Source organism: Megascapheus bottae, chromosome 8, assembly GCF_031878675.1.
Source record: "Megascapheus bottae isolate mThoBot1 chromosome 8, mThoBot2.hap1, whole genome shotgun sequence".
Lineage (NCBI taxonomy): Eukaryota > Metazoa > Chordata > Mammalia > Rodentia > Geomyidae > Megascapheus > Megascapheus bottae.
This window is the reverse complement of record NC_143516.1, coordinates 5,338,109-5,475,978: the sequence shown is the minus strand read 5'-3', so window position 1 is coordinate 5,475,978 and position 137,870 is coordinate 5,338,109. Positions and strand designations below refer to the sequence as shown.

The 137,870-nt window shown below is 46.6% G+C and overlaps 8 protein-coding genes, 1 long non-coding RNA gene, 3 other non-coding genes and 1 pseudogene across 15 annotated transcripts; 5 read left to right on the top strand and 8 right to left on the bottom strand.

Annotated features, from left to right (window-relative positions):
* Positions 1–4,932: 4,932 nt before the first annotated feature.
* Positions 4,933–12,861, bottom strand: Sod2 (superoxide dismutase 2). Its single transcript, XM_090337885.1, has 5 exons — positions 12,751–12,861; positions 12,402–12,604; positions 7,032–7,148; positions 5,906–6,085; positions 4,933–5,171 (listed from the first exon to the last, which is right to left on the bottom strand). The coding sequence occupies exons 1-5, from the start codon at positions 12,771–12,773 to the stop codon at positions 5,026–5,028; spliced, it is 669 nt and encodes a 222-aa protein (XP_090194011.1). The 5' UTR covers positions 12,774–12,861; the 3' UTR covers positions 4,933–5,025.
* A 6,160-nt stretch (positions 12,862–19,021) lies between these two features.
* Positions 19,022–19,823, bottom strand: LOC150059474 (M-phase phosphoprotein 6 pseudogene; annotated as a pseudogene).
* A 7,093-nt stretch (positions 19,824–26,916) lies between these two features.
* On the top strand, positions 26,917–53,498 carry Wtap (WT1 associated protein). Of its 3 annotated transcripts, none has more exons than XM_090337884.1 (8): positions 26,917–27,102; positions 33,569–33,606; positions 35,592–35,647; positions 36,685–36,743; positions 39,283–39,410; positions 42,856–43,034; positions 49,824–49,978; positions 52,269–53,498. In XM_090337884.1, exons 2-8 carry the CDS (start codon positions 33,577–33,579, stop codon positions 52,850–52,852), a joined length of 1,191 nt encoding a protein of 396 aa, XP_090194010.1. In that variant the 5' UTR covers positions 26,917–27,102; positions 33,569–33,576; the 3' UTR covers positions 52,853–53,498. The 3 variants fall into 3 exon arrangements, with proteins under 3 accessions (XP_090194010.1, XP_090194008.1, XP_090194009.1); XM_090337882.1 differs by lacking the exon at positions 26,917–27,102 and adding an exon at positions 27,219–27,339; XM_090337883.1 differs by lacking the exon at positions 26,917–27,102 and adding an exon at positions 27,774–27,796.
* A 5,867-nt stretch (positions 53,499–59,365) lies between these two features.
* Positions 59,366–68,946, top strand: LOC150059472 (acetyl-CoA acetyltransferase, cytosolic). The gene is made up of 9 exons (XM_090337880.1): positions 59,366–59,477; positions 60,005–60,139; positions 63,150–63,331; positions 64,348–64,465; positions 64,761–64,904; positions 65,630–65,752; positions 66,877–67,031; positions 67,969–68,079; positions 68,566–68,946. Exons 1-9 carry the CDS (start codon positions 59,423–59,425, stop codon positions 68,734–68,736), a joined length of 1,194 nt encoding a protein of 397 aa, XP_090194006.1. The 5' UTR covers positions 59,366–59,422; the 3' UTR covers positions 68,737–68,946.
* A 105-nt stretch (positions 68,947–69,051) lies between these two features.
* Positions 69,052–71,172, bottom strand: LOC150059471 (uncharacterized). The gene is made up of 3 exons (XR_016536451.1): positions 71,002–71,172; positions 70,728–70,891; positions 69,052–69,156 (listed from the first exon to the last, which is right to left on the bottom strand). It is a non-coding gene; the product is annotated as an uncharacterized LOC150059471 (long non-coding RNA).
* Positions 71,173–71,287: 115 nt separating this feature from the next.
* On the bottom strand, positions 71,288–71,414 carry LOC150059470 (small nucleolar RNA SNORA20). Its single transcript, XR_016536503.1, has one exon. It is a non-coding gene; the product is annotated as a small nucleolar RNA SNORA20 (small nucleolar RNA).
* Positions 71,415–72,201: 787 nt separating this feature from the next.
* On the top strand, positions 72,202–79,553 carry LOC150059469 (acetyl-CoA acetyltransferase, cytosolic-like). Its single transcript, XM_090337878.1, has 9 exons — positions 72,202–72,308; positions 72,683–72,817; positions 73,608–73,789; positions 74,806–74,923; positions 75,219–75,362; positions 76,088–76,210; positions 77,332–77,486; positions 78,793–78,903; positions 79,173–79,553. The coding sequence occupies exons 1-9, from the start codon at positions 72,254–72,256 to the stop codon at positions 79,341–79,343; spliced, it is 1,194 nt and encodes a 397-aa protein (XP_090194004.1). The 5' UTR covers positions 72,202–72,253; the 3' UTR covers positions 79,344–79,553.
* Tcp1 (t-complex 1) lies at positions 79,067–86,744 on the bottom strand. Of its 2 annotated transcripts, none has more exons than XM_090337876.1 (12): positions 86,561–86,744; positions 85,751–85,836; positions 85,372–85,500; positions 84,550–84,647; positions 84,086–84,196; positions 83,516–83,697; positions 83,142–83,268; positions 82,268–82,443; positions 81,653–81,776; positions 81,194–81,386; positions 80,920–81,083; positions 79,067–79,763 (listed from the first exon to the last, which is right to left on the bottom strand). In XM_090337876.1, the coding sequence occupies exons 1-12, from the start codon at positions 86,622–86,624 to the stop codon at positions 79,547–79,549; spliced, it is 1,671 nt and encodes a 556-aa protein (XP_090194002.1). In that variant the 5' UTR covers positions 86,625–86,744; the 3' UTR covers positions 79,067–79,546. The 2 variants fall into 2 exon arrangements, with proteins under 2 accessions (XP_090194002.1, XP_090194003.1); XM_090337877.1 differs by lacking the exon at positions 86,561–86,744 and adding an exon at positions 85,933–86,040.
* LOC150059468 (small nucleolar RNA SNORA20) lies at positions 81,479–81,605 on the bottom strand. Its single transcript, XR_016536502.1, has one exon. It is a non-coding gene; the product is annotated as a small nucleolar RNA SNORA20 (small nucleolar RNA).
* On the bottom strand, positions 84,285–84,424 carry LOC150059467 (small nucleolar RNA SNORA29). Its single transcript, XR_016536500.1, has one exon. It is a non-coding gene; the product is annotated as a small nucleolar RNA SNORA29 (small nucleolar RNA).
* Positions 86,745–87,442: 698 nt separating the features above from the next.
* On the top strand, positions 87,443–92,905 carry Mrpl18 (mitochondrial ribosomal protein L18). Its single transcript, XM_090337879.1, has 4 exons — positions 87,443–87,636; positions 87,869–88,052; positions 91,188–91,419; positions 92,591–92,905. The coding sequence occupies exons 1-4, from the start codon at positions 87,585–87,587 to the stop codon at positions 92,660–92,662; spliced, it is 540 nt and encodes a 179-aa protein (XP_090194005.1). The 5' UTR covers positions 87,443–87,584; the 3' UTR covers positions 92,663–92,905.
* Positions 92,906–95,049: 2,144 nt separating this feature from the next.
* Pnldc1 (PARN like ribonuclease domain containing exonuclease 1) lies at positions 95,050–112,907 on the top strand. The gene is made up of 19 exons (XM_090337875.1): positions 95,050–95,126; positions 95,463–95,520; positions 96,594–96,667; positions 100,338–100,377; positions 101,600–101,723; positions 101,883–101,971; positions 102,462–102,562; positions 104,349–104,425; positions 104,615–104,758; positions 106,264–106,333; positions 107,528–107,613; positions 108,471–108,526; positions 109,664–109,728; positions 110,166–110,219; positions 110,366–110,408; positions 110,701–110,800; positions 111,392–111,567; positions 111,693–111,791; positions 112,732–112,907. Exons 1-19 carry the CDS (start codon positions 95,051–95,053, stop codon positions 112,793–112,795), a joined length of 1,596 nt encoding a protein of 531 aa, XP_090194001.1. The 5' UTR covers position 95,050; the 3' UTR covers positions 112,796–112,907.
* A 7,231-nt stretch (positions 112,908–120,138) lies between these two features.
* On the bottom strand, positions 120,139–124,107 carry LOC150059463 (mas-related G protein-coupled receptor member H-like). Its single transcript, XM_090338600.1, has 2 exons — positions 124,033–124,107; positions 120,139–121,151 (listed from the first exon to the last, which is right to left on the bottom strand). The coding sequence occupies exon 2, from the start codon at positions 121,117–121,119 to the stop codon at positions 120,139–120,141; it is 981 nt and encodes a 326-aa protein (XP_090194726.1). The 5' UTR covers positions 121,120–121,151; positions 124,033–124,107.
* Between the last annotated feature and the right edge of the window lie 13,763 nt (positions 124,108–137,870).

The following is a 137,870-nucleotide window of genomic DNA, read 5'->3' as shown; positions in this document are numbered from 1 at the left end:
GGAAATACATCTGTGACAAAGATTTTACTTTTCTAGAGTTAAGTCAATATTCCGTTTGAGTAAATCCTAAAACTGTTATGAGAACATTATGATTCATATGTAAAATACTCTATTATAATATTATAAATTATACCAAGTAAATACCTATCTGGTCCTCACCCTTTCAGCCCTTTGACTCCTCACACCCTTGGTGTCTGGTGATGATCATCCTGAACTATGGAGCAGAAGACGTGGGTAAGGATGTTTCTGTTGATAAATGAACCAGTATTTTAGGACAAGTGTCTTCTGACTGCTGAGATGACAAGGGCCCCAAACATCTTCAGGACAAGGGCTGGTCACCAGAAAACCAAAGTGCAGGGGCTGAGAGCATGGCCTAGTGGTAGCATGCTCACCTAGCATACACGAAGCCCTGGGTTCAATTCCCCGGAACCACATACATGGAAAAAGCCAGAAGTGGTGCTGTGGCTCAAGTGGCAGAGAGCTAGCCTTGAGCAAAAAGTGTCCAAGGATGGGCCAGGAGTGTGGCCTGGTGGTAGAGTGCTTGCCTAGCATGCATGAAGACCCGGGTTCAATTCCTCGGTACGCCACACACATAGCAAAGAGCCGGAAGTGGTGCTGAGGCTCAAGTGGTAGAGCTCTAGCCTTGAGAAAGTCCAAGGACAGTGCTCAAGCCCTGAGCTCAAGCCCAGGACTGGTAAAAAAAAAAAAAAAGTATCCAAGGACAGTGCCCAGGCCTGAGTTCAAGCCCCAGGACTGGCAAAAAACAAAAGCAAAAATGTGCATTAGAGGGCTGGGACATTCAGCCTCTCCTCTCCTCCCAGAAGGGAGCCCAAGGACCACGGGTGCAACCACACCTACTAATAAACTCTCCAACAAGAAGCATCTATGTGGCTTCCAGGCCTTCTCATACCCACCACCCTCATCATAAATGTGCTTGTCTGGGTTAATCAAATCTGAGTGGATCATGGGACACCCCCAATCTAAGATTTCATCTAAAGTGAATTGTTTCGAAACCTTTAGGCTCAATAGGAATAAATGTTAGAAAAGTCAGTAGTCTCTACAACTCTGATCCAGCAACAACCTGAATTCTCAAGTCTACCTTGACAAGTTCCCACTTTGATAGGTCTGCTTTACAATAGGCCTGCACCTTGTAAGCAAAAGCAAGGATTATGTGACTCCCTCCTGTTCCCACAAGAATGGGCTCTTGTCTGTTTTGCTTTGCCAATCCTGGGGAACTCAGGGCCTGGGCACTGTCCTTGAGCTTTCTCAAGGCTAGAGCTCTACCACTTGAACCTCAGCACCACTTCCAACTTTTTCTGTGTGTGGTACCAAGGTATCCAACCCAGGGCTCTGTGCATGCTAGGCAAGCATTCCACCACTAGGCGATGCTCTCGGCCCAAGTTCTGGGCTTCCAAGTTCCTCCACTCTCTCACAGGCCCTCCCAGCAACACTGCTGATATCCCTATAATGCCTAAGACTTCACTGAATTCCAAAAGTGCCTGACATTTACTTCAATGAAAAATAAACTTCACTCTTTCAATATTTAAGCTAACCTACTTCATTTTCCCATAAAAAAACAAAAATAACAACAAAAAACCAGAAACACAAGCCAGGCACTGGTCACTCACCCCTGTAATCCTAGCTACTCAGGAGGCTGAGATCTGAGGATCAAATCCAGCCAGGCACTAAAGTCCATGAGACCTTTTTTTTTTGGATGCCAGTTGTAGGGCTTGAACTCAGAGCCTGAGCACTGTCCTTGGGCTTTTTCAAGGCTAGTGCTCTACCATTTGAGCCACAGCACTACTTCTAGCTTTTCTATGTATGTATGTGGTACCAAGGAATCGAACCTGGGTCTCAGTGCACACTAGGCAAATACTCTACCACTAGGCCAAACTCCCGGCCCCATGAGACTCATCTCCAATTAGCCACCATAAAACTGGAAGTGGTGCTGTGGCTCAGGTGGTAGAGCACTAGTCTTGAGCTGAAGAGCTCAGGGACAGAGACCAGGTAGAGAAGACCCACAAGGGCAGGGCAGGGCAGGGCAGGGCAGGGGCAGGGGCAGGGGCAGGGGCAGGGGCAGGGGCAGGGCAGGGCAGGAAAGGAAAAAATAATAAAAACTAAAAATAATTAAATAAACTTGGGAACTATTTTTAGTTTTTTTTTAATTCCAAGAAAACATGCCCTTGGTATCTTACCTTGTTATTTGGTATATTGTATACATGCTTATTTATTTGAAATAGGAAAGGGAAGGGGGAAAAACAAGATGAGGGGAGGGGGCGGGAGACGGAAAGGGGGACAAAACATGAGAAGGGGTATCAATGTGTATGAAGTAATGCACCTTCTACCTGGCAAATATAACTGTAACACTTCTATTGAATTTTTTTTTTGCCAGTCCTGGGCTTGAGCTCAGGGCCTGAGCACTGTCCTTGGACTTTCTCAAGGCTAGAGCTCTACCACTTGAGCCTCAGCACCACTTCTGGCTTTTTTCTATGTATGTGGTACCGAGGAATCGAACCCGGGTCTTCGTGCATGCTAGGCAAGCACTTTAACCACTAGGCCAAACTCCCGGCCCCTCTATTGAAATTTTTTAAAATTGCAGAATAAAAAAAAACATCTCCTTCGTGGCTGGGAGTGTGGCCTAGTGGTGGAGTGCTCACCTAGCATACATGAAACCCTGGGTTCAATTCCTCCATACCACATGAACAGAACAAGCCAGAAGTGGCCCTGTGGATCAAGTGGAAGTGACTAGCCTTGAAAAAGCTCAAAGACGTGCTAAATGAAAGGACCTCCAGGACATAGAAACAAAAGCCATATGAGTGATTGTAGTCCTTAATGTACTATGTTATCTCTCACCTCTTTTGCTGTCCCTTGGTTATCTCATATTGTTACAGTATTTAACCTTATCTGATTTATTGTATATATGCATATTTGGTTATTTGAAATCAGATAGGGAAGGGGGGAAAAGAAGATGAGGGGTGGGGTGGGGGGAGGGAAATGGGTGGGGACCAAGACATGAGAAAGGGTATTAATGTATGTGAAGTAATGCACCTTTTATCTGGTGAATAAAAAATATATGGAAAAAAAGAAAAAGCTCTAAGACAGTACTCAGGCCCTGAGGTTAAGGCCCAGCACTGGCAAAAGAGAAAGAAAAAAAAGAGAGCCAGGAGTGTGGCCTAGTGGTAGAGTGCTTGCCTAGCCTGCATGAAGCCCGGGGTTTGATTCCTTGGTACTATATACACAGAAAAAGCCAGAAGTGGTGCTGTGGCTCAAGGGTAGAGCACTAGCTCTGAGAAAGCTCAAGGATGGCGCCCCAGCCCTGAGTTCAAGACCCAGGACTGGCAAAGAAACAAAGAAAGGAAGAGAAGGGGAGGGGAGAGGAAGGGAGGGAGGGGAGGGAGAAAGAAAAGATCCTCTAGCTGAGTGCTGGTGGCTTACACCTATATTCCTACTCAGGATGCAGAGATTTGAAGATCGTAGTTCAAAACTAACATGGAGAAAAGTTTGAGACTCTAATCTCCAGCTAACCATGAGAAAACTGGAAGTGGGAACATAGCTCAAAGTGACAGAGCACTAGCCTTAAGCAAAAGAGCTCAAGGACAGCACCCAGGCCCTGAGTTCAAGCCCCATGACCGACAAAAACAAAAAAGAAAGCATCCCAACAGGAGGTATAAAGGTATAGTAACGTAAGTGCACAAAGCTGCCACTACAATCCTACTGGAATTAAGTAACAATTAGAAACAAATGAGATTTTTAGAAAAACTGTAAAATAAGGAGGGAAATATCCAACTGATAAAATATTATTCAGCCATTAAAGGTAATTAAGATGAGGAGATAGGAGAAAATACTGAGATGGGCAGGAGTTCCTGCTACACAGTGGCAGTATAGAAAATGACACAGGCAGAAGGGTGGGGGTGGGGGCGAGGGAAATGGGGACCAAGACATGAGAAAGGGTACCAATGTATGTGAAGTAATGCACCTTCTATCTGGTGAATATAATGTAACCCTTCTGTTAATTACAATAAAAAATATATGAAAAAAATGACACAGACACATAATCGGAAATGCTACATCACTCACTGGGGAGGAATGTTCCCTTTATTGAAAAACATAAAGCTTGTGTAGAAGCTATTACACAAAAAAAAGAAATCACCAAGTACAGAATAAGCGAAAACATCTTTGTAAGCAAACACTCCTCAAGACACTACTGGATTCTCATCCCCAAATCAATTTGCCGCTACCTGGGAAGGTGGATCTGGCCCAGGGCCCAGCTCTCAGGGGAGGCACGTGAGAGAAATGAACTAAGGGGAAAGCATTCTGAGCACTTCTATTTAATATACCCTTCTATGTTTGAGGACAAACTTCATATGATTACTTTTTGTATCTTTGCTTTCAGAAAAATCCAGACACAATTATCTCCCCTCAGTTGGCACTCGGGGGGTTCAATGGGGTTGGTTGGTTTGTTCTGTGGTATGGGGGATAGAACCCATGGCCTTGCAAATAGCAGGCAAGAACTCTACATCCAAGTGACCTCCCCAGCCACAAGCTACGTTTTTTAAGTGTGAAATGGTGTGAAGCGCAGGTACATGTGACCATGAATGAAGGCCCGGGTGTCCAACACAAGCGGCAGGACCATGGATTTTTAATGTCAATTTTCAACAGAGAAAAGAAATGTTCCACTTTCTATGGGTGAATGACTGGACTTTGTTAAAACCGCAATACAATGGGAATATGAAGGCTTCTTTACAGGCTCCAGAACACAAGGGGGGAAAATGTTTGGTGGCTTAATGGACAGCTGTAGCCTCCTCGCAATGATGGCTCTCAAGAAACTGTTCAGTTAAAACTAAATCAGAGCTTTTACCGTTCTCAACCAGTGGACTAATACTGCTACTTAAAGAAGAAATTTATAACAATCAGAAATGTGGATGAGCAACATTAACAAATGCTATAATATTTATTAGTATATATCATACTCTACTACAAAAATAGTCATAAAGAGCCTGGCGCACTCAGTACAATGACCGTGTTTTACTTTTTGCAAGCCATGTATCTCTGAGTTACATTCTCCCAGTTGATCACATTCCAGATGGCCTTCAGGTAGTCAGGCCTCACGTTTTTATACTGAAGGTAGTAAGCATGCTCCCACACGTCAATCCCCAGCAGCGGAACCAAGCCTGTCACACAGAAAGGAAACAAAGCAAAACGTGAATCTCAAGCTACAACCCCGGAGCTCTCAATTTCAATTTTTTTTTATTTGATATGCAGTTACAAAATCATTCGTGTTTCTTATGTAACTGGAAATCCTTTTTTGTTCTTTTGTGCCACTACTGGGTCTAGAACTAAGGCCTATACTCATCGGCTTCTCCCCTCAAGGCTGGTGGCTCTACCACGTAAGCCACATTTCCACTTCTGACTTGTTGCTGGCTAATTACGGATAAGAGTCTCTCAGATTCATCTGCCAGAGCTGGCTTAGAACCTTGATCCTCAGATCTCAACCTCCTGAGTACTTAAAGCTACTAAGGGTGAGCCACAAGTATCTGGCTTCAGTGACATTCTGGAGTTTGAACTCGGGGACCCATGCTTCACTTGGCTTACTTGTTAGGCTGGTGCTAGGCTGGTGCTATACCACTTGAGTCATGCTTCTAAGCCCAGCATTTTGGACATTGTTGTAGAAACAAAGTATTGTGGAATTTTCTGCCAAGGCTGGCCTTGAACAGAAATCCTCCAGATCGGAGCCTCCTGAGTATCAGACTATAGGCACGAGTCACACTCCCAGCAAGGTTTAGTTTTTTACTTTACGCACATGTAGTTATTTAAATGGATACCAATTCTCTGTAGAACAAACTAGGGTGATTGACCTACAGAATTGTGCATGCTTATTTTATTAAGAAAAAAAAATTGAGGAAACCTGTCGTTCCTTGCAGTGGATCCTGATTTGAACACGCAGCAATCTGCAGCTGTCCCTTTTCCTTATTGAAGCCAAGCCAGCCCCACCCTGAACCTTGTACACCAACAGACACCGCTGTCAGCTTCTCCTTCAACTTCTCGAAAGAGCCAAAGTCACGTTTGATGGCTTCTAACAACTCCCCTATTGGAAGAGAGAGAGGGCGGGGGAGAGAGAGGTTTAAACAAATACAAAATGTTATACACATACACTAAGAAATTCTATACAAGATTAAGAAACACCATCATCGATGGTATTCACTGGACATTGTGTTGAAAATGATACAATTTATGGGTGAGCATAGGAGGGAAAAACTGGAAGAATGAGGAAAGGGCTATCATTGTCCAAAAAGAAATGTGCACCACACTTCCAGCTTTGTCTGTGCATGTAGTACTGAGGAATTGAATCCGGGTCTTTGTGCATGCTAGACAAGTGTTCTACCACTAGGGCAAACGCCGGGCCCAAGAAACATACTTTTTTTTTTGGTCAGTCACAGGACTTAAACTGGGCCTGGGCACTCTTCCTGAGTTCTTCCGTTCAAGGCAACCACCCTACCTCTTGAGCCATAGCACCACTTCTGGACTTCTAGTGGTTAACTGGAGGTAAGAGTCTCTCATAGACTTTAGTGCCTGGGCTGGCTTTGAACTGCAATCCTCAGATTTCAGACCCCTGAATAGCTAGGATTTCAGGTGTGAGCCACCAGTCCCCAGCTACATTTTGTTTTAATAAAGGCACATTTATATAGCTTTTACATGGATAAAACATATCCAATTCAGCTGGGCATTTCAAGGAAGAAAGACTGAGCCTGAGGTCAGATCAAACTTCATCTTCAGCTGAAAATTCCCTTAAGTATTCATTCTTTGGTCTGCAAATATGCACATTGAGCATATTTTGTAACTCAAACTATAAATAACCATAGTAAATTACATATATAAATTGAAAAGGAAAAAAAAAATCAACTGCTTCCTAAGGGTGGAGCTCAGGGTAGAGTACCCGCTTGGCATGCAGGAGACCCTGGGTTCAGGACCAACAAGAAAAAAAAATCCTACTGTACACAAAGACCAACATGGCTGCACCACTATATACCAACCTTTGGGCTCTCCGCCACCATTAGGGCTCAGGTTTGTCCAGAAAATGCTGTGATTGATGTGGCCCCCACCGTTGAACTTCAGGGCAGGCTGGAGAGCCACCTGGGCAGTCACATCTCCTGAAACGGAAAAAGCACAGGCATTTTTTTTTCTTCTTTTTTTTCCCCCAGTCTTGGGCCTTGAGCTCAGGGCCTGAGCACTGTCCTTGGACTTTCTCAAGGCTAGAGCTCTACCACTTGAGCCACAGCACCATTTCTGGCTTTTTTTCTATGTATGTGGTACCAAAGATTTGAACCTGGGTCTTCGTGCATGCTAGGCAAGCACTCTACCACTAGGCCAAACTCCTGGCCCCAAGCACAGGTATTTTTAAAGATTCTTATTCTTAGGGCAGGTACCAGTGGCTCGTGCCAGTAATCCTAACTTCTTAGGAGACCAAGATGTGATGATTGTGGTTTAAAGACAGCCAAAGCAGGAACTAACCACCAAAAAGCTGGAAGTGGAGCTATGGCTCAAGTAGTAGAGTGCTAGCTTTGAGCAGGAAAGTTCAGGTTCAGCCCACAGGCCATGTGTTCAAACCCTTGGACTAGTACTCTGCGTGTGCGTGCGTGTGTGTGTGTATTTCTTTAACCAATGTATAAGACGTTAGATAATTGTGCCAGCTTATCTCTAAGATACTTGTTTGTCCTGAAACTCAGTAATAACAGATTCTACCAAAAGACATCCTCCCCAAATTATCTGTCTCCATAGGTTTTCAGTTCACTCCCTCACGCACAGAGGGCTCAACAAAGGTGAGAAGGCAGCAAGAAGAAAATTTATCCCTCCCCACCAAAAGCTTTTGTTCTCTTAGAGAAGATTTCAGCATGTGAAGTGCCAGGGAAAACAAAGGAAATGCATGCCTGTAATCCCAGCACTGGGGAGGCTGAAATAAGAAAATCTTGAGGGGCCGGGAGTTTGGCCTAGTGGTAGAGTGCTTGCCTAGCATGCATGAAGACCCGGGTTCAATTACTCGGCACCACATACATAGAAAAAAGCCGGAAGTGGTGCTGAGGCTCAAGTGGTAGAGCTCTAGCCTTGAGAGAGTCCAAGGACAGTGCTCAGGCCCTGAGCTCAAGCCCAGGACTGGTAAAAAAAAAAAAAAAAAAAAAGAAAAGAAAAGAAAATCTTGAGTTTAAGCCAGCCTTGGCTACGCTACGAGACTATCTCCAAAAAGAGAAAACAGTTTTGGAATTCAAACTACAACTAAAAGTTTTCACTGTGAACTATTTCAAATTCCACTAACAAGAAAGTATTCAAATCGAACCTTGATTTCAACCCAAATGCACTCAGTGGGTGCTGGCTCTGGCCAGGGTGACCTTCTGATCTCATTTCTGACTCCTGTCCTGCACACTCGCCTGCATCTAGATGCAATCCTTTCGTCCTCTGCTGCTCCAGCTGGTGTGCAGGACCAGCCTCTCTCCCTGAAGCAGGACCACTGGCCCTTTCCAAAAAAATGTTCCCTTTGCCCAAGATCTTATACTCAGCTACAGAATCATGTCAGATGGCCTGCTCCCGCAGGGCCACAGCCAACTGCCTGTACGCAGGTGACAAGCTCCGTGTGCTGCTCTCAGGACAAACAGTCCTCTGTCCTGAGACACTACTCTTCTCCATCAGTCTCACATCTCATTCCCAACACAGCCTCAGTAATGCCTTCCTTACCAGACTATGCAAGTCAGCAGCCCCTCCACTCCTCCCTGAATCCTTACTCCAATCCTCCCTGGATCCTTACTCTACTACCTATCCAGTAGGCCATGGAATTCCAGACACACTGCGTGCATGGGTGTGGTCTCCTCACCAGCTCAGGAGGACAAGGTTTTCATCCTCAAATATTTGTCACTAGATGATAGAGTATAAATGAACATAGATTCTTTTTTAAAAAAAACAATTCTCTTGCTGGGCACCAGCAGCTCATCCCTGTAATCCTAGCTACTCAGGATGCTAAGATATGAGGACTGTGGTTCAAAGACAGCCCAGGCAGGAAAGGTGGTGAGACTCTCTCCAGTGAGCCACCCAAAAACTGGAAGTGGTGGTATGGTTCAATGTGGTAGATTGTAGACCTGAGCGAAATGAACTCAGGAACAGTGATCAAGCCCTGAGTTCAAGACCCATGACCAACGAATAATAATAATAATAATAATAATAATAATAATAATAAATTCTCTTTAATCTATAGTTTTAAAATCATATATGAACAATCTGAAGATGTTCTCAAATCATAAGGCAAGTTGAAAAAAAAATTTCCTAACAGGTTAACCAGGTAAAACAAAGTCTGCTAGTCTTTTTTTTTCTAGATGTGGTGGCACAGACCTGTGTAGTCTCAGCAAGCAACACTCAGGAGGCTAAGACAAGATGATAAATTCTGATCGGCCATATGGTAAGAATCCCATCCAAGAAGAAAAAGCTGAGCAAAGATAACTCGCATCTATAATCCTAGCTACTCAGGAGGCTCAAATCTGAGGATGAAAGTTTAAAGCAAGCCTGAGTAGTTAAATACACCAGACTCTTACCTTTAACCAGAGAAAATCCAAAATTAGAGGCATGGCTCAAGTAATAGAATGTTCTCTTAGCTCACGCCTGTAATCCTAGCTACTCAGGAGGCTGAGATCTAAGGATCCCCATTTAAAGCCAACCTGGAAAGTCCATGCGACACTTATCTCCAGTCAACCAGAAGTGAAGCTGTGGCTCAAAGTCATAGAGCGCTAGTTGAGCAAGAGTTCAGTGCCCAAGCCCTGAATTCAAACCCAAAACAAAACAAAAACCCCTTTGAAGTTCATCAGTTCATTTTCTTTGGTTTCAGTTCAAGTGTAATTTCCTCAAATATATAAAATTTAAGGCTGAATGTGATGAGGCACATCTACAATTTCATGAGACTTTTAGGTAAGAGGTGGCAGGAAAGTCCATGAGGCTAAACAACACAACCTATCTTTATTGAGACCCTATCTCAATAAAAACTTTTTTTTAATTTAAAAAAAAAAAAAAAAAAAAGCTAATGGAGCTGTGAGTTTGGCCTAGTGGTAGAGTGCTTGCATAGCATGCATGAAGACCTGGGCTCAATTCCTTGGTACCACAAACAAAACACTGGAAGTGGTGTTGTGACTCATGTGGTAGAGTGGTAGCCTTGAGAAAGCCCAAGGATAGTGCTTGGGCCCTGAATTCAAGCGCCAGGACGGACAAAAAATAAATAAAAATTTTTTTTTAAAAATTAAAAAGAGGCCGGGAGTTTGGCCTAGTGGTTAAAGTGCTTGCCTAGCATGCATGAAGACCTGGGTTCGATTCCTTGGTACCACATACATAGAAAAAAGCCGGAAGTGGTGCTGAGGCTCAAGTGGTAGAGCTCTAGCCTTGAGAAAGTCCAAGGACAGTGCTCAGGCCCTGAGCTCAAGCCCAGGACTGGCAAAATAAAAAAGAAATAAATAAAAATAAAAACTAAAAAGAGCTAGGGATGTAGCTCTGTAGTAGAACACTTCCCCAGCTTAGTGAAGCTCTGGCTGGGATCCCTAGTACTGCCAAAACAGGAAAGAAGTTAACAACATATAGCTAAAAGTTGACTAACTTAGGTTGGTCAAATATGTGTGATGAAATTATGATGTTATTTACGTATACAAGACTTGTTCTCCTAAGTTCTAAACAAGAAGTGTTAACCTTTGAGTAATTTCAAAATAAAAGGCTCTACCGGTACTTGTACAACCAGGCAAGGGAGTACTGCTATAGTAAAATGTAACGTTTTCCACTGGCTCTCAGCTTTTCACAAGAACTGAAATTAAGATGTTTTCACTTTTTTTTTTCAGCACAGAGCCACGCCCCCTACTGAGTACTGAGGTGAATTCCCAGATGTCAGACGCCGTCTTGCAGGAAATACTTTCACAACTGCACGTCCCCTGGCATCACCAGGGCCACGTCCCTCACGCATCTGTTTACTGATCAAGAGCCTTTTGCTGTACCAGGATTCAGCTGATTCTTGTAGTACATCTTCCAGAATGGGGTAACTTCCCCTCCTAGTTGCGTGGCCATCGACCTAGACCCAACGACGCTGCAATACCACATGCTTCCACTAGATGCCCCCGGTCACCATCTAAGAAAACCACTCTACATTTCACAGGCCAGAAATTCACCAAACAAACGTTTAAGTAAAAAAAGAAAAAGGAAAAGGAAAAAATCCTACTGTGTGACTTATGAAGCAATACAGACTGAAACATGGCTATTACGTTCTTGTGCACCCTGGATTAAAAGGCCAGTACACTATGGTGCACAGACATTAACAGGTAGAAGTCCCTCCTGAGGCACATATACTACTGGTTAAGTAAACTGAGCTCTTTCAAAACAAAGTCAGCTCTGCCTTCTACTGTAATTGAATTACCGATATCCCATTTCCCACAAAATGGCGCTTTTCCTAGTGAGCTCTGACCCCACAGGCTGGCTCCACAGCGGGGTTAGTTCTTCTTGGCCTCTTGCTGGGCCACGCGGGGTGGGGCAGCTTCCCGCAAACCCCGGGGGCCTCCAAGTCCGAGGCTCACCTGCCAGGCCTCTCCGCGGCCCCGTGCACTGGGGGCCGAGCCGGCCGCTCCCACCCGCCGCTGGCTCGCGGGGGAACCCAGACCGCTCCGGACACTCAAGGGCACCGTGTGACCCAGGCCACCAGCGGACGGGCCTCCCAGCCCTCCCTCCGGCTGGCGGCTGGCAAACCTGCCCCGAGGCCGGGCAGTCCCGAGGGCACCTTACATAACGGGGCCAGATCGCAAGTGCTCGGGAGCAACACTGAGTGAGGGGTCTACAGCGTGGGTGACGGCGGGGCCTCACAAGAGGTCCTGTCTTCCGAGGGACCCACGAGGCCACCCTTCCTCTGAAGGCTCGCCGCTGTCCTCACGCGGGGCGGCGGGGCGGGAGTGCGGGAGTCCGGGGTGGTGCGGAGGTCTGGGGCTCGAGGCCCGGGGCGGTGCGGGGGTCCGGGGGTCCAGGCCCGGGGCGGTGCGGGGGTCCGGGGCTCGAGGCCCGGGGCGGTGCGGGGGTCCGGGGGTCCAGGCCCGGGGCGGTGCGGCGGTCCGGGGCTCGAGGCCCGGGGCGGTGCGGGGGTCCGGGGGTCCGGGCCCGGGGCGGTGCGGCGGTCCGGGGCTCGAGGCCCGGGGCGGTGCGGGGATCCGGGGGTTCAGGCCCAGGGCGGTGCGGGGGTTCGGGGGTCCGGGATCCCGGGGCGGTGCGGGGGTCCGGGATCCCGGGGCGGTGCTGGGGGTCCGGGGGTCCGGGGTCCCGGGGCGGTGCGGGGGTCCGGGACTGGAGGCCCGGGGCGGTGCGGGGCTGCGGGGAACCGGGGGACCGGGGGACTCCGGGCCCACACTTACCCTTGGCCAGCGCCTCCTGGTACTTCTCCTCCGTGGCGTTCAGGTTATTCACGTAGGCCGCGTGGTGCTTGCTGTGGTGCAGCTGCATGATCTGGGCGTTGATGTGCGGCTCCAGGGCGCCATAGTCGTAAGGCAGATCGGGAAGACTGTGCTTCTGCCGGGAGCCCAGGACGCCCAGGGCAGGGCCCAGCCTCCGACCGGCGCTGGAGAACACGGAGGCGGCGGAGGGTCAGCCGCGGCCCGCTCACCGGAGCCGGGCGGGACGCCTGCGGGTCTCGGCGCCCGTGACCCTTCCCCGCTGGGTCCCTCGCCCCAGGGCCGAGGCCGCCCGCCGCCGCCCGCCGCTCACCTGCTCGCCACCCGGCACAACATAGCGCAACCTCCGCCGGCGGCTTCCCAGGGACCCCGACCGCCGTCCGCCGTCCACCGCGAGCTGCCTTATCAACCGCGGCGTCCGCGCCGCGCGCAAGGACAGCACCGCCCCGCCCCGCCCCCTCCCGCCGCGCCCAGCGCGTGGGGGGGGCGCCGCGGGGAGGGCGCCGCGGCACCCGCCCTCCAGCGCCCCGCGCCGCCGGCCGGAGGGACACGCGAAAGGGGACCGCAAGCTTGCTCTCCGCCGTGGCCTCGCGGGGCCAGCTTAACGCGGCGCTCCACGGGGTTTCCAAGAGGAAGGTCGGACGCCCCCGCGCGCGGAGTTGGTACGGCCCGCAGGCCCCGCCCTCCAGGTGGCCCCGCCCCTGTCCGGCCCCGCCCCTTCCCCGGCTGACCCCCCCCTTCCGGCCTGGCCCCGCCCCTGCCCGGCCCCGCACCTTCCGGCCTGGCCCCGCCTCCGGCCCCCACCGGACCCGGGGGTCGCCCAGCCGCGCTTCCCGCCTGTCCCGCAGCCTTTACTGGAAGACCCCGCGCGGCCTTGGCTCGCGCTCCGGCCCCCGGGGCCGTGAGTGGGGGCTGAGGGACCTAGCTGTTGGTCAGGACCTCCTGACCCCGGTGACCTTGCTCTGCCCGGGAGCTAGCTGGCTGCCCGGCCCTCACCGGGCCAGGCCGGGCAGGAGCCGGTCCCGTGGCCCCACACCGACGGCCGGGAGTGGAGGCTGCGCTGCTGCAGCGCTCCCCTCCCGTCGTCGTTATGTGGTCCCTGCGATTCCAGGTGGTGACTCCAGGTGACAGTGAAGGCTCCCTAAGGTTATTAGACAGCTTGCCACACGGGTGATACCGTAACACGGGGGGGGGGGGGGGGCGAGCACAAAGCTCACACTGCTCACGGCTAAGCCCTGGCCAGGTGAGGTGTGTATATTCACAAGGACTTCCTGGAATGAGCTCGAGAAAACGTGTAATAATTACTTCCTCTGCTGTTAAGAGTCCTGGGAACTGAGTAGCCATTGTTTTCCCGAGCACTTAAAATTGTGAATTGTCCTGCCAGTGACATGATTTGGATCTTTTTTTTTTTTAATTGTCGGGATAATGTATAGAGGGGTTACAGCTACGTTCTTCAGGTGCATTACTTTACACACATTGATACCCTTTCTCATGTTTTTGTCCCCATTCCCCTCCCCCCCACTCCCCTCCCAATCATCTTTTCCCTCCCTTCCCTTTCCTATTTCAAATAAAAAAACGTATATACAATATACCAGGTAACAAAGTCAGACACAGTAACAATATGAGATTAACCATAAATGTTTTGGATCTTTATTGAATAGAGCAATATCAAAGGAAGCAGAGAATAGACACTTGATAGTTTCTAGTGCCCCACCCCTATCCCAACCAGCCTTGGCATTCCACCCAAGGGTGACTTAGACACTGGAAGGACAGATTCAGGGAAAAAGAAACTCATTTACAGACATCAGGAGACTGGATGTCAGGGTATGTGTTGGGAGTGCCCTAGCAGGCACAGGCTTATGTTCAATTACCAGCACTGTTTAAAAACAAATGAAGAGGGGGCTGGGAGTTTGGCCTAGTGGCAGAGTGTTTGCCAACCATACACAAAGCACTGGGGTCAGTTCCTCAGTACCACATACACAGAAAAAGCCTGATGTGGTGCTGTGGCTCAAGTGGTAGAGCATTAGCCTTGAGAAAGCTCAAGAACAGTGCTCATGCCCTGAGTTCACGCTCCAGGACTGACAAAGTAATATAAATAAATAAATGAATGAATGAATGAATGGAATTTCAGGTTGAAAAGGGTTAACACATCAGTTCCAGGCCACTGAAATACATATAGCTGAGCTCAAGCACTCAGTTTTTCAAGTGTGGTAGCCTGGCACTGATTCCATAAGAGGCAGGCAAGTTAGGAAGTGCTGTATCACTCCTAGCAAGAAGTACTATGAGCTGTTTTTTAAGGTGCTAACTGTGGCAACTGGAAAAAAGTAAACAGCATTTTGAAGGATGAAACAATAGATGTCAATGTTAGACCTGTGAATTAACTAAAAGGTGGGAACACATACACGTAATTTACATTTGCATCTGTGCTCTTTGATCTGAACCACTGTCTCCTGTTCCAGGAAAATCAGGATTCACCAATAAGCATCTGTGACAAAAGCAAATTACCTCCTCAGACAGGCAGTGCCAACCTCTTGAAGAGACCAGCCAAAATCTTGGGACAGACCACCCACTTGTTCTGTTTCTCTCAGTTGGTAAAATAATGTCTCTAGAAACAAAGACAGAAGTAATGGTCAACCAGGCCATATCTGCTACTTGGGACTCCTGTCACCATCCACACCCTTCCTAAATCCCTGCCTCCAGTTCTCCCTACTTAACACAAGGCCAATGTCTGTACACCCGAAGATGGCTGAAGACATATTGCAGTGCTGTCTTCTCATGGCTGCCGCATCATATACCTCCTTTCTCTGTCCTTCACCATAGCTTTTTTATTTGGCATGAGGGGGAAATGGCTGCACATGATGTCCAAGAGGCTGGAACTGCTCCTGGAGTTCAGGCCTGCTAAAACCCTCATTTCAAAAAGCAACAGATTAGTCGTGATGCTTTAATATACTTCTTGTGTATGTAGATGACACTTTGGGACTTAATGTGACCCTTAGAAAATTCCTTCTAGAACAAGAAACCCATGTTAGAGAATATCCCTCATATAACTACCAACAGCAGAAGCCTGCCAGAATGCCACCTCGATTTCAGGAGTATTCAGGTAGCTGGAGTAGGTAGTTAAAGATGATGATGACAATAATAATTGGTCATATTGATATCTTTTCCTATCATTTAATAAACAGGTTTGTTTTCTTGTTGTTTGGTGCGATAGAAAGGAGTACAAAATCCAAAGACTTAACTTGACTAGTTCTGTTCCAAATTCCTTAAGCCACCTTCAGGCGTCTTGTGCAAACTCAAGGCACCATGAGTATTCATCTCCCTTAGATAAATGTCCTATCCTGAGCTCCACCGTGGTCTAGACCTGGTGCACTGATTGGAAGAGGCGACCAATGGTGAGTTAAGATGAAAGCATTTTGAGCTAGCTATTCATTATACTCATCCCAGTAACGGAAGCCCGGCCGCTCTCAAACACAGGAAAGTCTATTGCATATGGAACATGTGAAATAAGCAGTTCTCAGCTGGGAGAGCAATCCTGGGAATCCACAAGCTTTCCTAACTTGGAGTTGCTTCTACAGCTCCCACTACCTTATCCCATCTGGGAAGTAAGGAAGACAAAAGATTCCTTTAAGGGTCTTCTGTAGTGGATTCACCCGGTCAATTCTACTCACAGCTCACTGGCCCAAACTTAAGTACAAGATTCTAGTTAATCATAAGGGAAGCTGATTTGGGGCCAGGAGTGTGGGCTAATGGTACAGTGCTTGCCTAGCATGCACAAAGCCCTGGGTTCGATTCCCTGGTACTACAAAACAAAAAGCTGGAAGCGGTGCTGTGGCTCAAGTGGTAGAGTGCTAGCCTTGAGAAAGCTCATGGACAGTGCCCATGCCCTGAGTTCAAGCCCCAGGACTGGAAAGAGAGAGGGTGGAGGAGGGAGGGAGAGAGGGAGAGTGGTTGAGCTTGTACATTTTTCGTCTGAAAACAATTCTGTTAACTAAAGTAAAAACTATATTTTCTTTTCCTTTTTTTTTTTTTTTTTTTTTGGCCAGTCCTGGGCTTGAGCTCAGGTCCTGAGCACTGTCCTTGGACTTTCTCAAGGCTAGAGCTCTACCACTTGAGTCTCAGCACCACTTCCAGCTTTTTTCTATGTATGTGGTATTGAGGAATCAAACGTGGGTCTTCATGCATGCTAGGCAAGCACTTTAACCGCTAGGCCAAACTCCTGGCCCCTTTCATTTCCTTTTTGTGTCATAAAACTTGGCAGAAAAAAAACTTAAGACAGGAACCTAAAAGGTAATGTCTGATATTTAACACTGATCAAAATCTCTAAAATCCATCCCAGCTGTCATAATTCCTAATATTAGAATCCCACAATATCAAGAAATACCTATAGTCTAAAATCCTAAAGGATAAGATCCTGAAAATCAAAATCCTGGAAGATTATGGTCCAGAATGTTGAATGCTGAAAGATGAAATATGAAGAACCTCCATTTCTATCGAGGTCGTGGAGGGGAAAGTGTATAGGAAAAGTCAAATTCAAGGAGAAATAATTGGCTACAACATGTAACAACAACCATTCCACTTTTTTCCATCTGTCTATATGGACATTCCTTAAAGCTGGTGAAATTTAGAGGCTTCTAATGAATTAAAGGTGACTTGAAATAGATAAGAGCCACCCAGGGGCCAGAAGGCTAATAAATTCTGAACTTAACCCATTATTCACTAAAAGCATGCTGTCAATAACTCTGCCATAAAATATAAGATTTGGTAAACAAGGCCAAAAATTACAGATTAGAAATCCCTATGAGTAGGTTTAAAAAAAAAAAAAAACCTAGCAAGTGTCGAGATGAGATGAGGAGTAACTATTTCGAATGAAAGGATCTAAAGCTACCTTTACTTGCTCTCAGTTACAAGTCACTAAATTTGGAGTTCACACAAGGGGGCAGCACACTTAGTTTCCCACTAGCTGACATGTCTGACATGTGGAGTGTGGTAATGGTTACTCAGGTTACTTGGCAGAAACTTGTCTACTTTTGCTACAGATACTCTACTAGGACTTACAGCTATTTGGTGGGTAAATAAAATGTGATAAAGGGCTCCATATTCTGTCACTGAATCAGACTCTACTCAGCACTATATGTAGACAAGTTGAGCATTTGAGAAATACTTTAACTTGGCTTATTGTCCACTGAAACAGAAATTTGCTTTTCCTACCCACCCTGCTTTCCCAGCAACTCAAGCACCTAAAATCCCTCAGCCAGAACATTTATGCAAGACGCTTATGTTAGCAAGAGGAAACCTCAAAAGTTCCTAAGTGAAATCATCACTGCCAGTTAGCTTTAAAAACAAAACAAAACAGACTGCTTGACACGTTTTGCAACCATGCTCATGACTAATGGACAGTTACCAAACCTTGCCACCCAATCCTTACAGCCTAATCCTCCTCTCAATCACTGCTGTTTCTCTTCAGCCCAAGCAGAAGTCATCCAGCTCCAACCCAAATCCCAATATAGGAACATTGCTTGTCTTGTTTCTAATACAGGGCTTATTCTAATGCAGCTTATTTGCCATATTCCATTGTCAGTGTTTCATTTGCTTGAAGAAGCTAGCAAAAAAAACCCTCACTGGTTGGAAAATAATGTTATATATGACTGGATAAGAAGATACAACATTGCAGCTCACTCATCAGTATTGTTTCAGGGTCTACATACAAGTGTATAGGAACTGGAATTAACACTCCAAATGATTGAATTTAACCCTATATCGTTTGCAGGTATCCCTCACCCCTCCTCCTCCTTCTGCCCCTTAACTAACTTTTTGGCAAGAAAAAAAAAAATCAGTGTCACACTTTGGAGTTTCTTCTCCTATTCTTCCCTTCCCCCCCCCACCCCCTACTCTCGCCTACCTTCTTTTCTTCCTTTTTTTTTTTCCCTAGTCCTGAGGCTTGAACTCAGGGCCTGAGCAATGCCCTTGGATTTTTTTCTCAAGGCCAGTGCTCTACCACTTGAGCCATAGCACCACTCACAGCTTTTTCTGTGTATGTAGTACCAAAGAATCAAACCCAGAACTTCATGTATGCTAGGCAAGCACTCTACCACTAGGCCAAACTCCTGGCCCTTCCTTTCTTTTTTGGAAGTACTGAGATTTGAACTGAACTCATGCTTTTAGGACAGGTACTCTACCACTTGAGCCACTACATGACCCTGCTTTGGCATTGATAAAGGGTATCACTTTATACCCAGGCTGTCATGACTGCAGTCTTCTTATCTGTGCTATTCTGAGTCACATGGATGACAGGCACAAACCACTGTGCCTAATCATTGAGCTTCCCCACTGTGATGATATTGGCTGAATGGAATCCTGTGAATTTTCTGTTGAGATGGGCATTGAAGTCCCATTCCCAGTTCTTCACCTCTAAGTAGTTAGGCTTGTAGGACTGTGAACTTCCTAACAAGTATTTGCAGAAGGTGTCAGCATGGACAATGTAAAGCAATAGTCCACCCAAGGTCCAGTAGTCTTTTGTCAGAAGTTTAGATTTGCAGTCTTCAATGAAATTAACAACTTGTCAATAAGCATATAACTTTTTTAATATTACACATTTCTTTACAAATAAACATTACAATGTGAACTGCAGAACACCATCAGGTTGAGTTCCAAAATATGCTGTTTCTACAGCATTCCTGGTCTCTAATTTAAAGCATTCAGTTTAATCTTGGGGCTTTAAGAACATCTTCTTTGCTTTTCTTGGTTTTATGTTTCCATTTTCATCTTTTCCATAAGTGGCACAATCCTGCTTCTTGGTAACTTTTTTCCCCAATTGTCTCCACTAAGGTTTCTTATCTTCTGGCCATTTTTTCATCTGACACATCAAGCTCAACTGTTTCCTCTTCCTCTTCGTCTGCTTTGTTCTTAGCATTCATTTGAGGCATTCATTTCTCAACTTCAGTATTAAATCCTTCATCTGTAGAGATCTTCACATGACAAGAAATTCTGCTATTTTATCATGAAACTCTCTTTTTTTTTAAGCTCTGGCAAATCCAAATACCAGTGTTCTTCGCTAATGATCTTTTTCTTCCTCTTCCAGCTGTTTCTTAGTTTCAGTCCAATCCCTCTTGCACGAACTTCACATGCAGCAAGTTCTTGGACAACTTACTCTTGTATTTGGATGCCATGCTGGCTCTAAATTTAACCAGGAAATCCCAGCAAGCATATAATATTTTAATGTACTGTCTTTCAACATCAGGGGTTTTCATTTCTTGATTTGCATCTTTAAAAATTACAACACTGGGTCCAGGAGTTTGGTGTAGTGGTAGAGTGCTTGCCTAGCATGCACGAAGACCGGGTTCAGTTCCTCGGTACCACATACATAGAAAAAAGCTTAAGTGATGGAGTTCTAGCCTTGAGAAAAATCCAAGGACAGTGCTCAGGCCCTGAGCTTAAGCCCAGGACTATCAAAAATAAATAAATAAATTAAATAAAACTAAATTTTAAAAATTTACAACATAATAGCCAAGCAAGGTAGCTCACACCTGTAATTATAGCTACTCAGGAGGCTGAGATCTGAGGATTGTGGTCCAAAGCCAGCCTGGGCAATAAAATTCCTGAAACTCTTATCTCCAATAAACCACTAGAAAACAGGAAGTGGTGGGGCCGGGAGTTTGGCCTAGTGGTTAAAGTGCTTGCCTAGCATGCATGAAGACCCGGGTTCGATTCCTTGGTACCATATACATAGAAAAAAGCCGGAAGTGGTGCTGAGGCTCAAGTGGTAGAGCTCTAGCCTTGAGAAAGTCCAAGGACAGTGTTCAGGCCCTGAGCTCAAGCCCAGGACTGGCAAAAAAAAAAAAAAAAGAAAACAGGAAGTGGTGCTGTGACTCAAGAGGTAAGGGGTAGCTTTGAGCTGACTAGCTCAGGTACAACACCCAGGCCCAGGGTTCAAGCCCTATGACTGACAAAAAAGAAAAACACAATGTATTTCACTAAGGTGTTCCACCAGACAAAGTTTTACCTATGGTATCTATACAGTTAAACAGACTGAACAAGCATCAGCATGATGAAATGTGATTCTTGATTACCCTTGACTTTTGCTGCTGTTGTTGATGATTGTGGGGCTTGAATTCAGAGCCAGAGTGATATACTTGAGCTTTTTCAATCAAGGCTTGCATTCTACCACTTTGAGACACAGTGCCACTTCCATTTTTCTGGTGGTTAATTGGTGATAAAGAGTCTCACAGACTTGCCAGGCACAGTGGCTCATGTCTGTAATCCTATCTGCTCAGGAGGCTGAGATCTGAAGATTCAAAGTCAGCCTGAGCACGAAAGAACAGGAACAAGAGACTCTTATCTCTAATTAACACTGAAAAACAGGAAGTGGGGCTGTGGCTCAAGGGGTAGGGTAGTAACCTTGGCACTGAAGACCTCAGGGAGAAGGCCAGGCCCAAGGGTAGGGCGGTAGCATTGTGCTGAAGAGCTCAGGGATAGCGCCCAGGCCCAGAGTTCAAGCCCCATGACTGACATCTACTCAGGAGGTTGAGATCTGAGGATCAAGGTTCAAAGCCAGCCTGGGCACAAAAGGACCTGAGACTCATCTCCAATTCACTGCTAGCAAACAGGAAGTGGGGCTTGGCTCTAGGGTAGGGTGGTAGCCTTGAGCTGAAGAACTCAGGGACAGCGCCCAGGCTGAGTTCAAGCACCATGACCCCCCCACACACAAAAAAGATATGGCCCAATATTGTTGGCCTATTCCTATGTTCTTCAACTTATATATTATGTAACTGCTGTTATTTTCTGACTGTGTAAGTTAGAACATGGTTGGCTATGTGTACCAGGAAATATGATGGACAGTGGTTTCAAATATGAGGAATTTTTCATTTTACTCAATAAAAAGTCCAACAACTGGCAATCACTGGTATGCCTGGAAACTCAGGCAGTGCAGTCAGCTGTGGTCCAGGGACTTTCCAACCTTGAGTCAGCATTCTCGGCAGCCTCATTTAGTTTTCCAACATCACATAAATGGCTGCTTTGGTCCAACAATCACAGCCTTATTAAGAGGCAATAAGGAAGTCGTAGCGCAGAGGCACATACATATAATCCTAGCACTGAGAAGGTGGGCAGTAGGATTGAGTTTGAGATCAGACTGTGTACCTCTCATCTATCAGAAAGAGAAATCTTCCTCAGAATCTTAGAGACTTCCCCTGGCCCCAGAACTGTTCAACTCTGAGCAACAGAATGAGCAACACTATTTAGTAAAGCCCATGATACTCATCTGACTTCAGGCTAGGGTTCCTTTAATCCCCCCCTTCCCTCCTCTGCCTCCCTCTCACCTCCCCACCTCTTGCACTCTCTCTCTCACTGTTAAACTCTGTACCTTGAGCTCTTGCTTGGCTTTCTTGCTCAAGGTTGGTGCTTTACTTATTACTTGAACCTTACTCTCAAGAGTTCTTCCTTTTTTTTTTTTTTTGCCAGTCCTGGGCTTGAGCTCAGGGCCTGAGCACTGTCCTTGGACTTTCTCAAGGCTAGAGCTCTACCACTTGAGCCTCAGCACCACTTCCGGCTTTTTTTTTTTTTTCTATGTATGTGGTACCGAGGAATCAAACCCGCGTCTTCATGCATGCTAGGCAAGCACTTAAACCACTAGGCCAAACTCTCGGCCCCTCTCAAGAGTTCTTATCAGGGCCATGGCCATAGTTAGCAATAGGGAGAGCAGCAGCAGTGGTCATATGACAAGGAATGTAGGAGGTATGAAAATTCCTTCCAAAAGATGCCTGTATTTTTCCTCCTGAGGATGTTCCCAAGTCCCTAGACATTCCTTGGGTCTGGAAAGTCCTCTAAAAGACCCTATGCAGAAGGCCTGGTCCTCAGGGTGGTGGTGGGACCTTTAGAAGGAGGACTTGACTGGAGGAAGTTAGGTCACTGGAAGGCATGCCCTTGAAGGGCCATGGCCCTCATCTCTTTTGCTTCCCTGCTGCTGTAAGCGAACATGCGTCCTGTACCATAAGCTCCTGCCTGTATATAAAATGCTACCATAGGCTCAAATCAATAGAGCTCAAAAATCATGAGCCAAGGGGCCAGGAGTTTGGCCTAGTGGTAGAGTGCTTGCCTAGTATGCACGAGGACCCGGGTTTGATTCCTCGGTACCATGTATGTAGAAAAAAAGCCAGAAGTGGTGCTGAGGCTCAAGTGGTAGAGTGCTAGCCTTGAGAAAGTCCAAGGACAGTGCTCAGGCCCTGAGCCCAAGCCTAGGACTGGAAAGAAAGGAAAAAAAAAAAAAAAAAAGAGCCAAAATAATCTTCCTAAGCAGACTTATCTCAGGTCTGTGTCATGGTGACAAAGCTAACGAATGTGAGTGTGGGTGTGTGTGTGTGTATGTGTGTTTAGTGGCATCAAGGTTTGAACTCAGGGCCTCATACTTGTTCAGTTTGCTTGCTGTAATCTTGCCTTCAATACATTTTCTGGTGCAACAGTCTCATTGATTTTTCTGTCTGGTCTGGCCTCTAAACTTCCTGAGTAGCTAGGATTACAGGTATGAGCTACTGGAACCCAGCCTTTTTTTATTTATTTATTGTGGGTCATGGGGCTTAGAACTCCCCCTGGGCGCTGTCCCTCAGCTCTTCAACTCAAGGCTACCGCCCTAGCCCTGGGCCTGGGCTTTGTCCCTGAGTTCCTCACCTCGACTACCACCCTACCCTTGAGCCAGGCCCCACTTCCTGGTTCTCCAGAGGTTAATTTGAGGTAAGAGTCTCAGGTCCTTTGTGCCTGGGCTGGCTTTGAACCTTGCTCCTCAGATCTCAGCCTCCTGAGTAGCTAGAATTACAGGCATGAGCCACTATGCTCAGCATATTTTTATTTTGATAAATAATTGTATCTGCTTATGGGGCACAATATTTTGTTGTTGTTGGCTTGAAGACCTGGGTTCCATTCCTCGGTACTACCACATACATAGAAACAAGCCAGAAGTGGTGCTGTGGCTCAAGTGGTGGAGCTCTAGCCTTGAGAAAACCCAAGGACAGTGCTCAGGCCTGAGACCAGCAAAAATAAAAATAAATAAAAAATAATCTAGGGAGTGGGTAGCTCATCTGTTCCAGCTACTTGGGAAGCAGAGATCAGGGGATTATGATGTGAGGTGCCATCAGAGTGGTGCATGCTGGTCATTCTTAGCATGTCAGAGAAGCACAGATTGTAGCCCATCATGTCCTAGGCATAAGGCAACGCCTTACCTTGAAAATAAGAAATGCAAAAACGGGCTTGAAGTGTGGCTCAAGTGGCAGAGTGCCTACTTGGCAAGTGTGAGGTCTTGAGTTCAATCCCCAGCAGTTCTACAAATACACACTACACATACACATACACAGACACAAAAGTTCAATAGTAGCCAGGCGTGGTGGCTCACACCTGTAATCCTACCTACTCAGGAGGCTGAGATCTGAGGATCATGGTTCAAAGCCAGCCCAGGCTCTAAGACATCCCGCGACTCCTATCTCCAATTAACCACTTGAAAACTGGAAGTGGCGCTGAGGCTCAAGAGGTAGGGCCAGTAGCCTTGGGATGAAGAGCTCAGGGACAATGCCCAGGCTCAAAGTCTAAGCCCTAAGACTGACAAAAGGAAAAAAAAAAAAAAAAAAGTCCGTAGTAGTGTGAGGTCCACAAGAGTTCTCAGCACAACCTGACCATGCTCTCACCCCAGTCCATGGTACTGTGTTGAGGCAGCTAGCTGCTCAATCAATATTTATTGCTTATGGACTGGAATACTTTTGGTAGTATTGGTAGGTTTGCACTATGGCTTTCTCAATTTTCTGGAAGTTGGCGGTTATTCTATTAAGAGCGAATGTTTGGCTCAGAGGACCACCAGGTGGCTCTACTACAAGATGTGCTCTCTCCACAACTACATAAAAGCCACAAACATAAAAGAAATAAATCCATTTTGGTACTGGTTTCATGAATTCTGATGTGTATACCTGGGAAGCCAGGATACAGAGCTTATCTATTTCTTCCTAAGGTTCTTGTTTTCCTTTCAAACTATTCATTTCTTCCTTTTCAAGCCAACTTCTGAAATCTACCAAGGATTTTTTTTCTCCTAAATCCTGTTGATATGCCTTACTAACCAAAACAATGATTTGTCAAGCATAAAAATTATTCATCTCCCCCAAAACTGGAAACAGCTAATTCTCCAAAAAAAAGCTCTATATATTTTTAGTGGGAAATGGGATTCAGGAAGCCAAGTTGTGGGACTGCTGTGTGCTCATTTTTACTAGGGGATCAACCATCCTGCATTATCTGGAAAAGTCCTAACCTGAAAATCCAGTATACCTGCAAAACCCGTTTCTGGCAAGCAGGGTCAGTTGGCCACTCTAGTTTCTAAGCCCTCCTGTACACAGAACTAGGACATTTTAAAAAGTTTTATTTTTCAAATAGTACATTTTAATTGTACAAAATGAGATTCATGACGACAGTTGTGCGTGTTCATTATGACTGCCTGTATGCATGGGTCTTGAACTCAAGGCCTTGAACTCTAGCTTTTCACTCAAGGTTGATACTCTAGCACTTGAGCCATACCTCCGCCTGTCTTTTTGCTGGTCTATACATCTTATGGAGTTTCCTTCCCAGGCTAGTTTTGAACCCCAAATACTTGCCTGAGTAGCTAGGATTACAGATGTAAGCCTGGCATATTCTTTTTTGCTACCACCCTACCCCTTGAGCCACAGCCCCACCGCCAGCTTTCTAGTGGTTAATTGGACATAAGAGATTCACAGACTTTAGCGCCCAGGCTAGCTTAGAACTGTTATCCTCAGACTTCAGCCTACTGAGTAGCTAGGATTACAGGCTGAGCCACCATGGCCGGCTCTTTTCTTTGTTGATGGTCCTGGGGCTTGAAATCAGGACCTGGATACTGTCCTTGAGCTTTCTCAGTTAGCACTCTACCACTTGAGCCACAGCACCACTTCTGGCTCTTTCAGAGTAGTTCCCTGGAGTCTCAATGACTTTCCTGCCCCTGGCTTCAAACAGCAATCCTCAGATTTTAGCCTCCTGAATAGCTACGTTTTAAAGGTGTAAGCCACTAGTGTCCAGCAACATTTTCAGAGATGCCTAAATATGCTTTGATCATAATTTTTGTCAGTCCTGGGGCTTGAATTAAGGGCCTGGGCACTGTCCTTGGACACTTTTTGCTCAAGGCTACCACCCTGCCACTTCGGCCACAGTGCCACTTCCGGTTTTTTCTATGTGGTTCCAGGGAAGTGAACCCAGGGCCTCATGCTAAGCGAGGACGCTACCAGGCCCAGATCATACTTTCATTACCCTGTCTTGACCCTTCTCCAGACCTTTTTTTTAAAAAAATCATGTGTCCAATGCAAAGCGCTTGCCTAGCATATGAATGAACCCAGATTCAATCTTCAGCATTTTAAATACATAAGCATGGGGGTGCCGGGAGGTTGGCCTAGTGGTAGAGTGCTTGCCTAGCATGCACAAAGACCTGGGTTCCATTCCTCGGTGCCACATACATACAAGAAGCTGGAAGTGGTGCTGAGGCTCAAGTGGTAGAGGTCTATTCCTGGAGAAAATTCCAAGGACAGTGCTCGGGCCCTGAGCTCAAGCCCCACGACTGGCAAAAAAAAAAAAAAAAAAAAAAAAAAAGCATGTAAAAATTATAATTATCAACCAAAGCCATCGGTGGCTCAGGCCCCCCCCACACGCAACTAACGACTCAGCTCTTCAAGATCACAGGTTTGAGGCTCAAGCGGTAGGCTGCCGCCAGCACAGGGCCAGCGGTCCTAACGAAGGACGGCTGCCGTTGTCCTCTTCCCCTTCTCCACGTCGGACCTTCACCTCTCCAGGTGGTGACGGTTCCTGCGAATTCCTTTTCTACGGAGCGTCAGCGAGACTCCTACTCCAGGCCCAGCGCCTGCAGGGGAAGGCGGGGAGCCGCGGTTCCGGCCAGGCCGCCCAAGGCCCACCCCGCGCCCGGGAGCCGGGGCCGCCGTCCGGCCGCGGGCCGACACTTCCACTCACAGGACGGATTCGCACCTCGCCAGGGCGGGCCGGGGCGCCGCACCGCCGCCCTGCACCTCCGCCTCGCCCCCGGGGACGTCCCGTTCGGCGGACCGCGGACTCGCGCGCGGCTCCCGCCCGGCGGTGAAGCGAAGCAGCCGCTCCACGTGCGGAAGCTCCGCCGGGGGAGGCCCCGCCCGGCCCTGCCGGCTCCGAGGCCGCGGGCGGGCGGGCGCGCGCACGCCGCCGCCGCGTCGACGCGGACCAATCCTGGCCTCGCTGGGTGCAGATGCCTCCGCCCAGGCCGCGCCGCCGCCGCCGCCGCCGCCGCCACCGCCGCCGCCGCCGCAGGTGGCTCGGCCCAGCCCGCGGACGGGCGGCCGCCGCCCCGTGATGCCTCGCGCCGACCTCCGACCTCGGCGGCCCGCCCCTCGCTCCGGCCGTCTCCCTCCCCGCCCGCTCGGAGCTTGCTGAGCCTCGGCGGCGGCGGCGGCGGCGGCGGCGGCGGCGGGGCGCGTGCGCCCGACTCCGGGAGAGGCCCCGGTGTGCGTCCCGGGCGCGGCGGCTCCATTTCGCGGCGAGACCCAGGCCGGGCCGGGTCGGCGGCCGCCGGCCTCCTCTTCCCCTTCCTCCCCCGGCGGGGCCCGGCTCCGCGGGCGGGTGGCCGAGGCCGCGCCGGCCGAGCGGCGGCTCGGTGAGTGCGCCGGGCGGTCGCGGCGTGAGGCGGCGGGTGGGGCGGGGCCGGCGGCAGGGCGGGGCCGGGCCGGGCCGGGCGGCGGGGCCTGGTTTCCTCCCTCAGCGCCATTTTGTGGCATCGAGACCCACAAATAAAGGGGAGCGGCGGCCGGAGCGCGGCGAGGCCCGGCCTGGGCGGCGGCGCGGCCTCGGCCTGAGTGAGTGGCGGCGCCCGCGCGGCCCGGGGTCCGGAGAGGTAGGTGCGGTCGGCGCGCCCGGGGGTCGGCGGGGCCTGGGGAAGCCGGCGAGCGGCACGCGAGGCCCGGCGGAGTGGAGCCTCGGGCGCGGAGGGCGCCGGTCTCCCGCGGGCCGCGGCCGCTCCGCAGCGTGCCGGGGACCTGGCGCCTCCCCGAAGCCGTTTCGCCCGCGGCCTGAGGTCCCCGCGATCTGGCCGGGAAACGGGAGGCGGCCCTCTCCGGGCTGAGTGGCCGCGCGCTCCGCCTTTCCCCGCCCCGCCGCCCCCTCCCTCCTCCTCCCCCGCCGCCGCCGCCGCGGGCGGCCCGGGCCGAACAAACGGGCTCCGCCGGGGAAGCGCGGGGATCTCGCGGCCCGCGGCGGTTCGTGCTCCCGGAGGCCCGCCGGGGGAGAGAAGCAAGATGGATTTTAAAGAAAGCGTTCTCCCCAGCCTCTGGCCTTTTGGAGCTCTGTGATCTGTGAGGCTGTGAGCTGTTACTTATTTTTTCCTTTCTGCAAACCGTTTCTAGTAGGTTGTGACTGTGCAGTGGAAAGGCCCGAGTTCTTGGGGTTTTGTCGTTGTCATTTTCTTCTTCGGGCGGGGGTAGGGAGGTGCCGGGGATTGAACCCAGGCAAGAGGGCCCGCAGGCACGCATGCATGCTGCCTGTCCTCTGCCGCATCACACCCTCAGCCTAAAACCCTTCTTCATTTGGTGAAGCGATCATTTGACTTCAGAGGATTACATAAGCCTTAACGGTAATGGTAAAACGCAAGGATTCTTAGAAATTACGAGGTTGAGCGCTTCACAGTCGTTATTCATATTTCACATGTTGTATCTAGTTTTTAATCTACCTAGCTTTTCATCTTTGTAAACTTGTTTCGGAAGTGAGAGTCACTGATCTGTCACTACACATTCGTCCTGTTTTATTTTAAAATTTGACCTTTTTTTTTTTTTTTCTTTTCCTCCCTTGATGCCCGTCCTGTAGTGTAGTTTGAACTCCGGGCCTGGGTGCTGCTATCCTGAGCGCTCAAGGCTATAGCATTCTACCACTTGAGTCACAGTTTCACTTCCCGGCTTTCTGTAGTGGTTAATTGGAGCTAAGACTCACGTTCTTGTGTATGTGCAGGTACGGGGGTTTGAACTCAGGGCCTGTCTTTATTGCTTGGCATTTTTAGTTCAGTGCTGGTGTCCTATCATTTGATTGATTGGTTTGGTTTTGGTTAATGTCTGTGAGAGAGTCTCACAGACATTTCTGTCCTGATGGTCATTGAATCAATATCTCCCACTTTTCTGTCTCTGAATATTCTTTTAGTTACTTAGTTTGGAGAAAAAGGTTTCAATATGCCCATAATAATATAACCTGTTGTGGCCGGGAGTTTGGCCTAGTGGTAGAGTCCTTGCCTAGCATGCACAAAGACGCAGGTTCAATTCCTTGGTACCACATACATAGAAAAAAGCCGGAAATGGTGCTGAGGCTCAAGTGATAGAGTTCTAGCCTTGAGAGAGCTCAAGGATAGTGTTCAGGCCCTGAGCTCAAGCCAAGGACTGGCCAAAAATAAATAAATAAATAATAATATAACCAGTTGGATATAGTATTAAGATGTTTGATCAGACTAGAATTCAGTTGTATAAAAGTTCTTTGTCTTTGAGGATGTAGCTGGTGGGAGGTGTGTGATTCACTCTCCTAAATGTTAGTGTTCATGAGAAATGGCTTGTGTGTATAACATTTTTATGGTTTCAAAAAAATATTGAGATTGGGGCCGGGAGTTTGGCCTAGTGGTTAAAGTGCTTGCATGCTCAAGCCCAGGACTGGCCAAAAAAAAAATATATATATATATATTGAGATTGGCAGGCAAAAATTGGAATCCTCTTCTTGCTGATTTGGAAACTTGTAACTTAGAGTTAAATAATTTGATCAAGATCATATATAACTGACGAATAGAAAACAAAAAGATGGTTTAATTCCTAACCAGTACCCTTTCTAACTTTGTGCCAAAGCTGCTACAGTATTGGGTGATTTCTTACATTCAGTTGTCGCATTTCAATGAGGTACAAGCTTTCTTGTTTAAGATGCATTGATTTGCCTTTGTATAAGGAAAACTGAGTTATCTGTCTTGGTAGCATAAATGCTCAGATCTGGATGCTACTTAAGGCTTCCAGAGTTGATGGTAGTTCCTACTTTCTAAATTTAGATTACCTTATCTCAAACTGTGAGCATAAATAAATAAAGCCTTTTTTTTTTTTTTTTTTTTTGCTGGGGCTTGAACTCTGAGCCTGGGTACTATTCCTGAGCACTTAAGGCTAGTGTTCTACCACTTGAGCCACAGCACCACTTTCAGCCTCTTCTGTTTATGTGGTTCCAAGGAATCGAACCCAACCCAGGGCTTGCTTTGTGCTAGGCAAGCACTCTTAACACTGCGACATACTTCTCCCCCCTGTAGGACTTTTATCTTGAGTAAATTAACAAGAAAGCCAGAAGTGGAGCTGTGGTTCAAACGGTAGAGTGCTAGCCTTGAAGAAAAGAATCTCAAGGACAATGCATAGGCCCCAATCAACCTCCAGGGCCAGCACAAAAAAAAAAGTCTGGCACATAATCGCTGAGTTCAGTTTTTCTCTTCAAGATTCAGGATTCATGTTTAAATGACCTAAGTCATATTTCTGTCATTCCGAATTTGTTTGGCTATTAGAATAGATTTGTTCTTAAAACTTAGAATATTCTTTGTGTCTAGAATTGACTTCCTGTGATTAGTATACTTGTCAGGCTAAAAGAAATGCCTGAGGAGCACAGTCATTCAGTTGAAAGATGATGAAAATTAGATTCTGTTTTGACTGAATTGAATGCTGCAGCTAATTTTTAAATTTTAAGCCTATTCTAATTTGCCCTTTTTTTTGTGGGTCATGGGGCTTGAACTCAGTCTGGGTGCTGTCCCAGAGCTCATCAGCCCAAAAGTCTCAGGTTCTTTTGTGCCCGGGCTGGCTTTTGAGCCTTGATTCTCAGATATCAGCCTCCTGAGTAGGGAGGATTACAGGCGTGAGCCACTGTGCCAGCTCTAATTTGCCTTTTGAATCCATTTAACTTTTCGTTTTTCTTTCTTTTCTTTTTTTTTCTTTTGTCAGTTGTGGGGCTTGAACGCAGCCTTGGCGCTATCCCTGAGCTCCTTTTGCTCTGGCTAGCAGAGCTAGATAAGAGTCTCAGACTTTCCTGCCCAGGCTGGCTTTGAACTGTGATCCTCAGATCTCAGCTTCCTAAGTAACTAAGATTACATGAGTCATTAGTGTTTGACTTGCTGAGGTTCTGTATGATGTTTTCATACGTTTCTATGTATATGTGAGTATGTGTACTTATTTGCAATCTATTTCTAAGTTATTCACTCTCTTATCCTTTCTAAGTAATCCCTTAGGTTAATGTTCTGAGTTTATTCACTCGTAAAATTATACACACACACATTCTAGTACGTATTTTAGGTCTAGCTTCCATTTGTGATACCCTATTTTCTGAGCTTGTCTTACCTTGCTCAATATAATTGCTCTTCTAGTCATTTTCCTGTATATGCCATGGTTTCAGATTTCCTTGTGATCAATTCCCGCTTAGTGTTCAAAGCTGAAGAAACCCTTTTCTAGAACTTCCTTTATGTGTTTCCTAGACTTATAAATGTCCTTAATCTCTTTCATTGCCACTTGAGCTTTCAGTGAATCATTTCTATGGAATAAGAATCTGAGACCTTATCTGTTATTGAAGAGACTAAATCTAGGATGAATAATAGACTGTAAAAGCACATAATAAAACTTAATGGAGGGGCTGGGAGTTTGGCCTAGTGGGAGAGTGCTTGCCTAGTATGCACGAAGATTGGAGTTTGATTCCTCTTTGCCACATACATAGAAAAAGCCAGAAGTGGTGATGTGGCTCAAGTGGTAAAGCTCTAGCCTTGAGAAAGCCCAAGGACAGTGCTCAGGCCCTGAGTTCAAGCCCCCAGGACTGGCAAGAAGAAAAAAAAACTGAATGGATTTATACTGCATAACATTTATGATTTTCCATTTTGCAACTAAAATTCTTTTGCACTGTCCTTGGACTTTCTCAAGGCTAGAACTCTACCACTTGAGCCTCAGCACCACTTCCAGCTTTTTCTATATATGTGGTACCAAGGAATCGAACCCGGGTCTTCGTGCATGTTAGGCAAGCACTTTAACCACTAGGCCAAACTCCCGGCCCTTGCAGCTAAAATTCTATGCTGAGTTGATAGCTAGATAATATAGGTAGACACAGTAGCCTCTGATAAATCAGCTGTTCTCAAACGACAATATGTTGGCCATTCCTGGGGCTTGAACTCAAAGGCCTAGGCACTGTCTCTGAGCTTCTTTTGTTCAAGGATAGCACTACCAGTTGAACCACAGTGCCCCGTCCAGCTTTTTCTGCTTATGTGGTGCTAAAGAATCCCAGGCTTCATGCATTCTAGGTAAGACTCTTACCACTAAGCCACATTCCTAGCCCAATATCTGTTATATTACCGTCTATTCATTCTCAAAAATTGATGTTATGGTATGATCACTTTAACTGTGTAAACAACTGGGTTGACTTATTTAAATAAATTTACCTTTGTGATTTTACTATTAAGCAGAACATCCATTTGTTCATACTTTCACTTATCTGGTCTTAGTGCCTAAGCAGCACTGGGATATCAGAGAATGAGATACTTCTTTACTGTAGAGCTTTGAACTTACGGAAGCATTTGGGAAAACAAATATGTAGAATGTCAAGTTGAGATAAGAAATCTTCAATCCACATGAACAGATTTTTAAAGAGGAAGAAATGAACCTGTTAATAGCTTATATTCTCTGATCAAATTTCTCATAGTTTAGAATTAACGATTTCTAATTATTTCAGCTACTTTTACTTACCAAAGTCAACGCGGGCAAGAAAGACATGAAGCTCTTCCGTTTAAAAAGCCAGAAATGAGGCCAGGAGTTTGGCCTAGTGGTAGAGTGCTTATCTTGCATGCATGAGAACCCAGGTTCGATTCCTTGGTACCACATACATAGAAAAAAGCCAGAAGTGGTGCTGAGGCTCAAGTGGTAGAGCTCTAGCCTTGAGAAAGTCTAACGACAGTGCTCAAGCCCAGGACTGCCCCCCCTCCCCAAAAAAAAAAAAGCCAGAAGTGGAGCTGTAACTCAAGAGGTGAAAGCACTGAGCTTGACTTTTTAATATGGCACAGCATCTAGGCCCTGAGTTCAAGCCCCAGGAGTGGCACCCCCCCCCCAAAAAAAAAAAAACTGATACTCTGAACCCCTTTTGCTTTAGTGTATTTTGCCTTAGTCTCATGCTTTCCCCTCCCCCTCCCTGTTTTTCCAGTCCTGGGGACTGAACTCAGGGCCTGAGCACTGTCCTTGGGCTTTCCTGAAGGATAGCACTCTACTATTTGAGCCACAGCACTATTTCCGGCTTTTCTATGTATGTTGTACCAAGGCACCGAACCCGGGTTTTTGTGCATGCTAGGCAAGCACTCTGTCTACTACTAGGCCAAACTCCTGGCCTAATCTAATGCTTTTGAATAGGCCATCCTCCTCCCACCTGTAGTGCTGCCTGGCCTCCCTTCCTTCCTTCCTTCCATTTTTTCTTTTTCCCAGTCCTAGGCCTTGAACTCAGGGCCTGAGCACTGTCCTTGGGCTTTCTCAAGGCTAAAGGCCTACCACTTGAACCATACATCACTTCTAGCTTTTTTCTGTGTGTGTGGTACTAAGGAATGGAACCTTGGTCTTTGCGTGTGTACGCACTCTACCACTGGGCCAAACTCAGCCCCAAGAGCTACCTTTCTTCAAGTTCAGCAACCATGCCTAGCTTACCTCCAAGGGTCAGTATCATAACATCAGCACAGTTAATTGTGCAGGATTGTATCTTGCCACTTTATAGCAGCATCCAAAGGCATCAGTACTTTTAAAGTAAAAATATATTAGATCACATAATGGAAGATATTAACAAAAAGGAAATTGGGTGTAAATAATACAAAAACTCTTCATGTCTTAATGTCTATTTTATGTTGAAGGTGTGGCTGGGTTTACTCTCCTAGCACCACAAATGATCCTGATAGATGAATAGATTGAGTTATTCTAAAATAAAAGGTTTATGTAAATAAGATTAGTGATTTACCACTTCATTTGGTTTAATAATTGGTTTAAAATAATACATTGTTTTTTATTTTGCTTTAATAGGAAGAAATTGGCAATTGAACTTTTGTTCCCCCATCTGTTTTTTAGGATTCAAGATGACCAACGAAGAACCGCTTCCTAAAAAGGTAAGATTTTTTCCCAGTGGTTGTTTTTTTTTTTTTTTTTTGCCAGTCCTGGGCTTGAGCTCAGGGCCTGAGCACTGTCCTTGGACTTTCTCAAGGCTAGAGCTCTACCACTTGAGCCTCAGCACCACTTCCAGCTTTTTTCTATGTATGTGGTACCGAGGAATCGAACCTGGGTTTTCATGCATGCTAGGCAAGCACTTTAACCACTAGGCCAAACTCCTGGCCCTTATTGTTGTTTTTAAATAATAAAAGTATCTAGGTGGGGGTTTGTTTTGTTTTTTGTTTTTTGTGGGTCACGGGACTTAAACTCAGTCTGGGCGCTGTCCCTGAGCTCTTCAACTCAAGGCTACCACCATACCTCTGAGCCATAACTCCACTTCCTGTTTTCTGTTGATCAGTTGGCAATAAGAGTCACAGTTGGCAATAAGAGTCACATTCTTTAGTGCTGGGACTGGCTTTGAACCGTGATCCTCAGATCTCAGCTTCCTGAGTAGCTAGAATTATAGATGTGAGCCACCACTTCCAGCTTTAAATGACTAATATTTAAGTGAGCATTTTTTCTTAATATTATTTTTCACTGGTCCTGGGGCTTGAACTCAGGGCCTGGGAACTGTCCCTGAGGTTCTTTTGATTGTTAGCACTCTACCACTTGAGTCTCACGGACTTTCCTGCCTGAGTTGGCTTTGAATCGTGATCACCAGATCTCAACCTCCTAACTAGTTAGGATTACAGGCTCCCTGCTTAACTGAGCAATTAGATAATACATTATGGAAATTTCTATCTTAAATTAGAGAATAGAATTATCACAAAATGAAAGAATTCCATTGTGTTTAGCTAATTTGAGAGTTACTAGGTGCTTCTTCAGGTAGTCTTAATTTTCTAGTCTTAATGCTTTTTCCCTTTCTTTTTATATGTTGATCCTGGGACTTGAATTCTGGGCCTGCGTGCTGTCGCTGAGCTCTTCAGCTCAAGGCTACTGCCTACCCCTTGAGCCATAATACTACTTCAGGTTTTCTGGTGGTTAATTGGAGATAAGTGTCTCGCGGACTTCAGTGCCCGGTCTGGCTTTGAACCACAATCCTCAGATCTCAGTCTCCTGAGTAGCTAGGATTACAGGTGTAAGCCACCGAACCCAACTTTTTTCCTCTTTTATAGTATTATATTACTAGTAGTTATTACAAGTTAAAACTATTTTAATGAAGTACTTTTTTTTTTCCTGTGGTGCTTTAGATCTAACCCAGGAAATCTCAGATATATGAAGCAAATGTTCTAGCACTAAGCTACACCCCTAATCTCAAGTGGGGAAATTAATTTGTTTTATAGGAACTCGATAATGTTTTAGTTTTATATACTAAACCAGGAAAAGTACCTTACATCTATAATTCTTCCTTAGAATAGGAAAAATAGTATTTCTCAATATATGAAACATTTTTAGCATATGCTCTGTCCATTGGTTTGGTTTTTAACATCTTTTCTTTGTTGCCTGTACTCTGGCTTGAATCCAGGGCTTTACTCCCTTTTTTAGCTTGGTTGTACTTATCTGGTGCACCATCATTTGAGCCAACATGCCTTCAGACTGGATTTTTGTTAGTTAATTGGAGATGGAATGTCTTAGGCTTTTTCTGTCTTGAGTATCTTCAGATCTCAACCTTCTGAGGAACCAGGATTATAGGGTTAAGCTCTAGGTGCCCAGTTTATTCTAACTTCTTATTGTGAGGTAATTATATATTTACTTTCTCAAGACTAGAATTCTACCACTTGAGCCTTAGTACCACTTCCTATGTATGTGGTACCGAGGAATTGAATCCGGGTCTTCGTGCATGTTAGGCAAGCACTCTACCACTAGGCTAAACTCCTGGTCCTCTTTTTAGTTTTGTGAGACAGAGTTTTATTACATATTCTAGTCTTGAACTCAAAATCCTCTTATTTCTGGTTCTCAGGTGGTGTGTAATAACATTCAGTTCTGTTTTCAATTCTCTTTGTAGGTTCGTCTGAGTGAAACAGACTTCAAAGTTATGGCACGAGATGAGTTAATCCTGAGGTAAGATGTTGTTTTATCCAAAAAAGTGGTTACTCTGCAGTCGTGTTTGTCTTTATGCCATCTGTTGTTCTCATTTGCTTTGGTTCTTTGAGACTGTGTGAGCTAGCTTTATCTGCACTTCATGAGCTTCCTGATCATTGGGACCTCAGGGATATTCTACCACATGTAGAATATTCTAATGTTAATACAGCTTCAGTTACTCTGTGATGTTTGAGGATTTGTTGTTGTTGTTTTGGTTTGTTTTTTGTCCATCCTGGAGCTTTAACTCTGGGCTTAGGCACTGTCACTGTGCTTTGTGCTCCCTGGCTTTTTGTGGTTAGTTGGAGATAAAGGTAATTTGGAGTTGGCTTGGAACTATGGGAGATCTCAGCCTCTTGAGTAACTAGAATTATAGGTATGATTTACTGGTGCCCTTATTAAACATGTTTCCTGTGACCTGTTATGTAAACACAATACTTTAAAGAACAGCAGCATTGGCTATGGTCTTCTGGTCACACTCTGCTGAGTAGCTTGACTAATGAGCATGAGCCACCAGTGCCCAGCTATAAGGGGGTTTGTGTCTGAAACAAAAAGAATCCTTCTCTGGCTTCTTTTTTACCCATCTCCTAAAATTTGAGGTGTAATGAAGCATCTAATTTATTATTAGTGAAACTGGATTTATAATTATCCCCAAATGAAAAAGCATCCAGTAGAATTTGTCCTAATTTTTTTTCTTTGGTCAGTCATGGGACTTGAACTTGGGCCTGGGCACTGTTTCCCAAGCCATCCTGCTCCAGGCTAGCACTCTTCTACTGTGAGCCACAGCTATACTTCCCAGTTCTCTAGTGGTTAATTGAAGATTGAAAAGAGTCTCATCGACTTTCCTCTCTGGGCTGGGTTCAAACTGTGATTCTTAGATCTCCTGATTAGCTAGGATTACAGGCATAAGCCAATGGTGCCCCACTTGTCTTACAATTGTAAGTTTTAGACACGATTTTTAATGCCATTAATAAAATCCGTTTCAATGGCACACTAATCTGGACTTGTTTTAATTCTAGATGGAAACAGTATGAAGCATATGTCCAAGCTTTGGAGGGCAAGTACACAGATCTTAACTGTGAGTTTTATTTCTGTTTCAGCTTTCTATAAAATGTTAAAGATAGCCATCTCCTTTTAGATTATTTCTACGAACATAGAATAATCTTTTTATTAGGAATGTATTCTTTTTTTTTTTTTTTTTGGCCAGTCCTGAGCATGGGTTCAAGGTATGAGCACAGTCCGTGGGTTTTTTTCAAGGCTAGAGCTCTACCATTTCAGCCACAGTACCCCTTCTGGCTTTTTTCTATGTATGTGGTACTAAGGAATCGAACCCAGGTCTTCATGCATGCTAGGCAAGCACTCTACCACTAGGCCAAACTCCCGGCCCTGAATGTATTCTTATGTTAGGCACGGGTTGTGTATTAAGTTTATTATGGATGTTATTGTTTACAATTGATGCTACTAAATCAGTTTTGATTCAGCTTTCGATATAAGAGTTCAGTGGGAACTGTTAAACTAGAAAATACAATATAGAAGATATAATTACGTAGGAGATTCGATCTCTTCTGATGAGTTATGAGGACATCACTGTTCTTAGCAAGATTTCAAGAGTTTTTATAAGAGTAACTCACATCTACTTCAGACCTTCTTTTTTTGTCAGTCATGGGGCTTGGACTCTGGGCCTGGGCGCTGTCCCTGAGCTCTTCAGCTCAAGGCTACCGCCCTACCCCTTGAGCCACTTCTGGTTTTCTAGTGATTAATTGGAGATGAGTCTCACAGTCTTTAGAGCCCAGGCTGGCTTTGAACCATCCCACAGATCTCAGCCTTCTGAGTAGCGAGAATCATAGGTGTGAGTCACCTTGCCTGGCTAACAGTTTGAATCTTGAAGCATGAGTTATTAGCCTAGAAGAGAGATGTGTAGGAGCATCCAGTAATCGCTTTATGAACATTTAAAGTGTAACATTAGGATATAGCTATATATTTAGGTTTTTCAAACTTTGCTAAACATAATACCAAAGTTGAATTTCAGTTTGTCACTTTTCAGTGGAATAGGTACTATCTATAGGTATAGAAAGTTTAGGTGCTAATTGTCCATGTGGTAAATGACATTTTGTGTTGAATAGGTTAGAGAAGGACTAGTTGAGATAAGAAGAACAAGGAAAGAGAGAAATCAAGAGTTTTTCTGATTAAAAGTAAAATATATATACATGTGCAAAATGATGATGAAAATCCCCTTGGTACAGTTAATAGGATAAGTAAAATGGGCTCTGTCAGGGAAATATCAGAAGGACTGTGAGTATGCTGGGAGTAATTCATATGCATCTATGAAAGTGGAACGTTGAAATCATTTAAAGAAACAAGAACATGATAGAGAGGGCTGGGGTTGATGGAGTACATTATAATGTGTGTATAGAAATTTTACTGTCATTCCTCTCATACAATAAATGTGTACTAATTTAAAAAACTCTTAATAAATAAAAAGGTATTGATTTACTAATTTGGATTTTTGTATGATGTGCTATGAAAAGTAATGTTGCTTCTTGTGTTCTGATAGAAAAAAAATTTTATTTTTCGTGGTCTGGGACTTACATTTAAGGGTTGGGGGAATGTTCCTCAGCCTTTTTGCTTAAAAGGGTGGTGTTCTACCACTTGAGCCACAGCTCCAATTCTGGCCATTGGCTGCTAATTGGAGACAGATTCTTGTGAACTTTGCTGTGTAGGCTAGCTTCATGCCATGATGCTCATCATCTTAGCTTTCTGAGTAGGATTATAGGCATATGTCACCGGAGCCTGACAAGATAAACTTTTGCGGGCCCCCCCCCCCCTTTTTTTTTTTTGCCAGTCCTGGGGCTTTAACTCTGGGCCTGAGAACTGTCCTTGGGCTTTTTCCTCAAAGCTAGCGCTCTGCCAATTGAGCCACAGCACCACTTCTGGCTTTTTCTATGTATGTGGTACCAAGGAGTCAAACCCGGGTCTTTGTGAATTCCGGGCAAGCACTCCACCACTAGACCAAACTCCCAGCCCCTGACAAGATAAACTTTTTTTTTTTTTTTTGCTAGTCCTGGGAACTGAACTCAGGGCCTGAGCACTGTCCTTGAGCTTTCCTCAAGGTTAGTGCTCCACCACTTGACCCACAGCACTAGTTCTGGCTTTTCTGTATATCAAACCTGGGTCTTTATACTTGCTGGGCCAAACTCCTGGCTGACAAGACAATTATTTTTTTTTTTTTTTTTTTTTTTTTTTTTTGCCAGTCCTGGGCTTGAGCTCAGGGCCTGAGCACTGTCCTTGGACTTTCTCAAGGCTAGAGCTCTACCACTTGAGCCTCAGTACCATTTCCGGCTTTTTTCTATGTATGTGGTACCGAGGAATCGAACCCGGGTCTTCATGCATGCTAGGCAAGCACTCTACCACTAGGCCAAACTCCCAGCCCAAGACAAACTTTTAAGAACTTAATTCAGTAGTTGTGGATCACTGTGATCAGAGCAAATATTCTTGTTATAAGAAAGGATAAAGACTGAAAATTCAGTAAGTTTTTTTTTTATTATTCTTAGTAGGAAGTTAGAACTTTAGTTTTATCTTGGAATCATGTTTATATTTTGGATTATTCTTTTAATCAGCAAATGATGTAACTGGCTTAAGGGAGTCTGAAGAAAAACTAAAGCAGCAACAGCAGGAATCTGCACGAAGAGAAAACATCCTTGTAATGCGACTAGCAACTAAGGAACAAGAGATGCAAGAGTGTACTGTAAGTATTTCAAGTTGCTAAAAACTCGAAGAACTATATTTTAGTGCAGATTATACATGTTATTCAAAAAGTATTGGTAATGGCTTGCATTTTTTTAGGGTGTATATACTTTGAATTGTAAATAGACAGAGTGTAAAATTTTCATGCATGGCACTTTCTCATTTAGATTTTAAATTTCCTTTTATGGCCAGAAAGACATTCTATGAAATTTCCATTGATTTTTCTGTCATCCTCATTTTTCTTTCTTGGTACTAGGGTTTAAACACAGGGCCTCGTACTTGTTGGGCAGGTACTCTTCCACTGTAGCCATGCCTTTAAAACACAGGGCCTCGTACTTGTTGGGCAGGTACTCTTCCACTGTAGCCATGCCTTTAGCTCATTTTCTTCTGTTTTGTTGTTGTTTTGTTTTGTTTGTGGACTTTTTCTGACTGTAGCTAGAATGATAAGCCTGTGCCACTGCACCCAGCTTTTCTTTGGAGATTTGGTTTGTAAAGCAGACTGTTCCTGGGCTGGCCAAATCTAAGTCTTCCTTACCTTTGTTACATTTCCATCTAGTCCAATCTCATTTTTTCTATAACTCTTCCTAAGATCATTTCAACAGGTTTCCTTATTTTATTTTCATTGTTGGAAACTATCTACTTTGACCATAATTCCTTTTATTGTTTTTACCTTCCTTTAATTATTTGTTCATAAATGAAAATCTGTGTTTAATTTCCTCTGGTTTTTACTATTTTTCATATAGTTTTGTCAACTCAAAATTGTTTAGGAATACAGTTCACTTATACAAAGCCAGGTGCTGGTGGCTAACATTTATAACCCTAGCTACTCAACAGGCTGAGATCTGAGAATGGCAGTTCAAAGCTAGTCCAGGCAAGAGAGTTGGAGAAATTCTTACCTCTAACCCCAGAAAACTAGAAGTGGAGCTATGGCTCAAAGTGGTAGAGTGCTAGCCTTGAGCAAAAGGGCTCAAGCCTCATCACCAACGTCTCCCCTACCCCCAAAGAAAATGTACACGATGGCCTCTATGATTTTAGTCATAGTGCCTCTTTTTTCATGACTGAAAATTACTGGCTTTGGATTTTGCAGCGTATGTATGTGTTACAGTATAGGCGCTGCTTTATTTAAGTCACATATGCTCGATATACAGATGTACACTCTTAAAATATGCTTTATTCCTTCTGTATTAAATAATCATACTAGCTAGCCTTGCATCAAATAAGCAGTTGTACTTTTTTGATTAAAATGAACTGCTTAAAGAACTTTTAAGCTAAGTTTTTTTTTGTTTTTTTTTGTTTTTTTGCCCGTCCTGTGGCTTGAATTCTGGGCATGAGCACTATCCCTGAGCCTCTTTGTGCTCAAGGCTAGCACTACCACTTGAGCCTCAGCACAACTTCTGGCTTTGTCTGTGATTAATTGGAAACAAGAGTCTCATCTACTTTCCTGCCAGGGCTGGCTTCAAATGGTGATCAGCCTCCTGAGTAGCTAGGATTACAGGTGGGAGCCAGTGGCATTTGGCACTATCTCTATTTTTTCATACCCATATATTTCCATATTTTCCCTAGTACTAAATTTATAGCACGCATTTTTTTGTTTTTGTTTTTTACTTTCATCCTATTTAAGTCTTAGTGTTGAACAGTATCTTGAAAACCAGTTCTGCTTTGGGTATGAAGAACGTGGTAAATTTAATGCTAAGAGACTGTATTTCATATTTTAGGAATATATTTCTAATGTGCTACTAAGTAGTAAAAGGAAGTTAAAGTGCAATGTTTCATGTAATAGAGGATGCTAATACTGTGGAATGAACACTACACCAGGAGAAGCCTGAGAGTTGGAATTCTAGTTGCAAGTGGCTACTTCATTGTCCAAAAATTAGCAACATGAACTAGATATAGTTACATTTTGGCTTTATAATTGTGTGATTTAGGTCAACTCAAAAAGTGGTGATAAACATCCCCTCTCCCTATCTTTTTTTTTTTTTTTTTTTTTTTTTGGTCAGTTGTGAACTTGGGGCCTGGGCATTAGTCCTGAGCTCTTCAGCTCAAAGCTACCACCCTACCCCTTGAGCCACAGCCCCACTTCCCATTACCTAGTGATTAATAGGAAATAAAAGTCTCCACGGTCTTTTTGGTTCCCGGGCTGCTTTTGTGAGTTTATATAGAATAATTTCTGTCAGCAGAAAAATTAGAGAAAATAAAATAATAATTTCACTAATTTCTACTTACAAATACATACATATCCTTTTCCTGTGTTTGCATGCACATCTGTGCCAGTATTTGGTCTTGAACTGAGGATCTGGACACTGTACCTTAGCTTTTTCTTTTAAGACTGGCACTCCTACTTGAGCCACTGCTCAGATTCTGGCTTTTTTCTGGCAAATTTTGGAGATAGGCCTAATTGTATGCTTTCCTGCTTAGGTGACTTTGAAACTCATTGCCATCTAAGTAGCTAGGAGTAACTAGCTTCTGGTTCCTGGTGACTTTTCTTTTTTTGCCTGTCCTGGGCTTAAGCTCAGGGCCAGTGCACTGTCCATGGTCTTTCTCAAGACTAGAACTCTACCACTTGAGTCTCAGCACCACTTCTGGCTTTTTTCTATGTATGTGGTACTGAGGAATGGATCCCGGGTATTCATGCATGCTAGGTACACACTCTTCCACTAGGCCAAACTCCTAGCCCCTGACTTTTCTATAATACATTACAGTTACACTACTTTCATTAAAGATGTGGACAGCGCTAGCTGGGTGCCACATGATATAGCTCACACTTGTAATCCTAGCTACTTAGGAGGTTGTGGTCTGAGAATCACAGTTTGATCAATTTGGGACAGGAACGTTCATGAGAATCCTATCTCCAGTTAGCCACCAAAAAAGTCAGAAGTAATAGAGTGCTAGTAGCCTTGAGCCTGAAGAGCAGTGCCCAAACATACCTTGAGCTCAAGCCCCCAAACACAAAAACAAAACCCTGTTGGTTGCATAGTAAAATGTAACCTTTAGTTAGGGTCCCAGTCATGAAAAGGCCATAAGATTGCCACAATTACCACATGAATAACCTTAAAGAAATGGGGTTTGTTTTTTGTTTAATTTAATTGGCTTTTTTGAGGCAAAATCTTAATCTTGGCTGCCTATATTGTGATTCTTCTGCCTTACAATGTTGGCATTTACAGGTATGCATTACCACAACTGGTAACAATTTATTTTTGCTTTTGCAGTCCTAGGGATCAAACCTAGGGCCTCACATTTGTTTGGCTAGGACTTTACATTGAGTATCCTCTCCCCTCTTTGTTTCTTTGGAGACAGGGGTCTTAATCTTTACTTTTTCTTCAGTTAAGATTAAAGAGTAGGGTAAGATAGAGGCTTAATGAATAAACTGGTGGCTCAGGTTACTGAAAGGGGAGTTCCCCTGTCTTTTCCTTTGATTTGATAATAATTGTTCCTTTTGCTTTGCACAGACTCAAATCCAGTACCTCAAGCAAGTCCAACAGCCAAGTGTTGCCCAACTGAGATCTACAATGGTAGACCCAGCGATCAACTTGTTTTTCCTCAAAATGAAAGGTGAACTGGAACAGACTAAAGACAAACTGGAACAAGCCCAAAATGAACTGAGTGCCTGGAAGTTTACGCCTGATAGGTAAACAAATCATACTCCCCAGTCAAGACTTCCCTGACAGTCCCACTGCGAGAACGCTGTGGTGGGTCAGCCAAGTACTCGTTTCCACACCAAGACTCAGACTTTTTGAGCAAAAAAAAAAGCCACATTCTTAGACTGTCCAGCTTGTAATGGTTAATGAACCTTGTGTTTCAGCTTTTCTCTCTTCCCCTTCCCCTTGCTTCAGAGGCCTGATTTGCCATCGGACTATTCCGAAGAAGAGGCCACCTCCGAAAAATTCCCCTTCTAGAACATGTAGACACTTGAGAAATGTTTCTGTTTGAAGAAAATAGAGGGAGAAAAAGAAGTCTTAAGTCTGTGGCACACTGTGTCTTCAGACAATTTGGAGGATTGAAAACCTAGAGATTTTTAAATCCTGAATTGAACATGTAAAATTCCTGTAAAATGTAAAAACTGGAATATTCATCGCTCTTAACCTTGAGCACAGTGACTTAGAGACACTGTATATCAGTTTTACTGATAAGACTGTGGACTTCATGATTGTTGTTGAACTACGGGTTAAAACTAAAATTAGGTGAATTTTGCTTTTAAAGGATTCACTTGCTAAGAACCAACTTTGAACAGCCATGAGAGAATCAAATAGTAGATGTCAGTACAAGTAGTGCGTATATTTAATTTATTAGCTTAGGATTCTGAATTCCTCAATGGAGCCTTAAATCAATGTGGTTTCAATCAATGGTTTGTTCGCTTAATGGTTTCAAAAACTGTAGATAATCTCAACTGAGGAATGTACAAACAAGGTGGTACCAAACTTGAGCTTTAAACTGTTTGAAGCATTATATTCATTCATTTCACAACTAGATTGTATGGCTGAGATGAGATTCACTGCATTATTTTTTTCAGTGGTGAACTTAAACCCTCATCCCATCCAACAGGCACATGTTAAAAGAGCATTGTTGTTGGTGTTAATGGGGGAATGTGTTCCTTCATTGTACTTGGGTCTTTTGTATTGCACTCTTGATATTAAATTAAATGTGCCTTCAAGTAGTTGGTTTTTTTTTTTTTTTTTTTAGTTCAAGGAATCCTCTGATTTTGCTGTACTCTTTAACATTTTTATTTGGGAGGGCTATAGAGAGCAGGTTCATTTCAGAAAAATGGTTCTGTGCTCTTCAAAGTGAAGGAAAAGGCTGTTTATTTTAAAGAAACTATTTTATTCCAGCTGGTATAAAAGACAAGGAGACTTGACATGTGTTTTTTGACATGTTTTCCCAGAATATTGCAGTAGAACTGAATGTGAGTCGGTCTCATAAGGTACCTGACAAGATTGGAGAAATATGTGGAACTATGTGTTGGCCTCATGAGTGAGACATTTTGTGAATTCACAAATGGTATATATAGTGATCATTTATCTAGCAAACTCATTTGATCATTTAGAAGGAATGAGGCATTATTTTCCATCCAATCCCTGGAGGTGAATTTTTTTCATCAGATCATTCTATATGTCACCAATTTGAATTTTCGCTTGGTGATAATGGAGTATGAGATGAGTAGAAGATAAATCCAGCTTGCCCCAACGTTAAATGTTTTAACAAGGGTGACTTAAATTCTCTTAATCATTCAAATCAATTGTAAGTATCATGTATGTTTGTGCTTTAGGGAACTGATTGTGGGGTGGGAGAGGGTTGCAGAGGGATTTCGTGTGACTTCAGGAAGAGTACTAAAAATCTCAGTTTATGGGACTTGGAGGGTAAGTAACTGCATCTGTTTGAAATTAGTTTACTGTGCCCAAATATTTTGTATTTTATTTGACATATTTTATTATCACTGTAGAAATGGGACTACATATATCTTCAACAGATCAAGAAGTAATTCATACAATGTATTATAACATGTACTCCAATTCAGCATCTTTCTTTCCCAGATAGGTAATGATTCACCCTAAGGTCTGTGGCTTGTTTTTCTTGTTATTGTAAAATTTCCCTTACTAAGATAATACACGTGTATAACACTGAAGTGTTGGAGAGAGGTAGAGGTGGGAAGTGTCAGTCCTGAATATGAGTAGACCTGACAAATTTTGCTCTCTAGGAGCAATCATCACTGTTGATTATTGGGTACCATCAAGGTAACATGTATGCAATACAGTCACCTCATGTATATTGGTTTTAAACAAGTGGGTTAATACTACACACAGATAATTGCAGATCTCCTGCTCCCCACTTCATTTTTAACTTTTTTTTTTTTTCTTTTGCCAGTCCTGGGTCTTGAACTCTGGGACTGGGCACACTGTCCTGTGCTCAACACTAGTGCTCTGCCGCTTGAGCCACAGCGCCACTTTCAGCTTTTTCTATGTATGTGGTACCAAAGAATTGAATGCAAGGCTTCATGCCTTCCAGGCAAGCACTCCTGGCCCTCTTGGGCATTCATTCATTCATTTTTGCCAGTCCTGGGCTTGAGCTATTTTGCCGATTATGGGACTTGAACTCTGGGCCTGGGCACTGTCCTTGAGCTCTTCAGCTCAGTGCTACTACTGCCCTCCCCCTTGAGCACCAGCACCACTTTCGGTTTTCTGATGGGTAATTGGAGATAATAGTCTCATGACAGTGCCCAGGGCTGGCTTTGAACTGTGGTCCTCAGATCTCAGCCTTCTTAGTAGCTAGGATTACAGGCTTGAGCCACCATTCCTAGATTTAGATTACTACATTTTTGTTGTGTAATGTAGTAGTTTCAATATACTGATCGATCATGATTTACTTTAATCACCCATTCATGGATATTTTATGCAAATTAGACGGTAAGAGTATTTTAGGAAGTATACATTATTTGAGATACGTCATGCTAACCAGTAATACTTGATGCAGAATAAGTTAAATAGCTTGGCTTTGTTTTTTTGTGGGGTGTTTTCATGTGAAGTATGTATTTGGTATTTTGTGTCCCCTTACTATTTCTCTACCTGCCTTCCTATCCACTGGTGGTACTGGAGTTTGGACTTCAGTTTTTGTTTGTTTGTTTGCCAGTCCTGGGGCTTGAGCTCTGGGCCTGAGCACTGTCCTTGAGCTTTCTCAAGACTAAAGCTCTACCACTTAGATGCAGTATCACTTCTGTTTTTTTTCTATTTATGTGGTACCAAGGAATCAAACCCAGGACTTTGTGCGTGCTAGTAGGCAAGCATTCTACCACTAGGCCAAACTCCCAGCCTTGGGCCTTGCACTTACTAGGCAGACTATATTATTAGAGCCACTTTTTTTTTTTTTTTTTTTTTTTTTGTCAGTTGTGGGACTTGAATTTAGGTCCTGGCCACTGTCCTTGGGCTTTTTCTTTTCTTTTCTTTTTGCCTGTCCTGGGCTTGAGCTCAGGGCCTGAGCACTGTCCTTGAGCTTTCTCAAGGCTAGCTTTCTACGACTTGAGCCATAATACCACTTCCAGCTTTTTTTGTATATATGGTACTGCGGAGTCAAATGCAGGACTTCGTGCATGCTAGGCAAGCACTCCACCACTAGGCCACATTTCTGGCCCCCTTGCTTAAAGAATAAAGACCTCTCAGTGACTGAGGCTATTCAAAGCCAACCCAGGTACTAAAGTCTGTAAGACTCTTATCTCCAATTAATTACCAGAAAATAGGAAGTAGGGCTGTGGCTCAAGTGGTAGAGTGGTCGCTTTGAGCTGAAGAACTCAGGGACAATGACCAGGCCCAGAGTTCAAGTCTCTCAGCCGACAAAAAAAAAAAAGATAGGCAATGTGTCTCAAAGCCAATAATCTCGAGCGCTTAGGAGACTAAGGCAGAAATATCCAGTATTTGAGGTTACTCCAGGCTATATAATAGTAATACTGCCTCAAAGAAAGTAAAGGTTGGAAACGAGAGAAGTTTTCCTAACTTAAACCATGTCCACTTAGGCGTGTACCTTTGCCAATGCATATATTTAAGAGTATATATTGTAGTGTATACTATTGATTCTTTATAAATCTTAATTTTATTATATTTGGCATTTATTGAATGGCTTGGGTTTTCTGTGATTAAAAAGAATTCCAAAAACATTTGATTGAAAGGAGTGAGCCTCAGCTTTCATTTCTTTGTCAAGTATTTATTTGCAATTGTATTCTCAATTTTGTATGAGTGTATGTATGCATCCATCTGTTTTCATTGTGTTGGGAATTAAACCTGGGGGTCTTGCTTATGCTATGCCAGCACCCTCATACCTGCTAATAAGCACACACTTTACAAATGAGTACACTCCTAGCCTCATTTTTTTTGTGTGTGTGTGTGCTAAAAGCCCAACAAATTCTTTATGGCGTAGTTAATGAGAGTAATTAAGTCAGGTCATAAATATGTATTTTGCAGTAGGGTACTTTTTTAAAATATGAAATCCAAAGAAGAGTTTGCAGGCTAATTAGAAAACTTTGAGGCTATTTATTTGCAAGAAACAAAGTTGTTGGAACCCAAGTAGTCAAGTCAGTGGTACCTTCATCTTCACTGTTTTCTTTTATTTCATGCGCCCTTCCCCCCACACTCCCAGTCCTGGGGCTTGAACTCAGGTCCTGAGGACGGTCTTTGGGCTTTCTCAAGGTTAATGTTCTGCCACTTAAACCACAGCACAACTGCTGGCTTTTTTCAATGTATGTGGTACCGAAGAATTGAACCCAAGGGCTTTGTGCATGCTAGGCACTGTACCCCTAGACCACATCCCCATCCCCATTTCTGAGCCAGTGTTGTGGAGACTAAAGTCTGAAGGTGCTAGTTGGAGACATCTGAAGCCACTGCAGGAAGAACGCCAGCCCTTTAGAAAGAAAAATCCTTATCATGTGCTAACCTAAGGGCTTGGGGGTTGACTCCTGTGAACAGTAGTCACCTAGATTGTCCTGTCTAGGGGTTTTATAAGGAAACTTAATGTTACTTCAGGTTTGTTACATTTTACTACATGTTTACTACAAACAAACTCTAAGGGGTTGGAGGTGAGGCACAGTTGGTAGAGTGCTAGCCAGTGAATGAAAGTGGAAGATATTGAGTTTGAGTGTTGGTCTGTAATTTAAAAAAAAAAAAAAAAAAGCTGGAAGCAGTGGCTCATGCCTGTAATCCTAGCTACTCAGGAGGCTGAGATCTGAGGATGGTACTTCAAAGCCAGCCAGGGCACTAAAGTCTGGAAGAGGACTGTGGCTCACGTAGTAGGGCGGTAGCCTTGAGCTGAAGAGCTCAGGGCCAGTGCCCAGGCCCAGAGTTCAATGACTGACACCCCCCCCCCCAAAAAAAAAAGAAATTAATACAAGGTCTAAGTGATAAACTGCAATACTACTTCAAAGAAGGGGAATTTAAGAAGCACTATCAAGGGGCCAGGTGCCAGTGGCTCACCCTTATAAATCTTTTAAGACATTCAGGAGACTGAGATCTGAGGATTGAAGTTCAAAGCTAGCCCAAGCAGGAAAAGCTGTGGGATTTTTTTGTGTGTGCGTGTGCGCGCAAGCACGCGCGCGCGCATCAGGTGGCTTTAACTTAGCCTGGGCGCTGTCCTTGAGCTCTTCAGCTCAAGGTTACCGCCCTACCCTTGAGCCAAGCCCCACTTCCTGTTTTTTAGAGGTAATTGGAGAGTCTCAGGTCCCTTTGTGCCTCAGATGGCTCTGAACTTTGAGCCTCATATCTCAGCCTTTTGAGTAGCTAGGGTTACTAAAGCCACAGTGTCCTGTGCCCTGCCTAGCTTTGAGATTTTTATCTCCAGTTAATCACAAAAATAAATAAATAAATAAACACAGAAGTGGAGCAATAAAGCTCATGGACAGCGCCTAGCCCTGAGTTCAAGCCCCAGAAATCAGCACACACACACACAAACACTTCAGTTTTAAAAATTGTACAATTTTACAAAGTCAGGAGCCCTGAAAGTATCAGGCAAGTGGAAGTCCTATTAGAGGAAAGAAAAGCTAAACTCAGTAAGGACCTATCTAGGTCTCCAGTATCACAATTATGTATTTAAATCAAGTCCCTTTATAAACAGTAATAGATTTCTACTAGAAAGTGTGTTGCTCTTAATTTGGCAAGTGCTTTCAGGTTTGTATTATTTGTTATAATTAGTCCTTTATGACACAGGGGTGATCTTTACTAATATCAATAAAATCTGATTCATGGCAATATTAGGTTTTACAAAAAGCCCTCCAGTTTGGGGGCCAAAAGTATATATATCACATAAAGAAGTTAAATGAGAAATTAACAAGTAGTAATAGTTACAGAATTGGATTTTTTTGGAGGGAAGTGGTGTGTGCTGGCACTTGGGGCTTCAACTTAGAACTTGAGGTTATCATTTGACCTCAAGACTAGCACTCTTACCATTTGAGCCACAGCTCCATTTCTGGCTTTTTGCTAGTTACTTGAAGATAAAAGTCTTGGATTTGTCTCCTATGGCTGGTTTTGAACTGTGATGCTCAGGTCTCAGCCTCCTGAGTAGTTAGGATTACAGGTGTGAGCCACCAGCACCTAGTTAGAAGAAGTATTTTCTAATAGCATTTATTTTTGTATGATAAAGCTAAGTACCTAAATATTGTAAGCTATCTGTTAACTGGCCCGTTGCTATTTCAAATGGTAATTCAGGATGAAATTGATTTTGTGGATATAATAAAAACAAAAAGTGGCTACTTGGATACATTTTGTTCAGGGTTTACTTGTCACTGTTATAACAAAGTACCGAAATACAGAAGATGGACATGTTCCAGAAAAGAAGATGGAAACTGCAGGGCGCTATCCTGTGTTCCACCCATCACTGTAATAATTGTAAGCAAAGGCTTATGAGAGGATTGTCTTCATTTTGTGATGGTTGACTCTTTCCATTGCAGCCAAACAGGCAAAAAGTTAATGGCGAAGTGTCGAATGCTTATCCAGGAGAACCAGGAGCTTGGAAGGCAACTGTCCCAGGGCCGCATTGCGCAGCTTGAAGCAGAGTTGGCGTTACAGAAGAAATATAGTGAGGAGCTTAAAAGCAGTCAGGATGGTAAGGTTAAAGGGGTTTAAACTGCCTATTAAAAAGTGCCAGGCATGAATATTGTAGGTTAGATTATTCTCAACTGATGATTATGAAACATTTCTTGTAGAGTCCGCAAAGGGATTTCATTTTAAGGGTTGTCCTTCCCTGTTCGGAATGCTTATTATATACATTTTATATTTGCAGTTTTAGGATGAAGGTATTTAACTGATATAAACAATTTTATTTACGGCTGGGAGTTTGGCTTAGTGATAGAGAAGACCCAAGTTCATTTCCTCGGTTCCACATACATACAAAAGTGGAAGTGGTGCTGTAGCTCAAGTGGTAGAGCTCTAACTTTGAGGAAAGCCCAGGACAGTGCCCAGGCCCTGAGTTCAAGTGCCAGGACTGGCAAAAAAAAAAATACACACATCCCTACCCACATATATAACTTGAAAGTATCTGTATTTCTTTTAAGTGTAAGTATAAATCTTGGAAATGGTTGGAAATTTCCTGAGGATAATAAAACTGATTGTATCTCCTCAGACCAAAAAAAAAAAAATACACACACACACACCCCTCTACACACATATATAACTTGAAAGTATCTATTTCTTTTAAGTGTGAGTATAAATCTTGGAAATGGTTGGAAATTTCCTGAGGATAATAAAACTGATTGTATCTCCTCAGACCTTGTTTAGTGAAAGATTTCATATTTAAATTTGCTGACTCAACTTCTTTGTATATGTTAGCTACCCCTACTATATCTTTTGTGAAAATGAATATTAATATGACCAGTCTAACTTTTGTAGTTGTTGGTCATGGGGCTTGAACTCAGGGCCTCTCCCTGAGATTTTGTGCTCAAGGCTAGCTCACTACCACTTGGAGCCACTATACCACTTCCAGTTTTCTGGTGATTAATTGAAGATAAGTCCCATGGACTTCCCTACCCAGGCTGCTTTGAACCACTACCTGCAGATCCTGAATAGGATTATAGATGTGACCTGTCAACATCTCACTTTATTTATTTTTTTTTGTGGGGGGGGTGGTCCTGTGGCTTGACTTTTACTTTTTCTTTTTTTTTTCTTCTGTCGTTGGAATTGAACTCTGGGCCCGGGCATTGTCCCTGAGCTCATGAGCTCAAGGCTACTGCTCTACTCCTTGAGCCATAGCACCACTCCCAGTTTTCTAGTGGTTAATTGGAGTGGTCCGGGGCTGGCTTTGAACCTCATTCCTCATATCTCAGCCTCCCTAGTAGCTAGGATTATAGGCATGAGACAATGCACCCAGCTCACTTTTGACTTTTGAAGAGAGGAGTTTCACAGACTTTCTACCTAGGCTGGCTTTCCAACTGTGATCTTTACGTCTCAGCCTCCTGAGTAGCTAGGATTACAGGTGTGAGCCAGTAGAGCCCCTCTTCAAACTAAAATTTTAAACCAAGAGTCGGTATATCTGATGAGTAATTGCAAATAAAATCAGTATCCATTTATGGCCCTTTGGTTAATTAAAAGGTAAAGGTCTCACAAACTTTTCTGTCTGGATTGGCTTCGAACTGTTATTCTCAGATCCCAGCCACCTAAATAACAGATTACAAGCATGAGCTGCTAGCACCCAGCTCTGAGTATTATTTTCTAACTGCCTTTTCAAATAATAGTTCTTACTACTTGTTAAGTAGATTTTATCTACCTGTAGGAATTTTTTAAACCTTTTTTAGAAACCTGATGAGCACATGAACTTTAGGAACTTTCATACAGTTTTATTCTTCTATGTGAAATAGTCCTTGATTAGAGAGTAGGAGCACACTGTCCTGAGGATTGTGGCATAGCTAAAAGGTTAAGTAAGGGGTAAACCGATTGCCATGGCAGACTTACAGATAAATGTGGACTAGAATTTTTATGTTCCAGTTTTGACGTGGCTGCTTTTATATACTAAAATAAAATCGGGCACCTGACTCTTTTTCTAATCCATCCCTGAATGTCTACTTCAAAATTCCAAGTAAAAGCCAGGCACCAGTGGCTGCTCAGGGGAGCTGAGATTTGGGAATGGCGGTTCAAAGCCAGCTAGTCCATAACTCTTACCTTCAGTTAACCACAAAAGGCTGGAAGTGGTACAGGGCTAGCATTGAGCAAAAGAGTTCAGTACCTCGGCAATAAATTCAGGTTTGCATGTGTCCACCAGAAGTTCCAAGTAAAATTTAAAAATATACTGGTTTTAGAAGTACATTTGTTCACTTCTCAGGAATTTCTTTACTGACTGGCAGATACTTAAATGTCCAGTATGTGAAGAGATGTTGACGTAAGTTTGACTCTTCTTTGCACAGAACTGAACGACTTCATCATTCAACTAGATGAAGAAGTAGAGGGTATGCAGAGTACCATTCTAGTTCTGCAGCAGCAGCTGAAGGAAACACGCCAGCAGTTAGCTCAGTACCAGCAGCAGCAGTCCCAAGTGTCCGCCCCCGGCACCAGCAGGACTACATCTTCGGAACCTGCTGAGCAGGCGGAGGCCACCAGTAAAGACTGCAGTCGCCTGGCAAATGGACCAAGTAATGGCAGCAGCTCCTCCCGCCAGAGGACGTCTGGGTCTGGATTTCCCAGGGAGGGGAGCACAGCTGAGGATGGCTTTCCTTCTTCTCCAGGGAATGGGAATAAGGCCGCCGACAGCTCAGAGGAGAGAACTGGCAGAGGTAGTAGTTTTGTAAACCAACTCAGTGCTGGGTATGAAAGTGTAGACTCTCCCACAGGCAGTGAAAACTCTCTCACACACCATTCAAACGACACAGACTCCAATCCTGACCCTCAAGAGGAGAAGGCAGTGAGTGGGAAAGGTAGCCGAACTGTGGGTTCCCGCCACGTTCAGAATGGCTTGGACTCAAGTGTAAATGTACAGGGCTCTGTTTTGTAATATTTTTTCCAGCAAATTTTTATACAGTGTCATTTAATTTGGGAGAGGATACTGTCCAGAAAATCAATGCATACTTCTGTCACAATTTGCCTTTTTGTGGGTGTGTGTTTTTGTTTTGTTGTTTTTCTTTTTGCTTCAATACCTCTGCCACTTTGAACATTGTAATAGTTAATTCCTTTGAATGTTGCTAAAAGGACATTTTGTGTAGGGTCAAGTTATTTTTATATGAGTTAATGTGAAGTTGTAAATGGGAATCTTTAACACAATGACGTCTGTATATATCTGTGCTGTGTAAGGCATTCTTCCTTGTGCTGTTATATACTTCGCACCATCCAGACTTGTTAGAGTAGATGTGATTTAGGACTGCCAAGTTTGCCCAGTACAGTAGTTTTGTTTTGTTTTTTTTTTTTATCACTAAAAATTGGACTTGATGGAGTCCTACAGTAGTTTCAGTGTTAGATACAGTTTTTTCCACCATACATTTGTGCATTTATATTTAGATGACTGAATGTTTAAGATGTCTGTGTGCAGAGTTACTCAGTTTTTACGAACTGTTGTATCCTGTTAGTGCATATTGCTGTGACTCCAGTATATCTTACCTGTACTGACCAAAACCTAAATAAAGATTTTTATTGTAACTCCTTCACTCATTGTTCTGTGGTTTGTCCTTTGCTATGTATGTTCATTGAATCACTGGATTCCTGCTTAGCATCCTATGACATTCATACCACAAATTGAAGTCCTTGCGTTTATTTTGATTGTGCTTTTGATTGACAGGATTAGATTACACTAAGTTTTTTTGGTTTTGGTTTGTTTTTTTTTTCCCCCAGACCTAGGGACTGAACCAGGGCCTGGACAATACCCTTGGGCTTCTGTCCTTGAAGCTAGTGCTTTACCACTTAAGCCACAGTACCACTCTGGCTTTTGTCTGTATGTGGTATGGAGGAATCAAACCCAGGTCTTATGCCAGGCAAGGATTCTACCACTAAGCCAAACTCCCAGACCCACACTTAGAATGTTTTTTGGCACATAAAAATGTACTATTACAAGCCGGGCGCTGTGGCTCATGCCTATAATCCTAGCTACTCAGGAGGCTGAGATATGACGATCAAGGTTCAAAGCCAGCCTGAGCACAGAAGGACCTGAGACTCTTATCTCCAACCAACCATTAGAAAATGGGAAGTGGGGCTTGGCTCAAATATAGGGTGGTAGCCTTGGGCTGAAGAGCTCAGGGACAACACCAGGCCCAGGGATAGGACATAGGACAGTAGCCTTGAGCTGAAAATCTCAGGGACAGTGCCCATGCAGAGTTCAAGCCCCATGACCCACAAAAAAAGGGGGGGGGTGCTGGCAGTGTGGTTGAGTGGTAGAGTGCTTGCCTAGCATGCACCAAGCACTAGGTTTGATTCCTCAGTTCCATATACACAGAAAAAGCCAGAAGTGGTAGATTGCTGGCTTCAAAGAAAAAAGCCCAAGGACAGTGCCCAGGCCCTGAGTTCAAGCCCCAGGACTGGCAAATAAAAAAAAAAAAAAAGGTACAAAATATCGAAAGAACCCACCACCCCCCCAAGTATTTCTGCTTTTGTTTTTCCAGTTCTAGGGCTTTAACTCACTAGTTAGGCACAGTCCCTGAGCATCTTTTGCTCAAGTCTAGTACTCTACCACTTGCCACATAACCACTTCTGACTTTTCCTATTTATGTGATGTTGAGGAACCAAACCCAGGGCTTCATTGAGCATACTAGGCAAGCACTCGCCCACTCCCAGTTTTTGTTTTTGTTTTTCTGCCAGTTCTGGGCTTTCTCAAGGCTAAAACTACCACTTGAGCCACAGTACCACTTCTGGCTTTTTCTATGTATGTGGTACCGGGGAATGGAACCCAGGCTTCATGCATGCTAGGCAAGCACTCTACCACTAGGCCAAGCTCCTGGCCCTCCCAGGTATTTTTTAGGTTTTAATTAAACAGCCAGTGTCAGGAACATTAGTGTATCCCTGAAGTCTGTTAAAATTCTATCCAGTTACTCTGACAATGTGTGTGCATTTATCATCTCTTGGTCTGTCCATATGTTAGAACATGAGAAAACGTCATCAAGACATTAAGACAGTCCAAAGTTCGCTTTATTTTATCCATAGGATATGAGAAAATGTTATCAAGACATTAAGGCAGTCCAAAGTTTGCTTTCTTTTATCCAATGTAAGTATCCATGCTCCAGAATGTACACATATATATGTAGTTGGGATGAAACATCATTTCTGCTAAAAGCAAAACAGTTGTTTGATATAACTTGTAATACACTCAACCTCAAAAGTAGAGGCTTGTTTGAAACCATTTGAAGCTACACATTACTATTTGATAATAGAAGTTAACATTTTTGCTTGTCTTGCTGATAGATCAATGGCCTTAAAGGGTGTATTAGACCTGCACTAGTTGGAAAAAAAAAATGCACTGATTGGTTAACCTTTTGTGCAGTCTTTATAGATAATAGTTTTAGACATTTTGATGTGCAGTAAAATAGTCCCTTGTTAAATATGGGGCTTTGGCTTTGTGTATTTTAACTTGCTCCTGTTGATGTTATAGAATCTTTGGTGTGCAGTAGGAAATTTATTTTTCAACCAGGAATTTTCTGACTAATTTCAGTCAAATTTGTCTTCCCGAGTCTGGTGGTTAGGGAGTTGGTATTCCTCATTTTGGGAAGTGGATATTTCACTTGCTGGTAAGATGAGCGGTGATAGACCACTTCTGGGTTGAGGTGGTTCCAGGAAGTAGTGGCTTTGAATCCACAGTGGCATTGTATCACAGATCTGTCACATGACTTGAGGAAAGTCCTGCACTGACTCGGCACTGAATGAACTAGGTACATGTGGTGTCTTTAGCTTGGGCTGTTAGAACTGACGTACTATATAACAGTATTTCAGCAGACACATTTTCACGATTCTGGAGGCTGAGAAGTCTTAGATTTGGCTGGTTTGGTCCCTGGGCCCTCTTCCTGGCTTTCAGAGGGCTACCTTCTTGCTGCATTCTCCCTAGAGAGAATGAAGGGCGACTGCCTCTTCACTACAATGGAACCATCTTCATGACCTAGACCTATCCCCCCCCAAAGGACTGGCCTAAAAGCATGCACGACACTGGGACTTAGAGATTCAATTCATGAATTTGGAGGTGGGCAACATTCAGTTCAGAACAAATGCCAACCAAGAGACTGCTCGGTAAGTGGTACCACTAACATCATGTCCCTATTCCAGGTTTTTGTTTTCTGTTTTGGTTGTGGGGCTTGAACTCAGGACCTGAGTGCTATCCCTGCTTTGTTCAATGTAGCTCTCTTTTGAGCCAACATTCCACTTTGGGTTTTCTCGTAGCTAATTGGAGATGAAAGTCTCACAGACTTTCCTACCCAGGCTGGCTATAAATTGCAGTCCTCAGATCTCAGCCTCCTGAGTAGCTAGGATTAGATTACAAGTGTGAGTCACCAGCCCCTGGCTCAAACAAATTCTTACAGTTTGAAAAGTGTGTTAGAGAAAGAGAAAACTGGGGCCAGGAGTTTCCCCTAGTGGTAGAGTGCTTGCCTAGCATGCACAAAATACCAGGTTTGATTCCTAGGTACCTCATAACTAGAAAAGGCCGGAAATGGTACTGTGGATGAAATGGTAGAGCTCTAGCTTTGAAAAAGCTCAAGGACAGTTTTCAGGCCCTGAGTTCAAGCCCCAGGACTAGCAAAAAAAAAAAGAAAAAGAAAACGGAAAAAAGAGAGAGCGAGCACATGTTGCTGTCTGCGAGGGTGCTGTCCTTAAAGTTCCCTGAATAACAAACATCTACTTTAGATCTGGCACGTGAAGCTAAGTACTAGTGGCTCACGCCTGTAATTCTAGCTACTCAGGAGGCTGACATCTGAGACTCAATTGTGGTTGAAAACCAGCGTAGGCGGAAAGTTTGAGACTGTTAGGGCCAATTGACCATCAGAAAGCTGGAAGTGGATCTCTACCTCAGGTAGTACAGCATTAACCTTGAGTAGAAAAGCTCAGGGACAGTACCTAGGTTCTGAGTTCAAGCCCCAGGACTGGCACACGCACGCACGACGTTTGAATCCGTTATGATTCCAAAAGCTGAAGCTATTACAGCTTTCCAGCTTCCCCTTACCTTCTAAGAAGTTTAAGAGGGAAAGGTGTGTCGGAATGGATGACAGCTGTACCACATACAAAAGTGCTGGGGTATTCACGTAGGAGAGAATGCAATTGCTGAGAGAGAGGCCTTGGGGTAGCTAAGTCAATAGGTGTAGTCAAGGGTAGTCTCAGGAGTAATGAGAGGAAAGGGAGTGTGGCTGGGTAATAGAGTTTGCCTAACAGAGGCTCCAGTTCTCCCCAGCACAGGAGAAAAGGAAAAGAAAAATGAATTTGTAGATGCAAGAATGAAAATACTCTCACAAGAAGATGGTATGGACCAGTTATCACATGCAGTTCAGTGAAAGTTATTGTTTGGAAGCAGGTTCCAGTGGCTCACAACACATACAACCCTAGCTATTCAGGAGGCTGAGATCTGAGAATTAGGGTTTGAAGTGAGCCTGGGCAGATAAGTCCCAATGATAATCTTATCTACTTATTACTCAAGGAACTGAAGTGGAGTTGTGGCTCAAAGTGGCAGAATACTAAGCAAAAGAGATCAGGAACAGCTCCAGGTCCTGACTTTAACCTCCACAACCAACCAAAAAAAAAAAGCTATGGTTTGGAAAATTAATAACATGTCAGCTAGTTGTGACTTAGTGCTAAGCATGCATGAAGCTCTCCTCAGCACCACATAAACAGAAAAAACCAGAACTGGCACTGTGGCTCAAGTGGAAGAGCGCTAGCCATGAGTAAAAGAAGCTCAGGACAGTGCCCAGGCTCTGAGTTCAAGCCCCAAGACTGGCAATTAAAAAAAAAAAAAGCAGGGTACAGTGGCTCATGCCTGTAATCCTAGCTACTGAGGAGTCTGAGATGTGAGGATCAAGGTGCAAAGACAGCCAGGGCACAAAAGAACCTGAGACATTTATCTCCAATGGACACCTAAAAAACGGGAAGGGGGGCTTGGCTCAAGGGAAAGGTGGTAGCCTTGAGTATGTCACCCAAGGGTACTGGTCCTGTAATCCAGTGACTAGGGGGTTGCAGTAAGAGGATTTCAAGTTTGAGGCCAGCCCGTTTTACAGAATTGTGTAACAAAAACAGGTAAAAAGACTTCTATAATAACATGTGGCTCATGGAATTCTATGCTGCCATCAGAAAGAACAACATCGCCCCATTTGTGAGGAAATGGAAAGGCTTGGAAAAAATCATATTAAATAAACCAGACCCCAAAAAACATAGGCTCAATGGTTTCCCTCATTTTAATAATTAGTACAAACCTTGGACTCTCCTCGCAGAGGAGTACAATAGCTCAAAACCTAGATACAGAAGGCCACATCGGATGAGGCTAAATGAAAGAACCTCCAGAATATGGAAACAAGAGCCATATAATGTGGGACTGTTGTTCTTAATGTACTAGGCTATTTCTCATCTCTTCTGTTGTCCCTTGGTTATTCTCATATTGTCACAGTATCTTGTTATCTGGTATATTGCATAGGATTATATGTTTATTTGAAAGGGGAAAGAGAAGGGGGGAAAACAAGATGAGGGGAGGGGGTGGGGAGGAAGGAAATGGAGACAAACACATGAGAAGGGGTATCAATATGTGTGAAGTAATAATGCACCTTCTCTCTGGCGACGAGACCTGTACTCCTTCTATTAATTACAATAATAAAAAGCTAGAAAATTCACTGATCTACTAGGTTAAGGAAAAGTCCAGAAGGATCTTTTGGATTGTCTCTATAAATCAACGAACCCCCCCCCCAAAAAAAATGTGGCTGATGTGGACATGGAAATTCAAGTGGGAAGGTCCAGCCTGCGAAGGAGACCCCGCGAGGATTTCAAGGGTGGTCATGGAGAGCCAAGACTGGGATTATCCTGGTTGCTGGTGCTAAGCAGGCGCCTGGGAGGACGCACAATGGGACAGAGGCGCAAAGGAGAAGAAGGAGTGACCAGACGGTGGAAAAGCAAAGCTGCACCGGCGCAGTCCCGGGGAGCGTGGACGGAGGGCGGCGCAGGCCGTCCGGCGGCCTCGGCCTCGCCCGGGCAGCCGGGGTGCTCCGCCGGCGCCTCCGCCACGAGCTCAGATGGCACCCCGAGATCTCGGCCTGGCTCGTGGCTGGGGCCCCCCAGCCTGGTCCTGAGCACACGCGAGCCTCATCTAGAGAGGCCGCCCCACAGCCCCTGGTCCGAAGGCGGCAGTCGCAGGCCGCCGGGCCGCGGGGTCGGGATGGCAGGGCCCGGGACGCAACGCCCAGACACGCAGCACACCGCCGCCATAGGTGCGCTGGGTATCCAGCCCGCTAGGCCCGGCCCGGCCCCTGCTGCGCCTGCGCACAGCAGGCCACGCCCCCGAGGCGGAGGGGCGGGGCGAGCGGAGGCTCCGCCCCTGGCGGGATCTGCGATCAGTCGTGCGGCGCTTTGCCTCCCTCGCAGACCCAGCGGGACACGCGGCGGAGGAAGCGGCGCTCCCGGCAGGATGAATGCAGGCTCGGACCCCGTGGTCATCGTCGCGGCGGCGAGGACCGTCATCGGTGAGTTGGCTCGCTGCTTTTGTCTTAGCCGCCCGCCCGCTCAGCAAGCCCGCTGCGGCGCGGGCCTACGTGAGGCAGGGATGGGGACCCGGCGGGGGGGACCGAGGGACTCCGGGAGCCCCACACATCGCGCGCCTCCTGGTCCCGCCGCCACGCCCTCTTCGCCCATCGGATGCGCTCCGCCCCTCTGGCTCGGATTGGCTCCCTGCGGTAGAGCCATCGCGCCCCTGGGCTCTCTCATTGGCTGCCGTTGGTGAGGTCTCTCTCCCGAGACTTCTGATTGGCTGGACGCGGGGGCGCCACCGGTCCAGCGGAGGAGGCCGGTGGGCGCAGGTGGGCGGGGCGCGGGCCTCCGCCGCAGCCTGGGCGCGGCCGGCTCGGGGCGTCCTGAGGCGCCGCGAGCCCCCAGCTCTTGGCCGGGAGCTTGGTGCCAACCCGTCCCGCCCGTGGCCTCTCCCCGCAGTCCCGGCCCCGCAGTCCCGTCCTCCGGGCGCAGATCACTCGTGGCCCCCTCCCTTCCCTCGTAGGCTCCTTCAATGGTGCTCTGTCCACCGTGCCGGCCCACGAGCTGGGCGCTGCCGTCATCACAGAAGTCCTGAAAAGGGCCGCGGTGGCCCCGGAGGAGGTGTCCGAGGTGGTGCTTGGCCAGGTTCTGGCCGCAGGTAACCCGCACACGCGTGGGCACCCTCCCCACCGCGCCTGCCAGGGCGCAGGTTCCCCTTCCCGGTTCCTGCAGTGGCCCTCCAGCCTCCACCCCGCTGGAGCCCCCGCTGCACTCAGGAATTAAAATCGTGGGGAGCGGGAGGGGGGTGTGTGTGGCCTGCACGAAGATCCGGGGTCCACTCCTCGGCACCACATACCTAGAAAAAAGCCAGAAGTGGTGCTGGGGCTCATGGGTAGAGCTCTAGCCTTGAGAAAGTCCAGGGACAGTGCTCAGGCCCTGAGCTCAAGCCAGGAATGAAAAAAAAATGATATATATTTTTTTCGAATTTATGTTGTCAGTCCTTGGCCTTGAACTTAGGCTTGGGTATTTTTCTCCAACTCTTGATTAGAGTTGATCTGGTTTGTTGAGATTGTTTTTCTCTTCTTCCTTTTTTTTTTTTTCTTTTTCTTTGCCAATCCCAGAACGAATTCAGGGCCTGGACACTGTCCCTGAGCTGCTTTTGCGCAAGGCTAGCACTCTACCATTTGAGCCACAGTGCCTCTTCCATCCTTTGCTGTTTGTGTGCACTGAGGAGTTGAACCCAGAACTTCATGCGTGCTAGGCAAGCACTGTAGCAAGCCCAGTAATTATGAGGATGAGTTAAGGGGCATAAAGATGTTTATTTGCTCTAGCATTAGGTTCTTCCATTACCATCCAGGAGGTGTCACACTATACCCTCCTAATACAATCATGTAGCAAGCACAGTCACTGAGGAGCATAAAGGAAGTCATTTGCTCAAACACTGGATTATTTCATTAACATCTGGTAGGTGTTCCACTACCCCCACCTAATACAGTTCTGTCCCAACATCATCCTATCTGTCCTAAGATTCTTACCTGCTAGGTCACTTGGTCTGAGGTCAAGTCACACACAGGTCCAAGAGTCTCCCAGTCCAGCCTGCTCAGGGATGGCTTCAGGCTGCTGGGGTAGGTCCAAAGGGAGCTTCTTCACGGGCTGGGGAGTCTCTGACCCCACAAGCCTCCCACAAATGGCGAATTGGTTTCCATTTACTCTGTTAGCAGGCCTGCTCCTCTTCAGGCTAGTCTCCCATACTCATTTCCCATGTCTCCCATGTGTGTCTACTACAGCATCCCCGTGTGAACAGTCTAGCTGCATATCTTAAGCTTCCATGTGGTCTTGGTGCTTTTTGGTCTATGCTCTTAACAAGCACTCCACCACGCCACATTCCCAACCCCCACTCTTTCTTTACTACCCTCTTGGCACAGCTTCCTAGCAGTATTAAGTGCATGCCAGGCTGCAAGTGTTCTGGGGAACACGTGTTCCCCCATAGTGCCTGGCTTTCTAATAAAGACTCCTGACCCAACCTTTCAAAATGTAGCTTCTCTGTATCTTGTGATCAAATTCCCATAAGGCCATTGAACATCATCTGTTTTGCCTTTTTTTTTCTTTTTCCCCAGTCCTGGGGCTTTTACTCAGGGTCTGAGCACTGTGCTTGGACACTTTTGCTCAAGGATGGCACTCTGTCACTTGAGCCACAGCACTGTTTCTGGCATTTTCTGTGTATATGGATCCAGGGAATTGAACCCAGGGCTTTGTGCATGCTGGGAAGCACACTACCACTAGGCTATACTCCTGGCCCCGTCATCTGTTCTTAACATTCAGCCTAATGCCAGACTAATAGTATTGACAAATTCAATTTTTTTTAGGGGAGATGGGTCATGGGGCTTGAACTAGGCCTGGGCACTGTGTCTGAGGTCTTAAGCTCAAGGCTACTGCGCTATTGCGCCAAGCCCTACTTCCCATTTTCAAGAACTTAATTAGAGATGAGAGTCTCGGTCTTTGAACCTTGATCCTTAGATCTCAGCATCCTGAGTAGCTAGGATTAGAGGAGTGAGCCACCGCACCCGGCAATACATTTAATTTTTTATTTTGGTCTATGGCCTTTTTGCTAGTTGTTTTGGTTTTGTTTTGTTCTTGGTTGTGTTGAACACCAAACTCAGGACCTTGCACATCCTAGACAAGCACACTAACATTGAGCCCATTGAGCTGCATTCCCTACTTTGCTCTGTTTGTTTGTTTCTGCCTTGTCTCTTTGGTACTGGGGATTGAACCCAGGACTTTGCACTTGGTAGGAAAGTGCTTTGCCACTTTGCTACATCCCAACCGCTGACCCTTCTTTTTTTTTTTTTTTTCTTTTTTGGTGAGGCAGGACTTTTTTTATAGCTCATGCTGCCCTGAAACTCTGTCTCTCAAGTGTTGGATTAAAAGCAGTCACCATCAACACAACCACACTTGTTTGCTTAGATTACTTTCCCCAACAAAACTAAGGCAAGATCTGAGATATGGGTATATCTGAAACTTGTAACAGAGAAACTCCTAAATGTCTATTTTGTTGAACTTTGGTAACAGGTTGTATTAAGAGTATTTGAAATTTGAATCCCTTATCCCACTTTTTTTTTTTTCTGTTGGTCCTGGGACTTGAACTCTTTGCCTGGGTGCTGTCTCTGAGCTGTTCAGCTCAAGGCTTCCTCCCACAGTGCTACTTCCATTTTCTGGTGCTTATTGGAGATAAGAGACTCACAGAGTTTAGTTCCTGGATAGGATTTGAATGGCAATCCTCAGATCTCAGCCTCCTGAATAGCTGGGAAAGCTAGCATGAGCTGCCATGGCTGGCCTCTTATCCTGCGTTTAGGAAGTGCTGAATTTCTTCTTGAGTTACAGGAAGGCATTTGTCAATGCTGACTTGACACTTGTTGTGTAACCATTTATCCCAGGGGTGAGGAATGATAAGAACAGAATGATTTCTTTGTGAAGGAGAAATCATCAAATTCCACCAGATCCAATGGCAAACTGACAGGTGCCCAGGATATAAAAACTTTGGGCCTTGGGTGGGAACTTAGCTGCCTGAAGAGTTTCAGAAGTAGCAGTGAGCTAGTTGTCATGTGGCATAACCTTGCAGATTTGCACTGTTCCTTTCTTTGCCCTTGCCTTTGTGTTCCTTCTTTCAGGGTGTGGGCAGAATCCTGCTCGGCAAGCCAGTGTGGGTGCAGGGATCCCCTACTCGGTTCCAGCCTGGAGCTGCCAAATGGTGTGTGGGTCAGGCCTGAAGGCTGTGTGCCTGGCAGCCCAGGCCATACAGATAGGTGACTCCAGCATCGCGGTGGCAGGAGGCATGGAAAGCATGAGCAAGGTAAGGCCCCGGCAGTGCACGGCCCTGTCATGGCGGAAGAAGCTGGTGCTGTCAGAACTGGAATGAGAATGTACACTGGAAGGACCCCTCCCTAAATCTTCTCTGTTCTTAGATTGCTTGGTCAGTCCCAGTAGGAGAAAAGCCTGCATCAACCAGTGCAATTGGAAAAAGAATATCTTTTTCTATACTACTGTTACTGAGGCTTATCCTGTTTTCTGAATTAAGTCCAGAATAGTAGTTGGTGAATAGCCCTGGTATTGTGTCTTTTCTTGGCATGTGGCCTGGGCTAGCCTAGACCTCAGTGATCGGCCAACCAAGTGCCCTGGTTGCAGGCATGTGGCACCAAGCCCGGCAGTACCCTTGACTTTACATGTCTTTCTGTTAGGAGGAAAAGTGAAAGGTCGAGGTTTCCACTCCCTTCCTGCACATGACAAGGAAGACTTTTGGGATCAGCCTTGGCTGATTCTGTAGCTAGAAAACATGGCAAGAGTCAGCTGTGGTTGTGCCTATGTATAGTCCCAGCTTCTCAGGGGGTTGAATCAGAAGCAACACCTGAGTCCAGAAGTTTGAGACCAGCTTGAGTAACATTTCAAATCCTCATCTCTAACACGTAAACAAGTGCTGGAGAAGTAGTCAACATGTATAGTGCCAGCCATGAACTAAACAGCTCCCTAAGAGTGCAAGGCTGTGAGTTTATCTCCCATCCTGGCACACAAACAAGCAAAGGGCAAAGGTGGAAAGGAGGACTGCCGAGTGGCGCCCTTTCTGCGGCAGTAGGTTGGCCATGTGGGATTTCTTTCCTGTCCCTCAAATGTGCACAGTGGTGAGAAGTGTACCCCAACTTGCTGTCATCTGTTACCTTTTTGCATTTTAATATTGTAGCAGGTTGTTCTGAGTAGTTTATTGGAGGTAAGAATTTCCTGGCCTCTCCTGCCCAGGCTGGGTTTCAGCCGTGATCCTCAGATCTCGGCCTCCTGAGTAGGTGGGATCACAGGCGCCTGTTTTACTTCTTCCAGGCTCCTCACCTGGCTCACCTGAGAACAGGAGTGAGGATGGGTGAGATGCCACTGGCTGATAGCATACTCAAAGATGGCCTCACGGATGCCTTCCACGACTACCATATGGGTATTACAGGTAAGGCTGATGTAGTCTCAAGTACACGAGCTTTAAAAAGTTTGCAAGACTTAGGAAGTGTGGCGCTGTGGTTCAGGTGAGAAAGCGCTAGCCTTGGGCTGAAAAGCTCAGGAACAGTGCCCAGGCTGAGAGTTCAAGTCACACAACTGACCAAAAAAAAGTTTGCAAGACGTATAGCATGGTAGAGAATCTCCCTATTGTGCTGTTTCCTTCTAGCTGAGCTTGCTATTATGTACAGGATGTATTACTAAAACTCAGTTCATGAACACGATCAGGTTTTGCTATTTCCCTCCAGCTGAAAATGTTGCCAAGAAATGGCAAGTGAGTAGAGAAGATCAGGACAAGATTGCACTTCAGTCCCAGAACAGGACAGAGGATGCGCAGAAAGCTGGCCATTTTGACAAAGAGATTGTACCAGTTCTTGTGTCTTCAAGAAAAGGTGAGTGTGTATGTTCTGGTGGCCTAGCCATAGAAGTTGACTGTAGTTCTGGCCTCATGGGCTAGATAGAACACAGTGTGGGGACACAACAGCTATTTTCCTGTCCTTTTGCAATCAACATATTCATTTTAGCTTATTTTCTAATTTTTATTCCGTGGTAATATTGAAGATTGGGAAGTATTTCATGCTAAAACTCCTGATTATTGCTAAAGAGCTCTGGGGAAATTGAGGTAGCACTTCAATAGAATACTTTCTTACTGCACACAGAATGCAACAACCCACTTCCCTTAGTGCCATCTTCCATCTTACCACTCCTAAACTTTCATCTGCAGGACTACAGATTTTGCACCAGTTTCCCTAAAGTGTTTGTGTGCCCTTTCCACTAGAATGAATGTGGTGGTTAGATATTAATAAACCTTTTTTTGGGGGGGGGGTGTGGGTTGATCATTGGTCTTAAACTCTGGACCTGAGCACTGGCTCTGTTCTCCCACTTGAGCCACATTGACAATTCTGGGTTTCTGCTGCTTAATTGGAGATAAGAGTCTACTGGACTTTAAGCCTGGGGTAGCTTTGAACCGTGATCCTCAGATCTCAGCCTCTTGAGTAGCTAGGATTACAGGCGTGAGCCACTGATACCCAGCTGACAGAGCTGGTTTTGAAGAACACATGTAAATAGTCTTGTGTCTGCCTGCTCACTGCTACGTCTGCACTTTTATTCTTCCCAGGTCTTACTGAAGTAAAAATGGATGAATTTCCTCGCCATGGCAGCAACCTTGAAGCCATAGCCAAGCTGAAGCCATACTTCCTCACAGATGGCACGGGCACGGTTACCGCAGCTAATGCTTCAGGTTTGATTTCAAAAGGGCTTTTAGGGAAATGCCATCTTCTGCAAGGTCTACCAAGTGAAAACCTTTCCCACACAGCATGATGAAAACCATCTTGAAGTTTCTCCATATTTCATTACTGATTTAGCCTATATTGATCTTTTTTTTCTTCTTTTTTTTCCCAGTCCTGGGACTTGAACTCAGGGCCTGAGCACTGTCATTGTGCTTTCTCTTGGCTAGTGCTCTACCACTTGAGCCACAGTACCACTTCCGGCTTTTTCTGTATACATTGAACCCGGGTCTCTATGCATGCTAGGCAAGCATTCTACCACTAGGTCAAACTCCCTGCAGCATCTGATCCTTTTTTATTCTTCAGGGTTCAGGTGCTGTATAGCGCACACTCACTTTGCACTTAGAATCCTACCTGGGAATTTTCTCTCTCTCTCTCTCTCTTTTTTGGCCAATCCTGGGCTTGATCTCAGGGCCTAAACACTGTCCTTGGGCTTTCTCAAGGATAGAGTTCTACCACTTGAGCTACAGCAACACTTCCAGCTTTTTCGATGTATGTGCCATGGAGGAATCAAACTCAGGTCTTCATGCATGCTAGGCAAGCACTCTACTACTAGGCCAAACTCATGGCTCCCTACCTAGGAATCTTATGCACTGGGGATTACAGTTTGTCTTGGCCATACCTGGCCTTCGTTGCCTGATTTCTCAATTAGTCATAATTAAGCATTTTTGAGTTTGTTGTGGACATGGTAGCACTCACTGGTAATCTGATATAGGCCAGCCTGGGCTGTTAGCAAGGCTGTTTCTCAAAAATAAAAGGACAGGGAGTATTAAGTGATAGAGCTCTTGCCCAACATGCCTGGATTTAGCCTCTAGTATTTTGTGGTATCAGAAATACCCAATATTCTTCTTTTTTCTACTTCCCTTCCTAAATCTCCCTCCTCCCTCTGCTCTGTGGGTAATCTGGTTGATGTTCTGTGGTTTACAGTATTTCTAAGTATACTGTAAACTCTTCTCAGTTTCAGTGAAGAGCTTCACCAAGGCGTCAGTGTAAGTCATGTCCTCTAGTGGAAAATAAGGGAGTGACAGATAGGTACCGTAAGCTAAAGAATCTTATAGGAATCAAGCACATTTTACAGGGCTCAACGACGGTGCTGCAGCTGTGGTTCTTATGAAGAAGTCAGAAGCACAAAAACGTGGCCTTCTACCTTTAGCACAGATAGTTTCCTGGTCACAGGCAGGTGTGGACCCTTCCATAATGGGAACAGGACCAATTCCAGCCATAAAGCAAGCTGTGAGTATCACTTCCTACCCTATGGCATTTGTTCTTGGTAGGACTCAGGCTAGACCCACAATTCTGTACTGAGTTCTCCTGATAGCTTATCAGGACTGTCCTCAAATGCACCATTTTTCCTACTGGGTTCCCTTTTTATAAAATGCTTCTAACCCTAAAGTAAGTCTCAGTATACTTTTATTCTACCCTGAGGTGCAGATAAAACACTTTTCCCTATTCTTAGTTTTGAAGTCAGGGTCTGTGTATCTGCCAGTAGTCTGCTGCCACTGAAGTCCCCTTGCAGCCTGGATCATATTGTTTTCTTTTCTTCCAGTCCTCCAACTTTGAATGCAGGGCCCACAACATCATCATTGGACACTGTTTTTTTTTAAATCGATTGTGGGACTTGAACTCTAGGCCTGGGTGTTGTTCCTCAGCTCTTAGGCTGAGGTGTAGGCTACTGCCCAAACCTCGAGCCACAGTGCCACTCCCGGTTTTCTAGTGATTGATTTAAGAGTCTCACAGGCTTTGTAGTGCAGGGCTAGCTTTGAACTGCAATCCTCAGGTCTCAGCCCGGAGTACACAAGCCACTGCACCTGGCTTTGTGTGTGCCTGAGCACAGTTCTTGGACTGGTTAACACTCTGCCAGTTGAACCACTATGCCACTTCTGGCTCTTTCTGTGTATCCAGGAATCGAACCCAGGGCTTTGTGTATGCTAGGCAAGCACACTAAATACACTAGGCCACACTCCCAGCTCCTGGATCATGTTTTTATGATTGTTTTGCTACACCATTTTACAGTTCAAACCCTGTGTTGGGATTGCAGGCATAGAGTATCACACATAGCTTTAATGTGTGACACTAATGTGGCACTCATGTTTTGCATCTTTTGTCAGCATGGAGTGTTTTAATTTCAGTATACATCACCTAGGACTCTGTCCAATCATTTTCCCTCCAGGTCTTAAAAGCAGGCTGGTCTCTGGAAGATGTGGATGCATTTGAAATCAATGAAGCTTTTGCAGCTGTGTCTGCTGCCATAGCTAAAGAACTTGGATTATGCCCAGAGAAGGTAACTGCCAAGGTTTGGCCATTTCTTAATAGATGAAGAAGTAGGGCCGGGAGTTTGGCCTAGTGGTTAAAGTGCTTGCCTAGCATGCACGAAGACCGGGGTTCGATTCCTTGGTACCACATACATAGAGAAAAGCCGGATATGGGGCTGAGGCTCAAGTGGTAGAGCTCTAGCCTTGAGAAAGTCCAAGGACAGGGCTCAGGCCCTGAGCTCAAGCCCAGGACTGGCAAAAAAAAAAAAAAAAAAAAATAGTTGAAGAAGTAACTAGCTAAGCCCCTATTATGGGACAGAGTTCAGTTGATTTTCCAGGGCAAAAAGACCTTGACTCCATTAGCTTATTTACAATGAGGGGGCATTTTGAAAGAACAGGGAAGACAGTCAACAGTGGATGTCAGGGGTGAATTTATTTTGTCAGCCACGACAGGGCAGTTTGCTGTTGAAACAGCCAGAGTGAGACAAATGGCTTCAACCTTTCCTTTTCTTCAGGTCAACATCCAGGGAGGGGCAATAGCCTTGGGCCATCCCCTTGGAGCATCTGGCTGTAGGATCCTTGTGACCCTGGTACACACACTGGAGAGACTGGGCAAGAGCCGAGGTGTTGCAGCCCTGTGTATTGGAGGTGGCATGGGAATAGCAATGTGTGTGCAGAGAGGGTGAGCCGCCTACCAGCAGTCACAACTAAACCTGAGCCTCCACTGTGTTTCACGCTAACTTCAATTACGGAAAACCTAAGGACCAGAGTGAGGAAAGGAGCCAATCTGCCACTTCACAAGAATGCAGCTTGACATACGGCTGTAATTTTAATCTTGAAAGGTGTAAGATGTTTCCTCTAACACTGCTATAAATAAAGGGGAGTGAGATCAGTCATCAAGGGCTCCAGAGTGAACTGCATCCTGATAGCCTCCATGTTTATCATCTTTGCTCTCAGGGTGTAATTTTATAAGATCATCAATTCGAAGAATGGTAATTGCAGCTTCTGTAGCAAACTTCAAGCTCTTCACCTTAACAATGGTGGGTTCAAAAACCCCTGCTTGTTTGTTGTCTCGGGGTTTGCCATTGATCAAATCCAGACCGATCCTGTAATTAAGCATGGATTTTATAGTGGATAGACCTCTCCTATCCTGATAACCCATTAATCCGCCCCCCCCCCCCATGCCCTTCAAGTCTTAGTAAGGAGCGCGGCACCAATAGTTGCACAAAGGATGGCATGGCAGCAAGCAGTTTTCTAAATATTACTTAATGGAGGTGTGCATCATTTTGAGAGCTGCCCCAATCTTCCTCTGGTAGGGTTACCCACCAAACAGAGTAGGTAAGGAACACCCTGCTAATTCCCCATTCCTCCTCCTTTGGATCAGTTATGAACGACTGAGTAGTAAAGGCTTGTGACAGTGCTCTAAATATGTGTGATAAATGTATTTTTTTTTGTTTTTTTGGGATTTTTTTTTTTGCCAGTCCTGGGCTTGGGCTCAGGGCCTGAGCACTGTCCTTGGGCTTTCTCAAGGCTAGAGCTCTACCACTTGAGCCTCAGCACCACTTCCAGCTTTTTTCAATGTATGTGGTACTGAGCAATCGAACCCGGGTCTTTGTGCATGCTAGGCAAGCACTCTACCACTAGGCCAAACTCCCGGCCCCTAAATCTATTGTTTTAACTGCTGTTTTGAGGCAAATGGCAGTGGCTGATACCTATAATCCAGGACTTGGGGAGTGTGCTCTGAAGCCAAGACAGGCTGAAAAGTCTATGAGTCTCATCGCCAATTAAAAACACACAAAGCCAGAAGTAGAGTTGTGGCTCAAGTGACAGAATGCTAACAGTGAGCACAACACTTAGGGATAGGGCTGGGAATGTGGCTCTTGGTAGAGTATTTGGCTAGCCTGGAAGGAACCCTGGGTAGATCACTCAGTACTCTGTAAACAAGAAAAGCCAAAGCAGCACTGTTGCTCAAGTGGAACCATGCTATCCTTGATGCCTAGGCCCACAGCTCCTACATACGAATGGCAAATATTTAAATCAACTGCTATTTTCAGGGGACAATGATGGAACAAATATTCTTCACGACAGTAAAGCCATTAACAGACACAACTGGAAACACTTTGAACAAGTACTTACAAATTTTTTTTTTTTTTTTTGCCAGTCTTGGGCTTGAGCTCAGGGCCTGAGCACTTTCTCAAGGCTAGAGTTCTAGCTCTTGAGCCTCAGCACCACTTCCGGCTATTTTCTATGTATGTGGTACCAAGGAATTGAACCCGGGTCTTCGTGCATGCTAGGCAAGCATTTTAACCACTAGGCCAAACTCCTGGCCCCATTTACAAAAATTTTTTAAAGAACAGAAAAAAAGATTAAAAAGAAATGCTCACAAAGCCAGGTATGGTGGCTCACACCTGTAACCCTAGCTACTCAGGAGGCTAACATCTGAGGATAAAATTCCATAGCATCTGGGCACAAACAGACCCGAGACTCTTATCTCCAATGAACCTCTTGGCTCAAGAGTAGGGTGGTAGCCTTGAACTGAAGAGCTCAGGGACAGCACCCAGGCTGAGAGCAAACCCCATGATCCACATAAAAAGAAAACAAGAAATGGCCACAGAACAAAATTACCACGTATGATGAATGGATGAAAATAAAAACATTTCAAAATCCTGCACTTAACCATTTTAGGTTTTTGCATTCTGGGTTAATTTGAGCCTCATTATGAAATGCTCTTAACTTTGCAACCAGGTCTGTTGAGTCTTGAGCAGCGTTAACTGCCAGAGTATTAGATATAACAAGGAGAAATCTTGCAAACTCAGCAATCGCAAGCTGTTCCCGGGACCCCTAAGAAACACAAAAGGCACCTGAAGGCCACAGCAGTAGCCAAGGTGTCCAGATACTAGTAGTACAACACAAGCCAACCTCTCCATACTCTGAAAACCAACAGATCTTACCATGCTGGTGGCATAGTTTTCAAGGTAAATGGAAAGGGCAGCTTCTACAGCCCCACCACCTGGGACCACTGGCTTTGACTCCAGCACTCTCTTCACCACACAAAGGGCATCATGGAGGGAGCGCTCCATCTCATCACACATGAAATCATTTGCCCCATGCAAGATAATTGATGCAGATGTGCGAGCCTCAGTACTGTTAGAAGCAACAGAGGAAACTCTCAGTATTTTCATTGCATGTACCTGGATTAAATTCTGCTTGTGTACAATATTTGCCTATTTAATAGTACAATGTGTAGACCATGCAAAAAGATGAAATGTGTTCCATCCGAATTTACAATGGCCCAACATTACTTTATCCCACGCGTATAACTGCTCATATCACCAAGAGATTATAGCAGCAAATAAATGGGAAATTCCTCTTACTTGTCTGCATACTTTCAGCACTTAGAAAGTTGCTTACTTTTTGATTGAGATCAGTTCATCATCACAAATTCTCTCTTGTACCACCTCTTCTGCTTGTGGCTGATCCTTATGAGTTTAATGTGGACATGGAAATTCAAGTGGGAAGGTCCAGCCTGCGAAGGAGACCCCGCGAGGATTTCAAGGGTGGTCATGGAGAGCCAAGACTGGGATTATCCCGGTTGCTGGTGCTAAGCAGGCGCCTGGGAGGACGCACAATGGGACAGAGGCGCAAAGGAGAAGAAGGAGTGACCAGACGGTGGAAAAGCAAAGCTGCACCGGCGCAGTCCCGGGGAGCGTGGACGGAGGGCGGCGCAGGCCGTCCGGCGGCCTCGGCCTCGCCGGGGCACCCGGGGTGCTCCCCCGGGGCCTCCGCCACGAGCTCAGATGGCACCCCGAGATCTCGGCCTGGCTCGTGGCTGGGACCCCAGCCTGGTCCTGAGCACACGCGAGCCTCATCTAGAGACGCCGCCCTACAGCCCCTGGTCCGAAGGCGGCAGTCGCAGGCCGCCGGGCCGCGGGGTCGAGATGGCAGGGCCCGGGACGCAACGCCCAGACACGCAGCACACCGCCGCCATAGGTGCGCTGGGCATCCAGCCCGCTAGGCATCCAGCCCGCTAGGCCCGGCCCGGCCCCTGCTGCGCCTGCGCACAGCAGGCCACGCCCCCGAGGCGGAGGGGCGGGGCGAGCGGAGACTCCGCCCCTGGCGGGACCTGTGATCAGCCATGCGGCGCTTTGCCTCCCTCGCAGACCCAGCGGGACACGCGGCGGAGGAAGCGGCGCTCCCGGCAGGATGAATGCAGGCTCGGACCCCGTGGTCATCGTCGCGGCGGCGAGGACCGTCATCGGTGAGTTGGCTCGCTGCTTTTGTCTTAGCCGCCCGCCCGCTCAGCAAGCCCGCTGCGGCCCGTGGGGGAGCGCTCTCTCCCGAGACTTCTGATTGGCTGGACGCGGGGCGCCACCGGTCCAGCTGAGGTGGCAGGTGCGCGCAGGTGGGCACAGGTGGGCGCAGGTGCGCGCAGGTGGGCACAGGTGGGCGCAGGTGGGCGGGGCGCGGGCCTCCGCGGCAGCCTGGGCGCGGCCGGCTCGGGGCGTCCTGAGGCGCCGCGAGACCCCAGCTCTTGGCCGGGAGCTTGGTGCCAACCCGTCCCGCCCGTGGCCTCTCCCCGCAGTCCCGTCCTCCGGGCGCAGATCACTCGTGGCCCCCTCCCTTCCCTCGTAGGCTCCTTCAATGGTGCTCTGTCCACCGTGCCGGCCCACGAGCTGGGCGCTGCCGTCATCACAGAAGTCCTGAAAAGGGCCGCGGTGGCCCCGGAGGAGGTGTCCGAGGTGGTGCTTGGCCAGGTTCTGGCCGCAGGTAACCCGCACACGCGTGGGCACCCTCCCCACCGCGCCTGCCAGGGCGCAGGTTCCCCTTCCCGGTTCCTGCAGTAGCTGAAGCCCAGAGCTAGCAAAAAAATACTTTTTTTTTACGAATTTATGTTGTGTTACTCCTTGGCCTTGAACCTAGGTCCTAAAGGTCTATTTACTGTTAAACTTTGGTAACAGGTTGTATTAAGAGTATTTGAAATTTGAATCCCTTATCCCACTTTTTTTTTTCTGTCGGTCCTGGGACTTGATCTCTTTGCCTGATCTCTTTGTCTCTGAGCTCTTCAGCTCAAGGCTTCCTCCCTACAGTGCTACTTCCATTTTCTGGTGCTTATTGGAGATAAGAGACTCACAGAGTTTAGTTCCTGGATAGGATTTGAATGGCAATTCTCAGATCTCAGCCTCCTGAATAGCTGGGAAAGCTAGCGTGAGCTGCCATGGCTGGCCTCTTATCCTGCGTTTAGGAAGTGCTGAATTTCTTCTTGAGTTACAGGAAGGCATTTGTCAATGCTGACTTGACACTTGTTGTGTAACCATTTATCCCAGGGGTGAGGAATGATAAGAACAGAATGATTTCTTTGTGAAGGGGGGAGATCCAACACTGTATAACCAAGGGCAAACTGACAGGTGCCCAGGATATACAGACCTTTGGGCCTTGGGTGGGAACTTAGCTGCCTGAAGAGTTTCAGAAGTGGCAGTGAGCTATTTGGCATGTGGCATAACCTTGCAGATTTGCACTGTTCCTTTCTTTGCCCTTGCCTTTGTGTTCCTTCTTTCAGGGTGTGGGCAGAATCCTGCTCGGCAAGCCAGTGTGGGTGCAGGGATCCCCTACTCGGTTCCAGCCTGGAGCTGCCAAATGGTGTGTGGGTCAGGCCTGAAGGCTGTGTGCCTGGCAGCCCAGGCCATACAGATAGGTGACTCCAGCATCGCGGTGGCAGGAGGCATGGAAAGCATGAGCAAGGTAAGGCCCCGGCAGTGCACGGCCCTGTCATGGCGGAAGAAGCTGGTGCTGTCAGAACTGGAATGAGAATGTACACTGGAAGGACCCCTCCCTAAATCTTCTCTGTTCTCAGATTGCTTGGTCAGTCCCAGTAGGAGAAAAGCCTGCATCAACCAGTGCAATTGGAAAAAGAATATCTTTTTCTACACTACTGTTACTGAGGCTTATCCTGTTTTCTGAATTAAGTTCAGAATAGTAGTTGGTGAATAGCCCTGGTATTGTGTCTTTTCTTGGCATGTGGCCTGGGCTAGCCTAGACCTCAGTGATCGGCCAACCAAGTGCCCTGGTTGCAGGCATGTGGCACCAAGCCCGGCAGTACCCTTGACTTTACATGTCTTTCTGTTAGGAGGAAAAGTGAAAGGTCGAGGTTTCCACTCCCTTCCTGCACATGACAAGGAAGACTTTTGGGATCAGCCTTGGCTGATTCTGTAGCTAGAAAACATGGCAAGAGTCAGCTGTGGTTGTGCCTATGTATAGTCCCAGCTTCTCAGGGGGTTGAATCAGAAGCAACACCTGAGTCCAGAAGTTTGAGACCAGCTTGAGTAATATTTCAAATCCTCATCTCTAACACGTAAACAAGTGCTGGAGAAGTAGTCAACATGTATAGTGCCAGCCGTGAACTAAACAGCTCCCTAAGAGTGCAAGGCTGTGAGTTTATCTCCCATCCTGGCACACAAACAAGCAAAGGGCAAAGGTGGAAAGGAGGACTGCCGAGTGGCGCCCTTTCTGCGGCAGTAGGTTGGCCATGTGGGATTTCTTTCCTGTCCCTCAAATGTGCACAGTGGTGAGAAGTGTACCCCAACTTGCTGTCATCTGTTACCTTTTTGCATTTTAATATTGTAGCAGGTTGTTCTGAGTAGTTTATTGGAGGTAAGAATTTCCTGGCCTCTCCTGCCCAGGCTGGGTTTCAGCCGTGATCCTCAGATCTCGGCCTCCTGAGTAGGTGGGATCACAGGCGCCTGTTTTACTTCTTCCAGGCTCCTCACCTGGCTCACCTGAGAACAGGAGTGAGGATGGGTGAGATGCCACTGGCTGATAGCATACTCAAAGATGGCCTCACGGATGCCTTCCACGACTACCATATGGGTATTACAGGTAAGGCTGATGTAGTCTCAAGTACACGAGCTTTAAAAAGTTTGCAAGACTTAGGAAGTGTGGCGCTGTGGTTCAGGTGAGAAAGCGCTAGCCTTGGGCTGAAAAGCTCAGGAACAGTGCCCAGGCTGAGAGTTCAAGTCACACAACTGACCAAAAAAAAGTTTGCAAGACGTATAGCATGGTAGAGAATCTCCCTATTGTGCTGTTTCCTTCTAGCTGAGCTTGCTATTATGTACAGGATGTATTACTAAAACTCAGTTCATGAACACGATCAGGTTTTGCTATTTCCCTCCAGCTGAAAATGTTGCCAAGAAATGGCAAGTGAGTAGAGAAGATCAGGACAAGATTGCACTTCAGTCCCAGAACAGGACAGAGGATGCGCAGAAAGCTGGCCATTTTGACAAAGAGATTGTACCAGTTCTTGTGTCTTCAAGAAAAGGTGAGTGTGTATGTTCTGGTGGCCTAGCCATAGAAGTTGACTGTAGTTCTGGCCTCATGGGCTAGATAGAACACAGTGTGGGGACACAACAGCTATTTTCCTGTCCTTTTGCAATCAACATATTCATTTTAGCTTATTTTCTAATTTTTATTCCGTGGTAATATTGAAGATTGGGAAGTATTTCATGCTAAAACTCCTGATTATTGCTAAAGAGCTCTGGGGAAATTGAGGTAGCACTTCAATAGAATACTTTCTTACTGCACACAGAATGCAACAACCCACTTCCCTTAGTGCCATCTTCCATCTTACCACTCCTAAACTTTCATCTGCAGGACTACAGATTTTGCACCAGTTTCCCTAAAGTGTTTGTGTGCCCTTTCCACTAGAATGAATGTGGTGGTTAGATATTAATAAACCTTTTTTTGGGGGGGGGGTGTGGGTTGATCATTGGTCTTAAACTCTGGACCTGAGCACTGGCTCTGTTCTCCCACTTGAGCCACATTGACAATTCTGGGTTTCTGCTGCTTAATTGGAGATAAGAGTCTACTGGACTTTAAGCCTGGGGTAGCTTTGAACCGTGATCCTCAGATCTCAGCCTCTTGAGTAGCTAGGATTACAGGCGTGAGCCACTGATACCCAGCTGACAGAGCTGGTTTTGAAGAACACATGTAAATAGTCTTGTGTCTGCCTGCTCACTGCTACGTCTGCACTTTTATTCTTCCCAGGTCTTACTGAAGTAAAAATGGATGAATTTCCTCGCCATGGCAGCAACCTTGAAGCCATAGCCAAGCTGAAGCCATACTTCCTCACAGATGGCACGGGCACGGTTACCGCAGCTAATGCTTCAGGTTTGATTTCAAAAGGGCTTTTAGGGAAATGCCATCTTCTGCAAGGTCTACCAAGTGAAAACCTTTCCCACACAGCATGATGAAAACCATCTTGAAGTTTCTCCATATTTCATTACTGATTTAGCCTATATTGATCTTTTTTTTCTTCTTTTTTTTTCCCAGTCCTGGGACTTGAACTCAGGGCCTGAGCACTGTCATTGTGCTTTCTCTTGGCTAGTGCTCTACCACTTGAGCCACAGTACCACTTCCGGCTTTTTCTGTACACATTGAACCCGGGTCTCTATGCATGCTAGGCAAGCATTCTACCACTAGGTCAAACTCCCTGCAGCATCTGATCCTTTTTTATTCTTCAGGGTTCAGGTGCTGTATAGCGCACACTCACTTTGCACTTAGAATCCTACCTGGGAATTTTCTCTCTCTCTCTCTTTTTTGGCCAATCCTGGGCTTGATCTCAGGGCCTAAACACTGTCCTTGGGCTTTCTCAAGGATAGAGTTCTACCACTTGAGCTACAGCAACACTTCCAGCTTTTTCGATGTATGTGCCATGGAGGAATCAAACTCAGGTCTTCATGCATGCTAGGCAAGCACTCTACTACTAGGCCAAACTCATGGCTCCCTACCTAGGAATCTTATGCACTGGGGATTACAGTTTGTCTTGGCCATACCTGGCCTTCGTTGCCTGATTTCTCAATTAGTCATAATTAAGCATTTTTGAGTTTGTTGTGGACATGGTAGCACTCACTGGTAATCTGATATAGGCCAGCCTGGGCTGTTAGCAAGGCTGTTTCTCAAAAATAAAAGGACAGGGAGTATTAAGTGATAGAGCTCTTGCCCAACATGCCTGGATTTAGCCTCTAGTATTTTGTGGTATCAGAAATACCCAATATTCTTCTTTTTTCTACTTCCCTTCCTAAATCTCCCTCCTCCCTCTGCTCTGTGGGTAATCTGGTTGATGTTCTGTGGTTTACAGTATTTCTAAGTATACTGTAAACTCTTCTCAGTTTCAGTGAAGAGCTTCACCAAGGCGTCAGTGTAAGTCATGTCCTCTAGTGGAAAATAAGGGAGTGACAGATAGGTACCGTAAGCTAAAGAATCTTATAGGAATCAAGCACATTTTACAGGGCTCAACGACGGTGCTGCAGCTGTGGTTCTTATGAAGAAGTCAGAAGCACAAAAACGTGGCCTTCTATCTTTAGCACAGATAGTTTCCTGGTCACAGGCAGGTGTGGACCCTTCCATAATGGGAATAGGACCAATTCCAGCCATAAAGCAAGCTGTATCACTTCCTACCCTATGGCATTTGTTCTTGGTAGGACTCAGGCTAGACCCACAATTCTGTACTGAGTTCTCCTGATAGCTTATCAGGACTGTCCTCAAATGCACCATTTTTCCTACTGGGTTCCTGCGGCGCCCGGCACCCCTGACCAGCAGGGAAGAAGGGACACCACACGAGGATCCTTCTCGATCACGCTTTATTAATGAAGAGCAACTCGTTTGAAGGGAAGGCTTGAAGCAGAGGGGCGCGGGGCAGGGAAGTGCAGCTGCTTATATACAATCAAAGAACGCGGGACTTTTTCCATTGGCTGCTGTGCTGCTAAGGTCTTTTTAAAACTCGGGATTGGTCAGGCCTCTGACGTCATACGCGCAGACGTCATACGCGCATACGCGCAGACGCAGCGGAGCGAGCAAAGGCTCTGCACTCACACACCCACTAAGGGGAACTAAGAAATTTGTATACAATGAGCGAGGCAGGGGACAGGCGCCGTCTTGGCTGCTCCGGCTCCCCACAGGTTCCCTTTTTATAAAATGCTTCTAACCCTAAAGTAAGTCTCAGTATACTTTTATTCTACCCTGAGGTACAGATAAAACATGTTTCCCTATACTGAGTTTTGAGGTCAGGGTCTGTGTATCTGCAAGTAGTCCCTACTGCTGAAGTCCCCTTGCAGCCTGGATCATGTTTTCTTTTCTTCCAGTCCTCCAACTTTGAATGCAGGGCCCACAACACCATCATTGGACACTTGTTTTTTTAAATCGATTGTGGTACTTGAGCTCTGGTCCTGGGTGCTGTTGCTCAGCTCTTAGGCTGAGGTGTAGGCTACTGCCCTACACCTCGAGCCACAGTGCCACTCCCCGTTTTCTAGTGATTGATTTAAGAGTCTCACGGGGTTTGTAGTGCAGGGCTAGCTTTGAACTGCAATCCTCAGGTCTCAGCCCCGAGTACACAAGCCACTGCACCTGGCTTTGTGTGTGCCTGAGCACAGTTCTTGGACTGGTTAATACTCTGCCAGTTGAACCACTGTGCCACTTCTGGCTCTGTGTATCCAGGAATCGAACCCAGGGCTTTGTGCATGCTAGGCAAGCACACTACATACACTAGGCCACACTCCCAGCTCCTGAATCATGTTTTTATGATTGTTTTGCTACACCATTTTACAGTTCAAACCCTGTGTTGGGATTGCAGGCATACTAGCTTTAAAGTGTGACACTACAGTGACACTCATGTTTTGCATCTTTTGTCAGCATGGAGTGTTTTGATTTCAGCATACATCACCCAGACCTCTATCCAATCATCTTTCCTACAGGTCTTAAAAGCAGGCTGGTCTCTGGAAGATGTGGATGCATTTGAAATCAATGAAGCTTATGCAGCTCTGTCTGCTGCCATAGCTAAAGAACTTGGATTATGCCCAGAGAAGGTAACTGCCAAGGTTTGGCCATTTCTTAATAGATGAAGAAGTAAGTAGCTAAGCCCCTACTATGGGACAGAGTTCAGTTGATTTTCCAGAGCAAAAAGACCTTGACTCCATTAGGTTATTTACAATGAGGGGCATTGTGAAAGAAAGAACAGGGAAGACAGTCAACAGTGGATGTCAGGGGTGAATTTATTTTGTCAGCAGCGACAGGGCAGTTTGCTGTTGAAACAGCCAGAGTGAGACAAATGGCTTCAACCTTTCCTTTTCTTCAGGTCAACATCCAGGGAGGGGCAATAGCCTTGGGCCATCCCCTTGGAGCATCTGGCTGTAGGATCCTTGTGACCCTGGTACACACACTGGAGAGACTGGGCAAGAGCCGAGGTGTTGCAGCCCTGTGTATTGGAGGTGGCATGGGAATAGCAATGTGTGTGCAGAGAGGGTGAGCCGCCTACCAGCAGTCACAACTAAACCTGAGCCTCCACTGTGTTTCACGCTAACTTCAATTACGGAAAACCTAAGGACCAGAGTGAGGAAAGGAGCCAATCTGCCACTTCACAAGAATGCAGCTTGACATACGGCTGTAATTTTAATCTTGAAAGGTGTAAGATGTTTCCTCTAACACTGCTATAAATAAAGGGGAGTGAGATCAGTCATCAAGGGCTCCAGAGTGAACTGCATCCTGATAGCCTCCATGTTTATCATCTTTGCTCTCAGGGTGTAATTTTATAAGATCATCAATTCGAAGAATGGTAATTGCAGCTTCTGTAGCAAACTTCAAGCTCTTCACCTTAACAATGGTGGGTTCAAAAACCCCTGCTTGTTTGTTGTCTCGGGGTTTGCCATTGATCAAATCCAGACCGATCCTGTAATTAAGGAAGCATGGATTTTATAGTGGATAGACCTCTCTTATCCTGATAACCCATTAATCCACCCCCCCCCCATGCCCTTCAAGTCTTAGTAAGGAGCGCGGCACCAGTAGTTGCACAAAGGATGGCATGGCAGCAAGCAGTTTTCTAAATATTACTTAATGGAGGTGTGCATCATTTTGAGAGCTGCCCCAATCTTCCTCAGGTAGGGTTACCCACCAAACAGAGTAGGTAAGGAACACCCTGCTAATTCCTCATTCCTCCTCCTTTGCATCAGTTATGAATGACTGAGTAATAAAGGCTTGTGACAGTGCTCTAAATATGTGTGCTAAATCTATTGTTTTAACTGTTGTTTTGAGGCAAATGGCAGTGGCTGATACCTATAATCCAGGACTTGGGGAGTGTGCTCTGAAGCCAAGACAGGCTGAAAAGTCTGAGTCTTATCGCCAATTAAAAACACACAAAGCCAGAAGTAGAGTTGTGGCTCAAGTGACAGAATGCTAACAGTGAGCACAACACTTAGGGATAGGGCTGGGAATGTGGCTCTTGGTAGAGTACTTGGCTAGCCTGGATGGAACCCTGGGTAGATCACTCAGTACTCTGTAAACAAGAAAAGCCAAAGCAGCACTGTTGCTCAAGTGGAACCATGCTATCCTTGTGCAAAGAGAAGTTCAGGGACAATGCCTAGGCCCACAGCTCAAACATACAAATGGCAAATATTTAAATCAACTGCTGTTTTCAGGGGACAATGATGGAACAAATATTCTTCACGACAGTAATGCTATTTACGGACACAACTGGAAACACTTTGAACAAGTACTTACAAAAATTTTTTAAAGAACAGAAAAAAAGATTAAAAAGAAATGGTCACAAAGCCAGGCATGGTGGCTCACACCTGTAACCCTAGCTACTCAGGAGGCTAACATCTGAGGAGAAAAGTTCCAGGGCATCTGGGCACAAAAGGACCTGAGACTCTTATCTCCAATGAACCTCTTGGCTCAAGAGCAGGTTGGTAGCCTTGAGCTGTAGAGCTCAGGGACAGCGCCCAGGCTGAGAGCAAACCCCGTGATCCACATAAAAAGAAAACAAAACAAGATATGGCCACAGAACAAAATTACCTCATATGAAAAAGACTTGAAAATCCTGTACTTACCATTTTAGGTTTTTGCGTTCTGGGTTAACTTGAGCCTCATTATGAAATGCTCTTAACTTTGCAACCAGGTCTGTTGAGTCTTGAGCAGCGTTAACTGCCAGAGTATTAGGAATAACAAGGAGAGATCTTGCAAACTCAGCAATCGCAAGCTGTTCCCGGGACCCCTAAGAAACACAAAAGGCAACTGAAGGCCACAGCAGTAGCCAAGGTGTCCAGATACTAGTAGTACAACACAAGCCAACCTCTCCATACTCTGAAAACCAACAGATCTTACCATGCTGGTGGCATAGTTTTCAAGGTAAATGGAAAGGGCAGCTTCTACAGCCCCACCACCTGGGACCACCGACTTTGACTCCAGCACTCTCTTCACCACACAAAGGGCATCATGGAGGGAGCGCTCCATCTCATCACACATGAAATCATTTGCCCCACGCAAGATAATTGATGCAGATGTGCGAGCCTTAGTACTGTTAGAAGCAACAGAGGAAACTCTCAGGATTTCATTGAATGTACCTGGATTAAATTCTGCTCGTGTACAATATCTGCCTATTTAATAGTACAATGTGTAGACCATGCAAAAAGATGAAATGTGTTCCATCCGAATTTACAATGGCCCAACATTACTTTATCCCACGCGTATAACTGCTCATATCACCAAGAGATTATAGCAGCAAATAAATGGGAAATTCCTCTTACTTGTCTGCATACTTTCAGCACTTAGAAAGTTGCTTACTTTTTGATTAAGATCAGTTCATCATCACAAATTCTCTCTTGTACCACCTCTTCTGCTTGTCCCAACATTGCTGCTTCAAAAGTTTCTTCACCTTCCAAATTGGCCAGGGTTGACAGAATAGTTGCTGTGAGCAAAGATATGAATGATTGTTCATGATGGTTTTAGAATGTTTTTGCTGTTTGGTTAGTGTTTCTGGGGCTTGAACTCTGGATGCTATTGCTGAGCTGTTCTGCTCAGGCAGGTGATCTATCACTTGGGTTTTCTGGTAGTTGCGTCTTCTTGCCTTTCTGCCTAGGCCTCCTTTTGAATAGCTCGGATTCTAGGCTTGAGGTACCTGCACCCAGCATCGTTCTACAATTTTTAATGCACTTGCTTTCCTATATTAAGGAAATGTCACTTTTGAGGTGAATAAAAGCCTTTCACAAATCTCCAACAAGCTCACTGAGCTAAAGAACCTTTCTAATCATATGAAAATGGTTCTGTGAATGTTCTGCTGGACAAAGCACTGAGTGCGAGCCTCTGAAAAGCGGTACAGTCAGTATTTCAGTGTAAAATGGTTCTGATAGTCACAGATATGGAGATGGGATATTTCATGAGATTCAGTATAAGACATACCCCCAGAAGCCTTAGCGATGCGTTTAAGGTCTCTCTTTAACACTCTCCGAACTGCCATTGTGCCAGCTTCCACAAAATACTTCAGGCACATGTCATCAATACCACCAGTGGTGAGAACCACATTAGCACCAGCCGCCAGGATCTTCTCAATTCTCTCCTTGGTGATATCTGACTCTCTAAAGAGAAAGTATTTTATTTTAGGACTCCAAAATACTTGTAATGTAACCTTCTATCTTCTTCAAAATTAATTGTAGTTTAAATCAAGTGTTTTCCCCCACCTATAACAATTCAAACTATTTAAAGTTGTAACAATTAAGTTCTTTGTATCACTTCAATCCTATTGAAACATCGGAGGTTGACCTCCATAAAAAGTTAAAGTCCTCCAAAACACACTTCAAACTCCCAACTGCATAAAAAGAAAATCACACATTCCTACTAATAAGCAACTTTGTTGATTATAAGACACATTGTTTTTTTTTGGGGGGGGGAGGGGGGCGGGCATTGTCCCTGAGCTCTTCAGCTCAAGGCTACCTCCCTACCCCTTGAGCCTCAGCGCCACTTCCAGTAAATCGCACCTGAGTAGCTAGGATACAGGCCTGAGCCACTGTGCCTGAAAAGACTCATTCCCCTTCCTCCCCAGTCCTGGGCATTGAACTCTGGGCCTGAGCACTGTCCTTGGGCACCAATTCTGGCATTTTTCTATGTATATGGTACAAAGGAATCAAACCAAAGTCTTCATGCATGCAAGGCAAGCACTCTACCACTAGGCCAAACTCCCAGCCCTGACTCATTCTTTTTAGCATACTCAGTGTGGTCCAACACAAGAATAATTCACAAACAGTTCCTTTCAAAGGCCAAAAGTTTTCCACCATACCTCTGTCTAATTTGGTCCAATTTCTCAGGGTCTGTAATCACCACTTGTACACCAAGTTTCATTTTTGTTTTCTGCAGACTGAAGTCAAGGCAAGCAATTTTTGCATTAACTATCCTCTTGGGCATGCCTATAAAGACAAACATAACGTAATAATGCTATGGTCTGTAAAAATGCAACTACTTTTAGGTCAAAATACTATCAACAGAACAGAAGTGTTACACTGCATACAAACAATTTAAATCATAATTCATGACATTAAACCTTAAGGCACTACATAATACAACCTATTTTCTGTGCTTATGTTAGAAGATATTCCTGTACACAAACCACAAAAGGCATTTTAATACTTTAGGAATTTAATTTCACAACCTTACCCTGGGATCCCACCACACAGTTGAGTGCGTAGCCATTGACCAATATGCTTTCTGTTTGACTTCTTCCATGAGCTTTCAGAATATTAACAGAAGTGACTGGATAGCGTGGCTGGCCTCTTGAGTCTGTGTACTTAATAGCAAGTACGGCATCTACTACCATGTTGGAGAAGAAATCACCATTTCTTCATGTATAGTTAAGGACAACACAACCCTCAGTGAAGAAAGGGCACACATTTAACACCCAAAGCAATTTTACCAAATTTGCTACATAGTCCTCAACTGGCTTTAAAGTTTCCATCTTCCCACCTCTGCCTTTCAATTATCAGCATGTCACTACTCTGGCTACAAAGAACTGTTACCAAAATTGCTATAGTATTATTTGTCACAGCTATCTTCATGAACTTTTTCAGGAAGGAATGTTTTCCTCCTGGAATGTAAGGAAGGCAACAGACAGTTCTGATAGTTATTTTTCTCTAACACTAAGATGAATATCCCAGAAAAATCAGCAAATTTTACTTAATAGCAAAAAAGGTAGAATAGAAAAACAAAGAGAAAAACAACCAAGGATACATTCCAATAATTTTGGAAGACATGGATGTCTTAGCAGCATTAATCAGGCAATCTCTTCCAAGTTCATCAGTGTTAATAATCAGATTTTCACTGATATATCGCACGGCCTCTCTGAAGTGTAGGAAAGAAAAAGACTATTCGTTCATGGTTTTTGTTTCATCATATTTAACAAACATATTGTCAACATGTCATATGCAATGATCTTCTGTTCGGACATTTCATAGAGAAGAAGGGCACTTAAAAACCCTCCCCCTTCAGATCAAGGCAACTTTAGTGTATCCCATAAGCATAGCCACTAAAGTCTACTTTTAGGAGAAAATGTGGTAGTCAAATCGGAAAAGGCACTCATGTTAGTTCTTCAAAATTGTCTCAAAAACATTTGCTCACTAGTCAAACGAGTAAGATAAAAAGAGTATTCACAACCACTATATCAACAAAGTTTCTTTAAATGGAAACAAGCTTACTTGCACGCCAGCCGATAGCCACTAATAACTGATGTGGGATGAATTTTCTGTTTGACTAGCTCATCGGCATTTTTCAGAAGTTCTGCTGCAATAATAACCTATTGAGAAAACAACCATTGCTCTATGTAAACAAGACATTCAATATGTACAATGTATACATAAAAGAACAGTAACATGGCCAACAATCAACTAACCACAATAGTGATGGAGAAATGAGCCACAGATCAGTGAAAATATTCGAAAATTAAGGTCCCCTACAGAGAAGTGGTCAAAGCTGGCAAAATATTGTAGCTAACAAAGTAGGCTACTGCTCTTCCACCCTGTTTTTTGGTGATCAAGAGTCTCACAGACTTTCCTGGCCAGGCTAGTTTCAGGGAGCCATGATCTTTATAGTTCAGACTCTTGAATAGGTAGAATTGCAGAACTAAACCACTAGCCTACTTGGAGTGGCCATTTTTATCATGTCATTTTATTTTCCTATTTAATATTTTGTGTGTGTGTGTCATGGGGCTTGGACTAAGACTGGGTGTTGACCCTGAGCTCTTCAGCTCAAGGCTACTGCTCCATCATTGAGCTAAACTCCACTTCCTGTTTTCTAGAGGTTAACTGGAGATAGTCTCATGGCCTTTAGTATCCAGGCTGGCTTTGAACCTTGATCCTCAGACCTCAGCCTCCTGAGTGCTAAGACTACAGGCGTGAGCCACCGTGCCTGGCAATAAAATCAGTTTTTGATTCTTGTTTATTAATTAAAACAAATTGACTTTTACCTTGACTCTAACTTGCTTCTGAACTATTTAGAGCTATTCTTTAACCATCACCTACCACAGAAGTAGTCCCATCCCCAACTTCTTTGTCTTGTAGATCAGCCAGCTCACAGAGAACTTTAGCTGCAGGATGTTCCACCTCCAACAACTTCAGGATGGTTGCACCGTCGTTAGTAATGGTTACATCCTAACAAATCCAAAGGAAAGAGTGGTCAGCACAGGTCACCTGCAAATACAGGCCATCCCCTGAATTAGCACAGGTCTATGGTGATACATATTGAGCTTCATACTTCCCAAGGAAGTGGTGCTGCATTCATGCCCCACAATGACAAAAAACAAATACATATCCCAATATGAGGGTGTGTGCGTGGGGGGGGGGAGGAGGAATAGTTAAGATCTTTTTTCCTTTAAGGCAACTAACAGTGACATGTACTTACTCCAATATCATCCACCAACATTTTGTCCAAGCCAACCGGACCGAGGGAACTTTTTACAATATTGGCTATTGAAGCTGCAGCCATCACTGGAATCAATTGAGAAAAAATAAAAATTAGAAAACCTTCTTCTCTAAAAGAACACCTAAGGACATCTAACAGCCTGTCCATTTCCTCAAGCCTACCAGTGAATGTCCTGATGTTTAAGAGACTCGCCAGTTGAGTATACTCCATAACGGACTTAAAAAAATGAATTTTTTTTTCGAGCAGCGACGCATTGAGTTTACAGTGTGACTGTTTTAAAAAGAGTTCACTGCCAAGTCCGAAGTGTCGCACGCTGCCACTTCATAATGAAAAATGTGAGGGGGGGAAGAGGTAGCTGAGGACAAGAACGACGCCTACGGGACCCAGTCCCCTCGCGGAGGGAACGTCAAGCCCGCCAGGCACGTGACCGGAGCGCCCACGCTGCCCCAATCCGCTCTGCTCCCGACCTCGGAGGCCTAGCCGCCTCGCGGTAACGCTGCCCTCCCGTTCAGCCGGCATTTCCACTCCACCCCGCCACCCTGTCACGGCGGGAGCGCCGCTCAGCGCGGTGCCCGGGAACGAGCGGCGAGCGGCGGCCGAGGGCGTTCGCGGCAGGGAGAACAAAGGGCGGGGCCCCCGGGCGCGGGCCGGGCACGCGGGGGCCGGGCACGCGCGCACGCCGCGGCCTCCGGCGGCCCGGCCGAAGCCGAGGGCCGTGGGAAGGCGCCGCGGGGGCCCCAGGCCGCCCTCGCCCGGCACCGCCCGCCCCGCCGACTCTCCCGTCCTCACCGTTCTGGGAGCGGATGGCCTCCCCGGTGCTGCGATCCCCGAACACGGATAAGGGACCCTCCATCTTCACGGCGGGCCACGCGTCCCACTGGAACCGGTGATCTCGGCTCCGAGGCCGGGGCGGAGGACAGGAGCGCGGCGGCGGCGGCGGCGAAGACGGCGTGCGGAGCCCACAGCGACGCCGCGGGGACTTGTGGGTAGCACGCCTCAGAGTCAGCCGCGAGGCACTTCGGGAAAGGGGGGGGAGGTGACTCGCCGGAAGTGACGATCTGAGAAAGGGGCGGGCCCTCGCGGTCTCTCTCGCTCTCACACTCTGGAGCGCATGTGTGTCAAGTGAGAGGACGAATGAGAAGGGCGGATAAGCAGTACGCGGAAGTCGCGATCCTGGACCTCCGGAATGAGTAAGTGCTTCCTTAGGACCCGCCCTCCCTGCCGGTCGCGCATGCGCCTGGGATGTTCTAGGGCCTTCTAGAGAATGTGGGGGCTGGGGCGGGGCTCGGGGGTGTGTATTTGTGGTAGGAAGGCCCGCGGCGGCACGGGTGAACCTTCGTTCTTATATCTTCTTCGAACGCTCGCTCTGGAAGACGGAGACCACTCGGCGGGTCTGGCTTTGGGAGCGTCGATTCCAGGTGGGATGGAGCAAGGGTGCCCTTGGGCGTCAGGATCATCGTCCTTTTTGAGAAGAAAAGTTTCCTGCCCAAGTTATCAGCGCGCGTCGCTGCGGGACACGCGTGTGCATGCACGCAGCCCGACACGCACGGACTCAAACCCGGGCGCCTCGCGGAGGGACCCGGGAGGAAGGCACCGCCCCAGCTGGCCCCGTCCCGCCCACCCTCCTCGTTGCTGTGACGCGATTGGTCGGCTGCAGGCCGGCTTGCGTGCCGACGTCAGCGATGATTGGCCGAGCCTGGATGACCTCCCGACCACTCAGGGGCCGGCACCTGGGGTTTCTTCCCGGAGCCGGCATGGCCGCGGCCAGCTAGTCGCCGGACGGCTGTGAAGAGAGAGTAGCGAGGGTCTCGCGATGGCGCTGCAGCTGCGGTTCTGGAAGCTGCCTCCGGCTCGCAGGCTCCTGGGTAATCCGCCTGGCCCCTCCCGGCCTGCCCCCGGGTCCGCCTCGGTGCGTGCTGAGTGGCGAGCCCCGCGTGCCCTTCCGGGGGGTCGGACGGCGGGAGCGCCTCCCCGCGGCGTCGGGGGCCTCCGGACCGCCCCCCTGCTCCCTCCCCGGGACCCGGCCGCGGGGCGGGGGGCGGGCTCCTCGGCCGGCGCCTCGCCCCTCACGCGGCGCCGTGGTTTTCCGCTTCCCAGCGCGGGGCTTGGCCGCCCCGTCCCGCGCCACGCCGGCCGTGAGCCCCGCAGAGCAGCCCTCGGAAAACGAAGCTGTGGCCCCGGAGTTCACCAACAGGAATCCCCGCAACCTGGAGCTCTTGGCTGTAGCCAGGAAGGAGCGGGGTTGGAGCACCGTGTGGCCCTCCCGAGAGTTCTGGCACAGGCGAGTCGGCGTGCTGGGGACGGGCGCGGGGCGGTGCCGGGCGCCGCGCCGCCCGCGCCGGGGTCCCGGGGGAGGCCCTGCGGAGCCTGCGGGTGCTGTCCCGGGACGGAACTTAGAGTGGGGACCGGGGCCTTCCCGGGGCTTCTCTGAGTAGGTGATATTGAAAATGCGGATGTCCCCGAGGTGAGCAGAGAAACTGCTAGAAGAGGAGTGAGGTAGGTGTGTTTGGGGTGACAGGCGGTTTTGCGCCTGAACGTCTGGTGGGTGACGAGGTGAAGGACGCAGCGTGGAGATGGAAGGACAGGTGGGAGATGGGTTACGAGCTTTGTACATTAAGGTGAAACACGAGATTTTTCATTCTCACTGCCATGGGATTTACATTCGTTATCCTAAAGGAGAGCATTGTGCTGTTTCCATACACACAATGTCTCCTGATCAAACCCACCTCCCTATTGCCCTCCATCATCTTTCCCGCCTTCTTCATAACAATTCCCACAGGTATCCTTAGTCATATATATGTATAAAGCACTTACACCATATTCATACCTTCTGGTTGGAAACCGCCAGAGCTTGTTTTACTTTGTCTTTTTTTTTTTTTTAAGTATGCATTAATTACACAGAGGGGTTAAGGCATGGTACTTCAAACATACATGTATTACATTACAGTCAGATTAACCCCCTTGGTTGTTACTCCCGTTCTTTGTTCTCCATTATTCATAAGCTCGTTTAAACAATCATTGTATCCATATCTGTTTCAGGTAGAATACATTGTTAAGGTGGGGGAGCTAAATGGAAGAACAGTTTAAAAAGTGCTGGGAGAAGAGAGTACAATTAAGGAAGAATTATATAGACAGATTATTTTTTTTTCTTGTGTTTAATTGGAGAAAGAAGAGATTCACAGACTTTTGCCCCAGCCAGCTTCAAACCACAAACCTTAGCTGTCAGCCTCTTGAGTAGCTAGGATCACAAACATGAGCCAAGAGCACCTAATAGAGTAAATTTGTACATTATATGCATGTAAACACAGTGAAATGCCTTTGTATGATTAATTTATACTAACTTAATATGTGTATAATATGTAATAAGTTATCACTATTACATACTTTTGGAAATTAATACTGAAATAGAACAAATTTTCATGTTTATTGAGACTATGTATTCCTTTATAAATTTCCTTCTAACCTATAAGAATATTTTAGGGTTTGGGCCAGGAGTTTGGCCTAGTGGTAGAGTGCTTGCCTAGCATGCACAAAGACCCAGGTTTGATTCCTTGGTACCACATACATAGAAAAAAGCCAGAAGTGGTGCTGAGGCTCAAGTGGTAGAACTCTAACCTTGAGAAAGTCCAAGGACAGTGCTCAGGCCCTGAGCTCAAGCCCAGGACTGGCCAAAAAAAAAAAGAATATTTGTGGGTTTTATTTACCCTAAGGTGGGTGTTTATTGCAAACTACTTTTATTCCTAATTGCTCTAAATACGTTTTCTTTTAAAAAATGTTATGAAGCAGATATAGTAACTTTCTTCATTTTACACAGGCAGGAAAATTGAAGCTGAGAGAGACAGGATTAATAAATGACAGAGCTAAGATTGAAAACATGACTTACATGACTTTAGAAGCAGGACAGGAAATGTTTACCACTGAGCTGCAGTGTGTAGGTATTTATCTGCTGCTTGTTTTTCTTGGTGAGGATTTGTTAGAGCAGAATACTTCTAAAGGAGTTACATCAAGTTAGATGTCTGCGTATTTATTCAGTGGACGTAAGGCCTGTACATTTGCCAGGCATTGCGCTAGATGTAGGAGATACAGTAACTATCTCCCATCATCCCTGTCAGTACAAGTCTTTCATAATTTGATAGAGGAAGGTTGACTAGGGTAACGGTTACAGTGATACATTTTTACGTAGTAATGTAGTAAGTAGGGAATAGTCAAAGGCAGGGAGTAAATCAGCTCACTTTGAAATAATTTGCATCTTAAACCTTAAAATCTTTTGGAACACTAAACTTAGTACTTTCACTTAGTAGTTGCATCACTTCAACTGCAGATGTATCCATTTCCACCCCTTTTTCTGGCCTGCCTAAACATTCTACCAGAGATTTGTGTTCTCTAGTATATTCAGAGATTATATACTCAAATATTCAAAGTACATTTTGATTATAAAGCCAAAAGAAAATGGCCTCAGAGATACTGAGACCTTTCATAGACCATAAAGACAAAAATTGAAATTTTTGCCTATATATCTATTGAGTTACTGATTATTTTCTTAATTAGACTTCTTTTTACCTATTATTGAGTTATCCCTTTGAAGAATATATGTTAAACTGTCTTAACTGCTTATTTTTTGGTTTTTATATATATATATATATATATATATTTTTTTTTTTTTTTTTTTTTTTGAGATAGGTCTTGGTATAGCATAGGCTGTTTTCAAAGTCTCTTGTGTAGTACAGGCTGATATTGAACTAGTGATTTGCCTGCTTTAGCTTCTCCTGGGCTGAGATTAAGGTACCACCATGCTCAGTCTCAGTTTGGTGATTCGTTCTTTTTCTTTTTAACCATGCAGAAAATTTTGTCCATCTCTTTTATTAAAGCTATTTGACATTTTTTCTGTCACTTTTTTTTTTTTTTGCAACTATACTCAGACCTGAAGTCAAGGCCTGGGCATTCATGGTCCCTTAGCTGTTTGTTTGTTTGTTTTTTGCCAGTCGTGGGGCTTGAACTCAGGGCCCAAGCACTATCCTTGGGCTTTCTCAAGGTTTGAGCTCTACCACTTAAGCCACAGCTCCATTTCCAACTTTTTTCTATGTATGTGTTACCGAGGAATCTAATGGGGCCTTTGAGCATGCTAGGCAAGCAGTCTACCACTAGGCCACACTCAAGGCCTTCCCTTAGCTTTTTATTGAATCAAAGTTTTTAATTTGATACTTGGAAGTTAATGTGAGTGGTATTTTATTCTCAAGAATAGTTTCACAAAGGTGAAGAGGAAGCTTACCTTTCCCAAGTGAAATGTAGATTAAGTATGTTACATTAACCATTGAATTCTTAAGAAATATTTCGGTATTCCACTGAAGTAATTTAACTTCTTTCTTTCTGGTGGATAGAGTGTTTTATAATTTGATTCTCTCATTGTCCCTTTTAGGTTACGTGTTGTAAGGACTCAGCACCACATAGAAGGGATTGTTGAGCATTGGAATGGCCAGGTTGTGGTTTCAGCATCCACCCAGGAATGGGCTATTAAAAAGCACCTTTACAGCACCAGAAACGTGGTGGCTTGTGAGAGTATAGGACGAGTGCTGGCACAGCGCTGCTTGGAGGCAGGCATCAATTTCATGGTCTTCCAACCAACCCCATGGGAAGCAGCCTCAGATTCGGTATTTTTTCTTTTCTGTACTTTTTTAAAAAGACATTATAGGCCTAAGGCTGCAGCTTAGTGGTAGAGCACCTGCCCGGCATGACGAGCACCTGAGTTTACTCCCTAGCCACACGCACACATGCATGCACACACAGATATCAAAGTCATGATTGTGTTGATTCTCGATGTTAGATATTATGATTGTTCCCAAGTACTTGTCATGTGTGTGACACTGCTGCATGCCAAGTTAGAACTGTCTCATTTAATCCTCATACTCATTTTAGGGGAGTAGCTGGTATTTATTTATTTGTGAGTCATGGGGCTTGAACTCTGGGCCTAGGTCCTGTCCCTGAGCTCTTCAGTTCAAGGCTACCACCCTGCCCCTAGACCTAGGCATTGTCCCTGAGCTCTTCAGCTCAAGGCTACTGCCCTATCACTGGAGCCACAGCCCTACTTTCCCTTTTCTACTGATTAATTGTAGTGCCTGGGCTGGCTTTGAACCTTGCTCCTACTCAGCCTACTGAGTAACTAGGATTACAGGCATGAGCCACTGTGCTGGTTTAGCTGGCATTTTATATTGTACATGCCAGTGTGTGACAGATTTCAAATTTAGGTGACTGTTTCTGTAGCCCACAATTTCAGTACTATTTTCTATTTATAAATCTACTTAACTAACACTACTTTTGTTTTGTACTGACATCCTGTCTAGACAGTTGGAAATGAGGCCTCCTCCCCTTTGCATTTCTATTCTCTTTCTCTCATCATTATTTAGATCACAGAATAGTCAGTGTTGGCTGGGAGTTTTTCATTTTTGTTTTGCTACTCCCTGGTCTTAAACTTGGCGTGAACACTGTCCTTGGGCTTTCCTCAAGGCTAGCGTTCTACCACTTGAAGCACAGTACCACTTCCAGCCTTTTTCCAGCCTTTTTATGTATGTGGTACCAAGGCATCCAACCAGAGTCTTTGTGCATGCTAGGCAAGCATCTGCCACTAGGCCAAACTCCCGGCCCCATTAGTTTCTTTTTCTCTTGAAAAGCAATCTTTTTGTCCTTCTTATTGATATTGGGGTTTGAACTCAGAGACTTAAGCTTGAAGGGCAAGTACTCTATGACTTGCACTATGCCTCCAGTAATTTTAAGCTTTCTTGAGTGCTGACTTAATTTTTTTCTCTTTCTGATCCTCAAAACTAGATAACACGCCTACAGAATGCTATGATAGAAGGTGGTGTGGTGCTGCGGGAGCCTCGAAGAATCTATGAGTAAAAAGAAGCATTGTTCTCGACGTATAACTATCAGACCAAGCAGCCAGCTTGGAGTTGAGAGTAATAATATACCCATGTATGGTTCTAGTGTCATTTTTAATCAGGGCTATTTTTCCCCTTTCTTGGACCTGTCAAGTGTCCATAGATCCTTTAACCTATTTCTCAATATCGAAGGGAAATGATCCTCATGTTGAAGGCAAAGTTGTGTGTAAGTCACAAAATAAAGATATATTATTAACTCTTATTTTCTGGTTTGGTGAGATTACTTGTGAGCTCCCTGTGGCAACATTACACAAGTGTGTTTTGTGAAAATCACTTATTACTGTGGGTAGCTTGTGGTGGCAAGTGATTTCAATAAGTGGGAATTGTTTGAGGCTTAGGGTTGGGGCTATTTATTTTTTTATTTTTATTTTTATTTTTTTTTGCCAGTCCTGGGCTTGAGCTCAGGGCCTGAGCACTGTCCTTGGACTTTCTCAAGGCTAGAGCTCTACCACTTGAACCTCAGCACCATTCCGGCTTTTTTGAATGTATGTGGTACCGAGGAAGCAAACCTGGGCCTTTGTGCATGCTAGGCAAGCACTCTACCACTAGCCAAAACTCCCGGCCCTGAGGGGCTATTTTTTTTTTTTTTAAGAATTCATTAACATTGATTTTTACATCATATTTCAAATGACAAGTTTAACAAACAAGTGTTCAAGAAGGGAATCTATATATAATCACTGGGACTTAGATTTTAGAACTTAATCAAAATTAGGCTAAGGGTTTGTATGTCATAGAAACATTAATTTATGAAATAAAACATGTCTATAGAGTCATAGGTTTTTATGTCTATATAGTTATGTTTATATTTCCATTACCGTGTCCATAGCATTGGGTATGCAAATATTGAGTCCTCGCTTTTGTACTGTTTGGATCTGACAGCCACATATTAAGGATACCATGGGCCTTTTGTTCCTTTGGTCTTGACTTGTCTCACTCAACATGATTCGCTCTAGATTCATCCATTTCCCTGATAATGCCATTATTTTATCTTGTCTGTTGGCTATGTAAAATTCCATTGTGTATATATGCCATGTTTTCTGTATCCATACATCTGCAGTAGGGCATCTGGATTGTTTCCATCGCCTGGCTATTGTGAATAGTGCAGAGATGAACATAGCTGAGCAGGTGTCTTTATCATATCTTGGGTTATGATGCTCAGGGTAGATGCCCAGAAGTGGTGTGGCGGGATCATAGGGAAGGTCTATTTTCAGTTTAAGAAACCTCCACACTGCTTTCCAGGGTGGTGGAACTAGTTTACCATCACACTAGCAGTGTAGTAGGGTTCCTTTTTCTCCACAACCCCACCAGCATCTGTCATTGTCTGAGTTCAAGATCTTGGCCATTCTTGTTGGGGTAAGGTGGTGTCTTAGGGTTGTTTTTATTTGCATTTGTATTTTTTAATTTTGTTTTTACTCTTTTTTTTTTAAGTAGGAGGTATCACTTAGTGTAAAGTTACAAAGCGATCTTCGTCATGAATATAAAAGCAGTACATGCTGCTGAAATCTGAGGATTGTTCAGAGCCAGTCCAGGAAGGAAAGTCTGTGAGACTTTCTTAGCCCTAGTTAACCACCAAAATACTGAAAGTGGAGCTGTGGCTCTGCTCGCCTTGGGCAAAAGCATTCAGGAATAGGGCCCAGGAGCTGAGTTGAGGCCCCATGAACGCACAGGCACCCACAAGTCTATGCTAAGCTCCCTTGGGCTTGATTTGCTATTTGGAGGTGAATTTGGAAGGAAGGAAGGAAGGCAGTGGAGAGGCTGTAACCCAAGTTGGACGTGGGCAGAGTGCTGGGTTGCCATGAGGTGAGAATTAGGCAAGGCAAGCACAGGGGAGCTTGAGAGTTGATGACACTGGAAGTGTTCAGGGTTTCCAGCTACTTGGTTTGTGTGAGGAGCAACAGCCTGTACCCAATGTGGCTTTCAGAGCCCTGTACCTCATTCTAGGCTGTCGTCATCCCACGGCTTAGAAACTCCTCAATACAATCCCGGCCGAGACAAAGTTACACAATTCCAGTTTTTCCTTTTCTCACTTTGAAGACTAAGGTTCTAGAAGATTGTTCAAACAGAAGTCTAGAATTCAAGGATGGCTTGTGAGGACAATCATGGAGCAGTCTGGAAACCCAGGGACGGCTCTTGATCACCAACAGCTTTCACCTTACGATCACGAGGATCAGGAGAGTGGGTGCCACCTGCAACGCCTCCCCTGGGGTCAGGCCTGGGTGGGCGGGGTCCGGTGTGTGCTGGCCCTTTAAGACTGGGCGTGGTGCCGGCGCGTGGGTGGCGCGGGTGGCGCGGGTGGCGCAGGGGGTGGCGCAGGGGGCACCCGGCGGCCTCCGTAGGCCCAGCAACCATGGACGTCTGCGCTGATGACTTTGAACAGACCCTGCCCCTGCTGCAGGAGCTGGTCCTGGACGCGGACTTCGTGGGTAAGGCTCCGGGGCCGTGGGCCTGGCGGTCAGGGACCCCTGTCCGGGTGAGCGGACACAGGTGGCCTGGACGGGTCCAGCAGGATGGGGCGTGGGGGGGGGGCGTGGGGGCTGAGCGCCCCGGAAGGACCTGGGGGGCTCCGGCTCTGCCTGCCCTGCCCGGGCTGGGCTGGGCGTTAGGCAGCCCTCCAGGTGGGCCCGACCCCTGCAGGCCCCCGGGCGGGGGCGGCTCCGGGTTTCTCCCTTCCTGGCTTCACCTGGGTGCAGGGCGGAGAGCGCGAGCAGCTGAGGGCCACCCCTGAGGCCCCGACTCGGTCTCCCCTGCCCTCACTGCAGGGCTGGACATAGAATTCACTGGCCTGCGCTCCAGCCTGTGTGGACCTCAGCAGATCAGGTAAGGTTCCAGCCGTGTGGGGCCGCTCGGGCCCCCTGCGCGGCCCCCGGGCCCCCTCTGAGCTCCCCTCACGCCTCCGCACCCCCAGGCCCCCCTCTACACCCCTCCCCGTGTCCCCTCTGGGCCCCTCCCACACCCCTGGGCCCCACCCTGCCCCCTCTGCGCCCCCGCACCCCCGGGCCCCCTCTGCGCCCCCCTCCCGTGCCCCCCGGGTCCCCTCTGCGCTGCCCTGCATCCCCCCGTGCCCTCCTGTGCCCCCTTTGCGTCCCCCCTTGCCCCATCTGTGCCCCCCTATGCCCCCCACGCCCCTGGGCCCCACCGAGCCCCCTCTGCGCCCCCACACCCCCGGGCCCCCTCTGCGCCCCTCTCCCGTGCCCCCCGGGCCCCCTCTGCGCTGCCCTGCGTCCCCCCCCCGCCCTTCTGTGCCCCATCTGTGCCCCCTATGCCCCCCGTGCCCCCCCATGCCCACCGTGTCCCCTCTGCGCCCCCCCACAACCCCGCACCTCCCGCGCCCTCCTGTGCCCCATCTGTGCCCCCCCTGCGCCTCACCGCACCCCATCAGTGCCCCCCGCGCCCCATCAGCGCCCCCGTGTCCCCTCTGTGGCTCCCCCGTTCCCCCCGTGCCCCCTGTGGGCTACCCTACACCCTCCCACGCCCCATCTGTGTCCCCCCCATGCCCCTGCACACACCCCCCCGTGCCCTGCCTGTGCCCCCCGCGCTCCTGTGTCCCCCGTTCCCTTCCTGCACCCTCCTGTGCCTCTTGCAACCCCCCGTGCCCCGTCTATGCCCCCCTGCTTCCCCCCACGTCCCCCGTGCCCCACTCTTTGCCCCCCACGCCTTCGTGCCCCCCCCGTACCCCCCGCAACCCCCCCGCCCCCCCTCTGTGCCCGGCCTGGCTGGGTTCCCCACTCGCCCTGTTGGGGTCTGGGGGGGATGTTTGGTCTGGGCTGTGTCGCCCTGTGGTGGGAGCCGGGCGCCCTGCTGTGACAACCGGGCTCCTGGCCCAGCCGTCCTGCAGGCCAGGAACGGCTCCTGGAGTGACTGTCTGTCTGTCCGTCCGCCCGCCTGCCCAGCCTCTTCGATTTGCCATCCGAGTGGTATCTAAAGACCCGTCAGAGTGTCCAGCAGTTTACAATCTGTCAGATCGGTGAGTGTCCGTCATCTCTTAGTCCTCGTTCACAGTTTTAAATGGTATTTCAGAAGTGACAGAGCCTTACCTGGAGCCACAGGGGCTCAGGAGCAGCGCCCAGGCCCCGGGTTCAAGGACTCGCATGAAAAAGGGGGGTGGCATTTTATTGACTCTGGGTAACAAAGAGCTTCTGTGTCTCATTTTACACGTTTATTTTGCTTGTGGATACTTTATGCCTGTGGGACGAATACTTTAGTAACCAGTGCTGTGGACATCGCCTGCTCCATCTCCCAAGGGAAAATATGTGTGGGTTTTTTCTTTCTTTAAAAAGAAAACTTAGGGGCTGGGAGTTTGGGCCTAGTGGTAGAGTGCTTGCCTAGCATGCACGAAGACCCGGGTTCAATTCCTCCATACCACAAAAGCGGGACATGGTGCTGTGGCTCAAGTGGTAGAGAGAGTCGAGGACAGTACTCAGGCCCTGAGCTAATAGCCCAGGACTGGCAAAAATAAATAAATAAATAAATAAAATTTACACAAACAAGATACAAGATGCTACCTATATTTTTACATCTTAAATTATTATTATTTTTTAACCTTGTGGGGTTTGATGGCGTTTGGAACTCTTTTTTTGGCAACATATATGGACCTATGCATTTTAACAATGCATAGGATTGCAGCCTACAAATGCAGCCACTGACTTATTTCTAATACAATAATTTATGAGCAGATGCACGAAGGACACTTGTAGCAGTAGGATTACAGAATTAAACTATATGTATTAAAGAATTTATAAGCTTGCATTATAATACTAATATTGACAGCATTTGCTTTCCAGGCTGAAGTGATTTATTCATTATTCTAGTCTTTTGTCATTTTTAGGATTATGCCTTTCTTTTTCATACTATCTATCTATCCTTGAAAAGACAAAAAGGTATGCATATACTCAGACTTTTCTTACTACCAGCCATCCACAGAAGTTTTCAGTGATTTACTCTAGCAAGTGAAACATTACAGCTAGGCGCCTGTGCCTCCACCTTTAATCCCTGCTCTGGATGCTGAGATGTGGAGGATTGAGGTTCAAGGTAAGCCTTGGAATAAATGTCTCAGAGATTCCTTCTCCAGGTAACTCGCAAAAAGCCCAGCTTCGAGCTTTTTTTTTTTTTTTAGCTCAAGTAGTAGCATACTGGCCATGAACCAGCAAGCCGAACCAAGCACAAGGCCCTGAGCTCAGAAACTACCAGGACAAAAATGGGTTACTAGTGTGAAAAATCTTAACCCCCACTGGTAGTAGAAAAAAGATCTAATTGTTTTTCTGATTTACATTTTGTTTTATTTATAGTTTTATTGTTACAAAGGTGATGTATTAGGGGGGTTGTAAAGGTGATTTGTAGATGCATGTTAGGTACAGAGGACATTTCTTTTCGGCCAGTGTCACACTATCCCTCACTCTCTCCCAGTTTTCTCTCCCAAAAGCTGTGTAGTTCATTTTCCACATAGAGTCTAGTGAGTGGCACTGCTGCATTTGTTCCCCTTTTCCCTCCACTTCTGTGCCTCCCCCTTGCCCTCCTAAAGATGGATAACTTAACACACAAGGCGAAAAGAAAAGAAAACAAAAACAACACAGGGAAAAACTCTTGTTTCCATTTGTTGGAGCTCATCGTGTGAACATTTTATAATACAGGAGTCACCATCTTCTATAGCTGTCAGATATTATAGGCAATGTGAAGTCTATTAGTGATGCATCCTGTCTTTATGTAATGCTGAATCAGCAGTAGAATGATCAGTGATCATGACTATTTCAGTAAAATGTTATTTACGAAAACATTTAAAAATCTTGCTCACTTTGACTGTGGTCGTTTTTGGTAAGACTTTGTTTGGGATCAAGGTTTTGCTATAGGAACATATCACCATACCCAACAAACAGAATTCTTTTCCCTAGATGATTCTGGGATTGAACTGGGGACTTGTTCTGACAAACAGGCACTACACTCTACCACTTGAGCCAAACAGACATTTTATTTTATTATTTATTTATTTATTTATTTTGCCGGTCCTGGGCTTGAGCTTAGGGCTTGAGCACTGTCCTTGGACTTTCTCAAGGCTAGCACTCTACCACTTGAGCCTCAGCACCACTTCCGGCTTTTTTCTATGTATGTGGTACTGAGGAATCGAACCCGGGTCTTTGTGCATGCTAGGCAAGCACTCTACCACTAGGCCAAACTCCCGGCCCCCCAAACAGACATTTTAAAGCAGTTAAATTTAATCTTTTGTTTTACTTTTTAAAATTTGTGCTGGTACTAGGGATTTTTCCTTCAGATAAAGGTCCCTTTGTCCACTCTTCCAGTTCTGGGTTTTTGCTGATTTATTGGAGATAGGAGTTTCTCTGATTTGTTTGCCCAGTCTGGCTTTGAATTCTCACCTTCTGATCTCAGCCTCCTGAGTAACTAGAATTATAGGTGCGAATACTCTTCCCCCAGCTTAGATTTGTAGTTAATAGTTTTTTTGTTTTTTCTGGTATTTCTTTCTTTCTTCCTTTTTTTTTTTTTTTTTTTTTTTTTTTGTTGGTCATGGGGCTTGAACTCTGGGCCTGGGCACTGACCTTGAGCTCTTTAGCTCAAGGCCACCACCCCACTTCTTGAGCCACAGTGCCCCTTCTGGTTTGGTTTTCAGGTGGTTAATTGGCGATAAGTGTCTCGGGGACTTTAGTGCCCAAGCTGGCTTTGAACAGCAATCCTCAAATCTCAGCCTCCTGAGTAGCTAGGATTACAAGTGTGAGCCACCACACCCGGCTACCTCCTGTTACCTCCTGCTATTTCTAAAACTATGAAAATGGTATCTGTGTGTGTGTGTGTGTGTGTGTGGTACTGGGTTTGAATTTAGGTCCTCATCACACTTACTTGGTAGATGCTCTACCACTGTGGCCACACATCCAGTCTGTTAGTATTTCTGTATTTAAAGAACTACATTTTAGTAATTCCACTACGAAGTAATTTGAGGGACAGGGTATGGCTCATGTAAGAGAGTGCTTTGGGAGCAAGCACAGGCCCAGAGTTCAAAGCCTTAGTACAATGAAAGTTGGAAAGTGTGTGTTTTGGCTTTTGTTTTTCAGACCTAGGGGTGGAAGCTAGGGTTTCACGAATGCTAGGTGAGTGCTATACCAGTGAGTTTCATCCCGGTCCTCATTTTTGTGTTTTGGACTGGTTCTCAAGCTGGTCTGGCTGGCCTTGAACTCACTGTATAGCCCAGGCTGGCTTCGGATGCTTGATCTTCCTACTTCAGCCTCCTAAATCATGGGGGCTGTAGCTGTATACCACCATGCCCAGCTCTTCATTTCAATAAGGGTTATTATTCTGCTCTGTGGCACATAGAGTATCTGTGGCTACAAAGCACTCTTCAGAAAACTTTGTCGTTTGGGGCTGGGAGTTTATTCTAGTGGTAGAGTGCTTGCCTAGCATGCATGAAGACCCGGCTTTGATTCTTTAGCACCGCATACATAGGAAAAAGCCACGAGTGGTGCTGTGACTTACCTGATAGGGCAAAGCTCTAGCCTTGAGAAAACCGAAGAACAGTGCCCAGGCTCTGAGTTCAAGGCCCAAAACTGGAACAAACAAACAAACAACTTTGTCTTTGCACCTAACTGTAGGTAGCTTTTCTCTGCTATTCATTGCATCTGCTGTCATTCCTCCAGGATTGTCTGTGTTTTCCAGTGTTGAAGGAGAATCAAACAAGTATGTATTAAGAACTTTGGGGAAACATTTGGCCCTGCCCCATCTGTGTTCTGCAACTTTCTGCCTTCAAACTCTGCCTTGGACACTCTGGTCTCTCCCCTACTTTCTGGACTTTCCCCCTCTTACTCTCTGTCCTTTGCAGATTCCAACTTAACCTTCAACTGTCTCTCAAAGCAGTACCTTAGCTTGATGTTGCTGGCCCTTGCTTGTAACTCAAACTACTCAAGAGGCTGATATCTCAGGATCACAGTTCAAAATCAACCTGGGCAGGAAAATCTGTGAGATTTTACCTCCAGTTAACTCCCCCCAAAACCCAGAAGTGGAGCTGTGGCTTAAGTAATAGAGTGCTAGCCTTGCAAGCAAAAAACAAAAACAAAACAGCTCAGGGACGGTGCATATCCCTGAGTTCAAGCCCCAGGACTAACAACAACAACAAAAAAAGCAGTACTTTTTCTGTGAGACTTTTCCCTCTACCCCTGCCCTATGCCCCAGTTTCTCCTGTTTATTTCCTTTGTGCCCGCATGGCCGTGAAGGAGAGTGAAAGTCAGCTGTGTGGTAGCTCGCTGGTTCCTGCAGGCAGAAAGGGTGCGCCATCTACCGGCAGTGCAGTGTGGAAGCCGAGGGGCTGAGCCTCCACTCCGGCTGTGTGACAGCGCTGGGGTGGAAGCCCGGATCCCTCTCTGCTTAAGCCCCTGCTCCTCACCCAGGGCCAGGTTACTGCCTTCTTTTCTTTGGCCTCCAGTTCCTAGAAGAACACCTGGAGCACTGAGGTCTTCAGGTACTTCCCCGAGGAGAGGCCGCGTGCATTCCGAAGTCGGCTCTAGGAGCCAGAGTGGTGTGGGTTAGCTTTTTAATAGTTGGAGATTTTAAAAAAAGTAAATTATCTTTAAAAAGTTGTACCAAGGAAATGGCGTTTGAGGAAGCAGTTTAGGAATCTAGTGCATCTTGATCAGTGTCTCCGGCTGAGAACCCTCATCCCCCTTCCACTCATGCTTCCATTTTCAAAACATTGTGGTACAGATAACGAATTCCTTACTGAGTTCTTGCCTCCATCTCCCCCTCACTTACCCTTCTCCCTTGCCCCCCCTCACCCCTCCCCCACCCTTTACCCATTTCCGGGTGTTTATTTTGTTGGGTTTTGACTTTTTCTTTCTAAAAATAATTTACACTATTTGATTTTTTTTTATCCTTATGTTTGAACTGTTTTTGTTTTTTTAAATAGATATGTAGCCCATTCATGTAACTTCTTTCTCTTCCCTACCACGTTTGGGATTTTGGATTCAGAATTCTCTTTCCAGGCTTCCAGTGTTCAGTTTTTGAATCAGTATGGCTTCGATTATAACAAGGTACGGGACGGGAGGAGGGGATGGATCAGTTCAAACCCACCTGACTGGCTTATGGCGCCCATTTCCTCTGCTTCTATCCTGACCTGTCCACATGAGACTGAGAGGGCTCTCTTCACTGCACCAGTTCTCACTAGTCTCCCATTATGCTCCTGTCCTCAGTTTCTCAAAAATGGAATCCCCTATATGAATGAAGAACAGGAGAAGAAAATTAAGCACAGTATCTTGACGGGGAACTGGAGAGTTCGCAGGTGAGCCCCTGATTCCCCTGCTGCTGTCTTCCTGTGGGCAGGTGGGTAACATCATGCTACTCATGGTTAGTGGGGCCGGCTCCAGCTGCCCATGCTCCCAACAGGACAGTCTGTAGTGCTGGGGGCGGGGGTCCCCTCACCCCCACATGAGAGCAGCTGTCCTCCTTGGGAACGTCACAGTGCTCGGAGGGTGACCATACTGTTGAGAAAGAAAAAAAGAGAATGACTATTCATTTGGTACTCTTCAGTACCAGAGTTCCGCTTCTTCCAGTGCTGGAGGCCTGGGTGTGGAGGAGACCCCTCGGCTGGGTTTGCTGTCGAGGGTTATGTTGGTCTCTAGTTTGACCTTCTCTAGGATTTTTGAGGGTAACTCACTGGTAACCTTGCCTGTGCCAGCTCTGTGTGGCACTGACTGAGACTCAGGCTGTGGCTTAGCCGTGTGTAGGATTCCAGTGTGGTTTTCTCTGATGTTTCTTGAACCCATTTTCAGCTCTCTGGATAAAGACCAAATCAAGGTGGTGATTGATGAGGTGACGAGGTGGCTGGACCTGGCTGAGGAAGGCGACTGGATGACTCTGCCTGGCATTGCAGGTAGGCAGGAGGTCTCTGGTCCCACCCTGGGTGTGTAAGGACGGCCACAGCCTTGTGTGGGCACTCCAGGGACACATTCTCCTTCCCACAGAACCTGGCCCCGTCCTGCTCAGTCAGTGTCTGGTCTTTGTGCTCAGAGAAAGACATGACCTAAATTCAGAAGAGGAAGGCTTTGTTTTCGTGTGTGTATGCCAGTGCTCAGGCTTGACCTTAGGGCCTTGTCCATAGTCTGTTTCACTTGAAGCTGATGCTTTATGGCTTGAGCCATAGCTCCACTTCCAACTTTTTGGTGGCTAATTGCGATGAGAATCTCATGAACTTTCTTTGCTGCCTGGAATAGCTTTGAACTGCAGTCTGCAAATCTGAGCCTCTTGAGTAGTTAGTCGTGGACCACAAGCAGCTGGCTAGAAGTAATGTCTTGGTTCTATTAAATCTCAGCCTCTTGTGATCTATTTTTTTTTTTTCATGACACTGAGCATGTGTCAATGCGACATGCAGCATGCGGCCTTGCTGCTGCAGTCAGTGTGCAGTGACTATTGACAAGAACGTTGTGAGCGAGTTTTTTATTCGAGAGCTGGACTAGCTGGTTGTGTGTGTACACATGTGTGCTATACACATGGCCTACCGCAGACCTTCTCCAGCCCCAGCTATCATTTTCACAGGAAAGAACGGATGGTGGCTATTTTAGCAGGTATTTGCAATTGTTTTCTCTAGTGGGAAATGTAAGCCTATTGCTTCAAGGAGAGGAAGCAAGAATGCTGGCTAGTGATAAAATTTAAGCTTTCAGGTTAAAGGCAAAGCAGAGTAGATGTTAATTCCAGCCAGATGTTAGAGATATGCAAGAAAAAAAGGTGAAACAATGTCACTCTTTTCACTAAACCTATTTTTAACTTATTTTTAAAGAAAACTTAGTTTTTGTTTTTTTTTTTTTTCTTTTTTGCCAGTCCTGGGTTTGAACTCAGGGCCTGAGCACTGTCCTTGGACTTTCTCAAGGCTAGAGCTCTACCACTTGAGCCTCAGGACCACTTCTACTGGGGTTCGAACTCAGGATCTTGTGCTTTCTAGGCAGGTACTGAACCACTTGAACTATACCTCCAGTCCTTTTGCTTCTGTTACGTCTTGCATTTTTTGCACAGGCCAGTCTGGACTTCAGTCCTCCTAATTTATACTTCCTACATAGCTGGGATACAAGGCATGCAGCACTGAACCCATCTTTTTGCTGACTGGTTCTTGTGTGTTTCAAACCACAACCCTCCGGATCTCATCTCATGAGAAGCTAAGTTTGCTGACATGTGCCACCACAACTTCAAATTTTAACCCCTAACATGGATAATGGCAATAATTGTAGCCCACAGAAACAAGTCTTTGGTGTCACCAATGTTAAGAGCATCCTTGTGATCATAAATCTTTATTTTATTTATCCAGTCCTGGGTTTGGGCTCAGGACCTGAGCACTGTCCTTTGGCTTTCTCAAGACTGGAGCTCTATCACTTGAGCCACAACACCACTTCTGGCTTTTTTTCTATATATGTGGTACTGAGGGATTGAATCTAGGTCTTTGTGAATACTAGGCAAGCACTCTACCGCTAGGCCAAACTCTCCCAGTCCCATGATCATAAATCTTGAGGATGCTACGCTGGACTGTCCCGCCAGGCCACACCCTGGCACATGTGAGATCCACCAGCCGCTCATAGTCTCTTGGCTTCTCTTCCTGTCCTGCTTCACTGGCTGGGTTGGTACAGTGCTGTTCCACTTTCTCTGTGTGCTCTGTGCTTCTTCTGCCATAGGGTTCCAGGCCTTTGAGGTCCAGTTGGTGCTGAGGCAGGCCCTCCCCAACATCTGGACAGAGCTGAAGGAGAAGGGGGTGAGTTTTCCTCGGGGAATGGCTGCCCTCAGTGGTTGTCACCTCGCTCACATTCAGCTCAGTTTGATCTTAGTTCTCTCTAGATTTTCCTTTTTGCTCTTCTGCCTCTCACTTGAGATGACAGCCGTTGCTCTAGGCTCTGTTCCCAGCGAGCCTGGATCTGGGGGACTTGTCTGGTTTTCTCCCCAGGTGACAGTGAAGAAGGTGAGTCGACAACATCGCTGGTACCTTGAACATGCCTCTTGTGATCGCGCCAGCTGTTGGAAGGAGCAGATTCTTCTCTCTGCCAAGGGCTTCTCTGTCTTTTTCCAAATGCTGGTAAAAGCCCAGAAGGTAGGAAAATATCTTTCTTGGCCTTTCACAGTCTTTTGTATTTCTGGCTAGATATTGAAGGATCCTTTGTCAATAAAATGAGATTTCTTTTTTCTTTATTATTTTGTGTGGTTTCTTTACTTGGTACTGGTTTTGAACCCATGAAAGTGCATTTTCTAGGCAAACATTTTGCCACTGCTATATCCCAGCCTAAAGTGAGATTTCTTCTTCTTCTTCTCCTTCTCCTCCTCCTCCTCCTCCTCCTCCTCCTCCTCCTCCTCCTCCTCCTCCTCCTCCTCCTCCTCCTTCTTCTTCTTCTTCTTCTTCTCAGGGCTTGAGCACTATCCTTGGTCTTTTTCCTCAAGGCTAGCACTCTGCCACTTGAGCCACAGCACCACTCCTGGCTTTTCTATATTATGTGGTACCAAGGAATTGAACCTGAGTCTTTGTGCATTCTAGGCAAGCACTCTACCAGTAAGCCAAACTCCCAGCCCAAGATTTCTTAAGATAAGCAATTATTTTCTTGTTGATACTAGTTGCTTAAACCCAGCCTTCTTTTCCCAAATCATGATGGGTAATTAATTTGGGGAAAGACTACATATGAAAAATGTTAATAAACACTAGCCTTGAGCAAAAGAGCTCAGAGACAGCACCCAGGCTCTGAGTTCAAGCCCCATGACCTACAAAAAGAAAAAAATCTAAAGGAAAATTGTTAATATTTCTTTGCCTCTTTTGGTGGCACAAGGACTTTGATGCTAATTATCTAAAACTGTTCAAAGGTATTGGGCTGAAGGATGGTTCAAGTAGTAGAGTGAAAAAGCCAAGTAAGAGCACAAGGCCTTGAGTTCACTCCAGTGTACACTGAGTGAGGAGGGAACTGTTAGGTAGTCAGAGTTATAGCAGAATCTAACACTTTCTCTTCCCCCCCTCCTTTTCTTCCACCTCCTCCTCCTCTTCTTCCTTCTCCCCCTCCTCTTCCTCCTTTTTCTTCCTTCTCTTCCTCCTTTTCTTCCTCCTCCTTCTTTCCTTCCTCCTCCTCCTCTTCCTTTTTTTATCTTCTCCTCCTTTTCTATCTTCTCTTCCTCTTCTTCCTTCTCCTCCTCTTCTTCCTTCTCCTCCTCCTCCTCCTCCTCCTCCTCTTCTTCCTCTTCCTCCTCTTCCTCCTCCTCCTCCTCTTCTTCCTCTTCCTCCTCTTCTTCCTCCTCCTCCTCTTCTTCCTTCTCTTCTTCCTCCTATTTTTTGCCAATCTTGGGGCTTGAACTCAGAGCCTGGCCTCTGTCCCTGAGCCTCTTTGTGCTCAAGGCTAGCACTCTACCATTTGGGCCACAGCCCTACTTCTGGCTTGTTCTGTTTATGTGATACTAAGGAATCGAACTCAGGGGTGCCTGGATGCTAGGCAAGCACTCTACCACTAAGCCACATCCCCAGCCCCAACATACCTTCTTTGTAAGAAAGTGCTCTTCAGTCTCTGGTGTCAGTCATTCTTTTTTAATTTTCATCTCTCTTTGTCGATTTATTCCAAGTAGCCCTTAGTGGGACATAACATGATGATGGATCTGCTACACCTCCATGAGAAGCTCTTCAGACCTCTTCCAGGTAGAGATAAACCTGTCATCCTCTGCTGTTTTCTGCTCTTTTAGCCTCGTTGCTGGTTTCTGGAGAGGTTGGACACAGCCCTGTCTTGACCCCTGGTCTGTTGTACATTGGGCGGTGTCACATACATGTATGCTAGTAATTTGTTTAGAGCATCTTGTTCTTTTCCTGTCCCATTGGCTAGAGCTGATATTGGCAATACCAAGTATTGCGTTTAATAGAAAACCACTTGGCATTTACTATAAAAGTAGAAGTGGATCTTAGGCACTGTGGCTCAAACCTGCAATTCTAGTTACTCAGGAAAGCAAGGTCTAAAGTCACCTGGGTGGACAAAACCAATAGACTTTTCTTTTTTTGTCGTTAGTCATGGGGCTCGAACTCTGGGCCTGGGCACTGTCCCTGAGCTCCTCAGCTCAAGGCTTCCACCCTACCTCTTGAGCCACAGCGCCACTTCCCATTTTCTAGAGGTTAATTGGAGATAAGAGTCTCAACGTTGCTTAGTGCCTGGGCTGGCTTTGAACCGTGATCCACAGATCTTAGCCTCCTTTGTAGCTAGGATTACAGATGTGAGCCATCTCACCCAATACCAGTAGACTCTTGATCTCCAATTAACTGTCAAAAAGCTGGAGTGGAGGTGTGGCTAAAGTGATAGATCACCAGCCTTGAAAAAAGCTAATACAATCAGTAAGCCCTGAGTTGGAGCCCCAGTACTGGTGCACACAGGTGTGAATCCACGTGTGCATACACATGCACGCGCGCGCACACACACACACACACACACACACACATAGTGGTACCGTGGGTAGAGAGATTAGAGATTCTTAAGGATTAGGATTAAGGATGTTCCCAATTCCTGTTTTATTTGAGTTAGTCATCAACACGGTGACAAGCTAAGTTAGACAACCAGCTAGGTTAGACAAGGTTTCTCTCCCCCGCCCCCTTTATTTTGTGGGTCATGGGGCTTGAACTCCGGGCCTCGCCACTGTCCTTGAGCTCTTCAGCCCTACCCTTGAGCCAAGCCCCACTTCCCGTTTTCTAGAGGTTAATTGGAGATAAGAGTCTCAGGTTGTTTGGGCTGGCTTTGAACCAGGATCCTCAGATCTCAGCCTTGTGAGTAGCTAGGATTACAGGCGTGAGCCACAGCACCCGGCTCCCCTGCATTTTTAACTAACTTTTCACTGGATCTTTTCTCCTCAGAAAGTTATGATCAGTTTAAGCAGAACATCCACAGTCTATTTCCTGTGCTCATTGATACCAAGAATGTGACAAAGGACATCTGGAAGGTAATGAGTGGTGTGCTGGCAAGGACTGCCCTGTCCAGTAACACCTTTGCCTCTGTTCTTACTTCTGTTTTTAACTTGAGATCTTAGGAAGCCAGTTTCCTTATGTATATTGACATCTGTGGGTCATCTCATTAGCTAGTTGCAGTTTTTCTTCCCTTCCTTGATTGACCTCCTCAGGTTTTGAATTAGACTGGACAACAGGATAACTGATTCTGGAACTTGATGCGTATCTCTTAAACATGTGAGGCATAGAAAGCACCAGGGTAGGATCCTTCCTACCATCTTCAGAAAATATCATTTTAGGTCAAGGGTTCTCACACTGATGGCACATGAAAATAGGAGATAGCACAACCCAGCCCTAGCCCTTGGGCCACCATCTGGGTATTCCAGATGGCAGCCAGAAACTGTTCTCTAAGCCTCCCGGGTGATTCTGTTATGTACTGCATGCAGAAAGGGAATGACTCTAAGAACTAGAGAAATTAAACTGTGGAGCAGAAAAAGAATCAGGGCAATATTTTAAAGACTGAGAGATAACTTAGAGGGAGCCACAGAAATGGGAAAGTCTTCCTGTGATCTTTACTTAGAGAAATTCTTGGATACGGCATTTGCGATGACTTAAGCCCCTCTGGCCCCCAGAATGCTGGTATTCTACCTATGTGGCCTGGGTCTGTACAGTGCCTCCGATTCCTGTGTGTCAGGGGTCCCCTAAACACACTTGCTGAGGGAGAAGGTTTGGCTTGCATGTAGTCTGGTTACAGGAGCCCTTCAAGGAAGCCCCAGCATCCTGGGGTGCTGACACCAAACCCTGAAGCAATGGGTATCTGCAGGCCCAAATACTGTGCTCTCCACATCTGCAGGAGCTGCATTTCCCACGGGTGTCCAATCTCTCGGAAGTGTATGAAGTGCTGAACAGGTGAGGAGGGTCTGTGGAGCTGCTTGTCGAGTGGGGTCTCCTGCCTCGGCTGCTGGATGCCATGGCCCCGGCACCTCCAGCTCCGTGTGCTTCCTCTGCCTGTCCCTGACATGAGTAGCCTTGTGGTGCCCAATGCCAAGAGGAAAGCAGGAAGACAGGCATGGCATTTCTTAGCCCCTGCCTGCCCTCCTGATCATTTTGAGGTCACGGATGCCTTCCGCCTATGTCACACACACAGGCTCCCTCCGTGTGCCAGGCTAGGCAGACAGAGCTGTCCTGTCCTTTCCATCTTTGCCCATCTGCCACCCACCACTTGCCTCTACTCCTAGCAGCCTCCGTCCTAGCCCCTCAGCCTCCTCTCTCATTTCGCTCAGCATCCACACTTCAAGCTTCCATCCTTTTCTGTCCCTTTGTTCTGGTTACTTCTGAAACCCCATGTTGTGGGGTGGTGATTTGTGTGGGAGCGTATGTGCTGGGCAGGAGGAAGGAGAGACTAGCAGGAAGCTACCAGTGAGATGCCTACACCTTCCAGCATGAGTAACTGCAGGCCCTTGACTTGCCTCTTGAGAGCCTTCCCAGGGCCACAGCCCGAGGAGTCTCTGTCTAGGCCTCGGGTGTGGCAGTTACAGAGTGCACTCGCCACCACCCCCGTGTTTATTCCTCAAGGCCGCTAGAGGGCAAGCTCTGGATAGCAGAGTGCCAGGTTTGTCACGGCTCTGGGGCTTGGGCTGCATGTGCCCCATGTGGTCCAGGTGGGCCCTCTTGCCTGCTGCTCTTGCTCTTGTTGCTTTATCACCAGGGCATCTGTCTGTGCCTGGATCTGTGACTTAAGAAAACAAAAACAGGGGCCGGGAGTTTGGCCTAGTGGTTAAAGTGCTTGCCTAGCATGCATGAAGACCCGGGTTCAATTCCTCGGTACCCCACACACATAGCAAAGAGCCGGAAGTGGTGCTGAGGCTCAAGTGGTAGAGCTGTAGCCTTGAGAAAGTCCAAGGACAGTGCTCAGGCCCTGAGCTCAAGCCCAGGATTGGCAAAAAAAAAAAAAGAAAAAAAAAGAAAACAAAAGCAGGCTAAGAACTTGTCTTTAAAACTTGAGGAACTTGGGGAGAGTGAGGGGATTTTTTTTTTCCCTCACAGTAACTTGAATCCCACGAAAAATTCTGGACCTGTGATTGTTCATGCGAGCAAGTGTGAAAGATATGGTATGTTCCCACTAGCCCTGTCTTGTACTGTTGGCCAAGTATCCTGGGCTGGCCTGAGACTGTCTCAGTCTTGGTCTCCCAGGTGGCAGATGGTGGAGGTTCCTGAGAGATCCCTCTGGAGCCGTCCTTCCTCTCTTTCACACAACCCTGCCCTGCAGACAGGCACTCCCCAGGCACGGCCAGGTCCTGGGGGGATGCCTGCTTCCTCCTTGGTGTGGGGTGTAGATCTGTCTGGAAGCTCTGGGCTCTTGTCATTCTCCATGTGGGGAGAGGAGGTGAAGCGTGCTTGTGAGTGGGGAGAATGATGTGCACTGCGGTGGGTGGTCAGGTGTGCCACAGCTCCCACGGACACTGACCTGGGGTGGGGAGAGACCTTTCCCAGGCCCGGTTTCTAATGGCTGCTCAGTATCTCTCTTACTTACGGAAAAATGCTTCAGCCAAGACAAAGTGCCCCCACGAAGCAGCGTACGACGCCTTCCTCTGTGGGTCAGGTAAGAGCTGCCGCTCCTTTGAAGGAGACTTCTCTGATGGGGTTCAGCTCCGAGGTTGTTTCCTATCGGTTTGCACCTAGAGCCTGAGTTGGCCTCCTTCCACAAGGCCTTGAAGCTTGTTACATCTCAGCGTTTGTGTTTTCTAGTTCTTTTGAAAGTGGCTCACTTGCTCCTGCAGAGGGTGCACAGGTGAGAATGCGTCTTCTGTCCTGGTAATGGGTGGGCAGGACTTGGCAAGCTGTGTCGTCAGCCAGAACCTCCCAGCAAGGGAGGATGTGCAGTGCTGTGTGTGTGGTTGACAAATTGGCATTCCATCGCCCTTTCCCGCCACCCCTGCCTCCTGCCTGTGGGGGTCTCTCTCACTCCCCCAGCCTTCTCCCCTCATCTCTGCATTGGAAACATTTGAATGTCAGGGGAGCCCCCCCCAAGCAGTCAGATTCAACCTGTATTCTTGTAAATTTTCTGGGTTTTCTGTCTGCAGCAATGTTCCTGTCCCTGAGCCCTCCTTCCTGCAGTACCTCGACGTGCTGGCTCCTTATGTGAACCAAGTGAATCTTATCCGAGCTGGGGTCCCTAAAATTGTAAGTAGATTTAGTTCTGCTCAGAGGTGTAGAGGGGGAGGTACCCTGGTGTCCCCAAGGTGGTGTGTGTGCACTCGTGTGCATGCGTGTGCATGTGTGTGCATGCATGCTCTTGCGCTAGAGGGTTCTGGGAGCTGCAGGCAGGGTTGGGGAGGGGATCACACATGCCATGATTTTATATATTCATTTGTTGGTTCTAGTATTGGAGTGTGAACTCAGGCTTCCTGCCATTGTCTGGCTGGCACTATACTGCTGGAGCCACACCTCCACTTCTGTTTTTGTTGTTGTTGTTGTTTTGGCTTAAGCATCTTACAGAACTCTCTGCCTGGGCTGACTTTGAACCAGAGTCCTCAGATTTCAGCCTCCTGCATATCTAGGATTGCAGATGTGAGCCACCGGTACCTGGCTTCACAACACTTATCATTTCTTCATGAATTTTCCTGGCAAAGCACACATGAATGACTCCTTCCTTTTATTCCCCCCTTTTTCCCCTTCCCTCCCCCCCCCTTCCCTAGACTCCTGTAGTGTGTTCAGACAGTGGACGATGGCAGTAGGATTTTTGGAAAATCTCTGTGTTCTCATGCCTCCTAGAATTTTTCTGGCCCTGACTCCCCCAGCGTCCGGCCTCCCATCCTCATCCTCAGCATCCGGAGGTGGCCGGGGGTCAGTGAGCAGCAAGTCTATTGTGAGTTCCAGAATCTCTGCAAGTTCGACGTCAGGCGGCTTACTCGGAGCCAGTTCCTGCTACTGACCAACAAGTTTAAGGAGTAGGTGCCCAGCTGCCCGCTCGCTGCCCCCCCCCGGGGCCGCCGCCCCCCTCCGCCTCCCTGAGCCTGGTGCAGTGGGCAGAGGGTGACGCTGCTTGCTGACCTGGGCACACTTCTTTTGGCAGTGCCCGCAGTGTGTTAAAGGAGTACAGGTGCCACCCGACTCTGCAGGTGTCCCTGTACCGGTACTGGAGACACTCGCCCAACATCACCTGCGTGCTGCAGTGAGTGCCCCCGTGGGCCAGCTGGGTTTGCGTCAGGCCCCACTCTGGCTGTTGTAGGTTGTTAAGGAGTTGTTGACACGTGTGGTGGATCAGAAGGTTTTCACCACGTTCCACACACACTTTGTAATGTGGGCCCCGTGGTGAGTCCTGGGGATCCTTCAGTGAGCCCAGGTCCTCGAGGGAGGACTCAAACAAACACGAGTGGATGATGTATGAGGCGATGGGCCAGGAGGAGGCAGGCTGAAGGGGATGATGAAGGGCTTGGTAAAGACTGAGGGAGGTGAGGGGCTGAGCCCTTCGGGGCGCTCTGGGGAGCGGCACTTGGGTAGAGTGGGCAGCGGGGCAAAGTGGTGCCTGGCGAGTGGAGGGACACAGGGGTCCTGAAGGGGGAAGGAAATGATCCATCCAGCTCGTATGTGCAAACCCCTGCTGTCTTCAGTGTCAAGACAGCGGAAGAGGAGAGCGCAGCATCATCGGAAGCAGGTGGGACAGGCGTGGTCCGGCCTAGCTGACGGACAGACGCCGGCGGCAGTGCCGAGAGGAGCGAGTGCTCAAGGTTTAGGGACTGAGCCTCTCCTCTCGTGTGAGGCTTTTTGGTTCCTGAAGCTTTCAGCTGTAGAAGGATGAGCCAGAGGTCCAGAGGCTTTCAGAGGGCTCTACCTCGCTGGTTAGGAGTTATGGCCGTAGGGCACCACATTGCAGAAGAAAAGCCACCAGCTCTGTGGCAGCCTATTGTCCTGCCAACCTCAGATCAGATCTCCAGGCAATGTGGATTATCCCATCCCAGAGCCCTGGGTCCAGCGTTGACAAAGGGGAAATGAGTGGAGGGAAGGTCATTCAGGTGAACAAAGTCAGGGGAAAGAAGGCGAGCCTGTGTAGATGCCGTCAAGGGTGCAGGCAGACCCTGCCCAGGCCCCCGACCCTCGTCCTTGCCTTACAGAGTCTGCAGCGTCGTCTCCACCTGGGCCCTGCTTGCATTTCTCCTGGGAAGAGCCAGTTCTTGAGCACAGCCAGCCCCGTGCAGCTTGCCCAGTGTCCTGTCCATCTCAGGGTGGCCCTCCTGCGGTCGGTTTGTGTGAAGGCACGCCTGTATGGCCCCTACTGGAAACGCTGTTATGTTTGTGAATTCTGTATATACTATCAATGATAAAGAAATTCTTATATCCTCTTCGTGTGTGGCTGAAGATTTCCTTCCACAAGTGGCTGTGGGAAGTCTCTGGGGGCTCCAGCCTGTGCTCCCAAGGGTCTAAAACAAATGCTTGTGACAGGAGATGCAGACCAGGTGAGCGGAAGCCTCGGTCATTTCTAGGGGGAAATGGTCAACAGGGGTTGCTGAAGATTCAAGCCTGAGAAACTGCTTTTCTCATCAAGAGAAAACAGAGCTTGGGAGTGTTGATGTCATGTCTGCGGGTAACATTTTGATCAATACCTTCAAGCAGCTAAAGATTCACAATTGCCTGTGCCCACTGTGTCCAGCCAGGTGCCTTGTGTGTCCTCCACGGTGGGTCTTCTCCAGCCTCACAGCACTCCCTGTCAGGCTCTGGATTTGCCAGGCTCCTTATCAGCCTCACTGAGGAGTCAGAAAAGCTTTTTGAAGTCCTTCTGGGAGGCAGTTTTCCTGGGCGTCCGTGGCCACTGTCACATGCCCATCCTGGGTATGTCACAGACATCGTGACTTCAGGTCCCAGGGCCCTGGCCGTGTCTTCCGGTGGCTGCAGGCCATGTGGGTTTTGTTTCTGCTGAATGTCAGCCCTCCTTGCTGCCACCTTCTCCCCAGCAGGCTGTGTTTGGGGCAGGTCTGCGGGAAGCGAACTGCGTGCAGGCCAGCCCCGCGCAGCTCAGCGTCCTGAGGCCACTGCTTTGGCGCAGGAGGCGGTTTAGTGTCATCAGCAGTCTCCATAGTTGTAGATTAACCCTGTACTAACTTTATTTACCCCTGCTCTCTCCAGCAAGTCCGCTGAGTGCCCACTGTGCGTGTCTGCAGTACGGCAAGCAGGACTCGGGCCTCTGCTGTGACCCTTGACCTCCATCAGGGGCCCAGCCTCTCTGCTCCCCCTCTGTGCTCCTGAGGGCCATCTCATCCTCTTCCCTCTGTCCAGCTCATGCTACTCCTCCAGGCTCAGCTCAGTGCATGTGTGGGAATGTCCCCTAACATGGCTGCAGAGGTGGCACTGGGTCGCCGGACTGTGAAGCCTCCAGGGCCCCTGTGTTTGCCAGTTCAGCCACAGCTGGAGTTCTTGCTTTGTTGGTTTCTGTCCAGGTGAGGAACTTTCCAAGGGGCATTAAGCCTCCTGGTTTTGCATGATGGGTGGTATTCTGTCTCCACAGCTGCCACACCTCCCAAATCAGAGATTTCCTTGTGTGAAGGCTTCCTTTCTGGGGTGATATGAGAGCTGGGTGCAGGCAGGGGAGTCCTGGGAGCTGGGGTTGGGAGGAATGGAGGAACCCGCCAAGGCCACTCCCTCTCAGCTGCCCAGTGGGCAGCGGAGGTGGGTTCCCAGTGTCAGGCTCTGGGAGCCTCATGTCGAGTTTGGCCTTTCTATCATCTAGAAAACCAGACCATGGTCTCAGCTCTAGCAACTGGTTTCTGTTTTCTGGCAGCCTGGTGAGATGGGCGGCTGAGTTCGGAGGCCTCAGCAGGTCCCTACAGCTTCCCTCCCTGTGGATGCCGGGGTTTTGCTTTGGGCCTGCACACAGCCCTGCACCGAGCTGCAGGAACAGAGGCTCTGCAAGAGCCACAACCCCTCTGAGGTCTATTTTTTTCATCGGTCCTGGGGCTTGAACTCTGGGCCTGTGTGCTAGTCCTGAGCTCTTCAGCTCAAGGCTTGCACTCCACCTCTTGGAGCTATAGCACCACTTCCGGTTTTCTGGTGGTTAACTGGAGGTAAGCGTCTCACAGATTTTCATGCTCGTGCTGGCTTCCAACTGTGATCCTCAGATCTCAGCCTCCTGAGTAACTAGAATTACAGGTGAGAGCTACTGGCGCCTGACTGGGGTTGTGTTTCGTAACCTCCTCCCTTTCGGGGCCACAGTCATCCACTCTGCCGTTCCCCAAGGCCAGCTGCTTAAACACTTTATCTCTGTTTGGATGGAAAATTGCTCCTTTATCGTTGGACATTTTTTTTTTCTACCCATGACTTCCCCATAAATGGCAGAATCCATGCCAAGTTTTCAGAATTGTGGAGACAAACAAAACAAAACCTCTCTCAAGAGGCAGATTTGGCCTTCATACAGTTACCTCTGCTCTCTTTCCAAAATTCTTCCTAAATTTATAAAGCTCAGAAGCCAAGAATGTGACCTTTCGGTCAAGCCCATAACCTACTGTCCCCTGGGACAATAGCCTGAGGTTTGCTGGCTGAAGGACGATGAGTGGAGGAGACAGGAGCTTCAGAAGTCTCCACGGTTACTTCTGTTACCTTGCCATTGTTATGTTACGAACAAGGAAACAACAACAGCAAAATCAACACTTCTTGCCAATTGACTCCTGATAAATGAATAATCGAATTTCCTTTCTTAATGTTTTGGTAAGTTGTATGGAATTTGTGCTTGGTGACTGTCTGAACGCATGCTCCCTTCTAACTTAGGAAGCCAGGTGTATTAGTTAGCTTTGCCTTGCTGCAACCTAATACCCAAGTGAGGAACACTTAAGAAAGGAAAAGGTTTGGGGCTGGGAGTGTGGCCTAGTAGTAGAGTGCTTGTTAGCTTGCACCAAGTCCTAGGTCGATTCCTTGGTACCACATATTCAGAAAAAGTGGGAAGTGGTGCTGTGGCTCAAGTGGTAGAGCGCTGGCCTTGAGGAAAGCCCAAGGATGGTGCTCAGGTGCTGAGTTCAAGCCCCAGGACTGGCCAAAAAAGAAAAAAAGAAGAAAAGTAAGGAAAAGGGTTTATTGAGTTCTCGTATTGGAGGGATTCCGTGTTCAAGATGGGAGACACTGGTTTGGCCTCTGTGGGATGCCACATGACAGGGAGTGGCTGCCACCTCTTGAGTAGAGAGACAATGATAGACACTGGTTCCCAGGACCCTCACAAGGGCCTGCCAGAGATCTAAGGCCCCATAGGGGCTACCACCTTCCGATGACACCACTCTGCCTGCTACACCTTTAGTCACAATATGCCCTTCCGAGACACTCAAACAGAATCCATAACACAGCAGGGGCAGAGCAGTATTTATTCATTTTTTTTCTGACAGAGCCATCTTTGGACAGACAGGTTTCCTTCCACTGTGGTCATCATGGTCATTGTTCATGTCAGCATCATCATTACCACCACCACCACCACCACCACCATCATCGCTACCACACCTGTGCCCATACTACCCCATCTCAGAATCTCAGACTGGCTGAAGCCCCTTCAGTGTGTATAGATTCTGCCACCACAGCAATGTTCATTTCTCAATTGCTGGATTCAAAGTCACAAAGCTTTCTTTCTTTTTTTTTTTTTAAAAATTTTTATTTTATTTTTTGCCAGTCATGGGGCTTGAACTCAGGGCCTGGACACTGTCCTTGGGCACATTTTGCTCAAGGCTAGTGGTCTGCCACGAGTGCCACAGTGCCACTTCTGGCTTTTTCTATGTATGTGGTACCAAGGAATCAAACCTAGGTCTTCATGCATGCTAGGCAAGCACTCTCCCACAAGGCCAAACTCCCAGCCCTCACAAAGCTTTCTTGATTGGCTCTGGTTTTGCTCAGATGTCAATTCTATATGCAGGCCCATCCCGACTGCTATATCCAGCAAACTCTGTGCCTCTTCCTTCGTTTCCTGTGGCTTATTATTCCTTTTTTTTTTTTTAATCCCCGGTTCCCCACACAGTGTCTGACACTTGCAGGGTCTCAGTGGACATCTAACGAGTGAAGGAGCTTCTGGCTGGGAGGTGGTGCCAAAAGACAGCTCAGTCCCAGGTACAGGACTGTGGTGACCGCTGGTACAGGACGACGTGCTCTGTGTCTTCTACAGTAATATTCTCTTGTAATGGTGTGACCATAAACCAAGAGCACCATGGGTAAATGAGTGACTCTACAACCTAAATGCTCTGGGAAGAATGATGTCTTTCTGTATCCCCCTACAATGTCGGAGGCGTTTATCAGATCTATACATCTTTTAGTTTAATTTATAGGGTCTGTTCAGCCTAGGATCATTTAATATAAACAGGGATAATTTGACTTCTTTGTCCATTTGATCTCCCAAATAGTATAGAACATAAACTATTTGCCCTAAAATCAACCCAGAATCAGTGTTTAAGGAGAAGGATAGATTCCTGGTTCACAGCTCGCAGAGCTGACCTGGGAATTCCAGGCTTTTCCCAAAAAGTTTATGAAAGTTTCTTCTCATATTTTAAATCAACTTCTATTTCTGTATACTTCCTTCTGTTACTGAAGTCGTTCACCCAGCAGAGTGAATACTGAGGGCTGACGTGCATCACTATGGCTGGTGGGGTAGGGTACTCAGAGTGAGAAATAAAAGCCATGTGAGGAAACAAAAACATGCTATGGCACAGTTCTACTGAGTCAGAAAGTGCATCAAAAGTATATTTTTAAGTTTCCTGGTAGTCAAAGCAAAAAAGAGAAAAATGCTTAGTGACAAAGGCAGGCCGGACTCAATCCCATTGGTGCAAGAAGCATGCTCTCTCCTGATTCTGAGGTACCTTGAGGAGAACCCTGAGTGATGTGCTGAATGCCATCTTCAAACTTCCTCTCACCCACAAGCACAGCAGGAAGGTGACAATGGCAGCACTCGTTACAGGAAATGTCATTTAGGCAGGTGCTGGCGGCTCACACCTGTAATCCTAGCTACTCAGGAGGCTGAGGACTGCAGTTCAAAGCCAGCTCAGGCAGGAAAGTCTGGGAGACTACTCAGAAAAAGCTGGCAGTGGTGCTGGGGGTCAAGGGGTAGAGCACTAGCCTTGAGCAAGGGAGCTCAGGAATAGACCCCAGGCCCTAAATTCAAGCCCCAGAACCAGTAAAAAAAAAAAAGTAAAAAGAAAAACCCTAAAAATTTAATTTACAATTTTATTACTAGTGAGTTCAAACGTTTCTAATGTTCATGATCATTTGTGTTAGCCGGCTTGCTGTGTGATTACAAATTACCTAACATTACCTAACATTACCTCTTCATGGCCTTAATTTAGTTGGATAGTCAATGAAGAAATATTATCCCATTGCCATGTTTATCAGCACATATTTTCTAACTTATGCCTTATCATGCATATTCTGGCACTCCTTGGAACTTCTAGATGCTCTCAAATGGTAAGATGTTCCTTAAACCTTCACAGGGGAAAGAGATTTAAGTTTGTATTATATGACTATCATTTTGACTGCAGGACAGTCCCGGTACCAAAATGACTGGATGGCAAAATCTATAAATAGTGTCGACAATGCCTGGATTTCAACTTAAAGTAGTGATGTCTGTCCATCAGTCATGCTCTGGGATCACAGCAGAATATTTTCTTGGGATAAAAAAAAAAATTGAAAAGAACACATTCCAGAAAGAACTGGCAGCTCTTTAAGTCAGTGAGGATTTAGGTGTGGGGGCTGGTAGGCTGGAGGGACTGTGCATGGGCTCAAAGCACTGCAAAACACAAGGGCGGGTTTGAACACATCTTGCAAAGAAATTATTGTGTTTTATGCATGGGTTTGTACATATTCCATGTTAAGCAAAGAATGGGAAGGAGGACAAAGAAAGGGAAGAATAGGGAGGGAGGGGAGAGAAGAGGGGGAGGAAACATGAAAATGTCTATGCCCAAGCAACGTTATAATGATTCCCTTTGTGACTCTTCCTCATTTCTAGAGAACATTTTAGAGGATTCATGGAATGATTTTTCTATTTCTTGACTCATCCCAGGATGAAGTCTTTCTGTGTGAATAATGAGAGTACTCCTTAGGACAGCTTTACAGTCTCATGGAAATACTAACATCAGGCTGGACACTGGTGCCGTGTCTGTAATCCTAGCTACGTAGCTTACAGGTTGAGATCTGAGGGTTGAAGTTTAAAGGCAGCCAGGGCAGAAAACTATGAGACTTTTTATCTCTGATTAACCACCATTACAGGGAGTGGAGGTGTAACTCCAGGTATAGTAGAGTGCCCGCATTGAATAAAAAAGAGAAGGAAAAGCACCTGGACCCTGAATCCAAGCCTTAGTACTCGCATGGGTGTACACACACACACACACACACACACACACACACACACACACACACACAGAGTCTTGTGTTTTCAACAGTCATCTCTATTCCTAAGCACAAGGACTGTTTCACTAATCAAGAGCACAAGGTCTAAAGAGACTCAGGAGAGAAAGTGGGAGTGGAGGCGAAGACAGCAGTTTATGACACAACCTCTCAAAGACTGTTTAGATATTATGGTTGCAAGGATGGGCCTGGGGTTGAATTCTTTGGATTCCAGTTGAGCTTGGCCCCAGACACACTGTAAACTTACTCAACCTCTGAGCCCATCTCTTTTATCTGTGATGGCTTAGAAGGCTGTTAACATTAAGCGAAACACCCAGGCACCGGTGGCTCACGCCTGTAGTCCTAGCCATTCAGCTGGGTGAGATTGAAGGATCTCAGTTCAAAGCCAGGCAAGCATAAAAGTCCCCATGAGTCTCTTATCTCCAATTAACCACTCAAAATCTGGAGTAGAGCTGTGGCTCAAAGTGGTAGAGCACTAGCCTTTAGCCAAAGAGCTTGGGGACAGTGCCCAGGGGAGAAGGGGTGGAGATTAAGAAATAATACCCAGAAAGTTGTTAAGTATTGGAAATGTTAGTTCTCACCCCAAGTTCAAAAAGTCAAATGTTGGATGTTCTTTCTCACATGTGGATTATAGACCTATAACAATAATGAAGGAGGAGGAGGAGGAGGACAAAGATGCTGACTATGATGATAAAGAGTAATGGGATAGAGATGTGAAGGGAGGACCGACTGGGAGGGTCAGTGAGAGGGGAGGCGGAAGGAAGGGATACTGAGAAGTGAAGATTCAGGGATGGTGTGTGTGTGTGCGCGCGCATGTATATACACACACATACATATATGCATCAATCCAGCACAAAACCCCCACCAAAACTGCTGGGAAAAGTGGGGGGGGCAATGGAAATTGGGTGCAGGCGGTGAAAGTCTGTTTCAAGTACCCTGTGCACATGTATAGAAAGACCACAATCAAACCCTTCTACATCACACAGTGTGCTAACTCCAAAGTGCAACGCAGTGAAACGACAGCTCTCCCCAACTCTCGATGACAAGTGGATCCCACGGACAATTCCCCGGAGGAATGGAGGGGTTTCTTTGTGATCTTCAGGGAGCCCTGTTCCCCATGCTGGGGCAAAGCCAGGCATCCACCCCTCAACCACGACCAGGAAGAACTATGCGGCGCCGGCGCTCTCTCCTGAGCCGCCCATTGGCCTTTCTTCAAAGACTTTCTGCAGGGCTTCCTTCAGGGATCTTCTCCCCTTCTTCCTCCTCAGACTTCCTGCCACGAAATAGATGAGCGGATTGACACTGCAGTTGACAGTGGACAACATACTCAGATAGGGCAGGAGCGTCCACGCAGAGCGGTCGTTAGTGGAGGAGGAGGAGAAGGCTGTGATGAGCAGGACCTTCATGGGCAGGGCGAAGGCCAGAAACAGCACGACCGTAGCCAGGATGAGCACGGAGAGCCTGGCTGCTGGACGGGGCTTCAGGTTGCAGCAGACTTGAATGAAGAGGACCAAGTTGGAGAAGACCATCAGAGGAACGAAGACCAAGAAGGTCAAGACGCAGGAAAAGATGTACGCGTGGCGACACTCCGGGAATCTCGGCTCCTCATCCAGAAGGCAGAAGAAGTTTTCCAGCCCAGACACCAGCACAGAGAGAGCCCAGAGCAGCGCACAGGCCACGGCAGACTGGTGCTTGGGGCGTCGACACTGGTACCAGATGGGGTACAGCACGGAGAGGCACCGCTCCACGCTGATGGCCGTGAGCAGATGCAGCCCCGTGTTGTAACCGAAGATCATGAGAAACACTGCGTAGGCCTGCAAGGTGCTGTCACCGAAATGGAAGGCGTCCACCAGCTCGATGAGGGACGAGAAGACGAGGACCATGAAGTCAGCAACAGCAAGGTGGAGAATGTAGACGGTGAACGGCTTCCTCTTGATGCAGAAGATGAGAAACCAGATGAGCAGTCCATTTCCAGTCAACCCCAGCACACAGATGAGCTGGGCGATGTAGACATAAGAGTATTCTCCTTCCATGTTCCAGGGGGTCTCGGTCACTTGCTCTGATGACCAGCTTGTTTGGTCCTGAGATTCATTTCTGGTAGGCAGTGCAGATTCCCCAGGATTCGAGGTTGTGGTTGGTGGGTCCATTCTTGGGCAGTGACTAGCGTTCTCCTGTCTACCTGTTGTTAGAAACCAAAGATGGAATGGGGGGTGTCATTTGCTCTGCATCTCACAATGAGTTGGGTTTTACTGGGGATCTCCTCTGGCCCCACTTCCTGGAGGAGAGAGGATGTGAGCCAAGCACCTTGATAGTTCTTCCTTCTCTTCCCCATTCTCCTATCCATCCATCCAGGCAGACTCCATGAAACCTCCCTGACCCCCAGCTCTAGCCATCAACTCTGACTGAGATTCTTGGCCCTCTCTGGCTTTGTAGGAAAGCCTGCCAGATTCCTGATTGCCACCTGCCTTCCTAAAAGAGATTTCAAAGGTTGTTTTTCTTTCTTTTTTTTTGCTTCCATAGCTAGGTGGCAAGATCAGGAAAAGGATAAAACAATTCACATATTTCAAATACACCAATGAGCAAGTACCAATGCACAAGAAAGAAGGCCACTGTGGTGTGTATAGAGATTTGTGGATCATGTCGGTCTTCTCTGGTCATCCCTCCTTTCCTGTGTGAAGTTTATCCCCATCATCTCACTCCCTTGGCAGTTTCTCCATCTTCCATAAGTATAATCAAAAGATGATTTTGTGTTTCCCTCCTGCATGCTAAGAGTCATCGCTTTTGGCTTACCTGACAAGAAAATCCACGTGTAAATGGGGGAGATGGAAAGAAAAGGGGTGAAAGGTGAAGGAGCCTGCTGAGCAGGGAGTCAAGGAGGGAAAGGCCAGTGAGAGGGAGCACGCATGAAGACCATGGCGTCCAAACCCAGGACAACCTGTGGTGCCCAGATGACCCGAGGCATAGCTTCCTGTTTTCTACTACTTCTCCGTGCTTACCCAGTGTTTCCTGTTGTCTGGAGGATGCCTTGGCCTCAAGCCATCTGAGGGGAGGAGCCGGATTCAGGGAAGAGCTCACAGAACAAGACCTTGGGTTGTTTAATGATTTATGAGGGAATATGAATATATATATATATATTTGTTTTTGACCAGTCCTGGGACTTGAACTCAGGGCCTGGGTACTGTTCCTGAGCTTCCTTCTGGCTTTTTTAAGGTGGCACTGAGGAATTGAATCCAGGGCCTCATGCATGCTAGGCAAGCACTCTACTTCTAAGCCACAGTCATAGCAGGGTTGTATATTTTTTGTGTGCTCATTAGCATTTCATGTTTCTTCCTGTGTAGGTCGTTTGATGCTCTTTGCCCGTTTCTGTTGAGAAGGTGCATTCTTATTCATCTATAAGAGACTCTAGGCTTTCCTTCCTTCCTTCCTTCCTTCCTTTCTTTCTTTTGCAGGTCATGGGGCTTGAACTCGGCCTGGGCACTATCCCTGAGTTCTTCAGCTCAAGGCTACCACCTTACCCTTGAGCCAAGCCCCACTTCCCATTTTTTAGAGTTTAATTGGAGATAAGGGTCTCAAGTCCTTTTTTGCCAGGGCTGGCTTTGACCTTCCATCCTCAGATCTCAGCTTCCTGAGTAGCTAGGATTACAGGCGTGAGCCACCACGGCAACACTACTCTTTTCTATATGTTCGTCCTCTCCAGGGAAAGTCCAGGTCCTTGGGCAAGCCAGTTGGGTGCAGAAAGCTGGTCTAGCTAGGAGGTGAAGGCAGACTTTTTTCTCACCCAAACTCTACTCTTTTCTTTCCCTCCTCTTCCCTATACTACGCCAGCTGTTGCAACTGCCTATCTAGGGAGAGGGGAAGCAAAAAGATGAGAAAGACCCTCTAGAGGCGTCTTCATTCCACCACAGCAGGCGCCATGAGGTCCTCCCTGCCACAGCCTGCACCAGAGATGGCCTGGAGGTGTCCGGGGACCAGTGGAAAACCAGCCTCCAGCCTGCCGCTGTGCTTCTAAACACATGTGCACCAACAAGGGCGCTGGCTGCTGTGGTAACTGATGCCCACACTAACTCTTGATCCCAGTGCATTTGGTAACTGAAGGTCTGGGAGTGGAGCTGAAGGAAGGAGCTCTGTGCCTCATGTGTGCAGGGGGCTTTCACGGGGGAGGGGGCGGGCTGGTGTCATTGCTAGAGGAGCCTGTGGGGTCGGGTCATTCTGGTCCACAGGGATGCTGAAGCTGGCAGGCACGCCCTTTGTGTTCTCAGGTGTCCCTTCCTCTTCTCTGCTCCAGGATTCCTAGCCAGCAGATGCCATCTCTCACTGTCTGTGGAGGGGCCCAGTACAAGGAAGAGGTAGGGCAGGGACGTGGGGTCCATTCCTGAAGTGGGGTTGGGTGTGTAGGACTCCAAGGTGTCTGAGTGGAGGGAAGTTCTCTTCTTTCCAAATTCAACCCCCACTTCTGTTGCTTAAAACATGGTGTTGACTGCCTTTCTATGACTGCCCTGATCCCGACATGCAGCCAGTCAGAGGGGCTCACTGGGCTCCCGCAGGGAGAAAAGTTTCTATATTTGTTACTGGTACTTTTTAACTTTTCCAAACCAAGCTGACACTCATGTGTGTAGACTGGGTACTGCACACTGTGCACATAATACACACACACACACACACACACACACACACACACACACACACACAGGACATATACGAAATGGCAGGAGTCCTAAGGAGATGCTTTAGCCTTTAGGACGCTGCAGCGAAGCCGGGTGCAGTGGCTCACGCCTGTGACCCTAGCTACTCAGGAGGCTGAGATCAGAGGATCAAAATTCAAATGGGAACTGGGGCTTGGCTCAAGGGAAGGGTGGTAGCCTTGAGCTGAAGAGGTCAGGGACAGCGCTCAGACCCAGTTCAAGCCCCTCCCCCCCCCCAAAAAAAGAGACGCTGCAGCGCAGACAGAATGCTCACAGTGGGCAGAAGATGTGGGCCCTTGCGATCCCCTCAGAGAGGATGCAGCGGGATGGAGAGGAGCAGAGCTGGCGGCCTGCCTGGCTCACTGTGGGAGCACTCACCGTGCAGGACTTTGGTCTTCAGGAGGTGTGGAGCTGCTGTGGTGATCCCAGTTCTTTGTTTGGGAAGTTCTCCCCTTAGGCCCCTCTGCACAGATCCAGCTCCCTTTCCCAGCAGACAAGTCGTTTCTTGAAGGCTGAAAGAGTGCACATCAGTCTGGCACCAGTGTGTTCTCAGGGTCTTATTTTGGCATCACTTCTGGCCAGCAAGGTCTGGATCTTAACTGGCGGCACTGGAAGGCTGAGGGTGGGACCAGCTCTCCTCTAAGCCCTGTCAATCAAACAGATAACCAATCATTCAGGACTCTGGGCAAGTACTTTGGCCCATGCAGTGGGAAAATGCCCTAATCTTTCCCCAACAGAGAGCCTAAGCCATTTGTACCATTTGCAGGTTGTGAATTGAACGTGTGTCATTGTAAGCATGAGAAGGGCGGCCTTAGGCGCCATGCCCCTGGCTCACCAGCGGATGCAGGTGTTGTCGAGTGGGCAGGCCCTCCCTGTCCCTTTCCTCCCAGGGATGTCCACAGGACACAAGACAAGTGGATGGCAGAAAGCTGTGTGTGTGTGCGGGTGCACGAGTGTGTGTGCCCAAGCGCCAGTTCTAGGGCTTAAATTCCTGGCCTAAGCATTGTTCTTGACCTTCTTTTGTTCAAGGCTAGTGCTATATCATCTGAGCTATAACTCCACTTCCAGCTTTTTGGGGATGTGGGGTGGGGGGATTGAAAATTGTTTTTTAAAAAGTGAGGGATGGGCCGGGAGTTTGGCCTAGTGGTAGAGTGCTTGCCTAGTATGCACAAAGACCCGGGTTCCATTCCTTGGTACCACATACATAGAAAAAAGCTGGAAGTGGTGCTGAGGCTCAAGTGGTAGAGCTCTAGCCTTGAGAAAGTCCAAGGACAGTGCTCAGGCCCTGAGCTCAAGCCCAGGACTGGCAAAAAAAAAAAAAAAAAAAAAAAAAAAAAAAAAAAAAGTGAGGGAGAAAGAGACGCTAAGATAGATGGACTGAATTTGATCCAAGTACATCATATTGAAACAAGTTTGTACCAGTAAATATTTGTAAAAGTCTTTTGTCAGTTTATCTTGTTTAACACAAAATTCTTGAGCAGCAGATTTTGGAAGGTGAAAAGTTTGGATGTATCACTATGAGCAGTGTTTTATTTATACCACAAATTTTGTCTGAGAGTAGATATCTGCATAGTTTACTAAAAGACAAAACCAAGAAATTTTACCACCTGATGGCACCAGAAAATAAGAAACTGAAAGGATGTTTGTCTGCCTGCTGGCAGAGCCCGCCCCCTCTCCTCCCAGACACCAGGGAGGGAGGTTATTTTTTTTTTTTTTTACAAATAGTTTGGTGTATTTTTGTTCTTAGTGTGCTCCCGCTTGAGGCTAGGGCTCTGTCGTCTGAGGATCAGAACCCAAGGTCTGGGACAGACATTGCTTCCCAGTCTGAAGTTCACAGAGTCTCAAAGCGAGCTTGAGTCCCGTGAAGAGAGCCTCTGGGAACTTCCATGGCTGGGCTGAAAATATCAATATGTTTCAGCTGGAGGATCAAGAATGGAAGGTTTAAGACCAACTGTGGACAGATGCTCAGGAAGACACCCTGGAAAAGGAAAGCCAGTTGCATCTCCTCCAGTGCTCACAAACTGTACTCTTGACACTGAGGTGTGTGTGTGTGGGGGGGGGATCGCTCTCCAGTCCTTGGTGGACACTGGCTGGATGTTTCATGACTTGATTCACTTCTTGCACTGCCTACCATTGAGCCCCCATCCCACCAGACTGTCCCCATTTCAGATACCAGGGCCAGTCTGTACCTTCCTCTCACTGGCCTATAAATTAGGATTGCCAAGCACGCCCTCGTTGGGTCAGTAATTTGTTAGCGTGGCTCCTGGAACTCACCATCACCCATTTTTTTTTGGGGGGGGTGGCCAGTCCTGGGCTTAAGCTCAGGGCCTGAGCACTGTCCTTGGACTTTCTCAAGGCTAGAGCTCTACCACTTGAACCTCAGCACCATTTTTGGCTTTTTTCCATGTATGTGGTACCAAGGAATCAAACCGGGGTCTTCGTGCCTGCTAGGCAAGCACTCTACCACCAGGCCAAACTCCCGGGCCAAACTCCCGGCCCACCATCACCCATTTTTTTTTTTTTTTTTTTTGCCGGTCCTGGGCTTGAGCTCAGGGCCTGAGCACTGTCCTTGGACTTTCTCAAGGCTAGAGCTCTACCACTTGAACCTCAGCACCACTTCCAGCTTTTTTGTATGTATGTGGTACTGAGGAATCGAACCCAGGTCTTTGTGCATGCTAGGCAAGCACTTTAGCCACTAGGCCAAACTCCCAGCCCCATCATCACCCATTTTTGATAAAGGCCACAGCATAGGAGCAGCCAAGGGTGAGGAATGCACCCCGGGTGGGAAGGACTAGCGCCCCAGCCTCATGTGTCACCCGTGTCCCTGGCTCACAGCCCCCTGGGTTGCTATGCACATTCATGACTAATGACACTGGCCCGTGGTGATGGGCTCAACCTACGCCCCCCCACTTTCATCTGGGGCTTCCCCGAAGCTTCCTCATCAGCACACACTCAGGTGTGGCGAAGGGGTCTGGTCTAAATCCCCAGTGCTCCTTTCTCTTCCTCACCCCCATCCCATGCTATTTTAGAAATGCAGACAGCATGACAAAAGATGATCCGGATGCAGATTTCAGCTCTGGCTGTGAGCCATCATTTTACTTGACAAGTGTCTGTGGGAGCTGGAAAGGACGTGGAGAAGAGGGACAGCTCGGAGGGAGGCTGAGACTGTTCGCTTCTCTCCGAGCTCAGACCCGGGGGTCAGAGAGCTCAGAGGGGGCTTAAGGACCTGGGGGAAGGGCTGTGCTGCTCTCTGCCTGTAATAGAGCATTGGGAAGGGAGCCCAGATGAGCCCTGCGGTTGCTGCTAGTGGCTGCAGGGCCCACAGTCCCGGTGTGTTGTGCATTGGCCTGAGAGAACTACTGAAGGACCTGAACTTACACCAGCAACAGAGCAGGAGAGGCCAGGGGCCCTGAGCTATTGTGCAAAGGCCCAGAAGGTTCCAAGAGGGAAAAGCACTGTAGGTGCAGGGATGGATGTAGGATAGGCCTCTGGCTGCTAACTCTTCTCTCTTGGATTGGGTTCTGTGTCTCACCACGAGACTCTTCCTTGCACTCATAAAGGAGCTCCTGGGAATGCATTCAACTTCCAAGTACATCTTCTGTGGTCAGACCTGCAGGAGCCATGGCGTATCCCCGCTGGCAACATATTCTATTTTCCAGCAGCGGAGACCTAAGGACAGAGCCTGTGTGGGCCTGAGAAGCAGGCGTGGGGCTTCTGGGTTCTGGATGGGAAAATGCCTCAGCACCGACCAGTCAACAGTGTTTGGCAGATGGCAGGGAATTGGGGGGGCTGTATAATAGGTTCACTTAGACCAGTGAAGGGAAGTTAGTTGGCATTTTTGCCTTTACAATCTGTCATCAAAATCGTTTATGTTTATTACATAGATTATTATGTATCTATGACATACAAACCCTCAGCCTAATTTTGATTATGTTCTAAAATCTAAGTACCAGTGATTGTATATAGAGATTCCCTTCTTGAATACCTGTTTGTTAAACACATCATTTGAAATATGATGTAAAAATTAATGTTAATAAATTCTTTAATAAAAAATTGTTTAGGAAGTGCATATCGGGGCACGATAAGGTATTCTGGTCTTACAAAAGGCAAGTCCTGCCCTGGTAATGACCAAGATGTCCTAAGTATATCATAAACCTACGTGAGCTGCCAATTTTACATCATATTCCATTCATACAGTGTTTTCTGAAGTGCTGGTTATGATTGGCAGGTCCAGACTGGCCCAGAAAAATATTCACATAGGACTTCAGTGGGCTTGCTCACGGTTACAGGGAGACAGCCCTTTGTCAGACCAGCTCTCGGTGATGAATGTCACTGTGAGCTCAGCAGTGTTCCTGTGTGGCTCCTTTCTTAAAAGATTAGTCAACTGTAGAAAGTAGATGAACAGAAAATGATTATAGAACCACAAATAAAATTGTAGCCAATTCTAAACGTCATTAAGCTTTTGAGCTATTCTTGGGCTTGGCCAGTACTAAATGCGTAAAACAAAGCTCTTGCCTTAGGAGCTCCAAGAAACAGACACACAAACAAGTAACTCAAAGATAACTTAAGACACGAGGTGTCACAGCATTGAGGAAACTTCTTGTGCACAGTTTCTGTCAATTCCCAGTGCAAGGTGCTATCACGTAGACATGACTCTTTCTTCACTTTCGTTAAGGATTATGCTTAAATAAATGTAGAACACACAATTATTGACAGAAAGGTACAACAAATGCAGATTTAATAGCACTCAGAGTTGGCCCTTAGTAAATGAGCCATTCCAAGCTTTTTTCTTGTATGTGGCCATATGGTACATTCCCAGAGGCAGGTCACGTACAGGCCCATCAGCTTCCTAGCAGGAGAAGAGGAGGCCAATGCTGTTGCCAGTGACTACTTTCCTATGGGTACACACAGATTCGCTGCTCTCAGAAGAGCTCCAGTTACACCAGGCTCAGAAATCTCAGAGAGACTTTGGGACATGAATTGGGCAGTCTTATGAACACAATCTTGAACTTCTTATGTCTCTATTTTTTTTTTTTTTGTGGAGGCCTAAAAGGCTAGCTGATGATTATCTCCAAAGGAAAATTTCAAAGATATAGTTCTAGGAAAGGCCAAAACAATGCTGGCCAAGTATGCAGAGCTGAGTCCGGGGTAATATTTAGCACAGCTAACAGCATGGATAGACTCCATGTCCCAAGGCAATACTCCAAAAATATTCTCTCTCACAACTGGGTTTTTTTTCCCCTGCTATTTAGATCAGGAGGTGCATATGATTATAATCTAGGTAAGGAATAAATCTAGAGAGCAACGTGTGTGTGTGTAACATGCCGGGGTGCTGAGCCGGAGGACAAGGAAATACTCAACTTATTAAAATTATAGAACCTGTTCAATAGTGCATCTCTAAGGATGGTTACCTACTTAAGGCCTGAGAGGAATCTAGGGGTCTCCTTTCTAGAAAGCTCTACTAGTTAGTATTTGTAACCACACCATGTGTGGATACGTGTCTCATGGAGCCCTTTCTAGCACACATACTTTAATTTTTAAATGTTTGTTATACAGAAGATAAAAATGTTACATATTTTAAGTTTGCAGTCTAGGGAACTATAGTGGAGTTTGGTTGGTTTAAAGTACCATAATGCTAGATTGACATAAACCTTCTGTATTGATTATTGATTATTGATTTTTTTGGTGATGTAGCATCGCTATGTAGCCCAGGCTGGCCTCAAACTCTCAATCCCTCTGCCTCGGTTTCCTGAATATAATTAATTAATTTAGTGTATTTTCCCAAAGCCTGGCAGCAGATAACATAAACCACTAGAGAAGTTAATCCAGTGTGGGATAGCTGACAGCAAGGGAGAGAAATGGGAGTAGGGAAACAGAAACGCCAGCAGGTTGTTTCAAATCACTGAAAACAAATCCAGAATGTCATTCTTTCTCAGATTTTGTAAAGACACTGTTTAAATTTGGTAGCATGTGAGTGTGGGCTGCTATCTGAATATGTATATGTGTACACCGAGGTTTAGTAGAAAACCACTTTCCTTAGCCACAAAGGGGGAAAAAAAAGTGAATATTTCAGTGACTAAACTTAGCTAGAAGACATTTTAAAACGAAGAAATCTTTTTACTAAGGCAAAATTTACACATAGTGAAAAGTATAAATCTTGGTTCTTCCCATTGGTCCAGTTTGAGAAATGTAAATCAGCTCAAGGTGCCTGGGTCCTCTCTCACGTATTCTGCCAGTACCAGTGGAAAATGATCAAGTCTGTGTCATCACAGGCAAGTTCTGCCTCTTACACACTCACACTCGCACACGTTCAAATACTATGTAGTTTCTTTTGTCTAGCTTCTGTCATTCCATCTGTATTTTTATTGGTTTGGGATGTACTATACTTCATTCTTTTTTACTATTATTCCATTGTAGGAATAAACTTCAACTCTTCCTTTTTCTTTTTGGTTGGTACTGGGCTTTGAATTTGGGGTCTCACACTTCCTCAGCTGGTGTCCTACCACTCAATCCAGGCCCCCAGCTCTGCTATTCATTGGTGATTTTGGAAATGTGGTCTCATGTACTTTTCTACCAGTCTGGCTCTGAACCATGATCTTCTAGAGCTCAGACTCTGGAGTAGCTAGGATTATAAGTGTGACATTGATCAGTTTCTTCTGGATAGATATCTGGACTGCTCCCAGATCTGGGATCTTAAAAATAAAATGGCTATGAATGTTTTTACATGAGGCATCTTGTAGACATAGGCTTTAATTTCTTGTGAATAAATATCTAACTGTGAGATTTGTTGGCCATAAGGCAGATGTGTGTTTGATGTGAAAAAACTTCTGCCCAGTTTCCCAAAGTAGCTGTGTGGCTTTCCCTCTCAGCAGAGATGCCAGAGTTCAAAGTCGGGCACGTCTTCTTCCACCTTTGGTGTGCACAGGCTGCTGTTCACATTTGGGGAGGCGGAGTCTTTAAAAGGCAGGTCTTACTGGGAGGAGGTTAGGTCATTGGGGTGTGTCCTCAGGAATTAGGAGGTTCTCATGGGCCCAGGTGGGAGGAGGAAGTAACTACAAATATTCAAGCCTGGAACTCTCTTGGGTCTTCTGTCTTATCCTGCAGTCCTTCCCATGATGAAGCCATCCACCATAAGGCTCTCCCTAATAATGGGACTTCTTCTGATACTGGACTTCCAATCTGTATGATTAAATAAAACAAAGTACCTTCATCAGGTATTTTGTCATAGCACAGGAAAATAGACATTAAGCTCTATGATTCATCTCATTTACATTTAAATTTTGTATGTGGTGTGAGGAAGGAGTGGAAGTTCTTGATTTTTATGTTCACAATTACATATTCTACAGCTTTACTTTCTACAATGAGTTAGTTTTACTTTCTACAATGAGTTAGTTTTTCACCCATTTGAATTATTAGTCTTGTACCCAAAAATTGCATGTTTGGGTTTTTGACTGCACATAGTAGTCTTACTCATTAATCTTCTTTTGTCAAAACTACACTGTGTTGATTATTTGATCAAACATCTTGAAGTCAGATTGAGTATACTATTTTTAACTTGAAATCATTTCTTTTCTGTCCGTTGTGGGGTTTGAACTCAGGGCCTGGGTACTGTTTCTGAGCCCTTTTCTTCAAGGCCACTTTGAGCCACAGCGCCACTTCCAATTTTCTGCTGGTTAATTGGAGATAAGAATCTCACTTCCTGCCCAGGCTGGCTTTGAACCATGATCCTCAGATCTCAGCCTCCTGAGTATCAAGGCTTATAGACATGTGCTACCATGCCCAGCTCCAAACTTGTTTTCTTTTGCCAATCCTGGACTCTAGCTCAGGGCCTAAACTCTGTCCTTGGACTTTCTCAAGGCTAGAGCTCTACCACTTGAGCCTCAGCACCACTTCTGGCTTTTTTCTATGTATGTGGTACCGAGGAATTGAACCCGGGTTCATGCATGCTAGGCAAGCACTTTAACCACTAGGCCAAACTCCCGGCCCCTCCAAATTTTTTTTTAAAAGAAAGAAATTTCACTCTCTTATATGGTGTTCTGGAAAAGGAAATGAGAAAAAAAATGGAGAAAGAGTTGAGAATAGAGGTGAGATCATGTGTGCAGCTTTCATGTTCTGTAGAATGACGCTGGAGTCATTCTACCCTTGTACCACCAAGTGAGTTAGGGTAAATTATCTAAATTCTGCAAAGCTCCCTTTCCGCAATTATAAAGTGGGGATGAACTATTGAACCCCTACGTGCTCGTGCGACTTCTGAGAGAAAGAAAATCAAGAAATCGGGCGACTTCCTAAATATGTTTGACATTTGACTTGGAGGCACGCCAGGCAGGCACACGTATACACCTAAAGCACAAGTAGTCTACCAGATGTGCTCCTGGAGGATGACTTTGGAGCTCCTGTGACTGCAGACGCCCTCTCAAGATGGCCTTGTTGGAGAATATGTCTCAGCTAAGCAAAGGGCTCTGCGTGCCGGGGGTTTTCCACAAAGAGGCCAAGTGTGAGAGGGAGAGCTGGGAGGGTGATTATTGAGGCCAGGGGGTTTTCTCAGGCCATTAGAGTGTGTAAATCACGTTGGCAAGATCCGGATGTGGCACCCCTAATGCTACTCTAGGCCCTCCCCTCTAACTGTGCTGGACCATGTAGGTTTCTAATCTCCTGTTACCAACTTCAGCCAGCCCCATAAACATGAGGCCAGGTGACTGAGTGACGCAGAGGGGGAGTTCTTCCTTGTGTTTACATTTGCTTTGGGAGGTTTTCTTCTTTCAGAGCCAGCATCACTAGAACTGCCTGTCTGCCGTAACCATCTTCCCGGGCTTGCAGGCACCGGCTCAGGAGTTCTCATCAGGGTGGAGGACCTCAAGCCAGAGCTCCCAGGGCTCTCAGCACAGAGGCCATCTTGGGTAGGATTGTGGTCTCTTCTGGGTGGCTTTCTCCCCTTCCCCAATCACCTCATTGCTGCATAAAAGCCCTTGTGCTGGATGGGAAGAGCCTTTGTGGAAAGTGTGGGAGTGGGGCTCTGAGAGCACTCAGGCCTGGGCCTTAACTCACGCTGAGTGCAGTGTGAGGTGGGGTCTGTCTGCCCCCTTCCCAGGGTTTATCCAGCAGGGCTCTGCCCATGTGCTTTTCAAACCTGTGGGGTGCCAGTGCTCCTGAGTGTCCTCTGTGGCTCTGTCCCTTGGCCTGTCTCGTTGGAGGAGGAGATGCCAATTTTCTTTCAGACTTGAAGGTCCTTACTTGGAAAGACTCAGCCAGTCCTGGGACCAAGTAGGCCAGGGGAAGATTTCCCTGAGATGGACAGAAAATCAGCTGGGCCTGGGAGAGTTCTGTTCTCAGGGTTTTATCTCAGACTTTTATCTGCCAGTGAGATCTGAAGACTCTGTTGCAGGACCAAAGGGCAGAGGGCCGGACCAGTCCTGTCCTGAGAGCCTGTCAATCAAAGGGAAGGCTAGGGATCCACTCATCACTCCAGTCAAGTTTGCAAACCCAAATACCTGAAGTCACTCTGTTCCCAAACGGTGGTCCCTGACAACTTGTGCTTAGCGGCCTGCTGTTCTGCAGATCTGCCGTTCGGAGACTTGGCTCTGCAGTCATTTTTCCTGGGAGAATAAACTGTCCACTGCCTGTCTGCTATCCCAGCTCTTCTGTCTTTCTCACTTGGAGAGTAGCTGAGACTTGTCCCACAGTCAAGGATCAAGGGGTTGGCAGGTGTGAGAAACACATTTTTTTAAAAACCTATGATCGGCATGCACCAGACTCCCTCTGTGAGTTGACGAAGTCTCTTATGACCCTGGCAGTTTCGGGAGAGCCTCTCCAAGGGAAGAGGGATCTTATTTAGCCCTGGCAGGTTCACCTCTTCCACTTCTTTCCTGCTGATGGCTTCTACTACTTCTTCTATCACCTGTGGCTCTGTTAGGTGATGTTCTGGGTTACTAAGCTTTTTGCCTCCTGTTCCCACCAGCCCTGCACCATATTTCTGTGTGTGTGACAGGAGCCCGTCGAGGGGGTGCTGCTTCTTCTCTAGGGAGCCCTGGACTTGTGTGGCCAAGGTGCAGTCTACAACTCATACAACAGAAAATAGGAGCTGTAGGCCCTTCTCTTCTATAACCATTTCCGGCCCCATTACTCATTTGCAATCCTCACCTCTTGAAAGAATGATTCTTCACAAAGACACATCAAGCACAGAAATAGCCAACCTATTTGTGGCTTCCGTACAAGCAGTTTTATTTTTACAGTGAGTTGCTGTCTTTTCTCTAAGTATATAAATCATTATCTACCACAAATGAAACTCCAGCTCCATCTGCGATCAACTGTAGTCCCGGTTTGTTAGTGGTGGTAATTAGTCAGAAAACAATTGGTGTCTTCTCTCACCCACTCACCCTAAAGGAAGAGAGCTGTCCCTTGCAGGGACCCCCTACCATCTGGCCACCCCTGTTTCCTGGTGGCCGGCTCTACCTTCACCTGGATTTCCACTTTGGACAGTGTGCTATCCTCTGCCTGTGTGAACAGACTTCTCTGCTCTGCAAGGAGCTGGAAAAGCAAATTGGTGAAGCCCTCTGCTCTGTTGACTTAAACCATGACGTTGGAGGCCTCCCTCTAGTTGGTCTCTCTGCTCAGGGTTTCACAGCACACATAGGGACAGTTCACCAAATCTGGACAGTCCCAGAGCTGAGAAGCAGCAAATGGACAGAGGAACAAGGAGGGTCCCTCTGTTCCATCCTGTTCTCCTTCGTCCCTCCTTCCCTCTGGGGCTTCTCAGCCAACTGTTTGCTCTTTCCTGATCCTATTTGCTTCTGTGCATGGGATTCCCTCGCTCCACAGCTCTTTTTCTAGCTGGCAATTTGCTTTAGCCAGCCCTCGTTTTCTCTTCGGTCTCTGCGCATCCTCTGGGAAAGGTGGCATTCTCCAGGAGACTGGCCTTCTCTTCCCTTGGAATACCAAAACCAGGTAATACGAATCTTTCCCCCACCTCACCACCTGTGCTCACCTGCTATTGATTTACCCACTCTGTGCCTGCAGCTCTGACTGAGTGGGGTGATGTGAGGGCTTCAGGGAGTACCCCTCGAGGCTGTCTCTGTGCCCTAGGTAGGCAGAGCTCTGTAGGCTTCTGCTCTGGGCCTTTGCCTTTGCTCTTGGTACAAACAGGAACTGCAGTCTGCTTTCCCACAGCATCCTGCGCAGGCATTCCATCTCGTTGGCCTCAGGGGACCTTGCTACTTTGTCATCAGGATGGCCCTTTGACAAGCAGAGGTGCCGGCAGGATGGCTCTTCCCTGTAGCACTTGGCTCTGTATTCAGATGACCCTGAGCTCTCTGCATAACTTTACATTGGCCCTTTAAGGAAAATGGTGTGAGTTAAGGGGGAAGTAATCTCCTGTTGTGTTTCCAACTTCCTGGGTGAGAATCTGCATCTACCAGCAAGGGTCCAGGTGCAGGCTACAGTCAGTGAGAGCATCTCAAAGCAGCAGCTTGATTCTTCTCAGCCTGGAATCCACCGTGTGCCTATCTGTAGCCCATCATATCAGCTGGGGTGCATTAAATCAGCCGTGATGTCAAAAAAGGGCTAGCAGCCAGGAAATAGATATTTAACTATTTATATGCTTCCCACCATGCAGGTCTAGACTATACTTCATTTAACAGGCAGCCTTTTGGAGGTTGATAGTAGTAGCTCCATTTTCAAGTTAGAAGAGCAAGCCCTCAAGAGCACCGCCGTGGTCACAGGTGAAGGATAGAGCAGCTGGGAATTTGAATTCTAGCTGTGTTGCCCTCCCGCGCAGCTTTTCTCTGGAGCGGCGTTCCCTTTCACCCAGGCTAGTCCTTATGGCTCGGGGTGGCTGGCCACCTTGTGTCCCCAGTGTGTTCTCACTCTGGATCAGCACGCAGATTTTTCACTCAAAGTGTGTCACCAAATGATGCCATTTGAAGCACGGCTTTTGCTGATAAGCGTGGGACCATCTGCTTGGCACGTCTCAAATGTTTTCAGCTGTCAGAGAGAAGCTCTGGTTTCTTCTGAGACAGAGCTTGCAGCTCTCCTTGGAGATGCTGAAACCAGGGACCCCACAGGCCCGTGGGGTACAGAGGCCATGGGAAGGAGAGGAGCGATCTCCCTGTTGTCGCCTCTGACCCTTCCTGAGCGAGGGACACCCGTGAGTCTGCACCCCAGGCTGTAAGTGTTCAAATGCTCCCGATAATTCAAATAAGCCCTCCCCACCAGCTCGGAAGAGGTGCTGCCAGGGCAGCAGTTTCTGTGCTGATCTGATGGCTGCCCCTGGGGGGTTAGGTGGTGCTGGCTTGTCAGTGTGGTGTGGGCACGCAGTGAAGGCCCTTCCGCCTTCATTCGGGAAACTTGCTTCTCTGTTGGGTGAATGGTTCCTCGATATTGTCCTTTCCACTCCGAGCTCGGAACTTGTGCAGAAGCTTTGTCTTTGGAATCATGGTGTGGGGGGAATCCAGGGGGCGACACGCAGAAGGGAGGTTGGACTGGGAAGTTTTCAGGGGTGCTTCCTCTGATGTGATGAATGATAATGTACTTGGGGTTGCAAGGTTGTGACCGTGTTTGATTCCTCTGGAGAAGTCACTTGGCTGGAAGCCATTGGGCATAGCCAGGTGTGTGTGTGTGTGTGTGTGTGTGTGTGTGTGTGTGTGTGTGTGTGTGTGTGTGTGGTGTGTGTGTGTGTGCAGGTAGTTTGGCAAGGTGTAGCAGATTGTCACTAGCTGCACTGTTCTGCATGCAGCCTTCAGGAGATGGCTCAGGGCTGCCTTGGCCTCCACCTCAGTCTGGGGACGCTGGGGGCTGGTGAATGGTTGTGGTGCTGGCTGTCCTCTATACTGGAGATACCTAGCCATTAAATGGAATTTATGACTAGTAAATGAAATGATTGCTAAATCACTAAAGCTATTAAATGCTAGTAGCATCCTCCTCCAGTTTTAGCACCCCAAATACCTTCAAACATGCCAAACATCCCAAAGTAGCCCAAATTCCCCTCTCCCTCTGACTTCAGCACTCTCACCCATTCTGCTGTGCATTAAGAAAGAGAACGAGGGCTGGGAGCTTGGCCTAGTGGTAGAGTGCTTGTCTAGCATTCATGAAGACCCGGGTTCCAGTCCTCGGTACCACATACATAGAAAAAGCTGGAAGTGGTGCTGTGGCTCAGGCAGTAGAACTCTAGCCACGAGAAAGCTCAAGGACAGTGCTCAGGCCCTGAGTTCAAGCCCTAGGACTGGCAAAAAATAAAATAAAAGAAAGAAAGGGAACGAGAAGTCTCTGCTTCTGCAGGCAGGTGGCTGGAGTGTTGGGAAGATGAGATTTAATTGATTACACGATGCATTTGATACCAGGACAGCTGTCCTTGTGGCAAGCATTCTCAACAGCCCCCTTTCCTGCCATGGAAATTCCATCTCACAAATCGGTTTCTGTGTGTTCAGGTTAGTGCATACACACAGAGAGAGGAATGTGGCCCTTCCTCCAGATTTGCACACCTGCAGGCCCAGCTCAGAGCCAGCCTCTCTTGTCAGTTGCCTGGTAATGAGAGGAGGCTTCAGATGGCCATTCCACAAACCCTGCTGTTGCTGGCTTTTCTCTTTTCTTTCTTCTCTCTCCTCTCTCCTTTTCTCCACTCTCTTCCGTCTCTTTCTTCCTCCTCCTCCTCCCCCCCTCCACCTCTTCTTTTCCTTCTTTCTTCTACTTCTTTCTTCCTCTCCCTCTGTCTCTCTCCTCTCCCCTCTTCCCCCAGTAATATGGGGAACTGAGAATCTGGGCCCCTGGGAAGACAGCTCAAGGGGATGAGAACCCGGAGGGGATGTTCACTTCTTGGGTATCTGGAGGAAGTTTGAGCAGACACAAAGACATGGCATTTCAACACCGTGCCTGCCCTCCCCTCGGATTCTCCTAGCCTTTGCTGTCACCCTACTATCTGTTCTTCCCGTATTCATTGAGAAGAAAACACATCTCCGCCAGGTGTACCTGCTAGGACACAGCCTTCCACAGCTATGGAAACCACTGTGCCTGTTTTCCCTGCTGGCTGCTTTGTTACCCCAGTCTGGCATTTCCACCAGACTTGTATTGGCAAAGAGTTGTTCAGGCTCTAATTCTTCACTCCCCAGCCTTCCAGAAACATATTAAAATGCTAATTATGTAAAAAGGCTTGGGTCCTGGGGGCCAAGCGGCTTGGCTTAGGGCTTGCATCTGTGATCAGTGTGATGGAAGGTGGAGCTTGGGGTGAG

Excerpts from the sequence above, each read along its gene's own strand:
- Sod2 (XM_090337885.1), bottom strand. The coding sequence starts at position 12,773 with ATGTTGTGCCGGGTGGCGAGCAG. Across the intron at positions 12,605-12,750 it reads TTGTGCCGGGTGGCGAGCAG|CGCCGGTCGGAGGCTGGGCC; the intron begins GTGAGCGGCGGG and ends CGTGTTCTCCAG. Across the intron at positions 7,149-12,401 it reads CCAGGAGGCGCTGGCCAAGG|GAGATGTGACTGCCCAGGTG; the intron begins GTAAGTGTGGGC and ends TTTCCGTTTCAG.
- Mrpl18 (XM_090337879.1), top strand. The coding sequence starts at position 87,585 with ATGGCGCTGCAGCTGCGGTTCTGGAAGCTGCCTCCGGCTCGCAGGCTC. Across the intron at positions 88,053-91,187 it reads TCCCGAGAGTTCTGGCACAG|GTTACGTGTTGTAAGGACTC; the intron begins GCGAGTCGGCGT and ends TGTCCCTTTTAG. Across the intron at positions 91,420-92,590 it reads GGGAAGCAGCCTCAGATTCG|ATAACACGCCTACAGAATGC; the intron begins GTATTTTTTCTT and ends CCTCAAAACTAG.
- LOC150059472 (XM_090337880.1), top strand. The coding sequence starts at position 59,423 with ATGAATGCAGGCTCGGACCCCGTGGTCATCGTCGCGGCGGCGAGGACC. Across the intron at positions 60,140-63,149 it reads TGGCCAGGTTCTGGCCGCAG|GGTGTGGGCAGAATCCTGCT; the intron begins GTAACCCGCACA and ends TCCTTCTTTCAG. Across the intron at positions 67,032-67,968 it reads TTCCAGCCATAAAGCAAGCT|GTCTTAAAAGCAGGCTGGTC; the intron begins GTGAGTATCACT and ends TTTTCCCTCCAG.
- LOC150059469 (XM_090337878.1), top strand. The coding sequence starts at position 72,254 with ATGAATGCAGGCTCGGACCCCGTGGTCATCGTCGCGGCGGCGAGGACC. Across the intron at positions 72,818-73,607 it reads TGGCCAGGTTCTGGCCGCAG|GGTGTGGGCAGAATCCTGCT; the intron begins GTAACCCGCACA and ends TCCTTCTTTCAG. Across the intron at positions 76,211-77,331 it reads TACCGCAGCTAATGCTTCAG|GGCTCAACGACGGTGCTGCA; the intron begins GTTTGATTTCAA and ends CACATTTTACAG.
- LOC150059463 (XM_090338600.1), bottom strand. The coding sequence starts at position 121,119 with ATGGACCCACCAACCACAACCTCGAATCCTGGGGAATCTGCACTGCCT.
- Pnldc1 (XM_090337875.1), top strand. The coding sequence starts at position 95,051 with ATGGACGTCTGCGCTGATGACTTTGAACAGACCCTGCCCCTGCTGCAG. Across the intron at positions 101,724-101,882 it reads ATGGCTTCGATTATAACAAG|TTTCTCAAAAATGGAATCCC; the intron begins GTACGGGACGGG and ends TCCTGTCCTCAG. Across the intron at positions 106,334-107,527 it reads GCTCTTCAGACCTCTTCCAG|AAAGTTATGATCAGTTTAAG; the intron begins GTAGAGATAAAC and ends TTTTCTCCTCAG.
- Tcp1 (XM_090337876.1), bottom strand. The coding sequence starts at position 86,624 with ATGGAGGGTCCCTTATCCGTGTTCGGGGATCGCAGCACCGGGGAGGCC. Across the intron at positions 82,444-83,141 it reads TTGGACCAAATTAGACAGAG|AGAGTCAGATATCACCAAGG; the intron begins GTATGGTGGAAA and ends CTTTCTCTTTAG. Across the intron at positions 81,777-82,267 it reads CATCGCTAAGGCTTCTGGGG|CAACTATTCTGTCAACCCTG; the intron begins GTATGTCTTATA and ends CTTTGCTCACAG.
- Wtap (XM_090337884.1), top strand. The coding sequence starts at position 33,577 with ATGACCAACGAAGAACCGCTTCCTAAAAAG. Across the intron at positions 35,648-36,684 it reads CGAGATGAGTTAATCCTGAG|ATGGAAACAGTATGAAGCAT; the intron begins GTAAGATGTTGT and ends TTTTAATTCTAG. Across the intron at positions 39,411-42,855 it reads AAGAGATGCAAGAGTGTACT|ACTCAAATCCAGTACCTCAA; the intron begins GTAAGTATTTCA and ends TGCTTTGCACAG.